Below are 128,162 nucleotides of genomic sequence, written 5' to 3' on the forward strand. Positions count from 1 at the left end.
AAAACTATTCCTACAGATATATTTAACACTATACGTTGTAGGAAATCTTTTCTCCTTCTCTTTGATGCTCTTCTAAACATGCAGACTTTCTATCCTTTGCTTCCTCTCTATACATCCAACAGTAATTAGCATGTTGATTCCCATCTATTGTGGCACTATTTCTCTATTTCCCAGACATCCTGATAAAATCTTTTATCCAACTTTTTATTATAGGCTCCTAACTTTTTAAGAAAACAGTCAATGTGAGAACAAACATAAGAAATGAACTTGTAAACTATCTTGCATCCTTGTGTTTCATAGGCTGACAACATGCATTGTACAATGACTTTGTTCAGAGGACCTCCAAATGCCTGTCCACTATATCCTTAAAAGAATCCCATGCTTCATTTCCTTGTTTGTCTGGATAACCACTTTTGTTGAGTCAGTAAAAATTTCAGTTTCTTTTTCAGCCTTCTTTCAGCTTCTGATAGTTCGGAGAACTTGGAATACACAACATTTCCCATCTTTAGGCACTGATCTAAAAGCTATTTCATAAGGCCTAATTTTACATGAAAAGATAATAAAATTTATCAAGTGGAGCCTAGTTTGTATTTATGACTTTTTTTTTTTTTTTATGGCTTGACGGACTCTCAAGTAAAGGAAGCAAGGATATTTTGAGTAACTTCTATTTTAACTCAACATGGTTAGTATAAAATACCAGAAAAATGTTTAGGGTCTTTCATTAACAGGAAAATCTGAGCTAGATTTATTTTGGCGATGTAATGTGTCTCAATATTCAGAATCCTCCTGGATATAGATATCATCCAAATTTGAAGGTTATTGTGGAATTGGTATTTCTGAAATATAAGACTCTGGAAGAATAGCTGAACAAAGGTTTGGGCAAAATAAGTTCCTTTTATATTTAGCATCTATCGAAAGGCACCTTCTCACATGTATTGAACAGAAATATCAATCAATAGTGCAGCTTTGTAGTTCACGCCACATCATACGAATGTCAAAATGAAATGAGTTTTTTTTGCTGTCCAACCACAAACAAAAATATTCCTCACATTCTTTTATAACTCTTTGTGAGGAGTTGTTTTGATCCTAAAGTTTCAACTTGAAGCAAGGAAAATAAAGTTTCTTCACAAAATCACTTATATTTCTTTATTGAATTTTATCAGTGTATTAACTGAAAATAAAACAAAAGTTGTCTAAAGAAATTAGGCAATCTCTTGAAGACATAATATAAGCTAAAACATGTGTACAGTCACAAATGAATGCAGCCATTCGAAATTATACTTTCACCTTTGCACATTTTGCCATTCAGCAGATGTGTGAAATGTAGAATAAGCATGGGTCTATGTATAACTGTTTTTGATTGTTCCTCAAATTCCTTGCCTCTTCTATTTGTATTTCTTTTGACTGTCACTCTTAGAAATATGAAATTAATATATGAAATCATTATTGCTTATGGTTATTTGAACTCAAAAATAGGATACCAGACTTCAGGTTAAAAGGAGAAATTGGATGCTTAAATAAAGTAAAAACATGAATTTTACATATAAACCTGCCATGGTGGAATTTTAAAAAATATTTTTTCTATTTCCAATAAGTAAAAAATTATTTAAAAAAAAACAGTAAATAATTTTATTGCCTTTTTTTGGTTGCAAATTTGCATAATAAACTAGGTTAGAAAGAGGAAAATATGAATAAATGTTGAATTTTACAGGATAAATTTCATATAAAATTATTTAAGACATTTTCTCAAAGGAATCAAAGGAGCATTAAGAGGATGAAAAAAGCATCATTACAAGTTTACTCAAATTAAAACAGAATCAACAAGCTAGCAGATTTAGGGTCAAATTTATAAAGAAGAATGAGCTTAGCCATAGTCTGGATAGTTAAAATTTTTAATGGCAATTAATTTAATATTTTAATGAATATTTACACTTTATCTATAGTGTTATTGGTAAATTCTAACTTTTAAATCGCTGACTTTGGATTTCTGTTAATTGTACAATATAGTTTAAATTTCCTTTTTAAAGTATCTTTTACATTTAGAGCTCAAATATTGAAAATTCTATTTCTGATCAAAAACTTAGGTATAAATTCATGCTGAATAATTCAATAAAAACATTGTCATCAGAAAATTAAATCAAATTTATGGAAAACCAAAGTTTAAAATCAAATAAAAGAATCCAAAAACATTGTATGCTTTCATTGATTTATTAGAAAATTATGCAGACATTAATTTCATAATCTCAATTACAAGAAGAACTGTTCCACAGAAAAAGAAAAAGAAAAAAAAGAAAAAAAGTTTTAAGAGCAGGCAAAGTGAAAGAGATAACATAAATGACATTCTGTATCTAAAGATAACATTTTATCTTTAAATGTAGTGCATTCAAGTAATAATTATCATAAACTATTTATAATTATACAGTAGAAAGTTAATGAATAATTTACTCAGTACTGTTATGAAATGAACACTCCAATTAAAATAGTGTTCCTTTGCTCAGTTAATCATTTTTCACTGACTAAATCCTCCAAAACATAGTTTTTCAACTATCAGTGCTTCAGATGTATCTAATATCTTTTCCAAATATTTATTAATAAAGAAAAAGTGACATACTATAGGATTACTTTTATTTGAAGGATTTTTGACAAAATAATATGGTATTGAAATTATAAAATATTATATTAGAAGCAACGTCATAATGTTCTTACCAATATGGATTTAAAATTGAAGCATAAAATGAGAATTATTAAAAAATTTATATTTATAATACATGCATTTATACATAATATAATAATAAATAAAATGAGGTATTCTGAACACTGCATAATACTACATTTACTTAATCATAATAAATGTTTAAACGAGTTCTTTGCGCATCATTAATTTTAAGCTTCACAGCAGTCAAACTTTTTAAACTGCTGATGTAAATGCAAATAGATAATTAAATTACAGTTTTAGAACATTAAAAAGATATTTAAAAAAGCCAAAAGTATTAAATATTCTAAATTGAGTATTTTTTTTTAATTTGATGATTATGAGTTGGAATTCTAAAGAGTAAATTTCAGCATACAGCTTTAACAATTACGTCAAAAATTTTAATCCTATTTTGCCTTATTTGGAATAATAGTCATTCATTATTAATTCCTTTAATAATAATCATTCTTCATTATTCAAGAGTCGATTAAGCTTTGCTAGCGATCCTTATGTTAGATTAGCTACTTGTTACTGTGACCATTTATTGGATGAACTAGAAAAAAGTGAGACTAATATAAAGAAGAAAATCAACTTTGTAGAAACCATGTTTTTAACTCCTGTTATGTTCCTATACATATAATGGCTTTTATCCATCAAGTATTTATTCTTAGAAAAAAAAACTAACAATATGTTTAGAAATGTATACACTTGTTTACTTTCAAAATAAAACAGTTATTTATATTAAAATCACATCAATACTGGAGGTAAGTTTTCAGATGGGAAAATTAGCTGAGGGAGAACCACAGACAGGCCAATAAAAAAAATAGTACCTTAACTGCTTTTAAAAAATCTTTTTAATTAAAAAAAAATATTAGAACTATGAAGTTTTTTACATTTAATTATTAAAATCTTTATTAAATAAATTAAAGTATAATTACTTATAACACATTGGAACATTAATTTTTCCTGTTATGTTGTATTTCACTTGATAAATTTTGTAAAATAATAATTTTTTAAATATTATTTTGACTTGAAGTTTATTATTTCTTTACAAATAATAAGAATAATTAAATACTTTTAACTGCGAGGAAGAAAATAATTAATTAAGAATTATGGTTAATTATTTAAAAATATTACTGATTTTCAATTTTTCCATCATTTAAAAAATAAAGCATAAATATAATTTAAACTCAAATAAATCATTAATATACAGTAAGTATCATTAATATTATGCTAAAAGTATGCTAATATGTAAAATTGATTTAAAAAGTTGTTACAAAAAGGGCCTCCTAAAGTTCACTGCCTATGGTTGAGTTGACTACATTTCAGTTAAATCAAATAAATGTCATGATGCATAGCAAAAAAGTTTGGCAAATTTTTACTTATTCTCCAGGAAAAAAAAAATTACAGTGTATGAGGTTCATAATTCATTTATCATTGAATACCATGTGCTACTTTAGATAAAATGTATTAATGTTGGCTGAATTTAGAGAAATGCATACATAGAGAGAGTTAATTGAACAGAAGCATCTTTTTATAGTAAGTTCAAGCAGGTATTGCCCTACAGTTCTCAACAAAAGATTATTAAAAAATTGAAAATTTAAAGATATTCATTTCTACGTCATGTTCTTTTTTTTTTTTTTTTTTTTTGTCAATTTTAATCTTTTAAAAAACTATTTCTTACCTTGATATATAATTTATGTATAATATCTTGCGTGAAACAACATTGCTTAAAAAAGAAACATACGACTGACAGCAAAAATTATTGCTTTCCAATACAATTTAAGCTCCCATTTTTATTTATTTTTAAATGCATAAAAAAGTTTGAGAACTTTTATTTATCGTTAAAGACACATGCTTAATTTGTTACTCATCTAATTAGACACATGAAAACGGGTTCGTTTACAACAACGAAGTAAAAACTGGAATACCATTAATAGTAAATGCTTTTATTCAATATGACCCAAAGATCTATATAATTTCAAATTCTCTTTCCACCTTTATTTCACGCAATATAATTCAAATTAAGACACCAGTTAAACGGGTTTCCCTCCATTTTTAAATTGGTATCAATGAAAAACTTATGTTGCGCAAGCGCACCGTTCCAATTTTTTCTTCGTATTTCTAAATTCTCCTTTACAACTAACAATTCTTTCAGTTCAGTTTCTATAGTTTGAGATTCAGATATAGCTTTGAAACTTCTGCTTTCAATAATTATTCGTTTTTTGTTTTTTTTCCCCTCGGCTTCAAACCAAACACTACACACATTTCTCAGAAATTTAGACACATTTCTTATAGGAAAAGTTTATGATTAAAATTTCCGTTTTTTACTCAAATTGTCTTGGAGTTTTGATTTAGGAATAAATCATTCTAAATAAAAAAAATTTGAAAGACACCTGTGCTGCATTTTTTTTTTTTCTGTTCCCGTACACAAAATATAGAGAAAATATTACGATGTGAAAATTTCGTACTCGAGATTTTGACGGATCTAAACATTTCTCACTCCCCTGTTCAAAAAAAGAAAAAAAAAACATGTTATTACCATTATGCCTGTCTGTATTTGAGCACAACAATTCAAAAACTTCTTGAGATATACGGATGAAATTGATACATGATCGTTATATGTTGATTTCAATCAAATTTTAAACAAAATTAATACAGAAGTCTGTCTGTCAGATTATTCGAATATAAGTTAACACAATAACTACAAAACGAAGACATCAAATTTTATCCTTTTAACCCAAGCTAGAATAAAAAAATTTGGTATGCAAATTAGATACTTATAAATTTGGAGCCAAAACCATGTCAAGGAGTTGACGGTCATCAGTTTTTTCTCAAGCATGTAAACCAGGTAACTGAAAAACGCAATGAAACACATAAAATTTGGTATGTGGTTTTGTGTGATAATTGTGTTCTGTCCTGTGTCAAATTAGGGTTTCGTTCGTAGGTTCGTTCGGCTAGAAAAAACGCACCTAAAATAAAAATTGTCCTATAAACCGCATGCCAGAGATTAATCGCGAAAAAAAAAAAAGCGTCATGGATCACACGATAAATTCTGTTAAAATGCCAAAAAATATTTTTATATTGCTTTTCGTCAATATTAAACAAAACATTCATTGGTCTATTAGCACAAGATATTGTATGATATTACAGCAATGTTATTCAATATTCTGAATGTCAGCCAATGTCAGGAAGATATCGTAACAATGCTATTCAGCATTTTGTGTTTCCAATGTCCGGATTTTATGTTACGGGAAAGGAGTGGCATCTTTATTAAAGAGTATGGGAGAAAGTTTTGGGGCGATAATTTCCACTGGTTCTCTTCTGTATGAGGAAAATTAAACAGAAACTTGTGTATAAATCAAATAATTCCATCTTAAGATTTTTTTTTCACAAGTTGTAAAATTTTAGAATTCCCAGAGTCAGAAAAACGTATTTTTGAAATTATATTGGTCAGTCTGTACACACGACAATAGAACAAGCTGGAAGAAGGAAATTCGGTTAGTAACTTTTACACTAAAATTGAAGATTTCTAACAAATTTTTGATGAAATGTATTGTCTTTAACATGAATTTTGAACATTAAAACAGTCACTGAAATTTGACATATAGTTTTATAACCAAAATTATAAATATGTTTCAAATTCTGGATCATATTTGTCTAGGATTTGATTATCTCTCAGTTCATTTACGTGCAATCAAATCGTTCATTCACTGTGTGCATAACTCAAAACTATGATTCTCACAAAATGGTAGAGAAATGACTTTAATATATCATTTTAACACCAAAATTGCAAATTAAGTAGACTAAATCTCTTGATGGATAAATCGTTTACATACATGCAGATAACAGCAACTAAAAAAGAAGCAATGAACTAGTTAAATAAAATTTTATGAGTGGTTTTAATATTAAAATTGAAGAGTTATATCAAATTCATCTCTAAGAGATTTGACTTAATGAGCGTTTATTAATTCTTATTTTGGGACGAAGTTAAACACAACATGCACCATATCACAAAAGTGTACGGAATAGTAGGAGGGCAAACATAAACATGACTTTCCCCAATTGAAATTATACAAACGAGATTTAGATTTTCAGCATGCAATTTCTCTCATAAGTTGCTCACTTAAGAAAAGTAAGAAAAGGAATTCTCGAATAACCGAAAATGATTAGTTTATGCACTTAGATTACCCGCAGGGGAGCACTTTGAAATGAGGATGCGAAGTTTCCGTCATGTTGGGTTGGTTCTCGCCACCCTGGAGGGTACACGAAAAGGTGGCTTGTCTGGCTTTTCCCACCTATGACGAGACGTTCTTCCTTATGGAAGGGTTGTACTGTGGCCGGTGATGGCCTTTAGGACTCAACCACAGTTCCCGCCACTATTGCTGTTGCGGCAGTCCGGTCATGCAGTAATTTTTATCCATGTGCGCCTTCTGACGGGTCGGAGAGTCAGTGATATGACTTATGCATTTAGATTCAGATAGTATTTAAAAAAATAACAGCATAAATTATCAGATGGCATAAAAAAATGGAGTCTTGATAAGTGTGTAGTGATAATATTATGTATAAATTCATAACAAAATTATTTTACAGAATTAACTTTTTAATAATATATATTCGCAGTATTCATGTTACCTCTAATCTAAATATGATATAAATAATTCCTTTTTTTTAAAAAAAATCCTTTTTTTAAAATTTCGAAACATTTGAAATGTTGTATTTTTACTTTCATATTAATGATAAAAAAAAAAAAATACTATGCTTAAAAATATATATATTATACGAAATAGGAAATAAAAGCATTTCAAAAGTTACTTATTTTTTAAATTTCAGTGCCAAACGCCATTTGAAATAAAAAAATCATTTGGGTAGTAACGAGAGGATAAGTGAAATATAGAAATTCTGACACCTGTTTTTGACATCTCAATGGCGCTTTTACGATATTTTTAAAGAATAGTATGAGAAGAGCAAAAAAGTTACTGATAAAGACTAACTGCGAAAAAAAAAAAAAAATGCTTGCCTCTGACTAAACTTACTTTTTTACACCACTGGAAAAAATTGCGATACTTAGAGAGGTGAACCTTTTAAATATTTTCATTTTATAGTTTCTCAATCAAAAGACTAGGCATATATATACATTAATACAATATATATATATATATATATATATATATATATATATATATATATATATATATATATATATACATTAGTACACTAATAGTAATCAATTTTGTTTTTTCTTTTAAATTATATTATATTCTTTTTTCTTTCTAAAAGACACTGAAAAAAAGAAAACACCTATGTTTACCATAAATTAGAGTTTTTGCGAGTTTCTGTCACTAAGTCTTTTTTCAGTTTCAGTAGTTCCATTAGTATTCAAACACCTTATAGTTATTATTCCCATATCAGTATTTTCCCACAGTCTTTCTTCTATGTAGAAGAAAAGAGGAGTGAGTAGAAAAAGATGAATTTCCAGAGTTTAATAGCGAATGGTGTTTATTTTTGGAGCTATGATTTACAATCGTTTATACTTGCAATTTTTAAAACTATCAACATTTTTCAGATAAAGAAAAAATAAAATTGCTTGCATTTTTTGCAGCTTTATATGATTTTAGAATTTCCTGTATTTTTTCGATTTTGCTGGTGCTACCTTGTTTAAATAATAATTTACTCGACTTCAAGAAATCCAATATTTTACAATTATCAGCTTTTCATATCAAATTGAATTTAAATTTTTCTTTTACACTTGTGAAAGAAACCTTTCATGGCAATTTTATTCTTTTTTTTTAAATTGAATAAAAAATCTACTTGTTAGTGATAAATAGTTATTCGGCAACAAAAAATAATCTTAAAGTATACAGATTATAAACTAAGAAATAGGTATTATTTCAGAAGAAATCAAGTTTCTTTTCAGTTTTAAACATAAATAAACAGCAATACCTTTTAAATATTTTACTGAAAATATTTAATTTATTCATATTAATTATCAGCCTTAGAAAAATATGACAATATAACCAACACTCAATGAAGATTTAATTAAACATGGTAAAACAAGATTTTTTTAAAAAAAGCTTATAAACATTGGCAGGATTGCTGAATTAGCTACATTTTTTGTCTAGTAATCAAATAAAAATATTTTGATGATTTTTTTTTGATATTTCAGCAATTAATAAAATTAACAAACAAACAAGATAGTGAGATTTTGCAACATATTGTTTTCTGCTACAATTTCATGACCACTAAAAATACAAACCCTATTAGAATTTTTGAGTTACCCAAAACAAATAATTTTCAACACCATACTGAAGTATGTTTTAAGATAATTTGAGATAGAAATATTTATGTCAATATTATAACATTTTTTAAATATAATGTATTTAATATTTCATGCTTTATCAAACATTCAATTTTCTCTTTAAAGAGCACCAGCCTTATATTGAGGTTCATTCTGCATTTCAGGTTATACTAATTTAAAAGAAAATAATTTATAATTTATATACTCATTATATCATATTTTTTTAAAAAAAGTGTCTTTCAATGTGAATAAAAAGTCTAAAAGTAGATCAGTGATCAGTATGTTTTCATTCCTCAAAAATAGCATTTTAGAAAAATTAACTATGTTCAACTTTTAGTAGTATATCATCAAATTAGAACAAAGTTATTTGAACTTTACAAAACTTACACTGAAGTACATTTCAATCTTTAAAGCTGCAAACTAGGTCAGGCAAATTTCAAAAAACTATTTTTTAACTATCATACGAAACTACAAATGAGAGTTATTAAATATTCTTTAAGAAATATATAACATCAGATTGTTTTTCAATGCCTTATTTGATCAGCAATTTCAGAATGAAATAATTTCAAGCAAACAACACAAACAATAACTTCTCATTCTTTTCTTAAGGTTCAGAGTTTTAAAAATATATTAAATCTGAAAACTTCAAAACTCCCTTTGTAACATTCCTTTTCTCAAAAATGATAATGCATCAATATCTAATAAATTTCAAATAAAACTATTTTATTGAAATTCACTTTTCTAAATGCACAATCTATAATCTTCAAGAGTAAATATTAGTAACAGCAATCAGCATTGCAAAATTCATATTTTTAATTCCACATTCAGTAAATAGTTTAGGTACTCAGTAGCTCATATAACTAAAATTTTAATGAATAAAAGATAAAACACAAATTAAACAAGTAGAACATCATAAAAATGAAATTTTCTTAATAATCTTTTTACTATTTCTATAGTAAAAATATAAGCACAAAATTAACTAGAAGAAAACAGTATTTTTTTAGCCTTTTGTATGACAAAGAAGAAAGTAATATAAAATTAATCAATCTAAAAAAGCACTTTATTTTTTAAAAAATACAATGTATAATAAATTCCTGTAAACATTGTAGCAATAAATAAAAATAATATAAAATATAAATAAAATGATATCCATGTTAAAAACATAATATAAAATATAAAAGCAGCACCTTATTTTGTAAAATATTTCATATTACACAGGCCTTTTTTTTATTTTTTTGTTCAGTGCCTGGAATTTTCACAAACCCATTTTCAGTACATTTGGTGCACTGGTTTGAAAGATGAAAGCAGTTTTTCTCTATCAGCTCTACTTTTTGAGATTTTGTTTGCCTAAATTATGAAATATTTAAAACTTTAAAGAATACATTGTTTATCAAACAGAAAAGTCACACGGGGAGGGGAGCAAAAAAGAATATTAGCATCAATCATGTAATGAATGAGATAAGATTATGATACTATAAATGTAATAACACAAAAGATTACATTTCACACAGATCAATAGGTAATTTGTATGGATTAAAAGGTATAATTAATTTCTACCATGATCAATTGGGGAGGGGAATAGCATATGAAATATCCTCTCTTTCTAAGTGCCCATGGGAAAACAGCGTTAAGCAATATCATAGATAAAACAGAGTAGTGTCTTGGAAAGATCATAGCTGCACTTAGAAAAGATGCCATTAATGAACTTTGATGCAAAGATTTCTAGTTCACCTTGCATCTACTTAGGATTAAAGAAACTAGTTTATAAAAACTCATCATAGAGATATCACTAATCTTGAACATATAAGAGTAAAAGTATCTAGAATAAAAATGGAAAAAACTGAAATCAGAAAATGCTGATGATATTCAAATCAAATAACTAATAAATAGTCCTTATTTCTTGGATTCCTTGAATGAAATAAAGTGTTTATCCTAGAAAGAAGAACTTCCTGAGCAATCATAGCGATGAAAAATATGTTGCATTAGTTGATAAGAGGTCTAAGAACCACATAGATCTTAGTTGTAATAAGAGCACAAACGTCCATTACTTGCATAGCTATTTAAACTGCATATCTCAAAATTTCCACAATACTAATGGGAAAGAAAAGAAAAAATTAAAGATTTTATCAGAGCTACATAGGACAGAATAGATCCTCAAATGATGGCTTATTGCAATTAGATTGTAAAAAAAAAAAAAAAAAAAAAAAATGGATTGGAAAGAGACTATAAAAAAATCACTCAAAAATATCAAACAAAAAAAGATTGTGCAGTAGAATAAAATAATTTTTATTTGTTTTCTCACTTCCAATAAAACTATTGTAGGTTTATTAGAGTGTGGCTGCATTTTTTTCAAGTAATTAAAATATTTTACAAAATTTATTTAGAAAAGTCTTTTTTTTTTATTGAATGCCCCTTTATTTAACGTCTAGCTTTAATGTATATATAATACTAATACCATATTTAACAACAAGAGCTGATAGGTAAAAAATAACATTACATTTATTTTCAGCACATGAAATTATATATATATATATATATATATATATATATATATATATATAATCAATTTACAAATTCCAGGCACTGAATTATGCTTTGCCTGTGTTATCTTTTGTGCAAATTTAATTAATACAGTAAATAAAAATAAATATAGGAATTAAAATAATATCACAGCTTAAAATACAAGCAAATTCATAAAAACTGAGAGGAGAAAGAAGGGGATTAGTTGGAAAGAATAGCAACACAATTACATGTGCATAGAATTTATTAATTCTTCAAAAATAAATTATCTCCAGACATGCATCTGATTAAAATATTTTCATTTAAAGAAAATTTCAACAGATCTTGGGAAATATTATCTTTTATTACCTCTGAATAAATAAATATTCATGGATATAATAAGAAAAATGGAAAAACAATTTTTTAAATTTATATTACAATAACAGAGTACACCAAGAGTAGGTAATTTCTTACACTCAATGAAATAAGAAGCAGATATTAGCAGACGATTCTGAAAATAAAAATATATCTTTGGTTTGTGTTTTCTATTTATATAATTTGTGCTCATAATTGCTCAACAATATCTTTTTTTTTTTTTTAATTCTTATCTAAATAAAATCTAGCCAGTACATTTCAAAAACTTTTATTTATTTATAAGAAAGTAATGATCAAGTTAAAGATGATATAAATTAAGAAAAAACCGAGTTTATTTGAATGGAATTTTTCGTACTTTTAGATTTTAATGCATTCTTCTAATACAATTATTATTTTTTTAATTAATGCAAGCTTTAAAAGAACATAGTAATAAAAAAAACTGGATCATAAGTTTTTAATAGCTTTAAAAAATAGTAAACAAAAAAAAAGCTTATATTATTTAGATTATAATAACTGGATATTACAACCCTTTAAATATATTACAGGACTGGTAAGTGAAAACAGCAAAGGTCAACAGAACAGTAAAAAGATTTAAAACAGATAGATGTTTAAAAAATTTTTTAAGACAAACATTAATAATAACTACAACACACACTAACAAACAGGATAAAATCTGTGAAATTCTTCTAGAGAAAACATTAAGAAAATACATTCTAGAATAGATATAACTTTTATCTCAAGTATAATACTTTATTATCATAGGAGATTAAAAATTTGTTCAATCAAACGGAAGCTACACATCAATCAAGATTCAAATAAGTAGTCTGAATTTAACATAAAATGATGAAAGTGCAACTTCACTAACATACAAATAAATTATATTTATTTCATATATGTACTGAGAGTTAGCTATATAATGAATACATCAAAACAAACAAATATATGATAAATATCATTTATGAAAATATGACTAATTTAAGCTGATGATAAAGATGAGAAATTCATTTGAAGAAATAATTTCTAGCTCCATCATCTATGAATAAATAACAAAGTTAAACATATAGGACTCGCATTACTTTTTAAGTACATACACCGAAAAAGAAAATCTATCAATACATTCAGTATATAACTAGAATTCTGTATCATTTACATATATATATAAATATGTATGCTCCTGTGAATATAAGTATAGCAAATCTTCATATAGAAAACAATTTCTAATGTCTAAAGTAGCATAAAAATGCTGTTGTCGTAAAAAGAAATTTTGAGTAATACAACAGAAATGTGACTCTTTTAGGACAAAATTAGTTGCGACGTAAAGAAAAAAATTATTAAATGTTAACTTTGGGTTTTAATATATCTGCGAATTCCCAATATTTTAAATTACTGATATATATATATATATATATATATATATATATATATATATATATATATATATATATATATATATATATATATATATATATATATATATATATATATATATGGATAATTTAAACATATAACTATAAAAAAACTTTAAGACATATCTGTTTTCAGAAATCTGGTTGATTCACTGGCAACTAAAAACCTTCAGAACTATCATTAAAAAAATAGTCACATTATAAATTAATAAATTCTTAAACATAACCCTAATCAATAAATTCCAGAAAATTGTTAATTTTTTTTTCTAAATTTCATTTGCTTGAATAATAACATTATAACATTCATAAGAGTTTTTATCTTTGCTATACAGTTCTGAATTAAAGACTATGATTAAACTTTCATTTTCTATACATTTTTTATTATTAAAATAAAAATAATTAATGCATTGAATTTCTTAATTGATAAACTCTCAAAATATTGAATTTGGATCTAAAAACAAGCCAAATAGCGTCAACCAATGTGACAAAGAGTCATATTAGTGTTAGTAAAGAGTCAGAAAACAAGCCAAATAGCTTCAACTAATGTGACAAAGAGTCACATTAGTGTTAGTAAGGAGTCAGATATGTTAGTAGCTGAAAGCAGCTTTAATTTAAAATACATAACAGCCAGATCTATATTAATACTAGTATATGAAGATTCTCTTTGACATTAGCTCATTAGTTATGAAAGACACTGTAAATTTAAATAGAAAGAAACTACCTTGGATGCTTTGGTATTTTTCTGCAAACACTACACACATCTAACAATGTTTTATAAATATCTATGAAAAATGTAACAAAAATCTATCACAGATGTTTTAAAGAAATATGTCATGTGCCTTAGTCAAAAATTCTTCATCTTGTTGTTCCTGACGCCCTTCCTCAATCGAGTCAAAATTAGGAAGTCCCAAAGGCAAATGCAATAAATGCTCTTCAAACTGTAAAATGTTTTCAGCTTCACCTGTTGGGAAAGAGTGCAAATAACAGAAATTTGTAATGTTTTATACTTTATAACAACCAATAAAAAAGAGCAAGGGTGGATTTTACATTTGAAGAAGAGCAAAGTTTATAGAATAAAAAAGTAAAATAAATATGAATTTGATTAACAATAATAATAATATTAAGCATAATAATAATATATATCAGGGAAAAGGAAGGGAAGTGCACTTATTTCTGTTGTGTATATCATCTATTAACTGGGAAAAATAAAATATTGAAATAAATAATTTTAAATATATATAATTAAAATCTGAAGATTAAATGAGAATATAAAAATTAAAAATTAGAAAATATATAAAGATGAAAAAAAAAAGAAATCAAAGCAAAATAAATTGAAATTAAACTAAAACAATATAAATGTTCCATTGTTCTAAAAATATAAATAGGATTATTATTCAGAAATTATAAGACAATTTAAAAAGTAAATTAGGCATACAAAAAAAAGGTCATTTTTACAACAGAACATGCAATTACATTAGGTGACTTAGAACTTGTGAATTCAGTAACAAAAAAAGAAGAAGGAGGGGGGAGCATGGAGGAGGCATTAAATGCCAAAGATTAAAAGAATTAAAGTCAAAAGATTTTTTTTTATGTCTCCAAAATGAAAAAAACATGACAAATAATAATTTTAGTTATAAATTTACTCAAAAAAATTTCAATACAAAATCATTTTTGTGATACGATTTATCTTTGCTTTTTTGCATTTTTACATTCATTAAAGAATAAAATTAAGTAAATCTGAATCATTTTTTTCACTATCACATGGAGATTATATGAAAAAATATTACACTTTATATTCAAATTAAATTTTAGATTACAGTGCATTTTTCTCACTTTTTAAAAGCACACCTACACTTTTCAAAGTCATTATATATGAAATCTTGTCAATTATTGAAACTGATCAAAATGTTTCTCATTATTGAACAAGCATGGCTGATAATACCAACTAATAAAATTATAATTATTGTTAAGCATAACAACTAGGGGTTCAACCAGTTAAAACTTTTTTTTTAGTTCACACTCTTTAAATGCTATTCTCAATTTAAACATGGTACATGGTACTAAATTCTAAAATATTTTATTTCAAATGCCTCCACAAAAAAAGAATTCTTTTGAATAAAACATCCTCACATAAAAATAAGCAGAATAGTGGATTGGATCATAGCTGTTATTTAAACAAACTCCATTAAAGAAAGCAACACAAAGTGTGGAGAAAACTAAAGAATAATAATAAATAAATAAGTTTTTTTAGAAGATCTAAAATTCTACTATGACAGAAAACTTTCCTGCTATCTAGTTTAAGATATTAAAACATTTCAAGAGTTATTTTCATTTAAACAAGAGCTCATCACTTGCTAGTTTGTTTTATGTTGTAACAAACTATATAAAACTATGATATCATATAAATATCAAAAATTAAATTACAAGATAATTTTCTTCATTGTCAGAAAAAAAATCTATAAATTCATAAGTTAGTTATTATGTATATGTTACAGGTAAAATCATAGGCAAAAGCAGAATGAACATTTTTTTAAAGAGCAAAAATACCAAACGCTTGCTGTAGTTATCAGCATTGAGATAATTTTGCATTACTGCTTTTGTTAAAAATTAAAATTTTAACATTACTTTAAATTTATTAATGAATTTTATTTCATTTTCACTTGCTGAATAAAAATACCCCCCATCCAAATGAATTCAGGATTAATTGCTCTATTTTGTTGCTTACCTAAAACAGCAACATGATCGATAATGATTAATACAAAAATTAATTCACAATAATGAAAAATAATACTTACTGTTAATTCTTTGTAATTTATTTCCATATGCAAGATCTCCTTGATAGAGAAAGATGAATGTTAAAGGCAACAATGCAGTCAATACTGCAGGTTTTTTGGTTCGTTGATACCTACAGATTTTTATCAAGGTAAATATAAATATGAAAATAAATATTGATGATCATTTTGAATAATGCAAAAGCTAATACTGAGCAACATAATATAACAGTTTAAAATAATTCATTTAAATACAACCATGGAAACAGAAAAATCATGCAAAACTCAGGTAAATAACATAAAGCACAGATTTCAGTCTATCTAAAACTGGTCACTAAATTTGCTTTTCTGATAAGAGAAGAAAGAAGGGTGGAAATCCAATATTCGATTTTTTTTTTGTGATAAAAAAGTTATTTATCTCTGAAGGAAAATAAATTTTTAAAAATGTAGATATTAAGAATACCCATAAAATATTATGACTTAACTGAATCGGGAATAAATTTTAAAATAGAGCTAATTTAAGAAAATATTTTTCATTTTTTAAAAAATGTGAGCAAACTTTCCTAAATTACAATTAAGTACATGATAAATAGAAAGGAATGGCAGGAGGAAAAAAATTCAAATCAATATCTGCATTAGTTTTTTAAATGCTGATAATGATGGGGAAAAAAAATCAGGTTAGCAAAAAAAAAAAAAAAAAAAAAAAAACCCGCTTTAAGATTTTTTTTATTAGTTAAAATTGGAGGACTGAAAATATCATATTCTAAAGATATTGTTTCATGATTTCAAATGATATCATAATAGTCATTTATTAAACTTGAATTCCTTTTTTGAAGTTTGTTAAGCTCACAAATCCTATTTTTTTTTTTTTTTTTTTTTTTTTTTTTTTAAATATTGTTCAAGAATTAATCACCACAAAATAAGATTTATTTATCTGTCAAGCTTAGTATTAACCACTTTTTTTTTTTGAAGAAAATCCACCATTATGATACATTAAATTATAAAGCAACATCTTTAGAGTGGGATATTTTTTAGTCCTTAAGTTCATTTTCATATTTTTCATTTTTTTAAAAAGTTGAGTAAATTTTTCTGAATTATAATTAAGAAAGACTTAAAAGCATCTTTCAATGGCCATGCTTTTTTCTTGATAAAATCAATTAAAAAATAAATAATGCAGATATTTATCTGAAATTTTCATAAGTTATTTTCTTCTATATATCATGTTTTTAAGTGGAATTTCAGAAATTTTGCTCAAATTAAAAAAAATAAAGAATATATTTCCAAATTTGTACTTTTTAAAAATTTACTTTTGATTGAATTAAGCTGTCATTTTTTTAATTCTCATTGAATAGGTATTTTTAATACCACAAATATGTATTTTTTATCCTCTGAAATTAACAGTTTATTTTATTTTAATATGGAAAATGGGTTCTAAAACATTCCCCATTACAGCAATTTAATAAAATTGCTGTAATGTATTTTCTCCAAGAAAAAGTGAATGGACTACTAGGAGTTTGGGCATATATATTATTTTCTAGGACAAAGCAGAAATGAAATAAAATGTTTTTGGTTTAGCTATAGAAGTGAAATGCAACGGTCTGATGAACAGGATGTTTGGCATTAAAGATTAATGCCCCATTTTAATGTAACATGAAGTATATTTCATGCCAACAATTATGAATAATGTTCAGATAACGAGAAACACATTTTAACTAGCATCTCATTTTGACGATTTCCATGTTTTGTGAGCAGGAAAATGTTAATCTAACCATCTACCTCAGGTTTAACCCTTGTTGGATGCTAGATTATTATATATGATATAACTGAGAAAACATGGTTATCACATGACAGGTGATTTATGACTATTAAAGGTTAATGTACACATGTGTACATAGTTTATCTTTTTTTCGTTGAATTTCAAATCTAAAGTTCTTCTGTCTTGAAAGCATGAACTTACATGCAACCTAATGTAGCCTTACTTAAAATCAGTATATACAAGTAAATAGTCTTTAATAATTTTATGAAAGATTATGATTATGTACATTAAAATGTATCGACATTCTTTAGCTATATAATAAAAATAGTATCACCATTAAAATGCTTATTAAAAAAAACTGAATACACAATATATGAAAGAATAAATTCTATATATATTTGAAGAAAGTAATAATATTTTTTACAGTATGTTTGCTCTTAAATTAGAAACACAAGACAAATTATGAAGCATATTAATAGTTTTAACTCAATATCAATTTCATAAAACATACGCAAATATTGTGGAGCCAGTAGCAAGTACATAGAATGTTCCAACCCAATAGAAAAATTCTCTGTATTTAGCAATCTTCAAAGCCAGTTTTCTTTCCCTGATTTGATTTCTCATATGAATCTGTCTTTCCAGCTACATTAAAATATCATTCACTCAATTTAATACTTATTTTTTAAAAAAACATATATTTGAATCACAAAATTTATATAAATTAAATATTAATATAAAAAATAATTGTAATTTTCATATTAAATACTTACATTAATTACAACAACAAACTAAGAAATTATAAATGTGAAAGTTGATCAAATGAATAAGTAAGTGTACTTTTACATAGATTTTCTCATATACATATATAATCTTTTAGATTCTCCTTATAAAAATCTGTACACCTCCAAACATATCATGATGAATAGAGAAGGCAGCAAAACTTAAAAAGTGGGTGCAAAATCCAGATGTGTGAATTAATTTCCCTACTGCCATCAACTTTAATATACATTACAGAAATATGACATATTTTATACTTTATAACATACAAAGATCTCTCTATTTTGAGTAGTGTTTCATAATATTATGTAGAGATGAGGCATTTAGGGCATCTTATTTTCACTCCATTGAAATCAACATTTAATGCAAGATGCTAATTTTGGTTATAATATCATCTACCAAATTTCATTTATCTAAGTCATGATATTTTAGAGTTACAGTGTTCACACACAACCAAATAGATGGACTGAATAATAATCAAGCAGTTAATCATAATTCCGTTGATAATCAAACTTATAACTACAATGGAAAAAAAAAATTGAAATTGTATCAGGTTTTATAGTTATTTGTGCTCAGATGGTCAAATAGACTCACATATACTGTTTTTTAAACCATAAAACAAATTTCATTGTATTACAGATAGGCAGACATAATTTTAAAATTACATTTTGCCAAATCAAAATATTAAAATGTGAAGATTCATCGAAATTTCATGTTCAAATTTTTTTAATGATTACAACATTTTATTTTATTTAATATATGAGAACGTAGAAAGGATTAAACTGACAGAGATAAGCAATATACTAAGGCCATACTTAAATAAATAAAATATTTTTCATTAATCTAAGCACTGATAAGGAAGAATTTAGTTTCGGAGCTCATCAAACTATTGTCTTTCCAAAAAGATAAATGATTCATTATCTAAACTAAGAAATACTTTGCTGAAAATATAATCAGTAAAGAATAAATGATGTCAAATGGAATAATTGCCTTGCCTCTCTTACCAGCATACTGGGCGAAATACCAAGGAATTACCTATTAAATAATCGAATATTCCAAAGATATTTCGATTGCAGGATTGATATATTTACAACTCAAAAAGTTCACTATCTTTTAAATCACATAAAAGAAATAAAAAGTATTAAGTTTTTTTCTGGAACACTTTGGCTATAATTTAAAACAAATTTGTGCGTTAAAGTTCAGACAAGAATAAGTATAGAATAATTAACTAACTTGTAACCTCTGTAACTGCATTATAAATTCTTGATTTCTTTTAAAATTTTCATCGACAGGTTTTCCAAAATAGGAACCCATCTGTAAAAAATTTGAAACCATTAATAAACTAAATATTGCAAACAATAATACAAATTAAGGGAATATTACGATAAAGGAATTATCTATTTTTCAATATCATTTAAGTAAAATACAATTACAAAAGGCTAAAAAAGAACTTCCTACGATTGCGCACAAAGAGGGTCAATAGTATCTTTCAGTAGCAAAATTTGTGATAAGTAAATTCTTCAGACTTTAGATGAAAGTTTCGACATGAAATTACAATATTTACTTGAACAAAAATTAGATTTACAAGAAATCAAACAAATAACAAAATAATGGTTGCCATATCTGATTTGGAAAATACTAATTATTTATTTACAGTGCTTTCTTATGTCAATTAATCATTAATCTGAGATTATAAGTAAAAGACATTAGAAATTTCAAAATAAGATTATAAATATAAATGTTCTTGATTTTTTTTTTTTTTTGCTTTAATCTCACTAATGTGAACAAACTGTAGTAAAGAATTTAATTTGCACTTTGAATATTTTAAAAGTCAACTGTAGTTTCAACTGTAACCGGTAAGATTCCGGAACTATTAGCTACATGAGAGTAGACAACATTCTGCTCCAAAGGTTAAAGTCTTGAAAACAATTTCTGCTGATGTTTCTATTTATGTGATACGGGATGAATACACTATAAGTGAATGACTCAACTCTTTTTTAGTATAAAAAGAAACTGAACGTTCTTACTTATTTGCTTAAAAGATAGACTTCTCATGTATGACTGGTAGAAAAAAAGTGTCATTACTGTTTATGTACGTGTGTGTATTCTGAAAGATAATTTTATCTCTAAACTCTAGTTAAAATCTGATAATTTATTATTTTATACATGCGGAATGACGCGACTTTATAAGATTTTGCTCATATCATTTATCATCCCTTCGTAAAATAATGAATATATTTCTTAGCCGTTATTTTATTTATTTTTTGTTTTTGTTTACTGATGGCAGAAAAATTAATTCAGTGCTTTCAATCTCCTTGCAGAATATTTAAAGAATTTTATTTATTAATGCCAGGTATTCTCTTTTATGAGCATTATTATGAGATTTGTAGTATTTGATTCATGTATGTTATGCAAAATGTTTAAATGCAATAATAAAATTTTTATCAAGAAAATTGTGATACTTTAAACTGTGGGAAAAAGAATTGTAGTTTTATTGCAATTTTTCAAATTCTTATAGATTAAATTCCAGAAGTTATTATGGCATGGTTCTTTTCTATTTATGTTTTACTTGATATTCATAAAATGTCATTAAAATTATTTTCAAAATAATTATCAAATCTCAGAAAATTACTTAAGCATTGTATCATAAAAAACAAATTTATTCATTGTTATGTGTTATACTCAAAATTATTTTATTTTATAGGTTATTGTTTGGACCAAATTCATGGAGTGCCAAATATGTAATATTTGAGTGTATAAAAAGAAATAGTGTTCCTTTAAATCCACTTATTATGCTTTTAATGACACTGCTGAAGAAAAGCATTCTTAAGCAAGGTTGTTAAATGGCCAGAAAAAAAGAACAAACTGAGAGTCATAGACAATGTTTTAGATCACGATCAATGGAGGAAGATGATAAAGAAAATTTGTGTGCAGATGGAGCAATGCGTTTTACAATTGCCTCATATCCAAAGGAGGCATTTGAAGTCATGTCCCTCATGAGACAGCATCAGAAACTTTGTGATGTTGAGATTAGAGTATCCAATGAGATTTTTCATGCTCATAAGATTGTTCTTGCATCAGCTAGTCCTTATTTTAAAGTAAGATATGATTATACCTTTTGCATCTATTTTTTTAATCATTTGAATTTAAAGTGAATGTGATTTATTTTAAGTATTTAACATGTTTTAAAATGAATTTTTATGTTTTAAAAGGTGAAAAATGTGTAAAGTGCATTTTTGAAGGAAAATTTTTTTTAAATATATTTCATTAATTGGATACTTGTAAATAATCAAAGGAAAATTTAAAGATTTCCTGCTTAACAGGATTTTGTAACTATTTTGAGTACTTTTCTATTATAATCATGCTTTGACAGTAAGCTTGCTAGTGCATAGAAAGTTAGCTTTGTATATACAATTCTAATTCAGGCAAAAGATATGAAGAAAGAAATAAGCAAAAATGCACCAGTTTATTCAGGAAAGGACTTAGTAAGGTTTTAAGAGTATTCAAGTATATTGCTGAAGAGTCATTACAATTATTTTTAATGGTATGCATATATATATAGAGAGAGAGAAAATATATATAGTCATTACAAATATTTTAATATATATAGAAAATCCCTAATATGTAAGATGATTTTTTTTTATCTGATGAAGAAACTGATATTTCATTTGTTATATTTAATATTCACCATTTCGAACATTTTATTTCATGATAGAATTGTTTTTAGGTTATGTTACTTCTAAATTTGATATTTATTTGTAACCCATACTATACTATACTATCAATCCAACATTCTATAAATGTGTTGACATTCAGAGGGAAATAAAATTGGAGTTCTTGTATGAATTTTACCCATTTCATTTGGGAAAATGAAAAATTACAAATATCAAATTTAAATAACAAACATCCTCAATTTGCAAGAACATGAGGAATTCATTTAACTTTAACATACACACTCAAAAATTAAAAAAAAAAAAAAAAAAAAAAAAAAAAAAACTTTGCTGGTTTGAAGTTGGAGGGAAGCCTGCTTTTAACCTTATAATTGCTATAAGAAAAATCAGGTGAACGATATATTTAAATGAATGCTACATATTTAACCAGAGGCAATTTTGTAATAAGCAAACAATTAACAATAATTTAGTAATAAAATTAACAATTAATAGCAAAATAACTAAATAAAAACAATATATTATAATTTTCTACTTGAATAGCTCATTTTTTAATCTTTTTTGTTTTAAATGCCAAGTTAGAAAATGTGGATGAGCACATACTATAGAAAATTAAGTAGCAAACTAAAATATTATGCAAACACAAGATTCTCGCTTCATTTGTTCTTGTTATTGATTTTGAAATTCTGAGATTATTAAAAATCATATTATTATTAGTTAAACATTTTAACCAATTCTATAAAAAAATTATTTGAAGACTTGTGTAAATGAAAGTGTCTGATATAAATATAATCATTAATATTGTTACAAAATTTTTCTATACAGCAAAATACCGTCGATCAATCGTAATGACACAGCGCATTTAATCTCTAATATTTCAGCAGCTTGCTGTCTAATCCTCTCACACGCAACTTCTTCCCAGCTTCAGAGTGCTCATCTTTTATAGTTCCGGGAGGCGGGGCTAGAATCTTCAGACCAGTCAGGGCGTACCTAGGTGTATCTTAGTTCCTTCTGGATGGATCATGAAACTTCCCGAACTTTCCAGTATGATCCATTTAGTCGCCAAGCTCTCAGGTCATTGATGCACAGGACAGATCTTGTAAAGGTTTTAACGGTTTTATCTAGGATGAAACTATTCATACCGCGTAGCAAAATGACATATTTGTAACAATATAATAAGCAGCATTCCTAGTTTTTCTGTAAATTTAAAAAAAAAAATTAAGTTCAAATATGTCAAAAATTAAAAGAAATTTATCCATATTTTATTTTTACTTTTTTATTTGATAGAAAGTGTTTAATAAATGGAAGGATATGTCATAAATTGGAAGTAATTAAAGTATGAAAAGTAATAAATGCAACTAAGAAATATAATCCTTTACTTTAATCCATAACACAGAAAAATTTATAAAACATAACGGGGGGAATAACCCACAGAGAAGCTACCCATTTTCTTTTAATCTTGTCATAGTTATATATATATATACATTTATTTTTATCAGACTTCAGATTTTAAGTTCTGAAAATAAACAATAATGCTTGTATAATTTATTCATCTGCTTCAAACTTTTTATGAATGCAATTGATATTTTAAATACATTATATTTAAAATATTATTTTGTTTCCCAAAGAATTATTGGTATTCACAATTGTTTATTTGTTATTGTTATTTTATTTTAAATATGTACATCTGAAAATTACATCCTTGTATATCTTCCTTAGGCCATGTTTACTAGTGGCTTGAAAGAATCAGAAATGTCTGTTATCAACATTCAAGGTGTGTGTCCATTGAGTATGGCAATCATTATCCATTTTGCTTATACTGGACAAGTCAAAATTGAAGAAAACAATGTTTGTAATCTTCTTCCTGCAGCAACAATGTTTCAAGTAAGCTACTGTATCTTTTTATTGTCTTTTGCATTTATTTTATTAATTATTATAATGCAAAAAAAAAAAAAACCCTTGGTTTTTTTGCTTTATTGCCAACATATTTGATTTCCTAAAAAAATAAAAATTTTAAGAATATTATTCCATATACCTTATGAGTATTCTTAGTTATTGAAAATAACTTTACTATTACTAAATATGAATATTATGTAATCTTGTTGAATTTGAGATTTTCATCAAATATTTACATTATAAAATTCTTTTTTATTAATTTTGCTATTCTGATTGCATTTGCTATGTAATCAGAAAATGACATTCTTTGGTCTGTACAAACCAAGTATTAAATATTAAATGCAGGAACTCGTACATTATATTTAAATCAAAAAAATAATTCTTTTAACAGAATAAACGCGACATATTTAAAAAGTAATATAATGAATATATAGAAAATGCATCTGGCATGTCAATTGTAAATAAACAAAAGTTGGCAAATTATTTTATTCTTTACCAATCATAATAAATTATATTTGTTTTCAGTCTATATGGTATTTACTGATGTCCAGAAAATAAATGCATTGTAAGCAAAACTATTATAAATATAACCATATGCGGGCAATTTATTTTCTTTTTACTAATGTATGCATTCAAAAGTTGTTCAAGGGTATTCTCAATCCCTTTACTGACATTATAATACCATTTCCTGCTTTTTGGATTTATCATGGTGCATTATGCTCACAATGACATTCTTGTTCTTTGTAAGAATGTAATTCATAGTGGGTATATTGTTTTCAATGTAAAAACATGAGCTATATATTTGTTTATTTGCCATTTGATCTGGGATTTTTTTTTCTTCTTTTTTGTAATACCAAGCATATTTATTTTGTTTTAGAAGAGGTTGAACTACTGAATAGTCCTAAAGAATTTTTTTAATGGGATGTTGAAATATCATTTGTAACATTCTGTCTTTTAAATTAAAATATTGTTCACTTACAATTTTCATGCTTTTTGATATTTTGCTGATTTTTGATTTATATTTTTTTTTCCAATATGAATTTATGGCTCCAGAACAGATAAAGTTTTACTATTATAATAAATATTTTAATTCCATATTTAGAAAATTAACTTTGTATTTACTTCTTGAAAGAACATTCATTGACCATGAAAAAAATTAATCATTTGTTTAATTGTTCATCTAACATTTTCATATGGATGAAAAAAATTTTTGTTTTTGAATTTCTAATAATTTTTCCTGATTTATGAGAGAAACAAATTTATACATATATTTTTCTAACATGAGTTGCTTTATTATCAAAACAAATTCTTTTCATGGATTTATTTTTCCCTTTTTTATACTTTTAGTAGCATATCATGAAATTTTTTAAATATAATTACAAGAATACAGTGCTTGATCATATTGGTCTAAACAATATATCAATGCAAATTGTAAAAATTTATAAGAAATTTAAAATTTAAAAAAATTATACAAATGTTTTTCAATTATTTTTTTTATTTATTTATTTAGATTTTTAATAATAAATCCACAAAATGTCTGTCGAATATTTTGATACTCCATTTATTTTAAACATTGGTTTGACCTAAATATAAAAATAAAATTAATCTTATGTTGAATAACTCAAGTTTTTACTATATTAATGCAATCAAACAATATTAAAATTCATTAGAAGCTTTTCTTTTGATCTTTTTTGTACTATTAGAAATTTATTCACTGATTATATTATATCTAATCTTATATGTTTGTAATTTTATATATATTTAGATTGCTTATTTAAATCATAATAGCCGACGTCCTGGCATAGGGGTAGTGCGTCTTCCCTGTGATCTGGGCATCCCGGGTTCGAATCCTGGTTCGGTCATGGTTGCTCTTCTGTTTTCTATCTTTGATTTGTGTGAATGCACCTCCCCCCCCCCTTTAAAAAGGGGTTATACAAGCGAATGAAATGCATGAAGTAGCTAAATCATGCTCTTGGCACTACTGAAAAAAATAAGAGACTCTCACTTGGCTTAAATCACTGACAGCTCTGTCAGCAGGCTTGTTAAGTACCATAAATAACAACAACAACAAATCAAAATTATTGTAAATCAATAATTTATGCTAATATAAATAAAGTATATGGTTCACATTACTCTATATTTTAATAATTTATATGTATTTTATCTTAGGTGCCTCACATTATTGATGCGTGCTGCTCTTTTCTAGAAAATCAACTTGATCCAAGTAATTGCATTGGTATTGCTGATTTTGCTTTGCAACATAGTTGTAACAACTTATATGCAGTAGCAAATCAGTTTATTGACCAACATTTTTCACAGGTAGCAATTATTAAGTATTTCATTTTTAAATTTGGTGCTTTACTTTCTTGTTTCTGCATTTTTTGTTTGCTTATTTAATATCAAATACCTCAGTGAATTATACTAATAGTAGAACTTCAAAAATTCAAAATAATTGAATTTTGCTATAATGAGGAACAAGGCTTTTTTTTTTCAATATATATATTTTTTAATGTTAATAGACTGAGTGTATTAGTTATACTCAAAAGAAAAATATTTAGATTTATAAATAATTGGCTGCTTATTAACAGCTATTTAACACTGTTTCCACACTAAAGCTTTTTTCTGTGAGAGTTGTAATCATTAAATGAAAGATTTTTAGGGGGGATGATAAGGATTGTTTTGTGATATTTACTAGATATAGCTTTTAATATTTTTATACTGATAACAATTTATAAATATCTCCAAAATCTAATAGATATCATAATACTTCATTTTTTTAATGAAGAATATGCATAAAAGAAGATGTAACTTTACTGATATGACACATTTTTAGTGGATTACTGCTTTTAAAAACATTTCATTAAACCAAGTGCATTAGAAGCTAAATAAATGTAAATTAATTTATTGCTTAATGTCTTCTCACCAGAAACACATGCATTAACTTAAAATGCATATGCTATGAATTAAACAGTAGCATAAAGATACATTAGAAACTAAGTAAGTGCACCTATAATTCAATATTTTCTCATCATTAACATGTATATTATTTTATTATAATGGTGTTTTGGTATTCTTGATGTTGCTGGGGATTAAAATCCTTCAATATGTAATATTTTTGATGTAAAAACTAAATTGCACAGAAATATAAAAGGTAAAATTTTTGCACATCCTCAATAAAAGGAAATTAACTTTAAAATGCTGTAAATTTTTAAAAAATGAATTTCTGTCAAAGCTTCTCTAGAAAAGAGACAAAGTATTAATTAATTTCTTATAGCTTGAAATCACTGCTGTTATCTGCTTCTATTCATCTATTTTACTTTTTTGCACAGGCTTTATTTTTCTTGTCTCTGTTTGAGCAATTGTCTTACACTTGCTTTCAGGCATTGTTAATCTGACTTTGAAACAAATGAAAATCTGGTAAAAATATTTTAAAGCAAGCAAAAAATAATAAATAGGGATGAAGTAATGTTCACATTAATTTCAGTATATTGAAATTTTTAAAAAAATAATAACAATTGAAAAGACTATTATGCAGAAATAATGGGAAAAAATGAGAGAAAAAACATGTAAAATTAGATGAAAATTCCTGCAATAATAATTTTAGAAGTTATTGCAGGAAAATGCGAAGGTCTCGCTTTATTTTAACTAAATAAAATTTTATTTAAGATTTTAAAATGCCACTCCAACATATTTATTCCTTTCCTCTAAAATATATACAACAATTTCGATAACTCTATGTCAAATAATTTGTAATGAAGATCACACTTTAATTCATATTCTTTATAATAGCAAAGATATTTGTTTGTTTTATTGGAGAAACCACATTTTTTTAAATTTTTTTTAGGGGGGGGGTACATATATAATTTACTACTTTCCTGATAGTTTGTAAAATTTTTGGTTCCACACTTCCCCAAATAGCCAGGCAATGGCTTAAATCTTTGCTATTATTCCAAGTATTAGAATCTTACATTGCTAATATGACAATTGTTTTATGGTGCATGTAGTAAGGTTTGGTAGTGTGGCTGTATTTATGAATTCAGCTCATATTTTAACTGTTATCAAGTTCTTAAAAAAGTTATTGTAATTTTATTCTGTTACTTGATAAGAGAATATGACATTTATCAGTTCATAAAATGGGTTCTTTATTTTTGGGGAATTTATAGTTGGTATGCTGTCAGTATACTACTGCATACCTTAATAAGTCGATAATTTTTTTAATTATTGTTGCTGAATGCTCTGTTTATTTTAGGAAAGTTTTTTCGAAGTCAGTAACACATTAATGCCCTACATTATATTTACAGAACAGATTTCATTTCTATGGCTAAACTGAATCTATTCCTTTTTCTTTTTTTTTCTTTCTCCCTTTGTCTAACAAGTGAGTATATATTCTAAAATCTTAAATAATTTTCAACTAGCTTATACTGTTGATTTAACAGATTTTGAAGATAAAAGCTCATTTTGTATATATTACCTGTTTTTTTTTTTTTTTTTTTTTTTTTTTAGATAATATATAAAATTTGGAATTAATATTTATTTATATTTTACATTTTGCTATATTTTAATCTCTTTTAAAGGTATATGTTATGTGATAGCCTAACAATTTTTGAATTTTAATTCTTTACTTCCCAATTATTTTAATCTTTTACATGATTTTAAAAAATGTGCTAAAATCTATTTTTTAAATTAAGTTTGATATTATTAAGCACATCAACTGATTAGAAAAAGGTTTATATCATGCGTGTCTGTAAGTGACTCTGAAAATATCAAATAATTCTTATGAATAATATTCTAAAATCCAGATGATTGTTTTTGTATTAAAAGTTGATTATTTCATGTCTTGAAATGACTTTAAAAAATATAACCATGTGATTCACGCATTATATTATATTATTTGAGTCATAATTAAAGAGTTAAGAAAGTTTGAATTAAACAAGTTTTAGAAAGTATCAGGAAGGGGAAAAAACTATGCTGATTACTTTAATTAACTATTTTGTTTCTTTTTACATCATCTCTTTAAAATGTAATTAGTGAAGCTGTTTGTGGTATTTATAATCTTTAGATGATTTCCAAACATTTATTTCATGGACTGTTTTCATGTTGCTATTATTATGATAAGCTGTAAATTTAAAAGATTCTTTTATTTTATTACATTTTCTATTAAATAAGAATGATCACATACCTGCCTTATATCTTCTATGTTATAAGTTGTCAACAGATATTATCTGACAAGAAATCCATGTGAGGTTAACATATATGAATAGAACAGTTTGCATTTACAATAGTATGTCATTTTACTAGGGAAAAAATATTTCTAAAGGGTTAAAGAAAATTTTGCATAGTCATAAAAAGGAGACTAGAAAGTCTCAAAGAATTATGGAAGGTAGCATCTAGAAAGTTAAGCACAGTGTCACTGTAAAGCTAGATAAAATTCTACCAATTGAGTAATTTTTTATAGGTTCTGTAAACTTTTATTATATGGTGTCATTTTCAATTCAATTGAACAGTCAATATCATAATCAGTTTAGTTAATCAGTTATCACAGTGATCTTTTAAATATTACTTTATTAAAAAGCATAGATTTATGTTTTCCATTCTTTGACAAACTTTCTTTGCAAATAGAATCAAAGGTCATCACAATTATCTTTTATTTTCCCATATATATATATATATATATATTTACAGTTCTAATATGATTATTTCAATTAAAATTTTCTTCTTTAGGTGTCTCAAGGTGAGGAATTTCTAGCATTATCAGCTCTTCAGATGATTAAACTGATCAAACGTGATGAACTGAATGTGAGGAGTGAAATGGAAGTTTTCAATGCTGTTCTGCGATGGGTGAAGCATGATAAACCCAGACGTTGTCCTAGATTGTCCGATATTTTGAATGCTGTGCGCTGTCACTTTTTGACACCACGGTTTCTGAAAGAACAAATGCAAAAATGTGAAGTGCTTAAAAATGAACCTCAGTGCTGTGATTACTTGAGTCGTATTATTCAGGTATGTATTGAGAAATTTTTATATTTATTGATACATTATAGACACTGAATAAAATCTGTACTTATCCATTATTCTTATATATAGTAATATTACCGGTTTGTTTAAAAATGAATTTTTAGAGATATTTATTATATATTTTAAATTTATAACATTGTATATTAATGAAATGTTCATTTATTATTAATGTAGGCATAAGGAGTCATCTCTTCCCAACAATCTAATTAACTGTCACTTTTTAGATGTTGGATTCTATAACTTCACTGTCTCATAAATTTATGTTTTAAAATTCAATACCATTTTGTAATTTTTTGCAATGTCACATTAAAATTGGATAAATACTGAAATGAATTTTCCCAAATACAGATATATGTTGAATTTAAAACAAGCTTTAGGATATATAGAATGTCCTTAAAAACTGTTTTATCTGTCTTATTCTTGCATCAGGAAGGATAAAAAATGATGTATGAATAATCTTCTTATGAATTACATAGATTTATTTCACTGAGTATATAAATAATAATCGAGATAATCGTTGCTCAATTTCTAGAATTTTAACTTCTGTCAGATGAGATAGTATGAAGGGTTTTTTTTTAAATCTTTTGTTCAATGACATTTAATTTACAAAACTGTGGACTTTAAAAAATTTTCATTCTTTCTCATGAACAAGCATCTGTTGAAAGAGGATTCTGTGCTGATAAAAGTTCATTTGGAAATTTGACTGATTCACAGTATATAGTCTATGACCATGTAAAGTAATCTAGCGTGATACATACTCGAACCATTACTAAAAAAGATGAAAATATCATCAACATCAGCCCATTCAAAATAGACTTATTTTTGGAAGAATATATAGCTAAAGAAATAGCTGCCAATGACGTGAAGAAAGTTAGAATCTGATTCCTTGATATCTTTACAAGAAATGAAATTCCTTTCCGAAATTGCCGAAGTAGATAATAAAGCTAAAGCACTTGTTCAACAAATCAAAGACTTCTTATTACAAACAAAATTTGATAGTTGGGAAAAGCTATAATGAGAAAATTGAATGAAATGAAAAAGTTCGAAAAAATTCCTTAAAGGGAACATTTTTTTTTTTCCATCTATAGTTAATAAAGCACACTTTTTATATCTAAGATTTGTTTCCTTACGGAAAGAAAACCTTCTATGTAAAGGAATGCATCAATGGAAAATGTAATAGCTGTCAGCTGCCACAAGTAATTTTCCCCTCTTTCAAGCACCCATCTTCAATGAAGTCCAGATTTTCTTTGGACCCCTTAAGTGTATTTTTCTGTTTTTAAGTGAAAACATTTTATTCCAGAATACCCAAGTTTTTATTATAAAATTAAATACCACTGAAGATGCATTCTTCTTTAGTACCAAACTGTTTATTATTAAATAAAGCAATATTGTATGCTCTCTCAATTAGAATCTTTGATGTTTAGTGTAGGCTTTGCTTTAAATATTAGTTGAATACAAATAGAAAAATCCAATACTTTGTTTGGAACTCTGTATTAGCATTTCATTGATTTTGTTGTATATATTTTTAATAATGGTGACATTAATTGTAATACATTTTCTAATGATGTAATAAATTTCATTCAATAAATTTTCTGAAAAAAAAATTGAGATTCAAACTAAAGAATTTTTTTTAGGATTTAACATCAAGGCGCAAGTATAGTTGCAACCAACGTACTCCAAAAGTTCCATATGTTATATATACGACTGGAGGTTATTTACAGCATTCTTTAAGCAACATGGAGTGTTACAATGCTCAAGAGAAACAGTGGTTTTCTTTAGCGGATCTTCCAACTCCCCGCAGTGGCTTAGGAGGTGCCTTCATCGATGGCAAATTCTATGCTGTAGGGGGACGAAATAATTGCCTAGATGGCAATCAGGACTCTGATGGTGTGGACTGTTATGATCCAATTACCAACAAATGGAAATCTTGCTGCAAAATGACAATTGCAAGGAACAGAGTTGGTGTTGGAGTTTTAGATGGACTTCTGTATGCTGTTGGAGGATCAAAAGCAACAACACATCATAATACTGTTGAAAGGTATGTTTGTGAAAGCTGTAATCAGTGACATCTGAAGTGGGTAGTTCATAAAAAATTTGTAAATAGTCAGATCATTATATGATCTGACTATTTACAAATTAGATCCTTATATGATTTGACTATTTACAAATCAGATCATTATATGATCTGACTAATAAAATGAATGATAAATGATGCTATTTGTGTTTTTACACATCTTAGAGTTATAAAAATAGCTGCAAAGTTGTGGTACAATAAAAGTGAGCAACATTTGTTTCAAACACAGAATATTGACTATTGATGCTTAAATTAAAATTTTCTAAACATGTCAAATAAGGGAAGATGGCTACAGCTGGACATTTTTCAATGTGTAGTAATATAGAAGCAATGCATTTTTGCCAAGATAAAGCTGTCACTGTTTAAGGAGTCAAATTTTATCAATATTGAGATAAATTAATTTTCTTTAATATAATAATTCTCCAATATATTTACTGCCTCTAGCACTTTTTGCATAAATTTATTCATTTTATTTCTCAGCTAATTATGCTTATACTAGGCACTATTCATTATTTTATGAAGTTCAGCTTTTTTTTATTCCAAGCCTGTGTCCGATCAATTAATAGAAATTATTGTACTGACCCAATTTTCTGACCAACCTAAATTTGGCAATTCTTCCCTTTATTTAAATATTTAGATTATAATCATATTTGGGACTATTTAACTGGACTGATTACAGCTTGTAGCTTTTTTGATGCTATCAGTTTAAATTATTGTGGAGTACTAGAATAAAATATATCTATTAATGAGAAGGGTTTGGCAAAAGTTTTTTTAAGTATAAAGTGCTTATTCAAGTAAAAGTCCAAAATTTTTATAATTAAAATTTGCCAATTCAGAAGGCTTTAGAGGGCTTCCAACAAAAAAATATAATTCCATGAGCATGCGATGCAAATAATGCATTCTTTAAAATACTGAAGAAAAATTGTTACATTTTTCATCAACAGTTTGCAACTTATAGAGGCAGTAATATCACATCTTCAAAGCTTAAAATAAAGCTTCATATCGATTTGTCTGTGTTCAACCTCCGTAGTCTACATTATATGTTTTGTAAATAAGGTCAGATATTGCAATATGTTTTCTAGTTTGTTTGTTTTTCCGTTCCAGAGATGCAACAGCGAGGTCATCTTTGAAGTACCATTTTTATTCTAGATAGTTTATCACTTCAGCTACTTACTCAGTTCAACTTTCTTAAAATGTTATTTTGCGCACTAGATCATGTAATAAGTCATTATTTTCAAACAGTATGGTCATCATTATTGCTTGATCTCGCACTATGCGATTCTTAGCTGTTGGGTTTTTTGAAAGATGATATCTAAAGACAGATGTCAGATAACACCTGATCTGAAGGATAGTATTACATTTCACATCTGTCCAATCACATAAGATGCTTTACATTTTGTTGTAAAAGATGCAATTTTCAGAAAGGGGTACATGATTGAAAATAATGGAAAGTTCATTGCACATGTATAATGTTGTTTGTCTTTATTTTTTATTGCAAAATGGCTTATTTATATTTTTGTTTGTTCACACTAATTGTACACAAAATTTCCCTTTCTTTTTCTTTTCCCCCCTTTTCTTCCTATTTTGTTTATATCTATAGATTCATATCTAAAAATTTTTAAACCAGCAAATTTTAATTTAAAAAAATACTGAAACATTTTTGCTGTTTCATTTTGCAAAAGATTTAGATCATTTGCTTTGGATATTGATACAGTGCTAGCTATTAATAGAAATTTTAACTAACTTTTGATTTTGATTTTCTCTGAGTACGTTGCTAATTTGCATTACATGCTAATGAAATTATATTTCATTGGAAGTCATAAAGCCAGCTTAGAAATTTCAGAGTTTTTCAACTGTAATCATAACAACCCTGTATATAAGTATTATAAAATGTGTTAACTTTTATGCAATGAATCATTTTGTTTGTCATAAATTTACACATATCACATTTCTAATTAGAATATTTTGTTATTTAAAAAATCTATTAATGACTATAATGAATGACCTTTTGAATATTTGTTATAAACATAATGTCTAAAAATATATGCACATACTTTTAGTAGATGGTTTTTAAACAATTTATAACATAAAGCAGGATTTCATGAATCAAATTAACTTATACAAGTGTAGAATTTTATCTATTTTAAAAAGTGATTGAATTATTGACCATTATTGTTGAAATGTAATGCTAATCAAATGGCTTATATAATTGCAAAGACTGTTAAACATAACAGTTAGTATTGGATATGTTATCCTTCCATAAATACTCTAATCTCATTAACTAACTACTTTATTGTAACACTTGAACTATATGGATTTTTTTTCATGTATTCTCAAAAAGAAATCTATCATAAAAGATTTGACCAATGTGAGAGGAGTTCTCTGCTACTTTTTCATTCTATTTATCTTTTCATAAGAATGTTATTACGATAGTCCTTTGCATCGTCCTAACAATATTGAGGTTTCCCAATAAGTATCCTTATTCATTCTCAAACATTTCTTAATGTGTGACATAATACATGTCTATTATGGAATTCTCATCAAGGAAACATTCAGAGATTCTACTTGCACCTTCATGTTTAACATCTCATAACTGCATAGTATCCATTATTGAACAGATTTTATCTATTACTGTGTGAAGATGATGATTGATCTGATATTTTTTTAAGATACATTATTAAAAAATCTTTCAGAGAACCAGTGTATAAAATAAGCTTCAAATTATTTTAATTATTAATAAATATTCTTATTATGAATATTATTTGTGATATTTATGATAAAAATTATTACTTTTCTGAAATTGTCCAGTTTTTAAGAATTCTATTCTTTTTATATATGAATTAGATATGATCCAGCAGAGGATAAATGGTCTAGAGTGCAAAACATGCTCACAAGTAGGATAGGTGTCGGTGTTGCTGTTGTAAAACGTCTTTTATATGCTGTGGGTGGTTATGATGGAAACAGCAGGCTCAATACTGTAGAGTGCTATCATCCAGAAAAAGATTCCTGGACACAGGTTGCAAGCATGAATACTAATAGAAGTGGTGCAGGTAATGCATCAAATTGAACATTATGTGTATATATATTTTTTAAATCTGCTAATATTATGTGACACGTTGATGATATCCGTATTGATGCCAACTGTAAATATTTTTCTGTTTTTGTGATATGCTTAGACATTAACTTACAATAAGTAAAATTTGCCGTTAATAATTAAGGTGATTTAAATGTACTCGAGTATCAATTAACAATTTGGACAAAATAATGAGATATGAATACATTGTTAAAGTACAAGAATACAAATTCTTGGAGTTAATAGGTACTAATTGATATATCTGGCTTTACTCAGGATTAAGCCCTTTCATATATATTTTAATCTAAAAATTCTTGTATATGATATACAAAATCCTTTTTTGTTTATTGTAATTTTTTTTACAATTAGAATATCAGTTGAGTTAAATGATTTATAAAAACTACTAATATCTGATTTTCTTTATAAGAAAGGTATTAAAGAAAATTTTGAGACAAGTAAATGTTTACTTTTAGAGTTCTAGTGATGTGCTCTTGAAGCAGTATGCGATGTGCGAAATAGAACCTGAGACCTTGTGGTTAGCAGTCCATTTACTAAACCTTTTTACCAAAATGATCGTCCGGGTAGAAGAGTTGTTAACTGGCTTATATGCTATTCACCACAGTACTCTCCCTCCAGTGAGTCGGAGATGAGACGAGCGATATAGCTGTTGAGTGGTGATGTATTGATTAGCTGTTGTCTAAATGGGCCTGTACCCAGTTTGAATAGTGCCAAGCGTTATGGCTAGCATGTGTGGGTGCTGATGTGCCAAGTGTGTCTAACGGCTTTTGGGTTGCTGCGTCACATGAGTCTGACTACTTTTGGTTGCGGGTAGATGGCACCACAACAGCTGTGCAGAGGTTGAAGGTTCATCATCCGAGGTCACCAATGAAGCGGTATGCGATGTGCGAAGGATAGAACCTGGGACCTTGTGGTTAGCAGTCCAGTAACTAAACCATTTTACCAAAACGATCGCCCGGGTAGAAGAGTCGATAACTGGCTTATATGCTATTCATCACACTCTCATAAAGCTGTTCTAATGTATTCTTGTTCTTCAGCAGTAAATATTCTTTTGCTCTTGAAAATTTTGGTTTCCAAACCTTCACTTGAATTTAAGCAGCAGGCTCGTGATTTTGAGGCATTGTAAAATCACAACTTAAAAACCAATAAAAATATTGTATAAAAAAATTGCCTTAATCAAAATAACAGAAAATATCAGATAAAAAAAAAGCAGAAAAAGTTCCAGGGGCAGATGAGAATCCAATAAACGCTAAGCAACTTTGCAAATTAAATTGTTGCAATAGAAAAAAAAAATTAATGGATGACTGAAAAATCTGCAGAAGTTGTAGAAACTTCTGCTCAGCTGTATAAATTATCAAAAAAAAAGTACAGCTTGTTTAAACTTGCATTTAATGTAATCATTAAATGATTTGTATCATATCAGGAATGTTATTTTCTGTTTTATTTAACCCAAATCCTTAATTTTATGTGACTTTAAATTAGAGAGCATGAAGAAAGTAATCAACATCTTTTTTTCTCTAACATGTGAATTTGTCTTCCAAGATTCTAGGCAATAATAAAGAAATTTGTTTTCTATATGTAAATAAAAATGTTAATATACTACTATTTTAGGTAATATTAAATTTTTCTTTAATTCTCCTTATTTTTTCATTGATAAAAACTAGGAAGGTATTGTTATTCTGTATAGCATATGAATGCTATTTGCACGCCTCCTCTTTTATTGTGTACTTGTGCAGGGAAAACACAGGGACTTTTTTTCCAGGTTTGCATGGCAACTCTGAAGGAAAATATTTATCTTTTATCAAAAAGATTTTTGTTAGAAAATATCTTTAAAAGTTTGAAAATTTATGCCATCTTCCTTAAAATTTAAACTCCCATTGATTTAATAGCTCTTTTTTCATTGGAATATTAAAAAATGATTAATTTTACAACATTTGTCTCATTAAATTAAACTGTATTACTTTAAAGGTGTTGTTGCTTTGGAGCATTATATTTATGCTGTTGGAGGTTATGATGGAGCTTTACAATTGAAGTCAGTTGAAAGGTATGACACAGAAACGGATGAATGGGTTTATGTATCTGAGATGTCATCCCCTCGTAGTGCTCTCAGTGTTGCAGTGTTAGATGGAAAAATTTATGCACTAGGTATTATTTCTATCATGTTTAACTTTTTTCCCTTTTATGTCATTTTATCAAAATCAACCTTGTAACCAAATGTAAATTTTATGTAAATTCGAATAACCCAATGTCATGTAAAGCTTTTTCCAGGATCCTTTACCTTCCCAAACCATATTTTTTATTGACTTTATTTTAATGTCTATATAAGCAATCTTTTGAAGTAACAAATAATATGGTTAAATTGAAATAACAAAGCATTTTATTATTTGGTTCACTTACAAGAGTTGGTTCATTACACCATACATAGAACATTTTAATTTTAAAAAATTACAAAACTTTTAAAAATATTCAAATATAAAAACACTCAAATATAAAATTTGCCAAAGCTCTTGACTTGTTTGTAAGCAGTTTGTGGGGGGAAAAAAAATCGAACTGCGCTAATCTATTAGTAAATTTGGAAATATGAAAAAAAAAAAAAAAAATCTTTAATGTGAAGTTTTGAAAATTAAGAGATATTTGATTTTACTTTAAATATGTTTAATTACGTGATCATTGAAGATCAGACAAAAACTCAAAATTATATTACTCTTAAAATGTCACAAAAATGTCTCTGAACTCGTAATCAGTAGTCTACATTGCCTGTTTGATAATCCTGTTTTGTATCAACTATATGTATATTTTTTATATGCTAAATAAATATTTGAGTGATTGGAATTGCACACAGCAAATAAAATCAGTGATAAAACTCACAAAGCATTATCAGCTTTGTAAAAAACAAAGGGAACACATGTAATTTTCTTTACCAGTTTCTGGCTGGGCATCTTTATGCCCTCGTGACATGATCTTCAAGGTAAAAAATGAATTTAAATATATTTTTACATGATTGAAGTTCAAAGATAATTCATTTGGTCTACTTGGAGAAATTTAAAAAAATACTTAAATGAGAGGGACCAGATACTTATGATCACATAGTATATATGAAAATTTTTAGCAACCATTAAACTTGATGTATCAATTGGTGCTAAAAATTTTCATTAAATATTTTATGTAACTTGGTTTTAATGGTTTCCTCAGCAATGCAGTTTTAAACTTTAAATACATAAATAATATTATTTTGGAAGCCTAACACCATTCTGTACATTGTACTCTATATCGTCACTTTTTTATTGCCTTGCTTATATATGACTGACTTATGTATAAATGTCGTATATGCACTTGTTCTTCATTATTATTAGCAGACTGAAAATGCATCAATACATTTTTTTTCCTGATTGCAAAAATAAGTTTAAAAGGTTTTTCTTCTGATTTGATCACTTATAGCAATATGCTGGTGATATAAGAAAAGTGTTTGCATACTTTTTTCCAAATTACTATTTTATTAGTCCTTACCTCTAATAATGAACTTTATTTTTGTATGGGAAGTCAAACCCCAACACACAGAAATCTGTCTTGCAACCTTTTATTAGTCTTATCTATCAGACTTCAGTGTGTTGCATTTTTTTAAAAATTCTTTATTTGCTAATTATTAAAAATATTTATAGGTTTTATTGAGAACTCTTGCTTCTACATGATTTTTTTATTAATTTTTCTGAAAATATATCATTTTTTCAGGAGGTTATGATGGTACAAATTTCTTGAATACTGTTGAAGTATATGATCCTGAGAAAGATGCGTGGGAAGCAGCTCCAAATATGACCTGTGGACGTAGTGGTCAAGCATCAGCAGTTTGGAGGGCCCCATGTTTAGCACATGGAATTTCTTAAAAAGCTTGATGTCTATAATTATTGTTATAATTTTTTATTGCATTAAATACCCAAATAAAACTCTGGGTATTTTTTTATCAGGTGACAGAGCTGATTTGCCTAAAATTATTAGGTTAAAAGTGTAAATGAATGTTATTTGTTATTATTAAGTTTATGGATCCTTGCCAAATCAATTCCAAATTTGCATTTAATGTTTTCATGTTATTATTTTAGTCATTTTTTTAAATCTTTTGTCTTGCTTTCTACTTATTTATTGTTGTAGATTATATGTGACATTGTAAACAAAACGTGTGCGCAAAGATTCACTGAGTATCAGGTTGATCATATTTTGAGTGTAAATGATGTAATTTTAGTGCAAACATTTGGAATTCGTAATTTGGTTAATTACTTTCACTTTAAATGAAGTGTATTAAGTTTCTAATCTTTAATTAGTTAGTTTTATATTTTTTTATCGATAAATGCTCTTTTAAAAAGTACTTCAACCGGTGATAGCTTTTGTACATGGGACATTTTTGTTTTATTTATAGCAGAATTTTATTTCATTATTTGATAACTATACAAAATGTTTAATAATCAAATTTCCATTTTTATAGTTTTAAAATTATGATTTGAATAGATTATTTCATTTATTTTTGTTATGATTGACTACTTAAGTTTTGAAATATGTTTTTAAAAGTAAATATTTTAATCTCTTTATCCCTGGATGTATCGTATGTACTTTTTTTTATGGATGATAAAAAAAAAGTAATAAAATACATCCAGGTAAATAATCTTTAATGAAATATTAAATGCTATTAAATTAAAAATGGTTATATTAATTATTCTTTTCTTATTAAAGATTATTGTTATAGACTTTGCATGATTTTTTATCATTGTTGTTTTTATGTAAATTGCATGTTTAATAATAGGCAGCTGTTGTCAAAGATTGATTTGGATTTACCTTCTGAAAATTACTAAAAATCATTCAAGGAAGGCATCAAAGTTATTTGGGAGATTATTAATTTATATAAAATACTGGATTAGCAGAATCATTAGGAATTAGCAAAATTATATTTTAAAAGTTATCTTAACTGTTTCTTAGAATTTAAGATAGATATCATAATTACAGATTCATGAATAATTAGTAAAAAAGTATATTGAAATTTACTAAGGAACTTAATTATGAATTTCATATAATTTATTTTCTATTCTAGTTTAAATTTTCTTTTAAAAATTATTGTGATGATTATAAATTAATATTGAAAAAGATATCCATTTTTGTAACTTTTAGTTCTGAATCAATTTTGTATAAAACTTAAAAATTATAGTTTTATTTTATTTTATGAACTTAATTTATGTTAAAAATTGCTTTATTTATTGGATTGAACTAATAATTGGGAAATTATACATAAAATAGTTCGTATATTTTAGGAAATACTTTTTATTGTTCTTGTTGAATGTTGATCGTAAAATAATTTTGTATCTAAAGATTACTAAATGTAGTATAACTGAACAAATTAAGTTCTTAAAGGATTCTTCAGGATTTTTTCCCCCTATATATTTAATACTTGTAAAATTACTTGCGAAAATATTGTAAAATGTGGAGTTACTTGTAAAAGTATTTTAAAATTATTTCTTTTTGAAAAGAAAAACATTAGTTAAAAAATAAACATAAGGTAATTTTTTTAAAGCATATTGTAAATTTAATGCCAAACTACAGATTATATTTGAAGGTGTGTTTGACATTAAACTAACAAATTAAGAATTAGGGGAAAGATTTTATTATACATTTTGTGATTGTATCATAAAATGTTATTAAAATATTTCACTTCTGCTTACTTTTTTCCAATTAAAAATGAAATCTTTTATATCTTTTTTAAAGTACATTTTTTTATTTGATCTTTTTTCCTTATTCCAAAATTTATTACTAGGTCATCATGAAATGTGTTATTAATTGTTGTTTTCTGTGTTTATAAATTTTTTTTGGACCACTTATGTTACCAATTTTTTCCTTCGTACTTTATTTCTTGTAAAAAAAAACATTGCTTTAAGGGAATAAATAATAAAGTATGGGAAATATTTTAATTTTTGAAGGGTAGCTATTACTTTAAGATTATTATTATTATTATTATTTTGAAATTGTAAATAAATGTCTTTCATATATTATTCTTTTATTTAACTTGCTTTATTAAAATGTTAATACTCACTTCTCTTGGTGATTTTTTTTTGTTATCAATTTAAATTTTATTCGTTATTATATAAAGGTAAATCAATTATATATTTATAAATTGTTTATTATTTATACAAGCCTGCTGCTTTTGTTCCTTCTGTTCATGTTTACCAACATTCCTAGTTTGACTAATTTATATATCGATTTAGTTTGCTTTGAGATACATATAAGAATGAATTATTCTTTAATTGCTCATTGTATATAAACTATATCACTAATTTTTGCCTTTTTGAAGGCAGTTCTTATATCTTATTTAATTACTGCCAATTAGTTTTTAATTAAAAATTTTGTTTACTCTTCTTCAGAAAAGTAAACTAAATTTTAAAATAAAAAAGATATCATAGCCCTAGATGTTGTGTCTGTATTTCTTGTTTTGTCACATCTGCAATGCTCATTAAATTTTCATCATGGGAACATATGTATATTTGATTTTGGTTTGAGTTGTTCAGTTTGTTGATCTTCATGTAAGCATTTTGTATTTTTATACATGCCAGTATATGCAATTTTTCTTCATTGTGAATTTCTTCATTTCCTAATGATTTGACATTAATATGAATTCTGTTCCTTTTATCGATTCAGTATTGTGATTATACAACCCAAAGTTATTTATAATCTATCTTATTAAACATTGTTCACATTGATTCTTATCAGTTATGCTTGTTGCTATTTCATAAAAGGTCTTGAACTATTGCTAGTGAAGGACATTCCATGAAACTATATGTGTGCATATAGTCAATGAATTTACTGCCTAAGTATCATACTGGGGTTGTTATATTTCAAGTTTTTGAATTCAGAACTATTTTTGGCAATAAGAAATTTGCCAAGCTAAGAGCACAGATAGGTTGGGGATAAAAGGATATAGGTTTGGTTATAAAAGGATATAACCAAAAATATCCTTTTTATTTCATAGCATATTTGTTTCGTGATTATAAATGATCTTGTAAAACTTTGATATAAATAATATCAGATCACAAATGAAACCAACATAAAATTATTTATAAAGCAAATTAGAAGAAAGTTCTAAAATGAATAACAAATATAGTTCAATGTAAAGAAATAAAAAGAATATCCCTACTCACATCAAAATAAAAAAGTAAAAAAAAAAACTTTTTATTGTCTTAATATGTCATTTGTACAAAAAAATAACAGCACTTTTTTTTTTTTTTTTTTTTTTCTTTTCATCTGTAACATAACTTTGTTAGAAACTCATTGGTGATGAATTAATGCATATATATTTATTTTTTATTGGTAAAAAAAAATTTAATTTAAAATAAATATCTTTTTATTAAGTATTTATTTCATTATAAACTTATTATTTTCCCTAAAATAAATTGAATATTTTAACAAAAATGCCCAATTCCAATTGCAATCTATTCTACTGGCATGATTTGGAAAATTAAAGAATTGAAGGGAGCTCATGTTTCATTTTTGTCAATATTACCCCATTTATGTATGTTCCAAAATGTCCCTTGTTATGTATGTCCCTTGTGATGTTTGAAAACATGCTTTGGTGCTACTAAATTAAACTGGTTACAGATTTAAATTTAACATCTTTTATGTTCAATTCTATTTAAGAAGTACATTTCAATGAAAAGTAATCTGGATCATATTCTTGATTCTGTTTTCGATTTTTATTGATGTTGGGGGTATTTAAAGCTGGTAATACTTGGTTATTGTATGCTGTAATGCACTGTTAAATAGCTTTGTTTATGACGGCAATGTTTTTAAAAAGGTATATTTGAACATAATTTAATTTTAATATTGAGGAACAATATTATGTGTTATACTCTCTTTATTTTAAAATTGAGGAAATCCAAGAGGCTGTCTTGGTTTTTCTATCTCCTGTGTGCAGTTCAAAAATAGATTATTAAGATTCCCCCCCCCCCTTTGAAATGCAGCTGTTAAGCTATTCTTAAGATTTCAAAAATGTGATTGAATACAAAAAAAATACCAGCTTATTTATTTCAATAGCTGATTTTTCAAACCTTAAAGTTCTTAGATCTAAATACTTTGGCACTTGAAAATATAATTTAATACTTCTATTCCTATCTGAATATATTAATTTGACTTATTGTTAGTTATAATGATATCTTGAATAAAATGTAAAATAAATTAATATCTTATTTGCTATTCTTGATTGTACAGATTTCATTTTTTTTAATATCTTTTGAAAGTTTAATTTCCTTCATTTTAATTTCACCATAAAAATTTAAAAATTAATATAATTCATATCTAACTTAAATGGCAACAGTATTCTGTTTTCAAATAAGTGATGTTTTAAAGTGGACATATTTTTCATGCAATCTTTATATTTCAAAAACAGAACATTTATATTTCTCATGTGTCAATTTATATACTAGGTAAAGGATCTTACATATATTGATAAAGTATTATTTTATGAATTGTGTGTGAATATGATGCCACTAAGTGCTGAATGTATCTTATATGTAAAGTGATTTAAAATGTGATACTTGCTGTAAATAGGTGAGTGCAAATTGTGCCAAATTAGATGCCCTAAAAATAAGGATGGTTATGTATATGTGGGTGTTGTACTGTGAATATCCTTAATATAGGGCTTCTTAAATCATGGAATTGTGTATCCCAACCTTAATTTAGGTTGCATAGAAAGATATTTGTATTGTGGAAAAACTGGATCATCATTTTTTTATATTTATTTGTATACAAAGGTCAATTGAAAATGATTTTACCTTTAACGATTTCTTAAATAATTATTTTTAATTGACTTTTCTTTCAATTTTCATTATTTAATGTTCAATTGCTTAGATATTTTCCACCTTAAATCGCTTCATTGTTGTTGTTTTTTATAATGGAAGTGGAAATATAATAGTTTTTACTCCTACCTGAAAAGGGGCCTGAATTAAAATTTAAAAGAAATCTTACTCTATTTTAATAAATAAAAATGTATTTTTAGTGTTTGAATTTAAATCTCTGTTTCTTGAAATTTTGTTCTTATGAAAATCTATTATCTATTAATTTTTTTTTGTGCTTTTCCATGTTTTTTTTTCTTTTTTTTTCTTCTTCTTTTATTTAACTAAAATTCCTTAAAACTAGCTTTCTGGGATTTTTTTAATATTTATACATTATATAATACATTTTATTGGCATGTCATAAAAATTTATTTCTTTTTTCAAAATGAAGTTGGAAACTTCTAATTAGACAATGTGAAGCAAATATTTTTAATTCTGTGTATTAATTTTTAATCAAAATACTGGTAAAAAATATTGAAAGTTATGGAAAAAATCATTTTTTTAACAGTGAAATGAACATTAATCTTTTTTTGTTTTGTTTTGTTTTGGTCTATAGCTGAAAGCAAATATTTTTTAATAAATACTTCACTTTAAGAATCTGTATTAAAGTACTTTAGTATTAAAAATATTTAAAAAGTTTAACAATCAAAAAAACATTTTTTAATGCAGCATAATTTTGTCAAATCTGATTTATATGCATTTTAACTTCAGTTAGTTTTCATAATATGAATTTGAAGAGAAAATTGATGTTTAATATGAAAATCTTGTAACTTACGCTTGTAAAAACCCTTGTAATTTTGCCTTAAAAATAAATTATTATTTTCATATTCACATATTTAAAAATTTCTTGATTGTTATGCTGATAATTAGTTTTTTCATATTTTAAATGGACGATAAATGAGTAAATTTGTGATTTTTTTTTTTTTTTTTTTTGCTTTTGTTATTGTAAAAAAGGATTTATTGCTTAAAATGGACTACAGAATTTTTGAAATTCAAGCTGTGGACCATTTTATTATTGTTCATTTTTTGCTTTATTCACTATATCAAAAGTAGCAGATAGTATTTTAAAATTGCATTTGGCATTGAAATGTTAAAATTGCTTAGAAATAAAATTTAGGTACTTCTGATCTGTAGATACGTTATTTTCTATCAAATAAGTTTATTTGAATATTAAAATTCAATTAAAATAAACAGATTCTTTTCATTTTCTTTTTTTTAATGTATATTTTTTTGCAAATGGGATTTCTTAAAGAAAAAACTGCTATACAGATCAATATAAATTGTTGATACTTATTTCATGTATATTTCAAGCCCTAAAAACAAATTTGAATGAATTTTTGCCCAACAACTTTTGTCTGAAAATATAACAGTAGTTCTATTTATATTAACCCATTAAATTAGTTTTCTCATGGTACAGACTTTTAATTAAATAACATTTTCCTGAATAAGTTTTGTAAAGTATTTTAAAAGAAAAAAACATTGCAATACTGTAGTAAAGATACAATAATTTAATTAGAAAAAACAAAAATCAAATAAAAATAAAAAATTTATTTTACTTCATTCCACAAATTTCTTTTATTTCATATTCTGGAGTGAACTTTGTTTACATGTTTTTTGCATGCTCTAATACTAAATTTGCATCCTATCTCATCTGCTATGATATCATATCTCTTATATTGATCCTCTATTCTCTTTAAATTCTTGTGAAATCTATTCTTCTATTCTGTTGCCAAAATTTCCAGGGAACAATTTAAATAATTGTACCAGAGATGGATCCTTATGCTCATGTTGCAACTTAAGCTTCTGAAATTGTTAAGTATCTGTTATCTGAATCTACACATGATTTTCAGCATTGGGGATTGATTGGAAAGCTGCTTCTTGGCAGCAAAAACAAATGAGATCATAGCTTTTGCTTTCTCTCATTCAAAGATTCCACAAAAGGATGATCATCAAAGATTAATGTAAAGTTAATGTTTTTTTTTCTTTTTTTAACGCATTTAAAGCAAGGAATATCTGATGAAATGTTTTCAAGGACATCTTCGTTACTCCTAGCTTTATATTATTCTGTGAAGGCAAAAATATTCTGTATTATCAAATAAAGGGTTCATAGATAGAATTGTTTGACTTTGCTAACCAAAGAATTTTATCTCTCCACACAAATTACTCATTCACCTTTATCAAAATAACAGTATCTGATGCTTGTATTTATCATGTGACCTTCTATACAAGAATAAATGTTATAAAAACAAATTTTTCTTTTCATTAGTTGAAAGAATGGGGATCTTTAAAATTTTAAATATTTTATAATTACATTGGGTCTCAAAAAGTAGAACTGATGGAGAGAAACTATTTCCATATTTGAAATAAGCATAACCAAATGTAATCAAGATATGTTTTAAAAATTCTAGACACAAAACAAAATTTTTTGTTGGTATTGGCCTGTGAAACTGTGTAGAATATATATATTTTTGATATCTTAAAATAAATCAATTTCTTATTTTAAAAGCTTTTTCAGTGGAATTATAGTGTTTACTGGAAAATTGATATTTTCTATGTAATGTAAAATGGAGTAATATTCAGTTGTATATTTACCTCTTATGTAAAAATTGTAATTATTTCTTTTATTTGCTTGCACTCATGTAAAACTTGCTACTGAGCTTTATTTATATATATTAAATTTTTACAGGTTTAGTTCATGTTATTGTATCAATATTCATTATGAATTTGTTGTCATTTTATCTTGTGGAATTATTTACATTCAGAAATGGCAGCATTAAAAAAATTGAAATGAGACAAAATCTTTAAAAAAATTGTTGAGACATTTTGACATGTATTTTTGAATGTAAATATGAAGAATATATCATACTTCTGCTATAATCTCCCTTTTAAATTATATTTGTTAATTTTAAATATTTTTGCTTGCTATTAAATATAATGTTCTCAAAATATTGTTGTTTTAATTTCCAGTGCTTTTTTTTTCCTGCAAAAATGGCAGCTACGTCAGGGTTTTTATAAATTAGAATCAGCGGCAACTTCAAGATAGGAAATACATACTCGTTAGATTTATGAAAAAGAATTCATATTAATCAAATGAAAAACAATAATAATGAATAACATATTTAATTATAATATATCATTCTTTTTAATTTATATTATAATTAAATGTGGGGAATCTCTCAAGAATGACTTATTTATATGTGAATTTCAAATTATTGCAGCGAAAGAAAAATTTGCTTTTTTCAAATACTTGAAAAATTTAAGAAATATTTTGGTAGAAATGTGAATTAAAAAATATATGTATATTTAATGTATACTTATTGCTCAAAATATACAAAACTATGCTAATAATTAAAGTTTTTATGATAAGTATTACAAAATATGGGAAACAATTTATTGCTTACCTCATCCCAATGCCTCTTAAATCGGCATGCCGATCCACCCCCACCCCCCAATACTTTCTTTCTTTCTTCTGAAAACATTGAACTGTTTGGAGAAACCGAATTACATTGAGAAATATGGCGGTTTGGGCTTTGTTTCTACATAAGAGAATCAAGTATGCATTTAGGACTTTCGTTTATTTTCCAAAATTAGATTTCCAGTTTTGTTTTTCTGACGACATATCAATTTTGTCAAGGCAGACTTCTCTTTTTGAGTTATTGGATTCACTAAGACAAAAAATAAATAAATAAACAGACACACAGAAATGAGTTGAGCGGAGTAGGTCTAACCATTTTATGAACATATACATTTCTTGTGATAAAACTATAGGCCAAATTTCATCCATCCAGCTTGTTCATTTTTGAGTTATTGGTTTCAAATGCTGAGGAATGGGTAGGTGAATTAACTATCTTTAGAGAATTTTATACGTAATTCTATGGTTTCATTCGTTTAGTTTAGGTTATTGTTTTCACAGTCCGATGGGTATGGGTCCGAAAAATGTTTTTAGGACTTATGAGGATTTTAAAAACAAATATTCGTCAGTAGTTCGAAGTTGAATTTTTTGAAATTTAATGACCCACTCTTTGGGCACTTTTGTGATTTAAGTCATTTTTGCCTCATCCCAGCGATTTCAATTTTATCAGTACCACTTAGTACTCAAAATGCTATATTTATATAAAAAAAAAAGGTTATATTTATGCAAGAAAACTGTTTATTAAATGTTTAGTGTTGTTAAACGCTCGCTAAACTTTCCATGAGAATTTCCGAATTGGAAAAAAAAAATGGTAGGTTTTTTTTTTTTTTCCTGTATACATTGTCTTTTATGATTCTGTCATTTAATTTTTATGAAATATACATTTTTAAAATTTGCTTTAGCTTGTACATTTACTTTGATTCTTAATAAATTACTTAAAGATATAAAAGATTTCATTTTTAATTGGAAAAAAGTAAGCAGAAAATCATTGCTGCTGTTATCTTGGAATTTGACTAGCATATTTTTGTCTACCATCTGGGGAAGGGGCTATTCCATCTACTGTATACACCGATTTCTTCCAATTTATCTATCCATAAGTCCTTCCCTTAAGTGATTCTAAACATCCTTCCCTTTTATTTACATATTTAATTAGCTGCCTTACCAAGTTCACAGTCTTTTGAAATTATATATTTATTCCTGACTTCTTTATTTCCATTTATTCTGTTTCAGTTTATGATAACTTGAAAGTTTTCTTTATGATAATTTTATTCCTAACATTTCGAATCCGATTGTCTATATTGACAATAAAAATAAATTAATAATAATTTTTAAGAATAATTATTAAAATCCTTTTTCTTGAAGGTGCCGCTAATTATTGTTTCTTTGCTTGCTGTATAGTTACTTGGATGTCTCTTTTATGATTTGATGGTTGAGTTTTTTGGGACCAAAGCTTATATGTTTGTTATTTATTTATTCCAATGTATTTACTGCCATAAATTTTGTTAGTATTATTTCTCACATTGAGAACTATGGTACCAGTTTTTGCAATATGTTCACACGTCTAATGATTGTGAAGTAGAGTTGTTTGTTACTGATTTTCTGTTTAATGGATATTTATAGGTAAAATTCCCCATACATGTGCATCCTGTCGAAATGTGGTACACTGAAGTACTTGTGATTCTGTAAAATGAAAACATAACCTGTAATAGATTGTGAATGATGATTTTTGAACGAAATATTTGTGAGAAATTAAAAAGGTATTTATACAAACATTTGTTGTCATTTATTCTTTTATTTTTTACTTATTCTTATTAAAATAGAATGTTTGGATCTATGAGAAAACTCTAACTCCAAGTAATGACACATATATGAGCTAGTGTCTTATAAATCTTATAGAATTCTGTGTTAAAAGAGTATGTATTCATTCATAATAAAGTTCTCCAGCTGAATTATGATAGGGGCCGTGGTGGCTTGGTGGTAAGGTCTCGGCTTCGGAACCAGAGGATTTCAGGTTCAAGACCCGATTCCACCGAGGAACTGCCGTGTAAGTGGATCTGGTGCACGTTAAATCCGTCGGGGCCAAACGTTCTCCTACTGGTGTGGAAGTTTGGAGAGAGGGGTGTCATCTCAGGTGTTGCCATCATCATCTGACCACAGTTCGAAATTGCGAGGTCCGTCCCAAAATAGCCCTAATGTTGCTTTAAAGCGGGACGTTAATATAAGTAAACTAAACTTGAATTACGAAATAAGCACAAATAAAAAATACCAATCACCGATTTACTGTTCTTTACCGCATTACCGATAATACTAGCCTTTTAAGTTAAATAATTGTATTTTTAGAAACCAGAGCTCGAATAGCTACGATTTTTTTTTTTTTTTTTTTTTTTTTTCCGCCGTGAAAAAAATTTGATACTTGTCTTCGTCCGTGACACACATTTGAAACTTCTTTTCCAACTGTTATAATGAGCGTTTTGAAACTCGAGGAGCTCTAATTTGCTCTTGATGGCGGTAGGTCTAACAAATGCATGAATATCGCCTTTCTCATTATTACCGCAATCGTATTTTTCTCGTTTAGTTTTTAGATGCAGAAAGAATGCTGATTTCCGGATTCTCTATGTGCATCACTCAATTATTTTCGTCTGTTTGTTTAGAAATGACGAAATAGTTGCATTAATCGTTTGAAAAATCGATAAAAATAAAAACGAAGATTATATTATTGCTTTGAAATTTGCTGCGTTTGCTTAAATTAAATTTCGTAAAACTTTTTCTGTATTAGTTTCGAATCCTTTTAATTTGTTCTTTTCTTCTGGAGCAACAGACGATCTACTTTTTGTCATATTTGATTCAAAATTTTATAAGTATCTACACTTTTGATGCTACATCTGCATGATAAATTTTATTCACACGAGTCGTGTTTTTGTGTGATCATGTTTAAATGCTTTATAAAATACAGACCAACAGACGGACAACTTCATCACAGATTTAGTTCAAAATTTAATACATATCTTCTTTCTAGATGCTAAATCTGTACATCAAATTTTATTCATCTAGCTAGTTAAGTTTTGTAGTTATCAAGTTCATTTACTTTCGGATAGTCAAATAGATAAATTTCCTGTGAATGGATTTCGCTCAAAATTTGATAGAAATCCATTAATTTAATATAGTATATAACAAATCTCATTCATCTAGATCTAAATGTTTTTGAGATTTCATGTTTATCGACAGACAGATATGATTCCAAAAATGTATTTTTGGGGGAGGTCTGAAACTTGGAGATTCATTGAAATCTCGGGTTCGAATATTTTAATGATTATAATATATTTTTATTTTGCATATAGTACATACTAAGAAAAGCCCATAAAAAGTTATTTTCATTTAGAAATCTTAAAATTTTTGAAAGATTATGTGCGCATTAGATAATATATTTTTGAAAAAAAAAAAAAAATACCATGAATGCATTCCAGTATTTTTTATTTTTTCCTTTTACACACCTTTTTCACGCCGGCGTCCTGGCCTAAGGGTAGCGCATCTTCCCCGTGATCCTGGCTTCCCGGTTCAGGTATGGTTGTTCTTCCCCCTGTGTTGTATCTGTGATGATGATGTCGTGTCCGCGTTACCATGGAAAAGGGGTGCAGTAGCTTCTGAGGGTAAAGACCCCTGAGCACCCGAGGCAGAAATCGAATTTCTAGCTCATATGAAGATGACACACACACATTCGCTTGCACAAATCCTTTTTACAGGGGGGCACATTCACACACCTCACAGATAGAACACAGATATGAAGAACAACCATGCCCGAACCTGGGACATCCAGATCACGGGGAAGATGCGGTACCCCTATGCCAGGACGCCGGCGTATTTTATCTGTGAGGTGTGTGAAAGAGCTCCTCTGTAAAAAGGGTTGTGCAGGCGAGTGTGTGAGCGTCATCTTCATATGAGCTAGAAGTTAGATTTCTACCTTCAGGCGCTCAGGGTCCTTTAGCCTTATAAGCTACAGCACAAACTCGGCTTAAATCGCTGACTTCATCAGTGGGCTTGTCTATGGCAAGTGCCATAAGTAACAACAACCACAATCTTTTTCACTATCTCATAAAGATCGGAAAATTAGTTACCAAATGACTTTTGAGAGTAAAAACTATGAATTATTCATGAAATCTGTTCCAATAACGTGAAGGTTATTTTTTTTCCACGTCCTTCTGAATTTGTTCGGGTGAGAGGAGGCCTATTTGTGGGGCAAGGCGTGGGACCAGAAGCCTCTTTCATTCATGGGCTCTGTGGGCGAATTGTTTACGATAGAGTTTGGTTCAAACGAGGGTTCACGATCTTTCGGCGGGTGGATCCTATTATTATAAATCAGGAAATGCTCGATTAATGGCTTTATTTTTGCGATCTGCTTATGGGAGTTGTACGTCATATGTCCCACGTGTTAAAACCTCGGTACAATCAATAATTTTCTTTATCAAATTTGACAAATACATACAAGTCAGAAAAGAATTGTTTGCACTTGCAGTGTTTCTATTTTTATAATTTCTATCATGAATTTATAGAAGTGTTTTTTACTATCATTTCATATTTCAATAATAATAGTTAAACCCAATAAGTATTTTATTGTATTAGGCAGTACATTATGAGGCTTCTCTTTTAATAGGATGATCAATTTAGAATCATATTTCGACATATTTTAACATGGTAATGATTTGTTTTGGGTTTATTTTTTTAACTTATTATTTTGTCTATATGTATATGTTTCTATTTATCTATCATAACTCCAGATTTCCAGTATTCCTATTTGTGTGTAATATTATTGTAGCAGTTTATAAATAGTCTAATAACTTAGTGATTTTAAGAAAAACATATAAGCATGTGACCAATTATACTTGATAAACTGTAACTGTTAATATAGTCGCAATATTTTATTAATCTTAGCATCTATATCTTTTTACTTATTTATTAATTTCGCCGCTAGAAAAATAAAGTTTTTGCTAATCGACCTGCTTGCGGTTCTCTCTCAGCCTAGCAGATCTAGGCAACTGCCTAGTTAGACTGGTTTTATCATCGATGTATTTCAACAGTAAAAAATACTTTCTATTTAGCACCGTTATATAGTGAGTACAATTCAATATGTATTTTTGAATTGTATGTAAATTTAATTTATCCAGGTACCTCTAAATTTAGTACTTGGTAAATTACCCTTTAAGTCTACAATTAAAATTATCAACACCACAAACCAAACTTCACTCTTATTCTGTTTCTCAGTTATCATATTTCTGTGTACGGAGTGGACAGACAGATATAAATTTGCTTAAAACATATCTTACAAATCTACAGTTCTGTAAGATATTGATTCTTTCAATGATCCAATTCGTAGCGATTCTGAATCATCGGGTCCACAAAGAGATGATCTTTCAGTACACAAATTTTACCAAAAAAAAATCTATTATGTTTACAATTTTGGTGTTAAGACAATAATGCCAAATTAATTTGGTCTCACTCTTTTTGATTTTGATTTCATAAACATATATTGTATCCAAAAATAGTACTTTCGTATTCAAGAAAGCTTAGAACCCGAAGATTCATCAATGTTTTGATTACAGTGGTTTCTCTTTCCATTAAGTTGAATACTGACTTCAGTTGAGCATCGTTATTCCGGCATGATTTGGATGAAAATTAAGTTAAATTACGAAATTAATGTTAAAAAAACTAGCTCTCCATTAAAATAAAATTATATAATATTACCGTAATAGCACCACTATGATTATTAACATGTTTATTTATATGTTATCTATTTTTAGAGAGAGAGTGTGCGAAAGCCAGAGAGATTAGAATTATTTATTATAATCGCTTATTAAAAGTGCAGTTTTTATGTTTTAATTTTTTTGTTGAAATCTACTGTAATTTATCTAATTTATAATGCATTTAATTTTATTTAATGGAAACACTCCCAGAAGAAAATAACATGCTCAATCGTCTGTACTTTTCACAGGAACTAAAACAGTTCAATATATCTCCTCACTGATTTATACAGTTTTTTTTTTTTTTTTTTTTTAATAATATAATATCATACTTTCCAAACTTCAATTTTAGATGCTTCTAATGAGTTTCCTTATTGATCTTTATTCATTATCCTATGTTAAAACCAGCAGCAGTTATCTCCCTAAAGCTTTCTCGCCTGCATTCCAATAAATATCTTATCCTTCATAAAATTTTGGACTTTGGATAAGACGCCGAATATCTTGCATGGTATTGGTGAATGATAATTATGAATTATAGATCTTTGGCACGAATCTAGCATTTTTATTGTATCTATCGCACAAATATGTATTTTGAACTTCTTTTGACACTAAACTACAGTTTTAGTCATGAGAAAATATACCGAATTTCATTGATTTAAATCACTGTGTTTATAAGTTATTATGTTTAAATGCATGTGAAAGTACAAACCGACAGACGATCAATCGTTTGACGGTTTCGCTTCAAAATTTGATAAGTATCTATATTTTAGATATCAAATCTCGGAACCAAATTGCATTTATCTAGTTCTTTCAATTTTGAAGTTATCGAGTTCACCTGTACTTGAACAGTCAGACAGGCAGACTTCCCGTGAATTGGTTTCGTTCAAAATTCGATAGAAATCTACAAATTTGATCGTAATTTCATATACTAAATTTCTGTCGTCTAGGCAAAGCGTTTTTGAATTATTGATTTCACAGACATACAAAGGGATGAGGGGGAGGGGCATAATATCAAAAAATTTGTTTTTCGGACTCAGAAGGATCTGGAAAATGTAGATTCGTCAAAATCTAAAGTATGAATTTTTAGCCTGTTACAGTTATTTCTCTATATTTCTTAACGTTAAAATAAAAACGGAAGTATTAAAACTCCGAGAATATATGTGAAGTGTTAAATTAGAATGTATCTCACAACATTGCCGGCGTCCTTGCATAGGGGTAGCGCATCTTCCCCGTGATGTGGGCGTCCCGGGTTCGAATCCCGGTTTGGGCATGGTTGTTCTTCACCTGTGTTCTATCTGTTAGGTGTGTGAATGTGCCCCCTGTAAAAAGGGGTTGGGCAAGCGAACATGTGAGTTTCATGAGCTAGAAGTCAAACTTCTGCCCTCGGGTGCTCAGGGGTTCTTACCCTCAGAAGCTACTGCACCCCCTTTCCGTGGTAACGCGGACACGACATCATCATCTCACAACATTGCTTGCCTCTTATGTCGGTACCAGAGACGTCATTTGTTACTTTCTGTAAAAGAGGTAACTTAACCTGCACGAGTGGTTAAATGATCTCTTTTACTACTTCTCTGGCATGACAAGATTATACTCTCTAATAAATATGTTATGCCAGCGAATGCCTTACATGGCAGTGGTGTACCATAGTTAAGAAATATTAACTTTTGGCATGAATTTAGCGTTTTCACTGAATTTGTCAATTAATCCCCGGCATGTGTTAATAGTATCCAAAAACCGAAACTGTGTTTTAGACATACTTCTTTCAACCGATTGAAACCAACATTTGACACAAAACTGTGCTTCTAGTCACAAAACACCATACCAAATTTGATATATTTAAGTCTTTAAGTTTTTTTTTTTTTTTTAATTATTGCATTTACATGTTTTTGAAAGTAAAGACCGTCAGACAGTCAATACGTTGTTGGTTTTGGCTCAAAATTTGACAGATATCTACATCATAGATATTAATTCTGTGTACCGAATTTTATCTATCTAGCTTTCTTCGTTTTGTAATTACAGCGTTAAAACTTCTTTAATTTCGTGATTTTATTCGAACAACTGGACAGGCAGATTTATTCTGAATAAATTTGATAGAAATCTGCATATTTGGTGTAAATACCGTATACCAAATTTCAATCATTTAACTCAAAGCGTTTTTGAGTATCTTTCACACAGATAGACAGACAAACAGAAGGACATTTTCTAAAAATGTTTTTCGAACAAAGGAAGGTCTAAACTGATAGCCACAAAATTTGATAGGTGTCTATGATATTAAATCTGTGTGCCGAATTTTATCTATCTAGCTCTCTTTGTTTTGTGATTATCGTGTTAACTTATACTAGGACAGACGGACTTTCCCTGAATCGATTTTACTCAAAATTTGATAGAAATCTAAGAGTTTTGTATATGATCGTATACCGAAAACCAAAGCGTTTCTGAATTATCTTTGTCACAAACAGATGCTTTCCAAAAATATGTTTTTTTTTTTTAACTCAGGGAGATCTAAAATGTGGACCCTCGTCAAAATCTGAGTTCGAATTTCTTGACGATTACTACATTTTTTCTATACTATATATATATATGAAAAAATAAATCAACATTTTCCACCACAAAGATGTAAAACTGACCATCTTCAAAACCTGGTTCATTGCACGGCGATCAAAATGAGTCAGCACTGTCCATTTCGAATGGCCAACGATTTCCTAATAGGCCTAACGAAAGCATCCTCTGTCTTCCGCCTTCACAAGGTTGGCGAAGCCTCGACCCGCAGTGGGCTGCCCGGGCCCAACCGGTATGACCGGAGCGGCGAGTGGCCAACGCAGAGAAGGTGAACGTGCCAGCCTCTGTGGCAAGCTTTAATCATAATCAGCTCGAATCTGGCAACACCCTGAACTCTCTCTCTCTCTCTCTCTCTCAAAAATTTGTTTCTTTCCGGCACAAATAAGGCTCCACCCTTTGCTCTTGAGATGTCAGGTTTCTTTTGTTCTATCGCTTGTAAGAGTATCAGAAATTGAGCAAAAGAACTGTTGCAGTCCACGTGCTTGTTCTGGCGAGGAACTGGAATGACTTCATGCAATTTTTTTTTCTCACACTGAGTATTTTGTAATGTTTTTATGAATTAATCTACTGAATTAGCATGACCGTTGGTCAGTTCGGATTAAGATAGCGGGTGGGGATCTTGGGAGATTTGGAACGCAAAGGGATGTTGAAAGTAAATAGATAAAAATATCTGAATAACAGACGAAAATTCAACCACCAGAAAACGTATATTGTTTATTTTAATTCTAGAAGGTGGAGAGATGCATACATTCCTTTATTGATGCTGTTTATCCAAGTATTTTTCCTCTTAAAATTGAATAAATAATTTATTATTAAAATATTACATGCATATTTATGCATTAAAAAATTAAAATTGTATTGGCCGTGTTTTTAAAATATTAATGTTTATACATGATAAAGCACATTTCATATTAAAAGATAATTAAGCGCGTGTGAATACTTGTAATGGCAAGATCTAGAACTAACCATACGTAGCTTAATGATTCGTATTTGCATTACTATCATTTTTACTATTTTTCAATTAATTCTGAATAATTTAGTAATTGATTAATAAAAGCATCGGGGTGGTCACCCTGAAACTTTCTCACTCTTTATCTAATTTTTAAAAAAATACTGTTCTCCCATATGTATTTCCTAACTCAGGAAGGCCGCGGTGGCCTGGTGGTAAGGTCTCAGCTTCGGACGGTTTCAGGTTCGAGACCCGATTCCACCGAAGAACCGTCATGTAAGTGGGTCTGGTGCACGTTAAACGTCCTGGTCAAACGTCCTCCCGCTGGTGTGGAGAGGGGGGGGGGCAGCTCAGGTGTCGTCCTCGTCATCTGACCGCGGTTCAAAATTACGAGGTCCGTCCCAAAATAGACCTAGTGTTGCTTTAAAACGGGACGTTAATGTAACTTAACTAAACAGAACTCAGAAAGGTCTAAAACGTGGAGATACATCAAAATCTCGAATTCGAATTAAGTGGAGTTGAATTAAGGCCGTGCATGCCACAAGTACGTTCAGACTTTTATTTTCACGTATGAGAGTTGCTTCGTTTAATACTAAAATAAACTAGTTCTTGTACATTAATTGCATACCTTTGGCGAACGACAGATCAATATTTGGCGACTTTTTTTTTTGATTAATTTTTGATATGCAGTTAATACACAAATACCAGAAAATATATTTGTATTTTACGTTCCTTTTTTTCCCGACTGATTGAAATCAAAATTTGACTTAAAACTACATCTGTAATCACAAGATCACATAGCAAATTACAAGTTCTTTAAGTCACTGCGTTTTAGAATTATCGCGTTTGCATGCAAGAGAAAATACAGACAGTCAGACGATCAACAGATTTGGTTCGAAATTCGACAAGAATCTACTTTAAATACGGTGATTTTTTTTTTTCGCCTAAGTAGCTATGCTATTGAATAATCACATTTACATGTAATACAAAAATATAAACAGAAGGCGGTGATCCGTTGATGAATTTGGTTCCAAATTTGATGTAGATCTTCATTATAGATGGTAAACTTTATCAAATTTTATCTGTCTAGCCGTATATACTTTGTAATTATCGTGTTCACTTGTACTCCGATAACAGGACAGACAGGCTTCCTCCGAATGGATTTCGTTCAAAATTTGATAGACCAAATTTCATCTGTTTAGCTCAAAATGTTTTTCAAGTATTATATTCGCAGAAGACAGATTGAGGTAAAGATAAAAAAGTTTTTCGGTTTCAGTGAGGTTTGAAGCGTGGAAATTCTTCATATTCTGACATTTAAATTTTTCACGATTTCAATGCTTTCTCTTGTAATGAATGCTTCGTATACGAGAAAGTAATTGTTTATTTACTGTATTTTTTTTAGTCCAAAAAAGGAAAAAAAAATTTGTAAAGCAGTTTTTATTTAATAGAATTATTTTCATTTTAATTAATTTTAACAAATTAAATAAAAACATTAATTTATAATTGATTTTTTTTCTTTTATTTTTCACACTACTTTATTCAGAAGATCATTTCACTTTACAGCAAAATAGCGTTCGAAGATATTCCAAATTTCAACACCTATTCATAAAAGTAAACGAATGTTGTAATGTATATTTTTGTATTCAAATATAAGGATGACTATTTTAGGAGCTGGTTTGGTTCGTTCCATTCCATTTTGAAATTATACGAGGGATATTCTGGGACTGACACTGTGACACTTAAACCTGGAACAAATAACGATGAAAATAACCAAGTCACACTCTTCCCTTTCCGAAATTTCTCACTACAGCTTGAGGAGAATTTTGGATAATGAAGGAATTAACAAGTATCATGTATGCTTAAGAGAAATATTATTTCTCAAAATTCCATAACTTTTTTTTGAATATTTCCAAAATTTAAATGAATTATTTGTAGCGCAAGCGAGCAGCTGCTGATTAAAATCTACAAAAACTTTCCTGAGATAATAAGAATCAATACCAAGTCTAGAACGAGCAGCATCTTTCCCCTATGCATTAGTAAGAGCAGCTTCAATTTGAGATACCAAAACTCAAACCAAATTTCAAATCAGGTGTCGAATTCTTACCAAAATACTGCATTCTAATATTTCCCCAACAAGCTGATCTTCAGATATAGCCCAAGATATCAATTTTTTTGAATAAAGAGTTTATTTATGAGGCAACGTTTTTGCAGAAGTTCTTAGTAGTCCGAGAATAAAACTTGTAAATAGTATTTATAACTTTATATAAACGATAGCAAAAGTGTATAATGGTACAGAAGCTTTCCTTCAAAGGAAACATAAAATAACTAGGCTTTGTCCATAGTCATCATTCTGTAATAAATTGAATTTTAGAACTTTTTAAACTCAACAGTACGTAAAAATACGATGAATTTAATACACGATTGGGAACTTGCATTATTTCATTGAATATAATAGATATTCCTTACAGAACTAATAGAGCCTTAATATTTTTTCATTTTAATAATGCAGGAATTATTATTTAAGGTTATAATGACTACATAAGAAACCACTTACAAGCCTTTATCTCTATAATATCGCATTTATCTCTATTTAGGTCGCTTGTTAGCTCAAAATTAAATTAATATTTAACTTAAAAATTATGATATGCGAGTCTAAACATAAATTTAAATAATACATCTATTCTCGTTTGCTAGTAAGCTGTGGAATAATTAAAAATATCTTAGCAATGTGCAGCTTTTATTAAAAACAAATAGATTTTTATTGTTTCATTTGACGTTTTGAATGAAAATGTGATAAGCCATTACAAACAAACAACAAATAATTTTTAATTACATCATGATCATAACAACACGTGAGAAAAAGTAGTCCTAAATTTTATATTTCATTTATGTACATTGTGAAGTCTAATATTTAAATAAAAATTAATGTTTTCATTCATCTTTACTTAGTGAACAAAGACAAAATCAATTCTCTTTTTAGATCTACTAAAGAAGAGAAAGAAGTAATCTTACTCAGAATGGGAAGGGCTGTTTCAGCCCTGACCTGAAACCGCCCCAATTTCTTCTCACAGTGCTTGATTAAAAACAATTGTCTATTTTCATATTAATTGTTAATATTTTATTTTGTGCTGAGAAAGGTTTGGCATCGATGTTTTTACATTCTCTTTTTGTATTGTGCTAGCATTTACTTTAAGCCATTCTAGTTTTCAATGCATGGATTAAAATATTTCCCGCGCAAAATTTTAGTTTTCGATACTTTGAAACTCATTAACTAATAAAAAAATACTAAATAGATCTTAAGATTAAAACAATGCAATTTTAAGCATTTTAAATAATTAGTAAAATTTTAAGCTTTCATAAAATGCTAAATAAATATTCTTATAAAAAATGTTCTTTTTAATTTTCTCCTTAACTCTAGCTTATCTTATTTATAAAATTTACTATTTCGTTCAATGAGTTGCTAAGATCTATTCTTACCTCTAAAAATTTGTTTATTTTCAAAGAATTAAAAAAAATACACTACTTCATTTGTTGCATATTATTTTCGAAAATATTTATTTCACTTCAATGAAATAAATACTTTGCTGATTTCATCTTCCTGGCTTCAATTGATGACTTCCTAGTTTTGTATAGATATTAATAAAATAAAAAATAAAAACACTTTACAAAATGATTGCAACAATCTTATTCACATTATAAAATATGTATAATATATAGAACAAAAAATATCGTATACAATTTAAGTAAAAAAAAATGCATTTCTTTTAATTTTCCTGCTTTCAGATTTAAATTATAATGTTAAATTGAAGCATCCAAAATTCAATGATATTTTAGGAAAAAACGTTCCTGAAAACGTTTTCAGTTCATTTCAATTAAATAGGAAATCATCATTATTACTTTTTTGTTTTATATCTTGTTCCATAGAATGATTTATTGTTAAAGAATATATTTTTGCTTCCAAAAGTTCTTTGCTTTTTTGTTTCAAACAACACAAGAAAAAAAATTATTTTTTCATGATTTTGTAAAAGCCAAATGCAAAAAATTGGTCTTAATTGTTTTTGAATTAAATAAATTTTCATATCATTTAATATTTGTGTTTTTGCTAAAGTTTATGAATTATGCAATTTTAATTTTCATTTATTTATTAAAGTAAATTATAATTGTATTTTATTCTTAGAATAGTTAATTGATTATTTATAATAAAAATTGCGAAAATCTAACGATATTATTTTTCTAGAATTCCGTAAAGCAAAAAAATTAAAAGTATGATTTTTTTTTTGTCGTCAAGCTGATTTCTGAATGATAAAGTGGGAAATTATCCTTTTTTATCTATACATAAGTCAGACTTACATTTATATAATAATAATATTTTCCATATGCAATGAAAAAGGCAATGATATATGAAGAAATTATTTTTTACAACTGTTGCTTAAAAATTTTTTTATTTCTCTACACACAACAAAATATCTCCTAAAAATTTCATGTCTAAAATATGTTGGAAATGAATCTCATATATAGAAAACATAAACCAGATTAATTAGCACAAAATATCATCAATATAAAATCTATTCAAACTGCTAATATTCCTTCACATTATTTTTTTTTCTATCATCTTTCCTTAAACATTAGCAAAAACGTATAATAAATTATTAATTTTACCTTGATTAGCAATAACCACAAACCATTCGAAAAGATTATCACAGATAATAAAAGTTCAGGGCGAAATTCTAGTACGATATCAGATTTTCGTAAAATATCGTCAGCAAAGAAAAAAATATTGGCCACACTGTTCACCGCCGTAAATGAAGTTGCCAGTTGCCTAACTTCTGTTTGAAAAATATTTTTTTTCTCTTTTATTTGTTAAATAATTTTCAACATACTATCTTCTCAATAAAGATAGTATTTTAAAAATTTATCGTGATAGTTCATTCTCTTTTAAATTTAACTGTGTACTAGATATTTCAACCAAGTTTAGTAACTCTGTTTAAGCACTGCTATATGCAATTCTGCAGCACATCATATATGACGAAAAGATGGCAACGAAAATTTATCGTTTGCTTCTGTTCTTAACAGAGAACATTTTCCAGAATGAAAATTTCCCGTCGTCCTTGTAATTCGATTCTGCTTTATTTCTATTCTCATGCACAGCTTTACTATTATTCTTGTCAGACTTTACAACGTGGCGTTCTCTTATTTGTTCTTGATGGGAATCATCATCGGAACTGTTCGGATTATCAGCACTGCAATGACCAGAATCTGGTTCATTGTCTTTTAGAAGATCCAAAACATTCTGTTCCGATTTCGATACTTTTGCTCTGGTTAATGTAAACGTGCGATCCGAAGAAACTTTGTTGCTGCTCTTAGTCGTAGGATTAGTAGTATCCGTCAAAACCAATTCAGGATCATCCACAAAGGCTTGCGTCAAATTCCGACTTATCTGCTTGCGAATCGTCTTTTTCATCGATAAATGGCGTTCCAGGTGTCGAATGTCTCTTTCTGTCAGAGTCCGATTTGCGTAGTAGGCGGCATCTTTGTTATTTTTGGAACTGGAACTCTTTTGATTCTCATCCGATTTCTTACTCGCCCGAACTGGTTCTAGAAAATCGTCTGCGCGATGACGGCTGCTCTTTTTAGTGTTGTTAGTGGCCATATTTGATCTGTTCTCAGAATTTTGAAGATTATTATGGGGTGTGATGCGGCTGTCATAGCTGTCCATGGCTTCATGCCGACGACGGCTCCGAGGTGAATAGTCATATGACCTCAGTTCTTGTTTATCACTGCCACTACAGCCGAATATATCTCTGACATCTCGAATATTACGTTCCATCCTACAATGCAGTTCCTGAAAGAAATCGAGCATTTATTAGCAATATGACAATCATACATAAAAAATTATTAACGATCTTCATTATAAGTAATTTTCCTGAAGAATCATTCAATTTATTATAACATATTTTTTTAATAAATGTAAACCATTTTAATTGAAAAAATTAATAATGAAAGTTATTTCAAGAATAATAATTAATAAAAAAAATTATAATAAAAAATCTATCAAATAATATCGAAAACTTCAATAAAGGTTCAATTAAATTTAGTCGTTATTTAATATAATAATTTATAAATTACGTACTAAATTAGATTTTTAAAAATGTGTCAGAAATCAGAGAAAATACTTCCCCCTCTCTTCCAAGTAACATTAAATGGCAGTGGACATGATAGTTTTGCTAGATTTTTTTTTTTATAACTTATCAATTTTCTTTTAAACTAATAAAGCTATGTCATAATAAGCAAGAAACGAAACTGATATTACGATGTCTGTACTATTCACTAAGGAAAAATGTTAATATTGTTTATAATTTTAAAGTGCAATAAAATTTTCAAATTCCAATAATATTGCACTTTAATTGGATAAATTTTCAAAGAAATGAAATCAAACTCCTAATTATAAAATTAATCGATTGTAAAACAATTTACTTTTATTTATTTACTAGATAAATAAAAGTAAATTGTTTTAGATTCGATCTTGTCTTTAATACAAATTGAGAATCTTATCTTTTTGTGTATGAAAAGTGAGCATATATTTGTTATATTTTGAAGTGTCTAATTTCAAAGTATGACAAATTTAAAAAAAATAACTAACTTCAAAATAAATAACTTTTTAAAGGCTGTTGCGCACGATAGTTTTAAACAATATGTTCTTAAAAAATTACACAGAAATTGAATTGCATTAGCTCATTAATTTAATAAAAGTAAATTCAAAACTAATGACTGAACTAGCAATGAGTTCACATACAAAATAGCAGTGTAAAAAGAAATGAAATCAAATGACCGGTTGAATAAAATAACATAAACTTCCAAAAAATCTTTCAAAATTTCCAAATATTTAATCTTAAATTATTACATGTCGTAAAAAGATATCTGATTCATATGTAGATCAGTTATACAAATTAAACAAAAACTGGAATTAAAAGAACACTTTTTTTTATACAAATTATTGCTGCAATTTAGTAAAATTCTTTTTTTAAAAAAAAGGACAAAAATTAAATGCCTTTACAGAATTTATAAAATTTAATCAGAAAAAGTAGGCATGGAAAATTAGACAAAAATATTGCTTTTGAAATACAATCTACGAAAACGGATATCGTTTGCTACTAACATTAAAACTTTTTTTAAAGAACATTCTTTCTTTTCTTTTCTTTTTTTTTTTTTCTTCCTCTTTTTTCATCACCCAAATCCTAAAAGCATTTTTTTTTCTTACCGATATATATTTTTTAAATAATGTATTGAATTTTATATATATATTTTTTATCTCACAGTAGCAGCAAGTAAGTCTGCACACTTCGCTGAAGAACTCACCACTTTAAGAATTGTATTCAAAGCGTGTTTCTGCGTGACCAGAGCAGCGTTAATCAAGGAAGTGAACACTCCGTTATAAGACGATTCTAAAAAATTTACCGGTTACGGTTCGAGTCACAGATATAATACTCGCCAAACGATTATCCGGATGATAACGGCACCCTCGTGAGCTCTCCCTCGCAAGGCGGAAAAACAAAATTTCCCCCTTTTGTTCTCGAGTGATCACTGAACTGACCATCTTTTTTTCCTTTGGAGGGTTAGAATCCTTGCCCCAAAAGAGCGGTTGATCATCCGACGAATTTCTAACAAACCTAAGCACGTGATGTTCAGAACAGAACATCAGCTCCGAACGCATAGGCGAAGCAACCACAATCAAATTATTAGAACACAATGCAGAACACGATCGTGTCTGCAGCAGGCTATAATCATTTCGAACTTCATAGTTGCTGTCTCTTTGTTTCTATTTTTTAAACAACGCAAGTGATAAATGATATCTAGTTTCTTAGTGTGATAGCAACAGTTAATGTAATTATAGATGCAAAGAAATAAAAATACTTCTTTGCATTTACAAATAAGTTGAATTGCATATAATAGGTCTAATAATAGAAAGGTCTAAGTCTGTTTCGTTGCCAGCACTTCGTAGGTCAAGATCAATAAAAGAGTTTTTTTAGTTGTTGTACAATTACTTCTGTTGTACAATTTATTTTTCATGTTACGAATATCGGATTTACATTACTGAATTATATTATTTTAAACAACTGATCAATCAAATCATTTAAATTAAAAAATAGTTGTAAAGAACAAATATATACTTGCACTAAAAAAACTGAACTCAGATTTAAATAACAAACTACGTAACATTTTTTTCGAGTTTGGAATTCTAATTTTCTTACTAAATTTGAGTCTTTAAAAATTATTATTTAAAAAAAAATGTACAATACTAAGAAACCAAATTATCACAGCATATTCTAAAAGAATAAATTATATCTCAGTTAAAATTAGATATAACTAGAATGTATTTTACCAAAACTACTAGATTTTCAAACTACAATCAGAAATCTAAAGCTGCGCTATAAAAGTTTGTTCTTTTTTTCCTTTGTAATAAATGCAAAATTAAATTGGAAAGTAGTATTTGATATGAATGTTATGTAAGAATACTGTCACTATAAGAACTTCCAACGAAAATCTATTTTTTTCATCAATTAACCCATCTTAGGAGGGATATTTGGCCATATCCCAATAAAAATCAATAAAGTATTTTTTTATTTGCCAATAAAAGATGTCAATAGATAAGTTGGCAAAACCATACTCTTCTCCACAAAATATGAAGCCTTTTGAAAAACTCAGATTAAACAAATATTTTTTTCTCGTAATTTAATATTTACTTCAGTGGAAATATTCCATCATTCAAAGAATCGGAATAGCCAGAGTAGGTTAAATTCTTTCACCAATTTCTTATATAATTCAAAATAACTGTAATTTAATATTTGCTTCAGTAGGTAAATTCGATTATCAGGAGAATTCGGATAATCTAAAACAGAATTTCCAATATGTTCTTGGTGTAATTCAAATAGTTATAATTTAATATTTCTTCATTATAATCCAAACATTTGGATAAATTCGATTATCCAGTTAAGATTATTACATCTGCAAAAATTATGAAATAAAATGTGATGTATTTGGATTTTTCAAATTTTTTTTTAGTAATGTAACTTTAAAATCACGTGCGTTTCAGAATTTCTGCTATCTACTATTTTAAGAAGAGAATGAAATAAAAATTATTTTTTTAGTTGGCTGAATCTATTGCTAATCTATTGCTGTTGCCAAAAATTGGTTTAGAACTTCATTACACTTTGAATGCGCCACACAGAAATTCCAAATACAGGAAATAAAAAGATCTAAGGAAACTGAACAAAATTCACAGTTAACTTTTTGACAACAGACCAATAATTTTAAAAAATATCTTCAATAATTTTAATAAATATCAAGGTAAAAACGTATAACTTCAAAATAAGTAACCTAATGTGTCAAGCCTTCTAATTTTTTTAATGCTTTTAAACCTTCTTACAGATTCTTTATATCATTTATATTTACAAAGTTACAGCCATTTAAAACTGAACATGAATTTTGTGGACCGCCTGATAATTCAACACTGCCAGTCAAAACTTATTTTCGAACAAGGTATCTCACTTTACAGCTTCATTATATTCTTCGAATTCGATGGATTCTTTCTTGAAAATGGAGATAACATCTGACAGGCAGACCTATAATGGCTGCAAGACAACCAAAATTATCCATCACAAGGAACTAACTAGAGAAGAAACCTTTTTTGGAGGAAAATTTACTCAAAGGAAAGAGGCAAGCTATAGAAACAATAGTTTCTGTTCTACAACTGTCACACTACAATGGACTCATGTTTTCGTGAACTTGAGTTAAAGTTCGAAAATTTCAAAGATTATAAATAGCAGCACCAAAAAGTATTTTAAAGATTTCATTTTTACGCTTGAAGATAACTTCACGTACTATTTAGTACACACTTTTTGTAAATGATTCGATTACATTAAAGTTAGGCAGAAAATTGATATCTTGTCACTGTGGGATAGATTTTGAAAGCACATTTCAAAGTCAAATTCTAAAGATTTTTCTTTTAAGTAAGTCAGATAATTTTTTTTATAAAAGATTTTTTTCGTGTAGAATAAATCAACTCTCTCTCTATATATATATATGTGTGTGTGTGTGTGTGTGTAACGACGCTTTATTCTATATAAAAAAACAATTAAAAATGTAGACGAAACGTATAGAAAACAGTATTTACAGGAATCGATAAAAACAAGCAGCGAATTGTTATTAAACAACCGCAACAAAATGAAGCGCTCATTGAGAACTCTTTGGTGATCAAAACTCCAAACACAGACTTCATTCAACTACCCCTTTTCTTGGCTCGATCATTGACTTCTGAACTTTCTCTCGTCTGTATGCCCCCCCCCCACCTTTTCTTTATAATTCATGTGACATGGCATGGAATGCTCCAGCACAAACACCAGAACTTAAATCCTAATGAAGATATCGTCAAGTTTCTTGAATATCCGGGATCCTCATTTTTGTTGCCAAATTCGACGCCAAGTAGTTAAATGATCGTCATGTTTGTTATTAAGGTGGGAATCATTAACCTCGCACTTCTTTAAAGGGCAGTAAAATATCTATAAAATTATCTTCTTTACAATTAAAGTAACTGCGGAGGAGATTAGCATAGTAAGCAGAAACAAGCAAATCTTTCTATTATATATAAAAAAAATTATGTAAACATTACGTTTTATTCGCTTTGTGACTGGTAGAAAGCGAGTCACCTGACACATGATCTTTAAGGTTTGTTTCGCCAGTATTGTTGGAAATATTTATTAAAACTATTATTGCGTGTAGTAAATATTTATATTGCACTTGATGGTGAAATAATGACAAAAAAAAGGAAAGGCAAAGCTTTAATTAAAACCAAATTAATAGCAAATGAGTTTAAAACAAGATTATTTGTTAATTCTACTTTTATACAAGCGACACTAATGAATACTTTGTAGCAACACTAATGTATTGCTTTCCGGTTTGTTTACCTTTTGAAACGGGACAGAACGGAAATTTTTCATGTCTCGGCTATCAATCGTCTAATTGCGTGTTAACATTGTTGTTTTTTTAAATAGTAATGGGGCGTACAAAGACATTAGATGAAAACGAAGAAAGTTCAAACAAGAATCTGTCAATTTAAAAAAAAAAAAAAAAAAAAGGTTGATTGTAAAGCTGCTATATGGGGGCAAAACGTGAAAAAATGAATCAAAATTTAAGTATTGGAAATATGGTCAAAGAAATGTTCTTATTGTGTGGCTTTGAGTTCGGCCGATCGGCAAATGAATTATTGTCATCCTGGAAAGATGAAGCTTCCAATGTTGAACTAATAACCAGAGCAGTTAAAAACTTGCTAACTGAAACTGACAAACATCGGGATTGGCGAGCAAACGCGAGCAAGGGGTGAAGCCCCCTAGATAATTTTAAAAATGTTATTAGCCTATTAACCAAATAAATAAATTTGTTAAAAATAGAATTTTTATGAATTTTTAAATATATATTGGAGTGATATTAACACTTTTTTTAAGTATAATTGATCAGTTTCTATCCGTGCTTTTCTGTAAATTTAGTTATTACAACATTTATACCAGGCAGTTATCTATACTTATAATAAAGCTCAATGTGTGTGTGTGTGTGTGTGTGTTGGCGCTCTACAGGCCAGACCGTTTGACCTACAGATACCAAATTTGGTACATGTATACCTTGGAGGTTGGGAATGTGCACCTGGGGTTCCTTTTTTCGAATTTTTAATTAGAATTTTAATTATTAATTAAAAACTAACTTTCCCGCCAAAAAAATATTCCATTTTCCCCACCGCCAACTCTTCCGCCAAAAAAATCTTCCATTTCCCCCACCACCAAATGAGAAAGGCTTCAAATTTTTTTCTCCCAACAGTAATGAGGCTAGGGTTAAAATTTTTCGGCGGATTATTTCAATCGATTCTGTTTATTTTCTTAATGTTTGATCCATTTAAAATTAAACATTGTTAATGAATCGATCTTTCAGATTCATTCTGAAGTACTTTTGAATTAAAATAAAACAGAATAAAGGAAATTAAAAATTTCTAATCCGCATAGCGTTACCCCAACTGGCGTAGAAAAAAATCACGTATTTGCGTTACGTAACTGGGGAAGAAAATTCACGCATGCGCATTCTGTTCTGATTGTTGCCATGACAACCGTTATCAATGGACGATTTAAATTATTTTTGAATTAGTCGCATGCTTTTGTAAGTAAATTGTATTTATGTTAGTTATATATTTTTTGTATATGCTTATAGCTTTAAGTACATCGTTTTTTAAGTAGTTTTTTTAAAACCTGTTTTCAACCATTTATTTTAAACGATTCGTTTTATTTTCTTAGTATTTGATGCATTTAAATTTAAACATTGTTAATGAATCGATCTGCTCATAATGAATCTAAGAAAATTTTGTTGACAAACTATTGAGATATTACATAAATTAAAAAAGATATTCTTTAGTGCCCATAAAGTTTAAACGCTGAGTGACTCTATTTTCAGTAATCAGATTATAAAAAAAATGCTTTGTTTCAGTAAAAAATATTATTATATTAATTGAAGATTAATTCTTTCCACTTTAATTTAAAGCATAAATTCTACGGGTGCTAACAGAAAATGAGAAATACATATTACGTTATGACTGAAGGCCTTTATAATATTATGAATGAATTATATGACAATCAAAATTTGAAGTTTTAAAATATTTTGATGAAGAAGCTATTAAAGTTGGAATTGCATAAAATATTTAATTATTAAAATTTTAACGAACATTAAGATTGGCGAACTGGCTGGTCGCCAAAGGCGGCTAGTAATAAATAAATAAAAATGTACATATTTTCATAAAGTTACTAATACATATTTTCATAAAGTTACTAATACATATTTTCATAAAGTTACTAATACATATTTTCATAAATTTACTAAAATAAATAAAGTTACTAAAATAAATGAAAGTTACTTTCATAAAGTTACTAAAATAATCAACATGCTAATTACAACAAATAATTAGCATGTTGATTAAATTAAAAATATATTGAAATTTGAAATTACACAGATTACATTACTACACGAGAGGCATAAAATGCACTACTTAAAATCGCAAAACGCCTAAATTCGCACACTATCTTATTTTTTTAAAAATTTTAAATTCTCGAGAAATCGATAAAATCCAAAGGAATTCTAAAAAACGAAATTTTAATGTTGAATAGTGAATTGCTACTAAACATCCTGGGTTACGGTTTAAGACATCCATACTTTTCGAAGAAAATTTCTCAAAACGATGAGGTACACATTTTTTTTTAATTAGAAGGATTGATATGAAGTTTATGATGGAAATACAATCTGATATAGTAGATATGATATTTAAAAGTGTATTATGGATAAAGGGATCTCATTTTATTAAAAGAAAAATGGAAAGAAAGTTATCGCTGCTTCCCCATGTTTGCCATGATACTCATCACGGAAGTTGGTGCATACCAGGTTAAATATAGTTCGAAATGGACATGGTGTATGAAAATTGATTAAAGATATTGATGTTGAACGGTGAAGTTTTATTATTTTTCAAACAAACGGAAAGGAATAGAAATCTATCAGTGAATCTATTAAGATTGATCTTAAAAACAGATATGGTCTTCGAATTTGATAAGGCTTAGCGATAAAACGCAAGAGTTTTTAAAGACCGAAGAAAAAACTAGAGGAAACGTTTTTCTTTGGACTCTCTATTATTCAATACTGTTTAATAGTGAACGAAAATATATTACTTATTTTAGTCATCTTTTCTTAAGCCTAATCGAACCAAAATATGCAAATCTACAAATTTGGTGATAAAAGGCATATCAAATTTCATTATCTGTATCCTTATGTTATTGTGTTTTCACATGCTTACGAAAAGACAGATCAACGTATAGCCAATTTAATAAAACTCTAAAAATAAACGTCTTAATCTGCAATATTAGGCATGAAACTATATGAAATATTTCATTTATCTAACTTTTTATCTTTTTATCTTTTTATTTTGGGTTATCTCAATATGGAACATGAACAAGGACAGACAGAACGACTTCTGAATTACGACGTTTTTACATGCATACAAATTCACAGACCTATATAGGCCAAATTTTAATAAACATCTAAATCTAAAAGAATAGGGATGAAATCTTATCCTTTATTTCATTCATTTAACATTTTATGTTTCTTTTTAATCGTGTTCACATGCAATAAACAGACAGACAGACTTAAATTTGCTAAAAATGCATAAATTTGGCAAAAAATTTGCTAAAAATGCATAAATTTGGCAAAAAATTTGCTAAAAATGCATAAATTTGGCGTTAGGAAGTCCACATGTTTCGCATTATTGAAATATTACAAACTTGCACAGAAACAGACATATTTTTTGACATTTAATTCAAAAATTGATAGAAATCTACAATTTTGGTAAGAAGATGACATACCACATTTTATTTCTAGAGCTTCTGTCGTTTTTTTTTTCAATTATCTTGTTTCAATAGATTAATTTTAAATCGCCTTTTTTGGGGTGGGGGAGGACGATCATTAAATTTACAACATGGAATTTTGATTTTTAATAAATTTTTGATACTGAATAATATTAAAAGGAACATATATTACCATTCAAGTAAAAATGACATTAATGTGATCACATCTTTAAATCTGACAATAACACTAATTGAAAATTTTGTTATCGCTGATGTTTTAACAGCAGTAAATTGAAAGCAATATTCAACCATTTTGATCAGTCCTTGAGATTTAGTTACCAGTGTTATCTATCCTCTTCACACATAATGGTTGTAATTAACTTTTGCTTTATGACTAGGCTTCCATCAGAGAGCATAAATCACAAAATAAGGGAAATTCTGATCAAAACTTGACATTTGATTCGACTTGTTTAGTAAGCTTTTCTCTTTACAAAATACAACAGTACTAGTCACATTTTTTTTAAAGAAATCATTCGAATAATATTGATTTCACTCTCGTTAAAGAAATTAAATTAAAATTCTTAGTATGAGAAATTGAATATAAGAAATTTCAAATTGGTTAAAGAAATTTATAGCTCAAAATTACTTTATTATAACTCAAAGATTTATTCAAGAATTCAAACAACTTTAGATTTAAAGAATTATTTAATGAAAAATTAATACAAATATTTTAAATAGTATAGAATAATTGAATTCAAGAAATTTTTTATCTGAGGGCTTTTTAATTCATTGCAATCTAAGGCGGTTATAATGTTCTTTTATGTTATTTCCTGAATTTCCTTTCTAAATTTAAAACATTATCGACAATTATAAAGAAAGAGACAAGGAAGGGAAAAATGCTGAAAATAATTTTAAAAAAAATGCCTGAAAGATAAATGAACAATACAAAGTCAAAAATAATTTTGGTAATCAAAAATGTTTTCTTGATGCTTGTAGTGTATTTATATTAGTTTAGCTCTCATATAATGAAGAAAATCCAACAATCGGTTTCTATAAAGTATTTCTTACCGTAGAAAATTGATGTTCATAACTTTGATAAATATCTACAATTTTGATGGAAGCATAATATACTGAACTTGCTTCATTTTTTTAGTTATCTTGTTCCCGCAGATAGTTTTCTACGAATGAATATAACGGTTATTGACTCATACTACCCACCTAGATACACAAGATATTATTCAATTACAAGATACGTATTGCACAAGATATTACTCAAAAAATGCATTTTTCAGATTCAAGAACGTTTTTAATGCTGTTACAAAAATCATCCGATGGGCGTAAAGTGTATAAAGTCTGTGACACGCTGAATAATAGAAAACAATACTTTATTCCACAAGAAAATTCGAAGAACGAAAATATGAAGTACGAAGTGTATATAAAGAACAGTAGAAATTAAGAGAACACATATAGATAAAAATTTACTAATTAAGAAAAAGCAACAACACAATAGCGCTCGCTTCAATAGCGAATTCATTATGCGATCAATACTTCAAAGACAGAATTATTTCTCGTATGGGCACCTTGATTTTTATAATCTCCCAACAAGGTATAGAATGTTATAGAAAAATCTCCAGATTCCCACTTCTAATGGAAATAGCTACATAATTTTCGCATTTTCTAAAACCTTCATTCTTGCAAATTTATCGCCAAGTAGGAGACAAAATAGAAAATCATTGATCTGGCATCATTAAAAATAATCTATAAATTTCTTTTTTCAGCGATGAGACTAAGGAAAATAATACTACAGATTCATTAATATTTCGGAGCCAATTTTTGAATATACGTATGGAAAAATTTAAAATAAAATTAACAGCAACGAATTAAAATTGTAATTTTGGAGAATACGCAAGTGTCAGGAAATAATAAATGATGAAATGGTATTAAAATCATTTTCCAGTTGCCATTTTTTAAATAAGTTTAATTTTAAGAATAATTAAAAAATGGCCAGAGGTACCTAAATGGATCAGATTAATAAAGTGAGATTAATGCTGTACTTTGAATAAATAAAAGAATTACTTGGAGATAAAATTAGTCGTTTTGAATACATAATGATAGGGACGATATCTTAACCAGTACCCTTTTTCCCAAAATTTTGCACCGCACTAACAAGAGGACGTTTGACACTAGACGTCAGATTAAGCATACACAACGAATCTTTAGTAAAATAGGTGAATTTATTTAACAGAATAATGATTATTTATTTCTAAACATAAATTCTTTTAAAATATATTAGTTAGTTTAGGATCACATTCAGGCAAATTTATTATGAGAAATGACATATTGAATAATTTTCATCGTTCTAGAAGTATTGCTAACTTTACTTCCTTTTTATCCAACAGATGTTCTCCTTTCTTTTTTAGAATAGGAAAAAGACGTTAGCAGTTATTTATCGGCTTTAAATTTAGACAGTTTTTCACAAAAAAAGCCTACTCAATGACCAAATTAGATAACTTTTTTCCCTATCTGAAATGCTTAGTATTTATAAATAAAAAGTTATGTATCTGATGTATCCTTTAAACGTGACATCAGGTGCACGCCATTTATAAAAGCACGCAAGTGAAAGTGTCCAAATGCTAAGGAATACCAAAATGATGTATTTCCGGGTTTAATTTTTTTTTAATTGCAGAAAATAAAACGAGGAACTTATAAATGTATGACATGAACTATTTTAATATTTCAGACATATTTCATGACATAAATAGGGACATTTTAATATTCAAAATCAGGCGCATGCCGATTTATTCAAAATAAAATTCTGACTTAAATCCGATCTTATCAAATGGCAAAAAACAATGCGTGTTGTTCTCTTCTCCGAGAGAAAGGGAAATTTAATTTCAGAAAGTAGAAACCAGCCGAAAGATTGTTTTTTAAACAATAAAACAGGTTGACCCCAATTCTTTCAACGAATCACGTTTTCACGTAATCCCAGAATGTATGCTGCTCTATGAATAGTCGATCGCCATCTTGAATGAATGTTCTAGTGCAAAAGAATTTTTAAACGACAAAAATCGTTTTCACAGAATAAAATGAGAACAAATTCGTCTAGTGTTCTTTTGACACACTTCCAAGTTCTTTAGTCAGTTTGAAATCAGAATTGAGTTCATGTTCAGATAGTGATTTTATTTTGCATATTTTTTGATCGTGTTTTGCAGACAACAAACACTTACCTACAATGGTGAGACTTTGGGTGTGGAATTAATTTAAAATTCAAAATCTTCACATTTCAAACTGGTTTCAAGGCCTTCAAACTTTGAAAATGGAAACAAAGGAAAACTAGTTTTCAAAAATTTTTGAACTTAAATCTTTACCTAAAATAAATCAGTCAAAATACATTTAAACGGTTAATTAGTTCAAATTCGGTTGTTAAAAATCCTTTTTTACTTTAAGTCAAATATAAAATAAGTATAGCACTTTATTTCTTAATATTGAACAATTCAGAATTAATTTTAAAGAGGCAATATATATATATATGATGCAAAAATGAATCGCTGCCAATTGTAGAATTAAATATTTTTGATTCTTTGATTCGTGGTGAAAACTATAATTTAATCAGAATCATTTAAACTTAATATTTCAGGAAAACAATTTCTTTCGTACAAATAAAATATATTTAACACTTAATGATTCTTCTAATTTTATTACTAATTCGGTGAGTTTATCATAAGCGCAGAATTTTTTTGTATTTTCATATCATGACAAGAATAAGTCTTTGAAACACTGAACATGGACATTCAGTAACAGAATATAATTTTTCCCATACTGAGCGAATTCCCAACAACGGCTGTAATTCAGTCACTTTAAGCTCAACTTACATAATTAATCTTGTGAAGAAAATAGAAATAACATACAATATTTAATTGTAAAATCGATTAATTTCGGGGAGACGGGAGGAAACACCGCACAGTGGGCAATTCGTTAGTTAGAAGTGCATTTTTTTTTTATGGATAGATTATGTTTATGAAATAAAAGCAACTATTTTTTTACCTGCTATTTTTGTTGATTTATTAAAATCAGTTCTAGAATTGGCTACGTTTAGCAAAGTTGAACATCCACTTTCAAATCTCAAATGGGCTGATTCCGTAAAATAGCTTGGTTAGTTTTAGAGTTTTTGGTCTTGGGAAAAAACTGGACTAACAGATTTTCAAGTGAATTTCCAAAAGATGAGATTGTCTCATAAGAGGATTGAAATTTGTCTCGTTTGAGGTAGGTTCAAAAATTTTTAAAAAATCCCTCTACTTCCCCGGTTTTTTTCTGGTTTTGTAAAACCATTTCAATGGCTGCTTCAAGTTGAAGCAAGTTCTAATACCCCATATTAATAATCGCAAATAATTTCGAAGCGTGAGTAAAGTTAACAAAATAGTCATCAAGTGAAGCATTTTTCATACAGTTAATGCCACACACCAGTTGCCATGATGAGGGGAATTGCCCCTCGCAGAATTTATTCATTATGTTTCATTTCATTTAAAAGTAAATAAATGGATTTAAAAAAATAATATATTCTTATGAAAAAGAGAGCTTTAACAATATTTGCCTATGGAAATTTTTGTTATTTCTATTTCGGACCGATGAATTTAATCATGTTGCTGCTTTTAACAAAGAGAAAGTCAAATATTACTTTAAAAATTTCCAAGCAATTTCTGAAAGTTATAAATTTATGGGGAAAAAGAATCTCTAATATTGTTGGAATAGAAATAATAAGTGTACAAAAACTTGAGGAAGTATTGAATCTAAGAGACGAAACAGGTATAAAAAGAAAAAACAACACAATGGCTTGTACTTTGAATGTTACAAAATCTGGTTTAAGTTCATTAGTTTAATAATTTATTTTAATAAAGTTTGAGAATTTTAGATCAAATTTTACATTTTTTTTTTTTTTTTTTTTTTTGCAGAGGCAATAATATTTTTATTTCAAAATTTCAATCCAAAAGCCACATGCGAGGGATTTTACTACTAAGTGGGCGAAATTACTCACCATAGGGGGCAGTAACTTTTTAGGAAATTGTTTGTTTTTAAGAAAGTAAATTGGTTGAGCAAAAAACAGAACGACTCTCAGTGCAACTATAACTTCATTCTTAATGGGTGCACCTAATTAATATTAAAGGTTGGTCCGGAAAAATCATTTTTATACTATTAAGCACTAGTTCAAAACTTTCTTAACTATATCGAATTCCTCCATTCTCTCTCATATGAATAAATATATACCATTAAGAAATTGAATATAAAATGATATGATTTTCAGTATTTGTCACTTGTAACGGCGACTAAAAAGCACCAAGAAAAAATGTCGATAATTTGGCGATTTCAATCGTCAAACTATATAGCATGTGGTTCGCAAGTTCTAAATTTTTCATTATAAATAAATATATTTTTATAATTTGGCGAAATTTTTCTTGGCGCTTTTTAATCGCCGTTGGAACCGAATTATACCCATATATATATATATATATATATATATATATATATATATATATATATATATATATATATATTTTAGAAGTACTTTTAATCTCCAGTAGATAAACATTAATTCGAAATTTTTACAATGTCAGCTTGAATATTTGATTCTATAATACTGTAGAATTGGTTATTTTCAATGTTTTTAGAAAAAAAGAAGAAAATATAGTCTTTAATGTAGTATCAATTCTCATTTTTACCATACAACATCATCATGTTTTTACCATACATCTGACTTGAAGGAACGCAGAAAAATGATATTAAGTTAAATCTTTTTTTAAAATCATTAAAACATAGAATATTAAATTATATTAAAGACTTTGTGAATCAGTCTTAAGAGAAATCGTAGTTTATTTTTCTTTAAGTCTAAAATCTATAAGTAACTTGATTAAATCATCATATGGCACGAATCCAATTAGTTGAAAAGAATTGTGTCATTTCATTTGCAGTTTCTATTTTAGATGTGACGGAAGTGTATATTTTAGTTGTGACGGAAGTGTAGAACTAATGAGTCCACTTATTCCAAAAGTACTCAAGTAAACATAATTGGACAGCATTAAGCATGATGAAATATAAAAACTTTCAGTTTTATTTCAATGAGCAGACGTTAAATTATTGTTGCTCACTTCCAAACTAATATTATAATGCTTAAAATAAAAGGCTTAGAATGTATATAATGTCATTAATCTTATACTATGTTGTCAAAAAAAGCTTGTTTTAGATGTCTGCATGTATTATATAAAACACATAGTTTTATCCAATTGTGCTGTGCTTAAATTTTCGTCACTTTCTAGCCAAATTATTGCATAATGGTGCTTAAAATACATTTAACATAACTAATTCTATAATATCTTACTAAAAAATTACTGAAAGAATACCAACACATGTCCTATAAAACACAAACACTTCCAATTCATTTAAGATCTTCCTCAAACATTTGAAAAATTTATAAATGTATCAGAATAAAATCTTCACAAAAAAGAAATATTAATTACTAATCACTTTTTGGCGACTACCTGGTTCGCAGAAGGTATTAGATATACTTAATTTTATTTAAATCGCTTAGATATAACTTCAAGTCCATAATTTCATCAAATCGTCAAGCAATTAAAGATGTGTTATTTTAATTGTCTAACAAATGTTCTGTTTTTTTGTATACACGGAAATGTTTAATGAAGATCACTCTCATGAACATTACACCGCTGTTAAAAACGTTGAAGCCTGATTCGTCTATCTTTTAAATTTCTCAGTACTGTGACTTCAACCTTTTTATTTTTCATCCTCTTGTAAACTATAAAAAACATTTTTAAACCTGCGAAAGTGATCTTCCAAAACTTTCTCACATATTCTCGAACAAATTTCTAATTGAAAGCGTTTTAGAGTTATCTTTATCACAGACAGACAGACAAACAGACGCATGAACGGATGGATAGACATTTTCCAAAAATATGTTGTTTGAATTCAAAGAGGTTTAAAATGTCATTCGTCAAAATCTCCTGTTCGATTTGACGATTATAATACTTTCTACATACTTCGTATGCGAGAAACTAAAAACTGCTCAAATTCTGAAAAAACCTCAGACTTAAATTGATGTTATTAATATATATATTACATTTTAAGATGACACAAATATTATTTTTGTGCTCTAGTATTTTCGGAAATTATCAAGGGAAAACGCTAAATTAGTTTAATTTTCAATTGGCTCAAATTCTAATATAATTTTTTAAAAAATCGCTATGAGGTGCATATTCCCACCCACCAAGGTGTATATGTGCCGAATTTGGTAGCTGAAAGTAGAGATTAGTAGAAATAGAAATGAAGATGCTAATTTTTTTAATTGTTATAAGATGATATTTTTTAGGAAAGTTGTGGAAATGACAAGGAACTTTGATTGCAAGAATATAAAAATTTAGAAACCTAATATTGACAATAGAACTGTAAAAACGATATAACCATTAATTAATTGCAAAATCTGAGAAGGAAAGATGTTTGTTTGCATATGCTTAGTTATTTTTTAAACTTTTCCAAAACAAATTTTTCTTTATTTTAAACAAAATTCTTCTAAACAATACTTTAAAATTTGAAAATGTTATTTTACACAAAATAACCTAAATTGAATGCTAAGCATTTTACCAAAATAATTTATTTTTTAATTTAGATTTTTTTTATGTAAATATAAATAGATATGAATATGAAAAATAATGATATGAAATGCAAAATATATGCAGAATATAAAAGTTATGCTATTATTTCATATTATAACTTTCATAAACAAAAAAAGAGAGATTCAGTTATTAACCATTTAGATATTTTATTAGAAACTCGAAGATATTGCCAAACGTTAGAAAAAATACAAATTATAAACAAGTCAATTACAGGTTTTGCTTAAATGAATTTCGTTTTGCCCTGCTGCTTATAAGAACATGCCAACGATGTGCTTCGTGCACGGTGTTGGGGTGGAGTGCCGTAACTAATGCTTATAAGAACATCGAAGAACAATTTTCTCCTTTAAGAACATTTTATCTTGCAGAACAAATAAACAAGTAAAGATAGAATGAACAAATAAACGACTATATTTTATAATCTCGAAATGAATGAAATTTCGTTTTCTTTCAGTGTTCTTATTGTTCTGATAATATTACGCGACAGTTCCCCATATAAGCATATCTCACAGTACACCCTCCTACACATTTTCCCTTCCCACATTGCCATCTTTTTTCTTTCTTTTTTTTTTTTTTTTTTTTTTTTTTTTGCATTCTATTTGCCACATCTGGATGGCATTTGGACATTCACACTAATCCATTACGTTTTTCATGCTTCCTGCAAACGATAATTTTTTGAGCAAGAAAGCTAGATAAAAAAAAAAGAATATTCTTTTTTTAAAATATTGTATCAAAACATCCTGGCAATGAAGATTTTTTTTTCACTTGAGCTTGTAGTATCATCTTTCCCTTTCCATTTATTTGTTTCTTCTTTTTAGCTTTCGTGTTTCCAGTTTCAGAACTCTCCAACCAATCCTTGCTCACGGATTGTCACGCTGTGTTGCTTTCGGCCATCTTAGGACTGTCATTATGCTTTAAGTCTTTTGCAAACGATAAACAGTTTCGTTTTCGAAATCTGTTTCGTTCCCCACCGATGGTTCGAATGATAGTTTTCTGCATATGTATTTTACAACATTTATAACGGGATTTATCCCCTGAAATTGCCTTTAGTGCCAGTATCGTGACACATTAGTTGTCATTTCTTCCTCAACTATTAGTTTCTGATAGATACACGCAAAGATAAAGAAGTGCGATATCAATCATCAACTTTTAACAGCTTCTAATGGTTCATCAATAGGCGTCAAGTGGTTCCGTTACAGAAGCGGAAGTAGAAGTGATTTGCATCAGAAAAAATGCATTCCGAAAGAACAAAATATAGGAAAATTTTCAGTAACAAATTTCCTTGTATTATACGTGAATTTTACTTTTTCAAAAGAATAAATAATTAAAATAAAATATTCTATATTGATGTGATTTTAGAACTATTTAATTCAACAAAATGATATGCCATTAGCCTTCTTTGAACAGTTAATTTGAGTTTTTTTTTTTATTATGATGTTACATGCTTTGTCTATTATAGAAATCCATCGCTTTAAAATTAAATAGAAGACAAAAATTAATATTCTCAAGTCATTTTTACTTTCTCATGTACGAAGAATACAGAAATTATATTAATAGTCAAAACATTCGAACTCGTGATTTTGACGAATCTCCACGCTTCAGATCTCCCTCGAAGTTCGAAAAACACATTCTGGGAAAATGTCCGTCAGTCTGTGACAACGATAATTCAAAAACGTTTTGAGCTAGATGTGTGAAATTTGGTATACAAGTTTAAAAGCCTATATGTAGATTTCTATCACATTTTGAGCAAAATCCGTTTAGAGGTAGTCTGTCTGTATGCCTGTTCGAATATAAGTTAGCACGATAACTACAAATTCGGTACATAGAAGTAACATCTTTAGTATAGACGTCTACGAAATTTTGAGCGAAATTCAAGAGGTTGACCGTCTGTCGTTCAGTACTTTCAGAAACATGGCTACGCGATAAGTCAGAAATGTAATGACTTAAATAGATATGAAATTCGGTACGGGACTTTGTGACTTTAAATGAAGTTTTATGAGAATTTTTGTTCCAATTGGTTGGGGAAAAAATGTCTAAAATTCAAATTCGATTTTTGGCTGCTTTTGACCGCATGCCAGGGATTAATCACCAAAGCATTCGCCAAGCATTGCACTATATATTCAGTAAAAATGCTAAATTCACTCCAAAGGTTAATATCGTAAGTTTTGTGCGCCAGTAAAGCATTCTCTGGGATAACAACTTTATTAAAGAGTATGCGAGAAAATTTTAGGGCGACTACACTCGGTGGTTTAATAAAATTATCTTCAATCAAATGTTTAAAGAAACAAAATGATTCACAAATGAAATCGACGATATGAAATGTTGATGCAAGCAAACATTTGTGACTTTTTTCGAATTTAATTTTAAAAAATACGGTGGAAACGAGTATAATCCTGAATATTTTCGAAATTCAAAGAACAGCGTGCAGCGTATAATAATAAGGTGATATATAATTTGATTTATATTAATGTTTTCAAGGTCATATGCAGCAATTGTTTCAAAACTCAAGTAGAGCGCAGATAAAAAAAAAATTGAACATGTTGCCTAAAGGATGAAAAAAGAGGATTATTACAACAATCAAGAAATTATTTACGATTGTTTAGATAAGAACTGAAACGAAAATCGTCTGAATCAAAGAAAGGTGAAAGTTCCTCTTTCTGTTTTCGCTCCAATAAACTTTCGAAGATTTCGTGAGATAAAAAAAAAAAAAGATTTTTGATACATGAAAGTATCAAAAACATGCTTCGATAGTTATTTGGACTCATATTCAAATGAATATGAAATCCTTAGATAATAAATAACACAGAAACTTTACTTTCGAACAGTGCTTGTAAAAGATAATTACATCTGTAAGTAATTCTAAATGGACATTTCTCGGGATAATGATGATGCATCAACTTTAGTAAAAATAAATAGGAGAAAAATCAGGTTTCCCCAAACTTTCGTGCTTATTCTCTAATAAAAGTGATGTTGTCACCCTCCCCTCGTATAAAATTGTGGACTTCGGATCATGTAACAAATATCTTAATTTGCATTGGTGAACAATGGTTATAAATTTATGTCTTTGGCGTGAAGCTAGCATTTTTACTGAATCTATCGTGTGATTTGGCGATTAATCCTGGAATGCGGTTAATATACAAATAACAAAAGATCGAATATGTATTTTGTAACCCTTTTTTCAGGCCTAATAAAACAAAATTTGATATAGAACTACAGCTGTAATCTCAGACCTCGTTACATTTATTTAAGTCCTTGCGTTTTTGAGTTATTTAATTTACATGCATGAAAAAGTACAGACTGACAGACAGACAAATCTTTGGTACAAAATTTTATACGAAATCTACATTTTAAATGCTTAATCTGTACACTAAATTTATCCATCTAACTCTTTATGTTTTATAGTTCCCTTCTGCTCGAACAGTCAAAGTTTAGTTATATTAACGTCTCGTTTGAAGCAACACTTGGGCTATTTTGGGACGGACCTCGTAATTTTGAACCGCGGTCAGATGACGAAGACGACACCTGAGCTGGCACCCCCCTCTCCACACCAGCGGGAGGACGTTTGACCAGGACGTTTAACGTGCACCAGACCCACTTACATGACGGTTCTTCGGTGGAATCGGGTCTCGAACCTGAAGCCCTCCGGTTCCGAAGCCGAGACCTTACCACCAGGCCACCGGGGCCCTCGAACAGTCAAAAAGACAAATTTCTTTGAATGGATTGCTCACAAAATCTAACTGAAATCTGTAAATTTAATATTAAGCTCATATACCAAATTTGATCTGTCTAGCTAAAAGTGTTTTTGAGTTATCGTGTTCACAGGCAGACAGACATAATTTAAGAAAACATAAAATTAGGAAAAAAAGAAAAAAAAACATTTAAACCAGTAGGAATGTTTTTTCCGAAACTTTCTAGTATACTCACTAATAAAAGTTCTTGTGTTAATAAACCGCATGCCATTGGCGAGCTATAATTATGAAAGACCCTATTAATGAACGATCTGTGTCGACTTTTTGGCAAATAATCGCTGGGATGGTGTTAATATACAAACACCAATACACCAAATGTATATTTTGAACGCCTATTACCAGACTGATTGAAAACATTTAACACAGAACTATAATGGTAGCCACAAAATCATATGCCAAATTTCATCCTTTAACATATTATGTTTACGGTCTTATGAAAATATAGATCAAAAGTCAACTCCTTGACGAATTTTGTTGCAAATTTGATAGTTATCGATACTTTAGATTTTAAATCTGTGCCAAATTTCATTCATTTAGATTTCTTCTTTTTGTAGTTACCATCTTCATTTGTATTCGGGCAGCCGAACATACAGACTCCCTCAGAATGGATTTCATTCAAAATTTGATAAAAATTTACAAACTTGGTGCAGAAAACCATGTATCAAATTTAATCCGTTTAATTCACAGAATTTTTGAGAAATCACTTTCATAGACAAATAGACATAATCCCAACAAAATTTCTTTCTTTCATGGAAGTCTAAAACGTGGAAATTCATTAAAATCTCGAATTCAAATTTTTTGACGATTATAATACTTTGCTCCTTGTATATTTCGTATATTAGAAAGTAAAAACATGGAGCATTTAAAGAATTTTAAATTCTTACAAAATGTATTTAGTTTAAGATTTTTTTAAACGCATTTAATTTAATTGTATTCTAAAGCATATGTATATACTCCTAGTGAAAGATTTACAAAAATGCTCAATAGAATTCATCAACTCTTCGAGAAAATGTTTGAAGAAAATAGTTGTAAAATTCAATTCTATTGTATGTGTGTGTACACGTGAAGTGTATTCGCTTGACATTTACTTTCGTTATACACATACAACCTTAAAAATGTAGGATTTTCACCCATTTAAGAAATTTGTTTTTGATTCGAATCTGAATTTATTAATTCCAAAATTAAATTAAAGCGGAGCATTGGACGTACATGACATCAACATGAACTGATATCATTCTAACAATTAATTACAAAATATTTGAAATAATTATTCAAACAAAAATTTAACAGTAGAATCGTAAAAAAAATATGATCTATTATCCTATCTCAGCTAACTAACCAGAAATATATTATTTATGATTTCAACTAATAAAACAATAAAAACAAATATCAAATTTAATTTTTAAATTTAGAGAACTTACAAGCTCCTTCAGTTAAGAATTAAATAACCCTTAATTATAATCCTATTAACTTTAAAAATCAACCAATATACTTGAATAGAATTTTGTTTTAAACATTAAGAGCAAGTGCACTGTCAGAAAAACTCAATGTATTAAAAATTCGTTCATTTCATCGATTTTTTTTCGATAGTCTATAGACACATATATGTATTACATTAATTACTTGTAACCCAATCACATGTATAGTCAATTTGAGCCTCCAGTAACAGCAATTTAATTTTGTAAACATACTATATTGTCAAAATGAAAGGACTAGAAATGCTTTTTTAATTAATAACTCCTCACATACAAAAATATATAAATTCCTCAAACTGAAGAATGATGTCAATTAATAATATTGAAAATAAATAACTAAAAATAAAAAAGAAGTTTAGAACAATAAATAGCAAAAAGAATTTAAACACACATAAGACAAAGACGGGAAAGCTTTTTCCAAAATTTTAAAAGGAAAAAGAATAAAACTCTAAAGGAAGAGCGTCCATGTTGGAAGATCTGTTAAAGCTTCGAGGAAGACTATTTGCATTTCAAGAACAATGGAAGATGCTCCCACCCTTTCTCATAAAGAAACGTTCGAGCACTTCCTGATCAAAATATGCAATCGTTCGGAGAAAGAGACCAATCCTTCTATTTTTTTCATGCTTTAGAAAAGTTCGCATAGGTCAAATCAGCGCGATAATCGAAGGTTTGTCCATTTCATATGTTGCCAGCCTAACCCAGATGTAAAGAAAATGGGACACTTTGGACAATAGCAGAAGATGAAGTGTTTACTCTCAGTATAAAATTAATTTGGCATTTAAGAAAAAATGTTAGGCGTTGATTTAAACGGCACAGATTTCAAAAATAAATCATTTGTCAACAGAATCTTTGATTTCTAAAAGAGAGAACGAATAAAAATTACATCCAAATTTTAATAAGCACTACAATTTTTTAAAACTAAGAAAATAAGAATTTTACAGGAGATATCAGGAGTGATCTAAGCAAAAGTGCTGCTTTTAAAACATTTGAAGTAATACGTGTCTTAAAATGCAATAATAACTTGTTTCCTGTAATTACGTGTGTAATACTTTAAGAATTTTTACGAAAATGAATTATGAAATTAAGTCGTTTAATTTGTAGAAAGTAAATTGTGAGAGAGCAACGAATTTAATGAAACTAATGTTAGTTTTTATTCACTTTCATTTATCAAAAATGTATTTAATCTTCTTTCTACAGTTCATTAGGAAAAAAAAAGGAGAAAGAAATAGACGATTTCTATAATCGTCTATTTATTTTTTATTTTGAAAAAATGTATGAAATGCATATTTAGATATACTAGGCACTAATATTGCAATCTCCGAGGAATTAAGAAAATGTTTTAATTTATTACGTTTAATCGACAGAAATAACGAACAGTGAAGAAAAGAATCATAGTAGCCCATCCAAATTCACCCTCGCTTCGTTACAGTAATCACTTAAGAGAAATATTAAAAAGAACGCGAGGAATATTTTAGTATTTTCAATAAATGGACAAGATACACGGATTCATTGCTTTTCTAAGTAAATGATAATCGGGCATCTGAAGTTTTGACTTCTTATATTACTTTCACGTATACGTAGTATAGATAAAGTATAGTTACCATAAAAAACTCGAGATTTTGAGGCCTCTCATCGTTTTAGACCTCCCATAGTTCGAAAAACAAATTTTAAAAAAATATCCGTTTGTCAGTTTGTGATAGATATAACTCAAAAACGATATGAGTTAGACAGATAAAATTTGGCAATAAATAGATAAATCCTATTTATTTACAGATTTCTTCAGACACATTTTTGTAAAATGTCCGTTTGTCTGTCTGTGACAATGATAACTCAAAATCGCTTTGAGCTAGACAGACAAAATTTGGTATACGGTCTTTGCATCAAATTTGCAGATTTCTAACAGATTTTGAGCAAACGCCGTTCAGAAAAATCTGTCTGTCCGGCTGTCCTAATATAAGTTAACACGATAGTTACTAAACGAAGAGAGCTATTTAAATGAAACTCGGTTTACAGATTTGACATCTATAGTATAGACACCTGTCAAATTTTGAGCCAACAGACAGTCAAATTACGGGTTGACTGTCTGTTCGGTATGTAGTTTTCGAAATAAGTAAAGGCGATGATTCAAAAACGAATTGACTCAAACATATTAAATTGGGTATGGGATTTTATGACTACAAATACAGTTTTGTGTCACATTTTTGTTTCAATCGTTAGGGAAAAACTCGTCTTAAACAAAAATTCATTTTTTGGATTCTATTTACCGTATGCCAGGGAGTAATCGCCAAAATATTTGCCAAGGAACACACTATAGATGCAGTTAAAATGCTAAATTCACGTCAAAAGTTAGTATTTCAGCCAATGCCATGTAAGGCGTTCTTTTTGACATGACATATTTATTAGAGAGTATGCAAGAAAGTTTGGGAAAAACCACTCCCGTTGGCTTTATTTATTTATTGTTCTTTTTTGTATATTTGAAAGAAATCTATAAAGAGATTATTACAAATACTTATAATGCATAAGACCCATAGCGTTGTTTTAATGGAAAGTCGTGATTATGTGTTTATAACTGATGCCAGAAAATGAATATAAATTTTTAAAAATTGGACCTAAAATATATTTCTTTCATTAAAATGGGTTTTGGGTTTTGAATAAAGGCACTACAATGAAATATGCAGCAATTCAATTATTTATGTTACAATAATCTTAACTATAAATACAAAATATAATTTTTAAAGAAAGAAAGCTGATTTCAAAAATTCATACAAAACAAATTATTATTTTTCCTTCCTCAAACAATATTTTGAGATTCCAAATATATTATAATCTATTTCATTTGTAACAATAGTAATATTAGAATATATATCTCATAAAAAATACTAAAATATTTGCTTATAATTTCTGATTAAATTCTATTTTCGGATTTTATCGAGAAAGTTTCTCAAAATTGGAAGATATAATGTCATTTTCGTTCTCAAACAATTAGGCAAATTCATACCTTCCAGTTTGATTTTTAATAGAATTTTCTTACCGTCTTTTTAAATAAATGCTATTTTACAAAAAATAATGATCCGAAAATCAAAATAAACTTCAAAAGCACAGGTTTTTGTGTGCATAAATAAGAAATGTAAACAATTTGTATGAAATAAGGTTATTAAAGATTAGTATTAAGTTTAGTTTTAAAATTGTTATTATTAGTATTAAATTTAACTAAATTTTAAAAATCATTTTGTAAATATTATTTTAAATTAACATTAACTTACTTTTTTATTTCTACTTACTTCCTTATGAGTTAATTTTCATAAGTACATATTGTGTTCTAATTAGCTATATTACATATGAGTACAAAAAAATTAAGAAATAAAACTTATTTTTGATATAATTAATAACATTTTGAAATATTTATATTTTAGAGAAAAATTGATTGGTAAACAATAAAAGTACCATGCTTTTTTTAAATAATTTTTTGTCTTTATTAAGATTTTGTTAATTTCGTTCGTTCGTTCATCAACTGACGACAGCTTTATATTCCAACGAACTAATTAATAGAATTATTCTTTACTTTAACTTATGCGTTTCATTAAATTAAAACAAATCCAAAATATTGCTTAAAACAGTTCTGCTTTTTGTATTTTAATAAATAATGAAAAGAAAAAGGTATGAGAACAATGTTATGCTGAAAATATATTTTAGGGCCAATATTTAAAATTAATTTTCAATTTCGAATATATATATGTATATATTTTCTTAAATCTGAAAAATTAAGAGTAGCTTCACTAACGAATCGATCAAATTTGTTCGTGATTATAGAATAATTGATATATACTAACTGTTGATAATACTTGAATCGTCATTTTCATTAAAAAACTTTTTTGACAATTTAAGTAATAATGAGAAAATTTTATATTATGTATTACAAAAAATTATTATAACATTTAATAATACTAATAAAAACTTTTTGATTTACAATACTGGAACAAATGTTTCAATACGAATGACAATTACGCCGAAAAAGTAATAAATTGGCAATACTTTAATTTCATTCTCTTGAATTATTCAATATTATTCATAAAATTTTTATCATTGTTTTCACAGATATGTACGTTTCTTATTGATAATATATTGTACAAGTCTTTTTGTTGTCTTAAATTGATAAAATCTTCCGAGAATTTTCAAGCGAATCCAATCTGCTAAAAGAAAAAGAGAGAAAGAGAAAACCATACATTACTGAATAAAGTAAAAAAAATATCCATGCATTTTATTTCGATGTTTAATCAAATTATATCGCATACAGAAATCTTCGACAATTGTTCATATTAATTGTGACATACTATTCTAAATTTTTCTAATTTTTTAAACTACCGTTTACTAAAGCTCACTCAGTTATCTTGTTCAAAGAGCAACGTAATTCGAAAGCTTATCAAAATCCTGAAATCGGTTTTTTTTTTATAGATTCCATCTGTTTCTCTTTGAACAACAACAAAAAAAAAAAAAAAAAAACCAAGATTAGTTTTTAAAATAATTCTCAAAATTACAGATTAAATTGAAATTGAAAGGTAGAAAATAAAAGTTGATTTTATAATTAAAAAAAAAAGATGCTAGCTTAGAATCTTGTATGACGAATAAAGCAATATCTTTAGAGCTTCCGAATAGCATGAATTTTATTTAATTTGTTGGCATCATTTCGTGACACTCGACTAATCATCTATCGATGTCCAGATTTGCCAGAGGGAAAATATTAAGTAGTTGATCGCGTGCTAATGAAATCGCAAGACTGTTTAACATATGATTTGTTTCTTTGCCGATTATCATTCGGTAATAAAACAAATCATACGTTAACCTTCATTTATTGAATCTAGTGTCAGAGCGAAGATTCCTGCATGTTGTTTGTGATTATATTTTCATTATTTTAAATTTTTATCTTTACAAATATTCTTATCTTTATGCAAAAAATGTATTTACAAATATTCAAATTCAATATATTTTCAGTTTTTGCATGTATTTTTATTTTCTCGTATACTTAGTACAAAAAAAAGTAATATAAATCGTCAAAAAATTCGAACTCGAGATTTCGACGAATCTCTACGTTTTAGATCACCCCGAGTTAAAAAAACACATTTTTGGAAAATGTCCGCTTATCTATCTGTGACACAGATAACTAAAAATGGCCTTGCGCTAGAGGGATGAAATATGGTATAGAGTCTTTAAGTCATATCACTGACTCTCCGACCTGCCCTAAGGCACACGGAAAAAGAAAACTGAATGACCGGAACGCAGCAACAGCAACACTGCGGGAACTGTGGTTGAGTCCTAAGAGCCATCACCGACCACGGTACAACCCTTCCCGAAGGAAGTACGTCCCGTCATCGACGGGAGGAGGGTATGGGTCTTTAAATCAAATTTGTAGATTTCTATTAAATTTTGTGCAAAATCCGCTCAGAGTCTGTCTGTCTGTACGGAGTTCGATTATAATTTAGCACAATAAGTACAAAACGAAAAGAGTTAGACGGATATAATTCAGTACTATTTGTGGTGACGCTTTATAAGCCAGATAACAGCTACGAGACATGAGAAATTTCTTTAGTCTAGTGGTCTTGTTACTCGGCTACGAAACCCAAAGGTTGCGAGTTCGATCCTCGCTTATCGCCAATAGCAATATATTCTATAATAGTATAACGTTGTATATATAATAATAAACAGTCATATATAAAATTTGGGACCTCGCTGTAGATTTAGCATCTATAGCGTAGACAAAAAACAAAGTTTGAGCCGAATTCGCCAAGGGGTTGACAGTCTATCGTTCTCTATTTTTAGAAAGGCGTAAACGCCATATCTCAAAGACGGAATGACTTAAATATATCGAATATGTTATGGATAGTTTTGCGTCAAATTTTTTTTTCAATCGATTGAGAAAAATTTGTCTAAAACAAGAATTCAATTTTCGGATACCTTTAACCACATGCCAAGAATTAATGGCCAAAAAAACTCTCCAAGGATGAAAAGATAAATTTAGTAAAAATACTAAAGTCATGTCAAAAAATATTTCATAGCTATTGTACGCTACTTCCATGGGAGGCGTTTTCTGAGATAACATCTTAGAGAATAAGAAAGTTTTAGGGAAACCACCCCCACTAATTTAAATTTATTTGTATAATTACTTATTACGGAGTCAATAAAATGAAAGTATTAGAATTCTACCTCGAGAGTTATTGAGTCTGTGTTGAGTTGTTTTTATCTTTCTGTGAACATGATAAATAAATAAAACAGTTAGCTAGAAATTAAAGTTTGGTACCTGGTCTTTTACCTAAAATTGTAGTTTTTTCCGTCACATTTCGGCAGAAAGAAGTCAATATATTATATCACAAATTCACTAACCATTTTATTTATAAGTCTCCGAAGCATCAAGAGTAAATTCCTTGAACAAAATCTACACAATTGAAAATTCTGGATTTTGCTTGGGAACCTACATTCGTTCAAAATCAAGATAATAATAGTCCCCGTTTCACTATTTGAACCAGCAAAAGTGTTCGCCTCTCAACTTTTTTATTTACTAACACAATATAGCGCGTTGTGTGCGTCATAGTATAACGAAGAAAGAGCGTCTCAATTTCCGCCGAATAGATCCAAAATTCAAGAGAGATCTGCGGTGGCGGATTTCCTGCTAGGCAGCTGTTCGGGCCCTTAGTCTGAGGGAGAGTTCCAAGTAAGTTGATTTAAAATCTTTATTTTCTTAATTTTCAAATAAATAAGTTTCTTAAAATATATATTCTATGAATTATAAAATATTAAGATAATATTAACCCTTTATCAAATATAATTGGTCAAGTTCCTATTATTACAATACCTATAAATACAGAGCCGCTGCTTCAATAATATTTTGTAAAAACACAGATATCGGGCAGTCTGGAGCCGTAATAGATAAATTTAAAAAAAACCCATACTCACAAAGTTCATAAAATTTTGAAAAAATTAATCTAAAATAAATCATTAAAATGTTAAAAATGTGCTGAAATTTGTAACTAAATTAACTATCTTATCAAAAGAGGGGCCTCGTAAAGTAGCATAGTCTAGGGTTACAAAATGCCTTTGCAGATCTACAGTATTGATGCCAAGAGAATTTCATTTTTACCTGATCGTATACGTAGTTTAGAGAACGAATAATAATTGTCAAAAAATTCGAACTCTAGATTTTGACGAATCTGTACATTTTAGATTTCACTGAGTTCGAAAAATACATTTTTGGAAAATATCTGTCTATCTGTCAGTGTGTCTGGGACAAAGATAATTCGAAAGCGCTTTGAGCTAGACGGTTGATATTTGGTATACGGTCTTCAGACCAAATTTATAGATTTCTATCAAATTTTAATTAAAATCTGTTAAAAAGAAGTCCATCAGTCCGGCTGTTCAAATATAAGTTAATACGATGACTACAAAGGGGATTCGGGATTCGAATATAAGTTAACGCGAAGGGAGATAGATAGATAAGATGCGGAACACTGATTTAACATCTAGAGTGTAGACAACTTTTAAATTTAAACCAACTAGAGGTTGATTGTTTGTCGGTTTGTACTTTCAAACACATGCAAACGCAAGAATTCAAAAACGCAATAACCTAAATATATCAAATTTCAAATGGGATTTTGTGAGAAGTGAATTTTGTGTCAGTTCTTTTTTACTATCTATTGAGAAAACTGCACCTAAAACACAGATTGATCTTCAGATAATATTATCAGTATGCTATGGATTAATCGTCAAAAAAATCACAAAGGATCATTCGATAAATTCAGTAAAAATGCCAAATTCACGCCAAAAAATATTTCGGAATTATTGTATGCTAATGTCATGCAAGGCGTTCTTTGGCATTATTGAGAATATGCGAGAATGTTCTCGGGAGACCACTCACAATGGTTATGAGTCGTTTCGTATCTGAGGTCTAGTATTCACATATTCGTAAATACGCAAACTGACAGATCATCAACGTTCTAAATAATTAGGTACAAAATTTGATACAAAACTAATAATTCTAAAGGTACATTCACTTAATTTCACTGTCTTAATTAACTCCAAATTAATTTCACTCCAAATTTACAGATTTCTATCAAATTTTAAGTAAAATTTCAAAGGAAGTCCGTCAATCATCAGTCAGAAGAAGTCAGTCAGAAGTCATAGACCTATTAGTATTTTTCAGTCATTATACGTGCATGGACATGGACTGAAGAATAGACAAGACATCTGATAGATAGATACAATCCAAAACCAGAAAGAAATCTGCAAATTTTGCGTAAAGATTACATATCAGATTTCATAGAATCCTGTCGCATGTCTAATAATTCATGACGTTTATGAGTTATGATATTCACAGACAGATAGACAAAATTCCAAAAAAAATGTGCTTTGCGCACTCGTGGAAGTCTGAAACGTGAGAATTCTTCAAAATCACCATGACAAATTTTTTAATGATTGCAATAATTTATCTTTGTACACTTCATCAACGAGAAAATAAAAATTTGAAGTACAGAAAGACCATCTATTCAGAATAAATTCTATATTTCATTCTCAATATTTTATTACGGCAGAGTCAATTTTCATCAAGTCACATTGCAATCGTTACTGCAATAGTCAACCAACTTTGCTCAACTAATATCGCACCCTTTTTTCATCCTTGAAGATAGGGATTGAATCGGCACATTTGATTTGTATCATGTGACCAACAATTGATTCCATTAAAATACCATTACTTAAAACAAATAGGCTTAAGTCAATAATTTCTCTAAGTAGAATATGAAATGTAAAAATTTGCGAATTTCTATTTAGGGATTTTATCAATTAATTGGATTTCGTCATTCATTTATTTTCAATTTATTTTATATAATGAAATAAACTTCTCTTTTCATTTTCACACATGCAGAGTTTATAAAGACAACACATTGAACAGGTGGGAAAAATCCATCATTAAATTTTAATGATTTGTCTTACTGTAAAATTTCCCCTTAGTTTGAAAAAAGAATATTTTTTTTAATTATGCCTGTTCGTTTGTATGTGAACACAATAATTCAGAAACGAAGCAAGCCAAATAGATGAAATTAGGCATTATAATTTTCTCTCCAACAAAAACTGCAAATCTGTATCAAAATTTGGGAAGATTGGATTGGATTTGTAGGTTTTAATGGCACAAGACCCAGCTCTGACTATAATGCGCCAGTCAAAATTTGAGAGATCCGACGAAAGTTTTGCAGCGGATCTGTCTAAATTTATAAGAAACATGATAACTCCAAAACTAAAATAAAATTTGGTGTATGGGTTTTACACCAAAACTTCTGGCTTGTATCAGATTTGAGAAAAATTTCGCTAGAAGAAGAATAACATTTCCTCAAGACGCATATTTGATTCCTTTCAAAAGAAGGCAAGAATTAATCAGAAATCTATAATGGAAAAAAAAAAGTGATGGAGTGAAAATTCCTCCTAGCTTTGACTATTATGAGAAATAATACAAAATTATGATCTAAAGAATTTATCATAATATAATGATAAAAAAATTTTATTTTAAAACGAACTGACAAAGTGATTTCATCAAGAAAGGTGAATTATCAATTGCAGTCGCCTCATGCTGTAAACAAATGATTAATAACTATGCACTTTAATTTTCATTTTATTAAATAATTCTTTTTTAAAAAAAATGTTTTAAAGATTACAATGGGAAGTCTGAAAAAATTTACTTTTCTTATAAATCTTTTTTTTCATGTTCAAAAATTCAAAATTCTTCAAAAAATATTTATTTGTTCTAAAATAGCAAGAAAAATTTTCTGTTGAAAATTTTAATTTTATAACTGTTCAAAAAAGATAATAAAAAAATATTAGATTACTTTTTAATATTTAATTAATAAAATTAGCTAAGAATATCTTTTTCCATAAATAGTTCTTTCCAGTAGGTTCTGATCCATTAGTTATAATTCATTAGACCTTGGAAGCTATTTTTAGAATCTTTCACTCAAGATTTAGAAAGAAAATTGAAAAAAAAAAAAAAAAAAAAAAATTGCAATCACTTACTTTACTAGATCTGGAAAAGAAAACTCTTCGGTTCCGATTTCTAGATTTGCATTTCAGGAAAATTCCGATTAGCGAACAAAACTTCTGGTCATAACATTTTCTTTTCCTCAACGGGTCCTTGACCGCTCACAAAGAAAATTCTTTAAAGTTAAATTTTAAGAATTCTATTAATTGGATATAAACGAATTAATGATTCCAAATATTCTTCACTCTGATGTTAAGGCGGAGATCGCACTTCAAAAGGGACATTTCATTCTAACGGCCGACAATCGGACGAAACGAAACCGTGAGGTGGACTGTCCACTTCGCTGGTGGGCCGGATCAATCGGCTCATCAGAATACGTGTCCGTCAACAAGTGTAAGTTTTTCGTGGGAAGAAAAGATTCGCGAAGTTCCTTGCATTGTCCAGGGTTACTAGAATCCATTTTCGATTCTTCCGTCGCCAAATATCGCCAATGTTTGTAAAAAATTCTTGTTTATTTTTTCATCGGCGTTTGTTTTGAAAGTTTACGTCATGTTTTTTTGTAGAACGGCAGGATTCGGAGTGGTGTTTTGCGTTTTTGTTCCTCGCTCTAACTGATTAAATTAGCATTTGAAACAATTGATGAGCAGAAGAATACAGTATAAAGAAAAGGCAGATATAATTGAATACAATGAATTTGTTCTTTTATTTATGTTAATAAAGATAGAGTGAACTATCATAATATAAAAATTGATCTTAATTGTTTAAACTAGATTTCATAAAACTGAATAATGGAGAGATGCAGGTTTGAGCAATAATTTAATTTATCGTCTGCTCTTTCAATAAGATTCCGACTGAAAAAAAAATGTGCATATTTATTAAAAATCATTTTGATATGATTGTTACGATCATACCAGGCATTTATTTGTATACCAGCCGCTTTTGGTGAACAGATAGTTCGCTAGAAATATTGTTTGTGTCTCATCTCAATTAATTTTTATCTCATCTCACTCATCTTTATTAATAACAATTAATTATTTCCATAAAGCATTTTTTTAAATGTAACAGACATTAACGCCATTTTATTTTTAAAATCTTAAATGTGGTTTTTTCATTGTATATATGTTGTTGTTGTTTCTTACGGCACTTGCCATGGACAAGCCCGCTGTTACGAAGACAGCGGTTTAAGCCGGCGGGGGAACGTCTCTTGTTTTTATAGTAGCGCCAACTAGGGCCAAGAGTACGACTTTGCTACTCTCGTATCACTCATTTTCTTGCACAACCCCTTTTTACAGGAGGGCACATTCACACATCTCACAGATAGAACAACGGAAGAACAACCATGCCCAAACCGGGACTCGAACCCAGCACGCTCAGATCACGGGGAAGACGCGCTACCCCTATGCCATGACGCCGGCATTGTATATATAAACAATCCTAATGAAGTCATATTCCGTGACATTATAGGACCATTAGATGTGAAACATAATTGCTCCATTCATCTGTCTTCAAACTTTCCTAGCACTGTTACTTCCACTTTTTGTATATCCTGTACACTCCGCAGATAATAAATAGAGTACTTCCTTTTTGAACTTTCAAGATGAAATAAAATCACACAATGAAATATTTAGCAAAAAGATGATCGATGCCTTTGGTATCTACCTCTAGCCCCATAATAAAAGTACAATCGGACTTTCTAAAAAAAAGGGATATATTTTTTATTTGATTGTCTTTCCTATTTTGACGTACATTTGGGTATCTAGCAATGGACGTTGCAAATTTTAACCGCAGTCATCATGCCATTTGAAATTTCACAATATTTCTGCACTTTAAAAGAAGATTTCTGAGATAATCAGATTGATGTAAAATATTCATTGTTTTATTTTCTTCTATGAGCCGTTTATTTTGAAAGTGGGGTAAGTCCATTTTTGAAAAAAAAATGGAGATACTGGTAGTATATATAAAAATTACTCTGATCTTTTTTTTTTTTTTTTCGTAAACAATTTAAAGTAAAAAAAAAAATCAGATTCTAGTATTTTGGAGATGGCAGTTTTAGCTCTTAACAGTATTGAAAATCTGTTTATTTTGACAATGGCGCAAGTCCATCTTAGATTGAAATTATTTTTGACAGAACATATAGCGGCAAAATTTAGCTCCGGTTGCTGTATGGTGAAGCAAATGTGGCCGTTTGATATCACGTCTGAAATCTTGCACCATATCTAGGGTGTTTCTATCTATCTATCTATCTTTGATAATGAAAATTGGTGGTTGTATAGTGTTTCATAAAAAAATAAAAAGTCTATCTTAATTTTGTATTTCAATAATAATACAGCATCATGTGTGAATCTCTGATCAAATCTGCATCTAATTAGGCCCGCTTCAGATATGCATCAAAATACAACTGCATCCAGTTAGGCCCGCATCTAAATAAATCGGCATCTAATTACATCTGCATCTATTTAGACCCGCAAATATAAACTAGATATATTTTAATCTGAATCTAATAATGCCCACATCAGATCTGCATCTAATTAGATCAGCGTCTAAATAGAACAGCATCTAATTAGGCCTGCATCAAGTCTGCATCTAATTAGGCCTGCTTCAGATCTGCATTTGATTAGATCCATATCTAAATAGATTTGCATCAGGTCTATAAGGCGAGTCTCTAAATACATCTGTATCTAATTAGACCCGCATCTGTCCTGCATCTAATTAGGTCCGAACCTAATCAGATCTAATTCAGATCTGTATCTGATTAGGCCCGAAACAGACCTGCATCTTATTAGATCTGCTTCTAATTAGAACTGCATGTAACTAGATCTATTTAGATCTTCATAATCCATACCTAAATCTGCATCAGTTTTGCATCTAATTAGATCGGAATCAGGTCTGCATCTAATCAGGCCAGCATCAGCGCGCATGAAATCTGCATCTAAACAGAACTGCATCTAATTAGCCCAACATCTAAATAGATCTGCATCTAATTATATCTGAATCAGATCTGCACCTTTTTAGGCCCACATCAGAACTGCATCTAATTACATCTGTATGTATTTAGAGCAGTAAATAACATCAAGTCTGCATCTAATTAGGCCTCCATCAGATCTACATCTAATTAGATCCATATCTAAATCTGCATCAGGTTTACATCTAATTAGAACAGAATCAGGTCTGCATCTAATTAGGACAGCATCAGTTCTGCATCTAATTAAGCTCGCATGAGATCTGCATCTAATTAGCCCCGCATCTAAATAGATCTGCATCTAATTATATCTGAGTCAGATCCGCATCTTATTAGGCCCACATCAGAACTGCATCTAATTACATTTGTATCTATTTAGAGCTGTAAATAACTAGATACATTCAAATCTACATCTAATTAGATCCACATCTAAATAGAACTGCATCTAATTAGGCCTACATCAAGTCTGCATCTAATTAGGCCCCCATCAGATCTACATCTAATTAGATCCATATCTAAATCTGCATCAGGTTTGCATCTAATTAGATCGGAATCAAGTCTGCATCTAATTAGGCCTGCATCAGGCCTGCATCAGTCCTGCATCTGAGTGCGCATGAGATCTGCATCTAATTATATCTGAATCAGGTCTGCATCTTATTAGGCCTGCATCAGAACTGCATCTTATTAGGCCTGCATCAGAACTGCATCTAATTACATCTGTATCTATTTAGAACTGTAAATAAATATATTCAAATCTGCATCTAATGAGGCCCACATCAGATCTGCATCTAATTAGATCCGCATCTAAATAGAACAGCATCTAATTAGGCCTGCCTCTAGTATGCATCATATCTGCATCTCATTAGGCCTGTATCAGATCTGCATCTAATTAGATCCATATGTAGGTATTCAAACATTGTACAACCAGCGATTTTCGCTATCAAAGATAGATAGATAGATAGAAACACCCTAGATTTCAGACATGATATCAAATGGCCACATTTGCTTCACCATACAGCAACCGGAGATAAATTTTGCCGTAATAAAAATAATTTCAATCTAAAATGCATTTGCATCACTTTTAAAATAAACATATTTTCAATACTGTTAAGATCTAAAACTGCCATCTCCAAAATACTAGAATCTGATTTTTTTTTTTTTACTTTAAATTGTTTACGTATAAAAAAGATCAGAGCAAGCTTTATTTGTACTACCATTATCTCCATTTTTTTTAAAAATGGACTTACACCACTTTTAAAATAAACGGCTCATATGACATTTTTACTATTCATAAACTGCAAAAATTATGAAACTGATTTCAGAAGTTTTATCGCCCCTAACGGTTTTTTTCACTGCAATAGAAAAATGCTTGTTAGAAAGCAACTTTTACAGAATTACTTAGCTTTCTAGAGTTTCAACCATTAGAAGGTGGCGAAATCAGATTTCTTGCAATTTCTCGCCATCGGGAAGTTGCAAAATTTCTTTTAAAACTTGTAAAAATAGTTGGTGGTATTTATTACTGCAAAACAGAGGTTCTCAGCAATCTTATCAGTAGCTGAAACAACTAATTAACTTTTCAAAAATTCTTCATCTACTTTTTTAATATTTTCTTCCTCTTCTTCATTTGCATTACTTGCTTTGTAATTAATTTGTATTCTTAAATCTTCAAAAATTCGATCATCTTCAAAAACTAGTCCATAATGCTTTTAAAAAATTGCCATGGAAGAGAGTAAAAATATTCTGAACCGTTGAAAAAAATAATCGTTTCTTAAGAAGAAATGAACAAACATCTAGAATCTGAAGCACTGCCCTTTCTGTTGATGGTTCAGATTTAACGGTCTATCCCTTTATAAATATCTGGAGCAGTTTGGCATCAACCGTAACTGACTTGGGTGTTTGAGGTGGCTGGAAATATTCTTCTGATTTAAGCCCTTGTGTTGCCGTCTCACATCGCTGGAAAAAAATTCTACATAATGAGGGCAACTTCATTGAATGACTAATACCAATATTGTATTAATGGTAATTGAATTGTTGTCTTTAGTAAATTTCCATCTTTTGTAATTATTTGAAATTACAAAGGAATTTCTTGGCGACTAGTTGGTGCATCGACAATAATAATTGCAAAAAATTTCAATTGAAAATTTTGAATTACTAGTTTTTAATGGCTTACTCAGAAATTATATATTTTTTTCGAATTTTGATAGTTATATACTAATTCATATTACTTTAAAAGCTTTACACTGTTTTGCGCATAGTGCTAGGTAGCTTCCAAATTTTCGTTTATATCTTTATGTATCCAGTTATATCACAGAAAAAAAAAACAGCAATACTTGAAAAGGACACCCTTTAAAAAGTTATCATCATTGCTTAATTCCAAAATCTTATTTCAATAGTAAAAACAGCAAAATGTAAAAAATTTTATTGAAAGCATGCCTTTTACTGAAATTTACCCAACATGGAAAAAAATATGGCGAATCTTTATATCTTTATTATGAACAAGGGGAGAAAGTAAGAATGAAATATTAATACCAACAATAAGAACATTTTGATTGATTTTTTTGGGGGGGAGGAGTGACGCAAGAGCCATAATTGGTTATACTGGACCATGCGAACGTTTTGAGCTTCACATTAATGAAATATAGTGGCTTCCAAAAGTGTTTATAAATTTTTAAAATGTGGAAAAAACTCTCTACAACTTGGAATTGATTTCGAAGATGAAGTCTAGTTTTTTTTTTTTTTTTCATATCACCTACCCATGTTTTATATCCGTACATCAGGAAAAAATTATTTGATTTTTTTAATAAAAATGAAAATGCAAGAATGCAGAAATAAAGCTAGTCATAAACGTGTTCATATTTCGAAAAAATTTCGCATAAACACATAACTAAAAATATCGTTTGGTATATGTATTTTTTTAATTTTTGCATTTTGATGCCAATTTAAAAATTGTTTGGCTTTAGTTTCTGTTTGCTTACTACCATAGACTCTATTTATTATTTAAAAATAACTCATAATATTAAGGAAACAACAAACGGCATCAAGTAGTAAATTAAGCTGGCATATCAGTAAAGTAATAAATTTATATCATTCTATTGTACAGTAGGTGATAACATACCTTAAAGAAAAAAAAACGAATTGAAAATTAGGTAGTAAATTATCATCCAGTAAAGTTAATTTAACGGAATATAGGATTTATAATTAAAAAATTCGTTAAAGATTCACCGTTGAGTGCTGAGAAGATTTTTACGAATGTTTTGTTTTTTAATTTCATCTGAAACTGTTCGACGAAAGTTGAGATCAGCTGGATTATATACACGTTCAGTCCGGAAAAAACTTTTTGTTTGTGAAAAAAATAGAAAAATGATAAATAATTCCTAAATGTATTGGAATCATGCAGTTGGTGAAAGTGATCTTGTGTGGGAATGCATGACAGCAAAAAAAAAAAAGTAATTTATTATTTATTGATGGAATAATGAATTTAAATATCATTCTTCATTTAAATATTTTTAAAAATAATTTAAAATTATCAGCCCAAAATTTGGGAACTGGAAACAAATTTTTTATCAGGATAACTATATTAAACACACTACTCTCAACGTTCGCCTTTAGTGTTAATTAATTAACTGGTTTAGTCCCTTAATAGTTCACAAAATATAAAAACATCGCCTCGGTCGCCAGATTTAAATCTAATGAAGTATGTTTGGGAAAAATTGTAAGTTGGAGCACAAAGATATAACATTAATACGAAAATCGAATTAAAAACAGTAACGATAGAAGTATGGAAAAAAACTGAAGCAAAAATTTAAAAAATAAAATAAAATAAAGTGTGTGCGCTTTATAACCAGACATTTAAAAGTTGTCCTTCTAAGTGCTAATTCACAATATTTATTGAAAAGTATACGTTTCTTTAAAATGAACGAAAACTTATGTGAGATAATTTTTTTGCTTCTTTTCAATTACTGATTTTTCACAAATAAAAATCTTTTCATATTCTTTAAATATTTTATTAAATTTAGTTAGGAACAGTTGTAAATTCTTACTCTAAAATATTTATTAAAATTCACAAATTTACAAACATTTTGGGAGCCACTGTATATTGCTATATAAAAATATTTTTAAATTGGAAAAAAAAATGATAAGGCAAAAAAATTATATCAATGGAAAGATAATCCTTTAAATTTTAATACGATGTCAAAATTATTTTGCGTTGTAATATTTTCTGACGTCACTGCGGAAAACAACAACGTTTCGCTTCATTTTTAACTAATCAAAATTTTAATTAAATATTTATTTAATACTCCGAAGTACACATTCCCTTCCTCCAAAGAATATATGTTTTAGTTTAAGTAGCAACAGATCAAATACTCTACCATGTAGAATACCAACACACAAACACATATTCATCTTTATTTCTAGTAGAGATGAGATAAACATTTCACTGTTTAACGAATGATTTTTTTTTCATAACAATGATTCTAAACTTATAAAATACTGATTTTTATTTATTTATTTATTTTTTGCTAAACCAAAATTTTGGATTTGTTTTTAAAAAACAAGAATCCATTGTTCTCCAAAGTTCATGATTTAAAAAGAATGTCATGAGGGAAAAAAATTAATCTTTCAGCCAGGAATATTTTTCTCAAACTAAAACATAACTTTAATTGTTTTATAAAGCATCCTAGGTGAAAACAATACCAATTCCCAATAAGTCATTGTTCGTTCAATTCACATATTTCGTACTGTACCAGAACTGCATCTAAACCAAAATTATTTGATTTTTTTTTAAAGAAAAGAAAAATAATTATCGCGAATCAAAACGAATCATTTTAAACCAAACGGAGCAAGACAAACGATTCTGGGAAGATAACAAGAAAAAAAAAAAAAAAAAAAAACTGAAAATTGAGAAACGGCGAGATAATAAAAATCCCGCTATGAACCAAACGAATGCGAATGTGGAGAAAGCAGCCGATTTTTCATTTCTTCCCCCCGAGTTGGCCTCGGTGAAAAGAAAGAGGTGGTTACCCGCTCAACCGGATCAACCGCCTCTCTTGTGATTTTGGTTTTGTTTTTGGATCGTCGTATCACTCGTGTTTTGAAGACAAACCAATTTGGCGAATTATCGCCAAAAAGAGTGATTTTTTTTTGTTTAACTTTGATTTATTGCAAATTTTCATAATAATGTGTTTCTCTTATTTGTCTGATTGACTAATAGTCAGAGAAATGAAGACATGCAAAGCTTTTAGACATTGCTAGGTTTGGAGTACTTCTTTCAAACCTCCAACTTCCAACACTAGACATTTTTACTTTTTCGTGTATGAAGTATAGAGAAGCATTCTAATTGTCAAAAATTCGAACTCGAGATTTTGAAAAATTTCCGTGTTTCAAATCTCCTTGAATCCAAGAAACATTTTTGGCATTATAACTGTCTATCTTTATAACTTAATACCTCAAAAATGTTTGAGTACCCGTAATAAATTTTAAACTCTTTAAATGAACAGTCAGATGATATGATAACTTTTAAAAAAACACAACTTGCTTATTCTTTAAAAAAAAAAAAAACTATGTTGCCATCTTATAAAAATTAAACCCTACAGAAATTAAAAATAAAATGAAGAGGGAACATAGAGGGCATTACAGAATTACGACAGATTCTTACAGACAGATTGTAGATTCTATTAAATTTTGAACGAAATCCGTACGCAGGAAGTCTGTCTGTCTGGTTGTTCAAGTAGAAGTAAACTAGTTAACTACAAAACACAAAAAGCTAGGTAAACAAAATTAGATACGCAGATTGAATATCTAAATTATAGATATTTATCACATTTTGAACCGAATTCGTCAAACGGTTGATTGTCTGTCGATTTGCTCTTTAACATGCACTGAAACGCACTGACTTAAATCAATGAAATTAGGTATGTGATCGTGTGACTGTAACTGTAATTCCGTGTCAAATTTGACTTAATTTTTCATATTGTCATCAGAAAAGCTTTCAAAATATATGTTCGCATGATACATTCAATAAAAATATTAAATTTACACCAAATATTTATGTTTATTTGCTATCTTTTGCCAATGCTATGCAAGTATTTCGCTGCCTTACCAAGGGTCCATAATTTTATGCAGCGGAAGGGGGATTCGACCTCTATTAGCGAGTATGCTAGAAAGTTTCGAGGACACCATTTCCACTGGTTTTATAAATATTAATCGATATCCATATAAGCAAACTTTTAGTAACGCATTGATTGATATAAAGACAACCAAAAGATTCCTTTGCAGGATATCGTAAAAAAAAAAAAAAAAAAAAAAAAAAAAACTAATGTCATTATCTCAAGCATGAAAAATTAAGTCAAATTTTAAAATTATTCTAAGTAATAAAATAAATGGCAAACACAGTCTAAATATCCTAATATAAAATTCGCCAGAGCAATCATCCAACTACGAAATTATTTGGACTACACACATCTGAAATCGAATATAAAAAATTGAAAAATAACGTTTTGAAGTTTAAATGATACTTTATATTAATTGGAATAAATTCGAATGTATTGTTTTTGTAAAACAAAAGAAATAAATAGTTGATATTTTCAAGGCAAAATAAAATTGCCTTGAAAATATCAATTACTTACTAAGAAAGTATTGTCTACCTAGAGGCCACGAAGCCTTCAGATAATTGATACTTCATCTATTTGATAATCATCTATTAAAGCCCTGTGAACAGATGCTTTAAATAAAAGATCTTTTTTCGATAAATAATTAATGCACTAATTGTTATTAATGTAAAAACAGAAAAGTCAATATCCTTGTATTAGAAGATATAAACAGGACATATTACAGTGAATTTCGCATTAACATTAGTCATATTTGGTTTATGCCCTGTAACCAAATGCATAACAGTCTTAGGATGCAAGATTTGACATAAATTGCAATATATTTTGCGACGTAGTTTTAATATATGGGGAAAAGTTTTAGTTGGAAAAATCTTTACAGAACATATTTAAATAAGTAAACTAGAAAAAAAAACTATGTTCAAAAGATCCATCAAACAATTATAAAAATCTAACATCGAGAAAACATAAAAGAAATATAAATAGCATAAACCTAATTAATATTATTTATTTTCATTTTTAGTTTCATTTTGAACTTTTATAAATTTTCTTAACATTCTTGTTGAGTAGCTGTCAATAATTTTATGTACAATTTCAAGCGAGTTTTCAATTATTGTGTTGTATCTATAAAATATTCATTCTCACCATCACAATTGTGGGTGTAATTCAATTAGAGAAAAACCGTTGACTTCGAAATTCTGAGATGATAAGAAATAAAATGCTGGAGAAAAATTATGTTATAAGAAAGATTAGCAAAGAATAAATTCTTCCGTTATATTATCAACTAAACTTCTTTGGTAACCAGTTACTTCGCCGGGATTAATGGCTGCTAAAAATTTCAACTAAATATTTTATATAGATCTCAATAGTTTCATCAGCAAAATATTTATAAAAGCAAAATTTTGATATACATAATAGTTGTATTGTTATGGAAGCCTTATATCGTTCTGTTCATTTCTCTTATTTTCTGCCCACAACTTTACACATCCAATTATATCAGAGGATAAAGCAGCAATGTTTAAAATGTTCTCACTTTAAAAAATTTACTCCGTAGTTTTATTCTGAAATAAAACTATAATTTTAAGTGTTACGGAATTTCAAAAAAAAATTTGTTATTATTATTATCCTGAAATCTGTTCAAAATAAACCGAATTTTCTTATCTCAATCATCAATAATTAAAAAAAAAAACTTGCATAAGATATTAGTAGCAACAATGTAAGCAATTTGAGTTTCATTATAACAATGAAATATATTGTGGTAAAACATGCTTAATAATTTTTTTTAAAAAAAAATCAATTAAAATAGTAAAAAATTGATATAATTGGAAGGAGTTTTCTTTTAATTTTAAGATAACGTAAAAATGATTTGTGCTCAAAAAGGTTCGCAAGTTATTGTGGAAAAACGCTAAGATTTCGCTTACTTCTTAATTAATTAAAATTCTGATTAAAATTTTAAAAAAGAGAAAAAATATCTTTTTCAAGCATAACATTGTTACCTTCTAAAACATATATGCGTCATATTAGTATATATGTACCATTTTTTTTTTATATATAAAATGGTCTATTCTGTAAAACACTGCATCAATGCAAAGACATTAACTTGTTCATTTTTATCAGTAGTAGAGATAAAGTTTTAAAGACTACATTGTCGTTATTATTCGTATCAGAAAATCAAACTTTTATATATTAATCATTTCATTTTCAGAAGCGTAAATTCTTTGCCCTTTTATGGATACATCTGGTGAATAATATTTAAAAATATTTTATTTTCATTTATTGATTTGTTGTAAGTTTTAACAGTATAAAAATATTACGATCTTTTTTTATGTGATTTAACATTTAAGATTAAATATTTAAGAAGCAGACATCCCGATCATGCGCATCACCACTTTTGAAGAGTAAAATTTTCTTAAAGTAATAAGCGTCTCCTAAAACGAACAGTAATTTCATTTGCAATAATTGTATTACTGTCTATATAGTTGTTATTAAGCAGAAAAATATAGAAAAGTGGCTTTTTACAATTATTATATTATTATCTATTATATATAATTATATCATATATATTATATAATATATAATTATATATATTATATAATTATTATATTTTTATGATTATATTATTATTATTATTATTATCTTACTTTGTACATGAAGCATGCAAAGAGAAAGCACAGTAATTGTCAAAATTCAAGCTTTGACGATCCGAAAAAACACATTTTTGGAATTATGTCTGCTTATCTGTAAAAAATTAAAACTCAAAACCGCTTTGATTGACTGCTAAAATTTGGAATATAGTTTTTACAGCAAATTTATAGATTTCTGACAAATTTTGGAGAAGCACATTCACAAAAAGTCTGTCTGTCTGTCTGACAAGGAAACGCGATAACTACAAAACGTAAAAGTTAGTTAACTTGATAGATATCTAACATCTAGAGAATAGATCTATTTCAAATTTTGAAACAAATCCGTCAAGATATCCAATAGTCTGTATTTTTGCATGCATGTAAACGTCGTAACTCAAAAATGCATCAATTCAAATAAATGAAATTTATCATACAGTTTTAGCATTTAAAGTGTATATTTTTATTAAATTTTGACCAACATTTGTCGAAAGGTTTGCAGTCTGTCAGTCTGTACTTTCGTATACATCTTAACGGGATAACTGAAAAATGCAATGACTTAAATAAATGAAATTTGGTATTTGATTTTGTTACTAAAACTGTAATTTAATGTCAACGTTAGGTTTCAATCGATCGATATAAAAAACCCTCCAAAAAGAATCTTCTGCATTCCTAACGTTGTACAAAGTGCTCATGTCGGGAGACTGAAAATAAAAATCTGAGCACTCCTGTAGTTTATAACCTTGTACAAGTCCACAATTTTATACGGGTGGTAAAAATCAGGGCCTGACCAGTTGCCCTGGGCCCCCACATCAAAGGGGACCCTAAATCGAATTGAAAGTTTATTTTAAGTTATTTATTAACGATATTTCGTCTAGCCCTTGAAGGGGTGGGGGGCACTTTATAGTTATTTTAGGTTCTAGTCAATTTTCTTTTTATATATCTATAGTGAGGTGAAAATTTTAAATACTTCCATAAAGTTCGGTTCTTCATTGCTGAAGTAGTGAAGCAGAGGGGTCCTCCAAAGAAGTTTTTGTCCAGGGCCCCAATCAAGCTAAGTCGGGCTTTGATAAGAATGACATCTTTATTAAGTAGCATGTGAGAAGGTTTCGTGAGACTACTTTGAATTGCTGTGTACTCTTACAGTTAAAATGAATATAGATCAAGATATGTCTAAAAGAGAAATGCGTAAAATCCTCAAATGAATGTGAAGTTCTATACTTACTTCGATTTTAATAAAATCGTCCTTGAATCTTTACCACAAAACTCTTCAATGACCGTAATCATTGTCGGATTTAGATATTTTGTGGCCTTAGATAGAGGACACAATGAGGACTCTTTTAATAAATCGATCAATTTAGTTTCAGATTTTCACACATTTTTAAGACGTTAATGATTTATTTTGGGTTAATCTTTTTATTTTTACTTTTTTTAATTTTGCAGTAAGTATTTGTTTTTATTTATCTACCATGATCCCAGACTGCCCGGAATTCAAATTTGCACAAAATATTTTAAATCAGGCTCACAATTCTATTAATATTTTAATAACAAATAAAACGTAATGAAATAAATAGGATCCAGACCAATTATGTTTGATAAATTGTAAATATTATCCTAATATTTTATCATTTTCAGAATTTGTATTTTTTTACAAACTTATTTATTTGGTAATTTGGAAAAAAAAAGTTCAATAATCCACAGGTTTGTGACCCCCTACTCAGTCAAGAGGCTCTACATAGGTGCTAGCTTAATTCATCGTCGACATGGTTATCATGGTGGAACATGGTCATCGTGATCATGGTTAGATCGTTTGTTCTCTACCTATAAAACATATTCTTCATTAAAAGTCATTAAAAAGTAGGTATATTACCTTTTTTCAAAGTATTTTAACATTGGTGACTGAGTTTAAATTGCTGCAATTCTGGCTATATTTATTACAAAATTTAACAAGAAACCAGGAAATATTTTTTTAGAAAATCTGTGTTTTTTTTTGTTTTTTTTTAATGTTTTAATAAATAAAACTTCATCTTCTTTTGAATTTATTTTTATTTATTTATTTTACTGCTGAACTCAAAATGCTTTTTCTTCTTTTATTCCCCCCCCCCTCTAAACAATAGTAGAAAAAAGAAAATGTTCGTTTCATTCCAGGAAATTTATTATTATTATATTTTGTATAAGACTTTTTTTTTAAGGCATTAAAATATTAAGTTGGAATTTTTGAAAAATTCACACAGAATACAGATTGAATAATCTAAGAATATTTTTGCTTATGATCAAATTATTAAATACCTTATTCACGTACTTAACTTTGTTTTAATGCATTACTTTTTTTTAATAACAGGGAAACTCCTATTTAAAATATTCGTCTTTTACTTCTATAAAAGGCTGAATAAGCCTGATAGGTCCTTTAGACACTTACATTTTTGTCCTTTTTTACCCTTTCCTAGTTCTTAGTCCGAAACTTTTATTTTATTATATTTATTTTTGCAAATTTGCAATTTATCTTCATTTTTATAAAAATGGTCGTTTTTTAAGTAATGCATCTTATGGTTCGCTGGTTGTTTGTGTTTTACTGCTGTAAGAACGAAACAAATTCTATGACACAGTGTAATAATAATTTAATTTTTTTATTTTTATTTTTTATTTACTGGTCTTTTTTAAGAAAGTAGGTTTCTTGTATATCTTGAGAGTAAAAGAATTTAAAAAATTAAAAAAAAAGTGATAAAAAGAAATTGCAAAAATGTTTTAATACAATGTGAATACTCTAATTCAGAATTTACTAGAGCTCTTGATTTGTAAATTAGTCAGAAAAACTACAACAAAAAATGGAAAACACATTGACTTTAATTTGAACGCATAGAAAAAGATCCAAACAAAATGATGTTTTCTGAATTTCAAACGATATTTAATTTGAATTTGAATAAATTCGAGCTCATGGTCCTTGTAAATCAAATGAAAGCGTACTGTCAAATCACCCTGAAAATAACGCAGAAAAATTGTTTTTGAATACTTGATACTTGGTTCTGTTACAATCCTGTTAATTAATAACACTAGTGATGTCATTATCAGCCGTCGATTAAAAAATTCAGTGCAAATTCAGAAAAACTCAGTAACATGAAACTAGTAAAAAAAAAAAAAAATCTTAAGCTTACTTACTATTTATGATGGTTTTATAGCAAAAACCATGTTTGCTTTAAAAAAAAAAAAAAATATTTTTTTTTTTTTTTTTTTCTGTTTAAAAAAACATGGCATGTCTTATGTCTTCAATTTTATGGTTACGTTGTCCACAGTGATTACTTCCATAACTAATCCAGGATGAATGTCAGTAAGCACGTATCTGAGAGGAGATTTTTTTTTATTTTCTTAACTGAAAACAATGGGTCACTCTCTAAATATTTCGAAAAATAGAAATAATTTCATAAGCGAATTTCTGAACGTTTCAAAACTTGTAAATATCTTTAAAATTCAAATATATCATCTTCACTGAAATTTTCCTTTCAATTATAAATAGTATTAGCCAACATTTGCTCTGAATTGGTAAACATTCTATATCTATAGAGAATAATCGAAAAAAAAAAAAAAAGAAAAGGAAGAAAGAAAAGCTTTTTTCAGATTATTTAAAATTTTCAAACCTTATTCAATTTCATTTCAGAGTCTTAAGAGATTTCCCTATATTTTTGATGTATTTTCCATGTACTAAACTTGATTGATTTACGTGGTATGTACGAAAATACTTTAAATCGGTGTTTTTAAAACTGTTTTTCCAAATTTCCCAAAATTTTTCATAAAAAAAAATGTTATATGATTTTATAATAGTTGAACTGAAAAAATATTCAGTGTGAGCATCATATGACTTCCGTTCAATAATCGACGAATTTAAACAATATGAGAATCTATTTCATAATTAAAGTACATATTCCCCAAAATTTATACTGTAATATGATAACCTGAAAATTTGTCTTACCAATCTGGATTTTTAACATCTTAATACATAGCAGAACCCAAGGCAAGAAAGCAAAACTATAAAATGTAAAATATGTTTCCGCCCAGGATCGAACCGGGGACCTTGCAAGTGTGAGCATGTGATAACCACTAGGCAAACACAGAAAACTCTCACCAAAGTAAAATCAAATGTAAATACAATTCTGGAAATATAAATGTGAACTTTCTTTTTTCTTCTTAAGAACTGCATTTTATTTTCAAACTTCATTTAGCTTTACATGGAAGAAGGTTGAGAAACATTGGCAAAAATTGTCCCATGCACATTATAAATTTCAAATGCCTTTTTTCTTTTAAAATCGAAACTGTTTTGTAGAGTATGCATATAAAATTTAGTTGTAATGCAGCCAATAGTTTTTTTGCATATTATTTGGATAGACATATAGATAATGAAGAGCAAACTTCTTCAAAACTTAATTTTGACTTTTATAATTAGATTAGACATTTTATTTACATGAAAGATCAAGAAGAAGCTAAACATCTACACTATCTCATTTTTAAGATTATTAACATGCTTTTTATAAACTATTTAACAAATTTTCATGGTAACTAAACAAGTAAATAAGAATAAAATGCTTAACTATCACAACTCTTATTACTAATTAATCATGAGCTATTTTCACAAATAATAAAAGTGAATGTGTATATGCTGTACAAGCAGATCTATGGCCCTAGAATTGCTATATGATACATACATACTTTGAAGGATAAAATATACACCATATTACATTAGCACCACCATTTAATTTTAACTAATATTTTAGTTAATTAAAAATTAAACAAAACGGCATTTATTTCACATTATCTGTAGAAAATATCCCATAAAAATTAACCTCATCATCTCAAAATTTAAAATATATATAATTTTCCATAAAATTAAAAAAAAAAGAATTTTAATGATTTGCAAGAATATATTCTATTATTTTAATAAAATTCCAATTTTTTCATTATTTCCACACATTTTTTCACTATTATTAAAACTATGGTTAACAAAGTTTTTATTTTCCTCATTTTCGATATGTAATTTGGTTATGCATAGACATTTCATTAAAAGAATATTAAAGTATTTTATCTTGAAAGCATGTTTAAAAATAGGTAATCGCATATAGATCTTGACATTGTCTTAGTGTACAGAACAGTCTGAATGGCAGATAAATTTAAATGAGCTGTAAGGAAAATATATTTAAAACCCCAATAGGTCAAACATAATTAAAATCCATCATCAAAATGAAAATAAATCAACCCCACACTAATACAAAACTTACAAGGAAAACGAAAACCACCCATCATATCAGAAGTTTGTCATTTTCATATTTGACCAGAAATTAGTAAATCATCTCTGCCTTTAATGTAATTTTCAATAAATTTATATATTGTATAAAATCATTGGAGGATAAAGAGAGAAAAACAGCAACATTTAGTTCAATTGAAACTGTCAGAACCACATTAAAATTTCAAAATAAAAAAAGCTTGGTATACAAGCAAGTGAATCGGCATAATTTTTCCATTAAATATAGCACTAAAGATTAATATTTAATAATTTTAAGAAATAAACAACAGTAATTTTAAAAAAATAGATTACAATCAAAACAAATCCAATAATTTTAAAAAATTAATTTTGAAACGAAGCAATTTTGCACAGAGAATTTTGTATGCAATATCAGTGTAATACACAAGTTACATCTAATGTGTTCATTTCTTTTTGGAAAAAAAAAAAAAAAAAAATTTAGATAATTGTCTATACATTTTGAAATATTTTAAATTGGTTTTATAAGATATTTATATTTTAGATAAGTTTTGTACACCTTTATCAGATTATCATTTAAAAAATATTTCTAGAAAAGAACTTTCTTATAATAAATAAATCTAACAATATCTCTACATATGAAATTCCCCTAAGCAATAAAAGAACAAAAAACAGAAAATCCAAAACATTACAAAAAAAATCTAACAGAAATCATTTTAATAACCCAGAAATGTGCAATGAATGTCAAAAGAATCCGACTATTAATGAAGTAAAAAAATCACAAAATAGCGACTTATTTAAGCAGGAGATATCAATACAACTATACTTATTAAAACATTATTATTATTTCTCTAAGATTTACTTTCAATTTCATACATTTCTCCCACTTTAGCTAATTTAATTGTCTGCAAGAGGTTAGACACTTTATATTTAAGTACATATAAAGTTACAATATTAAAATCTTAATATTATAGACAAATAAAATTCCTTAAAAATAAAAACAGAAAACACTTCGAAAGGAAAAAATGTTTATTGACTTAGAGAAATACACATTATAAATATATATTAAATCTTAACAAAAGTTAGCACACAAAAGCCAAATAGTATTAAAATGTAAAAAGAGTTACTAAATATTTATAAAAATAATCAAAATATTTATTAATAAATTTAAAATATTTTATTTATTACTACTATCCAGTACTTTGTACTGAATGAGAACTTAGAAAAGCATCTTAATTCATTTATACACATGCAAATAAATAATAAAAAAAAACACCAATACTGTAATTCCAATGTAAAGAAATCCGAAATATATTATAACAAAACGAAGCAAATATAATAAGATGCCAAACACACAATAAAATCAAATTAAAAAAAGTCAAACTAGATAACTGAACAAAACAGCAAGCAAATTATATTTTTTTTAGTCTTAAATGAAAGTAAAGAGAAAGAAATAGAGATTCATCCAGAATGGTCTTCATCAGTAAATATTATTTTCTTCAGAACAATACACAACTACATTTTTAGAAATCAGAATTTCATAAATAATATGTTATTTCATCATGAGATACATAGCAATTAATTCACCAGTCATATTTAAGCTTTTTTAAATACTTCTAAATATCCAAGAACATGATTCAAATATATTGAATGCAATTTTATCAAAATTTTGATTAAGTTTGTCATAAAAAGATTACAGTAATTATTTTCAAAATTTAGTTTATGAAAATATGATACATTAAATAAAAATATATAGCTCACAAAAAAAAAATCACAACTACATCAATAAGGCCTTTTTTTTTTTTTTACCCTTCTTACAAAGCACCAAATGCCAAAGCTGTAAAGTTCACGTTTTCAGGATCTCGGGCCATATAATCCTTGCAGACTTTAGCAGCATCTTTGAGAAAAGTCTCAGGTGATGTTGTTCCATGGAGAACTGGATTTGCCTTTCGGCCGTCTAATTCATATAACTTTGAATTGACTTGAACTAAAGCTATGAAATGAAGATTGCATTTATCATCCAGATTAGGCGTTTCCGTTTGCCCTTGTTCAGCACTAGATTCATGTGCTGTGCTGATTTGTTCACTATTTTCTAAGACTTCAGCTTTCTCTTTGGGTGATAAAGATTTAGTCTCATCAATAAACTTCTTTATAACAGAATCGGGCTTCAAATCTAATTTGTCAGCGCAGTTAGCAACAGCATGGATCAAAGCCACTGTTCCACATGCATTCTTAATGGTCTGATACATGAAATATAAATCTGAATCATATTTCTGGTCTCCAGATTTGGCAATTTCTTCCTGCTTTTTACAATACTCTTCATATTTTTCGGAAACAGGGAATAACAGCAACACAGCAAGAACAGGGCTTGGAACCATTTGCAACATTTCATCATCCAGCGAGAAGATATCCGATATCCCATAAGAAGGTGGGACTCCTAAATTTTCCAAGAAATTGTTCATTACTTCTGGATTAGATTCCAGAGGTAACCACTTAATGGAAGACATCGTGCAAATGAAGACAACCAAAAAACGTAATAATTTGTCTAAATGAAAAAAACTAAAGATAATGCAAATTCACTCTAAAGCAGTTGTAAACAGAGGAATTGAATTAGCAAACTTTAAAACTTACGATTAATTTAGTAATAAAAATAACTGACAGGCACGCTTTAATAAAGTGCAGTGTAAAAGAAAAATTGAGATTGCAAAGGCAGTTTAAATGACAATTTTTTTTTTTTTCTCTTTTCAATCACTCGTCGTAGAATACTGATACGACGATTTAAATGATGACAGAGCCGGTTAACTGTGTGAGTTTTTGTTTTGTCTTCTTATTCAAATTGTTTACAAGCGAAACTTTTTTTAACTATGTAATAATTAGCACATCTTGATCAAGATAATTCTTTTTTGCAACTTTTTAAATTTATTTTAGGTAGTTAAAATTTTATTCTTTAACTATCTAGTTTTCTATAATGAAGACCGGAGGAAAGACTAAAAGACACTCCGTCATGAGGGTTGAGATGAGATACCAACTCTTGAAAGTAAAACTGATTTATTTGTTATTTCATTTATCCAGACGCATTTTAAACGAGGGAAACGATCTCCTCAAAATTTTCTTCCATACTCTGTAATAAAAGTGCTATCTCAGAGAAAGCCTTGCATGTCATTTACGTATATTAACATTTAGAACAATAGCATGAACATTAATTATTAACATTAGAGTGAATTTAAAATTTTTACTGAATCTATCCTTTGATCCTTGGCGAGATTTTTCGTGATTAATAACTGGAATGCTGTTAAAAGTATCTGAAAACCGAAATTTGAGTTTTAGAGGCATTTTCTTTTTTTCAAATCGACTGAAACAAAAATTTGACACAGATCTAAATTTGTAGTCGCAAAATCCCATACCATATCTAATATATTTAAAACACTAAAGTTCTGAGTCATCACATTCACATGTTTTTGAAAATACAGACTGATAGATAGTCAACATCTGAATGAATTTCGTACAAAATTTGATAGGCGTCTACATTATAGATGTTAAATCTGTGCACCAAGTTTTATCCATCTAGCTTTCTTTGTTTCATTCCTATTGTGTTTACTTATATTGGAACAATCGGACAGTCTTCCTCTGAATGAATTTTGCGCACAAAAGTTGATAGAAATCTACAAATTTGGTGTAAAAGCTAGATATAAAATTTCATCCTTCTAGTCCAAAGCGTTTTTAAATTAACCTTATCACAGACAAACACCGATTTTCCAGGGGGGGGATGCATTTTTCGTACTCGGAAAGATCTAAAAAGTGGAAATTCGTCAAAATTTAAGTTTATGATGTCAATTTTTTTTTTTTTTTTTTTTTTTTTAAGATTACAATACTCTCACTTTACTTCGTATACGAGAAAGTAAAAAAGTAAACCAAGTTGTTCTTATGTTTCTTCTGCGAAGAGAAAATTTATGGTTTTGTTCTTAGAGATGTTAAAATACTATTTTAGAATCGTTTTGTGCAAAGCAGTTCTGAACAAGTGTTATCAGTAAAAGTTCAAGCTTATAAATTTTAGGATTCAAACATGAATATTTCACTTATTCAAATTTTTCCAGCGAAGTCCACACTGAAATACCGAAGTAACTATCATCTGCTGAAATGTTTTCCGATTCATATATTGTAAGTCTCCCGTTCAAGATAACAGTCGAAAATTCTGTCGAAATTTATTATTTGTTAAATGTCGCAGAAACATCAGCATAAGCTTATGTCATTCTAATAAATATGATCGCATTCATCAAAAGCGAGTTTTTTTGTGCTACAGGTTTTTGAACAAGCTAGTTTAGCCACATCAACATTATGGATTTTGATTGATCCTTAGTTTATGTTTAATCTATTGTTCCAATGCTGACAGTACTCACATTTTATTCATAATATTTATTTATTATTGGATTTCAAGTATACGAAATTCAGTTTAAATGAAAATGAATATTCAGCTTTTCTGAACTATATTTTTCTTCACATGTAGATTAATTTCAATTTTCAAATGTTTCTGCTAAATTTTCAATGTACAATAATTACCTCAATGTACTGTACCTATAGTAATATTGAAATTTGTAATATGTAGATGTTAATGTTCTAATTTATACGTTACGAACAGAGAGAAAGTATACCCGTGACGTAGGGATGAAGATAACGTGGAACGTAATTGGTACAAAACATTAGTGCGCTTACATCATTTTTTAAAATGAAATATCTGAAGATGCGAAAATATACCATCCTCTGCACAAAATTTGCATTTACTAAAATACTAATAAGGATTGGAAGCGAAAAAATCATATGTCTCAGATGCTTGTTACTTCAAAGAAGAACAAAAATTATCAAAAAATTCGAATTCAAGATTTTGATCTCATTCTAAACCTCCAAGAGACCAAAAAACAAACTTTCGGAATTACGCGTGTCTCTGAGAGAGAGCTTAGAACTTAAAACACTTAGAGATAGCTAATAAAATTTGGTAATTGGTTTTTAAATCAAATTTGTGGATATCTGTCAAGTTTTGAACGAAATATATTCAGAGGAAATCAAAATGACTTATTATCCACATACAAAAGAACACAATAGCTGCAAAAGTGTAGACAAATATATTTTTATACACAGGCTTAGCATCTGAAATATTGATACGCTTTAAATTTCGAACCAAATTCGTCAAGTGGTTGACTGTCTGTCGGGCTAAGCATGAATGCAATATTTCAAAAACATACTAATAGAGGCACAATATTAGCATCTAAAGTGCATATCCTTATTAAATTTTGAATGCATCAAAGTATTGAGACTTTGTTAGCGTGTACATTCTCATGCATGTAGATGCAATAATTCAACACACAACTATATAAATGAAATTTGATGTTATCTTGTTACTAAAACTGAATCTGTGCGTTAAATTTTGGTGTCATTTGAGGGGGAAAAAAATTTGTACAAAATGCTTATGTGTGGAATTTTGCATATAAAAATACTTGAACTCGAAGCATTTAATTTTTTTTTTAAATTCATGGACTAATGAAAAGGAATGCTTTTCTTCAAAAAGAACATACGAGAAAGTTTCGAGGAAATCATTCTTGCTAGTAGCAGACTTTTTAATCATTCATCCCTGATTAAATTGAATTCATTGAAACCAAAATGTCTCTTTACATTTACAAAAAGAAAAAAAATTCTACATTCTACTGTATTCAAACAATAAATCGTTGTATATTCCAAAATGAGTGAATAAATTCTATTATTGTAGATAAATAAATTCAGCTCATAATTCTGAATATGATCTTTAATCATAAATTGTAAACAAAATCATTCCTTACTTTGCTACACAAATGTATTATTGACACCTGTACTTTTGGAATAGACTTGTTTTTTTCTTTCTTTCTTTTCAATTTTGTTTGAGGTGTGTGCATAAAATTTAAGATGCATGCATTAAGTTTAGACTATATATATATAAAATATTGCAAACATTTTGATCATAATAATCCTTTGAAAAAATATGAAAGAAAGAAAACTCATTTCAGTGCATTAAATTCTACATAATAATGAGTAAAATTTACAATAAATAATGAATAAAATTATAAATATTAAATCTGATATTCTATTTTGATAAATTTTAGAAATATCTTAAGAGACCAGATTGGTCCAAATAACAATTTTTATTAAATTGAGCTAAATAGACGTCATATTGAAGTAGAATACATGTTTTCTTTCCAAATAGTAGGAGAAAAAAAATAAAATAAAAAAAATTAAGAAAAGAAGTCTTACTTGAAAGCAGCACATGGCAAATGGTTTATTTACAATGTTCATAAAATATAATGCATAATGTTATTTAATAAAATTTGAAGGCTAGTGCATGATGTTTCTCATTCATTAGTTTACATATCATTTTCTCTAAGTCAGTTTATTGGAAAAAAAATCTAGAATTTTTCAGAACAAATCAATAGTTTTATTTTATGAAGTTACTTTTACAATAATCTTGCTCGATATTTATAAAAAGAAAAATTACATTTTCGAAATATCCCTAAGTATTAAAATATTATATATACTTATTATTTCTGTTTTAATTAAAATTTCTATAGTTATAAAAGGTAAGAATAATAAAGACATATTACAATTTGTTCAAAACAGTTTTATTAATAGCATACCATTTACAAATCAATATTTCACACATTTATATTCTAAATATCAGTTACTGTAAAACATTTTTTATAATTGAAAAAAATATTTGTTAAATAAAATTTGAATTTTTATCTGAAAATAAAAGAATAATTAATTCTCAAGAAATAATGAGTAACTAGAAATAATTTATTTATCATACAATAAAATATATATCTATGGAAATCAATTATGTTTCTATAAAAATCAATAATTATAATTTTTAATATACAATAATTGAATTTTCAAAAATTCAGGTAACTACTTGAAGGCATCTACTACACCATACTACTACTTGACACCACAGAAAATTCTCAGTAATATGATACTACACTAATTTTGATAATCTGATTTTTCAAACATTCAGATAACTACTTAAGGTATCTACTACACCACACTACTACTTGACACCACAGAAAATTCTCAGTAATATGATACTACACTAATACAGCCCCTCTTACAGTCTGATTTGAATATATGAATGCAGTGAAAAATTTGAAAAGAAAATTATTATGTGCAGATGCCTGTGAACTTGATGCAATACAAAGAATACACTATTGCTCAAGTTTTGAATTTTATTCTGCAACATTTACTACATATAGGATAATTTTTTTCTTTCTAATTTTATTTGAGGTATGTGCATAAAATTTAAGATGCATGCATTAAGTTTAGACTATATATAAAATATAGCAAATGTTTTGATCATAATAATCCTTTGAAAAAAGATGAAAGAAATAAAATTCATTTCAGTATATTAAATTCTACATAATAATGAGCAAAATTTACAATAAAAAAAACAAATAAAATTATAAATATTAAATCTGATATTCTATTTTGATAAATTTTAGAAATATCTTAAGAGATCAGATTGGTCCAAACAACAATTTTTATTAAACTGAGCTAAATAGACATCATATTGAAGTAGAAAACATACTTTCTTTCAAAATAGTGGGAGATAAAAATATAAAAAAATTAAGAAAAGAAGTCTTACTCAATAGCAACACATGACAAATGGTTTATTTACAATGTTCATAAATGATTTACAATGTTTATTTACAATGCTAATGCCTAATTCAATTTAATACAATTTGAAGGCGTTGTGCATGATGTTTCTCATTCATTAGTTTACATATCATTTTCTCAGTAATACGGCACTACACTAATACAGCCCCTCTTACAGTCTGATTTAAATATATGAATGCAGTGAAAAATTTGAAAAGAAAATTATTATGTGCAGATGCCTGCGAACTTGATGCAATGCAAACAATAAACTATTGCTCAAGTTTTGAATTTTATTCTGTAGCATTTACAACATATAGGAAGTATGCAGGAATTTATTACTAAGACAAACTGTGTGGCAATCTTATCATCATTAGTAGAAAATCAGAATGGGTTTGAATCATGACAGAGATACATAATTAGCATGATATATACAAAATATTGATCATCACATGTCAAATCATCTAAAATTGTTTCAATACAGAAACTTATTACATCTTAGCTAATAAATTATTATCAGAATCTAAAGTTTGAGATTATTAAACTACAAAACAAGGTATTAATCTAAATTAACCAATCTACAAATAAAATCTACCAATGTAGAAAATATTATAATCATTAATTATAGTGGATTTATTGACTTATTTATTAAGCAGTGTTTCAAGAAAAATTACTGAATTTATAAGCATTATTATCATTCATTTAAAAAAAATTCAGATTTAATTTTAGTTTAGTCAGAATAACAGCCTATTTCAAGACTATATAAAGTTATTTTGAGATGGACTTTGTAATTTTTAATAATGTTAAAATGACAATAATTGATCCAATATTCCAAGAATTCTATACACAACAACAACAAAAAATGTCATTTGAGTCATCATGTTACAGCTAATGTACATCAGACCCACATAAATGTAAGAAATAAGTTGCATAAATGCAACTGAATAATTCTTCATTTTACAATCCAGAAATTATAAAATCTTCAAAATTAAAGATATGAAATATTTAACATATTTGCCTTGTTACGAGTATAAAACTACCTGAATTACATAGAAACTGCACCAAATGCTAAAGCAGTAAAACGAATATTTCTAGGTTCAAACGTTCGAGACCTTCTATTCGTCCTGCTGATCACCATCGGACCTCTCTCCATATATTCCTTACAGACACGTGCAGCATCTTTCAAAAATGTTTCATTTGAAGTAGGGCCATGAACTACAGGTGCTAGCTTTCTACCATCTAATTCATAAAGCTTTGAATTGAAATGAATCAAAGTTATATAATGGTATTCACATTTGGTACCAAAGCTTTCCCCATCTTCATAACTTCCTTTCAAGGCCAAACAAATATCCCTTTTTGTTTTCAAAACTTCAGCTTTGTATTGTGGAGATATTCTCCTCGTCTCATCTATAAATCTTTTAATTATTGAATCAGAAGGTAAATCTAAATGTTCGATGTTGTTAGCTATAGCATGAATCAAAGCTACAACACCACATCCATTAGTAATGGTTTGATGCATGAAATATATATCTCTATCCAATTCCGGATGTCCATATCTTGCTATTTGTTCTTGCTCCATACAATATTCATAATCATCTTCAGATATAGGAAAAAGAAGTAGTACAGCATATACAGGCTTTGGTACCGAGTTCAGCAATTCTTCATCTAATGATACGATGTCCGATATTCCCCACTGTTTTGGAACACCTACTTTTTCTAAAAATCTGTTCATAACATCAGGATCGGATACTACAGGTAGCCACTCCAGTGAAGACATTTTGATAATAAATATTCAAGAATAGAAGAAGAAACAAGAACTAATTAAGAAGTAATATTTTACTAAATGACGTAACTCACTTCATCAAATGAAACATCAATAAATTCAACCTAAAGTACAACCCTCCAAAATCACTACAGTTTAAATGGATGTCTTATATAACAATTTGTGAAACTTGTATTTTTTTTATCTTCTAGTTAAAAGTATAAATAAAAACTCCTTTCAAACTACAAGATGGCAGTTTCATGAAAGAGAAAAATACGTATAGCCAATTATCAACTGATTGATTGTTTGAATCGAATATTATGTGCAATAAAAATTAAAGCTATAGCATGACAGAAATGATAATATAAAAGAACATTTCAGAAATAATCTTTTTGTAACTATAAGTTTTAGATGATTTTTGAATGCTTTTTAAAATGAACACTTTTCTGTATTTCAAATGCAACTCTGTATTATTTGTAATTTGACATTATGAAATATTTGTATTGGCAACAATTTCTGAGGCAACTGAAGTTTTTCTGGACTTCGTGTTGACATTCGAGGGGCGGTTCTGAAATTACTAGTAAGAGTAAACGAACATATTTTTACTTTCATATACCTAAATATGATTCGTTTCATTCTCATTCAAAACAGAGCTGGTAAAACTCGCCTTGCAAAATGGTATATGAATTTCGATGATGATGAAAAGCAGAAGCTAATTGAAGAGGTCCATGCAGTAGTTACTGTCAGAGATGCAAAGCATACTAATTTTGTTGAATTCCGTAACTTCAAAATAGTTTACAGAAGGTACGCCGGTTTATATTTCTGCATCTGTGTGGATGTTGGAGACAATAATTTGGCATATTTAGAAGCGATACACAATTTTGTAGAAGTACTAAACGAGTATTTCCATAATGTCTGTGAATTGGATTTAGTGTTCAACTTCTACAAAGTGTACAGTGTCGTGGATGAAATGTTCCTTGCCGGTGAGATACGCGAAACCAGCCAAACTAAAGTACTGAAGCAACTGTTAGTATATAATTCATTAGAATGAACATAATTCCCTGTGTTTATTTATTCATGCATTGATAGATCTTCTGTTAAGATGCATTTCTCTTCAGAGATTAATTCGAGTTAAAAATTAAGAATTTCTGTTGTTTTTAAACATTCTTGTAGAATATAAAAGACTCTGTTCATATTCCTGCATCTGATAAAATTCTATTATGAAAGATAAAAATGTACCCAACTCTTTTGTATGAAATTTCTGTTTATTTATATGTATTTAGATTTTTTAATAGCATGCTTAAATTATGAATTCCTTTTATTTAGCAAAGGTAAAAGAAATGATATAATTGATGAATTTGACAATAATAAATGCCTGTAATGGCAACAGTATTCTTACTAAATTGTTTCTGCACTTAGTGTTGATATTTAAGGAACAGTTCTGAAATTATTAATTTGTGTAATCACACATTTTCAGTTTGACTGTCAAAAATAATTTTTAAAAATTTACATTCCAATTTTACTTTTGTTATTAAAGTGTGTGTACTAATACCTGTGTTCATATGTAAAATATTTGTTTTTAAACTGCAAAAGATAATATATAATACACATATTATTCATATAACTGTGCAGATGTATTTTTGTTTTCACCAACTGTTAATTTTTTGTAGAGGTGAATAGCAAGATTATGTATAAATGTTTATTAAAAGAAGTTTAACTGTCAACTCTTGGTTTTCGTTTTGTATGACCCTTGTTCACTCTATTTTGATTACAGTGAAATTTCCTAGTTGAGTTTTTAATAGTTTGATATGTAAAGCTAATGATGCCCATAAAGCATTTTTGCATTAAAAATTATTATTCATTCAAACTATGTTTAAAACTATTATGCTACAAAAAAAGGCAAAAGTGAAAGTCAAAACTTCCTTAACCTTATTTGGTTCGGGTTATAAAATTATTTGAAATATAAAGAAAATAATGAATATGATTAGTTGGAAGTTTCAACATAGATTTACTGTAAAAAATTTAAGTATCCTTCAGTGATGGATGGTGTCTTCAATCTTAATTGAAGACACCATTTTTGAAAAAAGACCAGATTGATTTTGTAAGAATTGTAATCTGTAGGAATATGTAAATCTTCAATAATAATAATTAGTTCTTATGATAGTAGTAATAATTAAGGATGCTTAGGATATAAATAAAAATACTTATGAACTTAAGCAATTTAAATATTAAAAATATACAATTTTATGTATATTCTACTCTTCTCATGGGCAGAAAAGCAAGATATTACTAATTAGTCATTCAAAAGTGTCCTCCAAATGAGGACACTTTTGAATGTCTATTTCTATACATTAAAAAATGAAGTTAAATTTCATATAAATTAATACCTCAAGAATATTGAATGATTGATTTTGTAAGAATTGTAATCTGTAGGAATATGAATGATTGATTTTGTAGGAATATGTAAAAATTCCCATATTAAAGTTTTAAAAAATTGTGCCTTTAAAATATAAAATTAATGTATGAAGGGAGCCATATTCAATTATTCTGTCACCTATAGTTAAAAAAAAAGAAATGAGATGTTATTTTTCCTGGAAAAATAACATCTTTATTAGGAAAAATTTACTTATTTTTAAATTTCAATTAATCACATGATTAGAAAAGTATAGAAAGTTTGTGTGATGATATAGATGCTTATTAGAGAAAAATGGCAATCCTGAGTTAGTAAGATTTATTGCAGCTTATTAGCTGAATTCTATTTAGTAGTGGCGGAAAAAATTATTAATTTAAATATGCACGTTATAATCTTTACTAATATTAATTATTATTATCAATAAAAAAATTGAATTTTCTATAGGAAGAGTCAAAAATGTCCTTGTAGGGAATAAAATGAAAATTGTAGCAATTAAAGCAGCAAATTGACAATTTTTATTGTCAACTGAAAGAAATATTTTAAATTTATTGTAATAAAAACTTTCCTTTATCTTTTAAGCAGTTTTTCTCCAAATATCTTAAGTTTCATTCAGTGGCAGCATGATATAGCGGCTCCTGATCTTATTTTTAAAGGTTAAATTCTTTATAAATTTTTTTTCTTTTACTTTGATTATTACCCTAAAAATGCAATGATTAACAAAAATTGAAAAAATAAGATTGGAAATAAACAAAGAAGTAAGAGAAATGTAAATTCGGGATTTGTCATGAAAACCCACTGTGACAAAATTTATTGGTTTATTTGAAGAAGTATTTTTCTACCTTTGAATTTAAAGGTACTGGAACTGCCATCAGCGTAGATCTGGTTTGGTGTGCTAGTCACTTTTTCTTTCCAGGTTTGCCTTCATTTTTTTTTTTCCAGTCTTTTTCATTGGATGTTTATGTGTCTTGATTGTTATTATCTTGACAGAAACACACATGCCTTATTGAATATTATTTCATTTATTAGAAGTTTTTCTAGGTAAAAAAGGTTCATATATAATTTTATAAAATGTTATTCAGATGGAGATCATTATAATTATTACTTGTAAAAACAATGATCATTATAGATAATGTATTATACAGTTTATTTGATACTCACTTTTGGATGAGAATAATTGAGATGACTGACAGAAGATGAAAGTGTATGTGGTGAAAGAGATTTCGATTCATCACTGTTGTTGAACCATCACAGGAATTTATATTGTACAAAATAACATGGAATAAAAAGACCATAAAATTGGCTATTTTCACATTTGGTGTGCTGCACTCTTTACATGATGCTGAATATTTACACTTTTTTGAAAGACAGTTTACATTCCACTCTTTGAGAGTTACAATTTTTTTTATTTGCTTCTATTTTTAAGCAATAAAATTGAGCAATCATTACTTTTTTTAAGGCCTATTACAATGGTTATTTTACCTCATGGTATAGGATAGAACGAACATAGATGGAAAAAGGAAATGATATATAAACATCCTATTATCAATAAGATAAATTGAAAAATGGACAAAACAGTTTTTGTTTAATTCATTTACATAGAAATTTTAACATTTAAATTTGAATATCAAAAATTAGAGGCATAATGTCCTATAGTGTTGTAAAGCAAAGCAAAGTGTAACCGCCGCCAGGCGGAGATGTTGCAACGTCACCCTGCAAGCTGCATGATATATTTATTCAGTACAGATTGTGATCTCGGCGTAGCTGTGTGATTATTATAAGTGTATCTGTGTTTGTGTCATCCATTTGTCAATAAACGTTATGTGTCTGAAAAACCTTTGAACTTATTTGACTTAAGTACCCAGCATCTGGTAGATGCAGAAGTATTTGACTTCTGAAAGATTCTATGTTTAGTTTTGGTTTTCGAACATACAGTATTAAACATTGGTACATGTAGTATTTGAATGATCTGTTCACTTTCATTTTCTTAAAAACTATATTTCTCTTCAAGAGGACGGTTGACAAGATATTTCAGTATAAACAAGCCATTTTCTATTTACAAGATTTGAGCAACAATAGTTTTCATTAACTTTTTACCATGCTACTTTATCAGGGATAAGTAGTAGATGGTTTGTCTGATGGAAGGTGTTGCATTGCTAAGTTTCTTTATTACCATAGCTTTTGGAGAATAATATGCCTTCTTTATTTTAAATTGTAAATGTTCTTCATGATGGTAATATTAAAACATATTTTTCCCCTTCAGCTGGTAAGTTATCTTAGTGTGAAGCACTGAAAAAATAATTTAATAAATGCTATTTTACAACTAGAAAAATACAATTCAGTTCTCATTTTTTTTTTTTTTTATTGTGATTAAGTTTAGAAAATGTTTAAAGAAATATCCTTTTAACAATCATGGAGAATGTGATCCAAGAATCCTGTAATATTAAACAATGATGCAATAAATTAAAAAATTATTTCATGTACTAGATTCAAAATGTGAAATGAGCATATGATACAAAATAGAAATTATGGATGTTGCTTCATTTTATAGTTAAATTTTTCCTCGGGAGTTGATATAGAATAGTTATTAACAGACTTAATAGAACCATAATAAACTATTGAGAAATATTATAAAAAAATTAAAACTGGATTAATGCACACTAAATTAATTAAAAAATTATATGCAAATAAATTCACTTTCCTTCAAACAAATATAAATATTTAGCTTACTATTTGCTTTAAAAAAGCAACAATAAACATGGTGTCATATTTTAAAATATATAAATCATAATGTTGTTACTGTCTGTTGTTGCTGAAATATATTTTCACTTAGAAAAACAGATAAATTATAAATCCCAAAATTGTGGAAACTGCAATAGTGTGTCAAATTAATTTTATTATTATAAATATGTGAAGAAAAGGTATTTGTTTTTTCTTAATTTTATTTTAATAAATTTGAATAATGAGCACTGGATTTCATTATCAAATTCTACCAAAATCTGTATTACACTTTTTCCAGTATGTAGATCAGGTTAAGAAAATAAAGATTATATAAACAATGCAGATTACTGATAGCAATATTTACCAAGAAAATCAATTTTTTAATGTATTATAATAACTGAAATTTTAAATGCATACATAGTTTAATAAAATTTCTTAAATATTTCTTAATAAAAATAATATTATAAAAACAATTAGGCAAAACAGTTTAACATTATTGTTAATAGCAAATTAAAGATCTATAAAAGTATCTCACTTATATCTAATTCAAAAGAAGCTTCAAAGAATTTGTAATAATTATAGATGATTATTATTTTTTTCCTGATTTAGAAACTGAAACACAATAAATTCATTATATTAATTGCATCACCTTGATTTTGTTCTGGAACAATTTATTCTTTAATGTTTCATTATTTGCTTTCAGTGCTTAAAGGATATATGAAATAAAGACAGAACATCCAAATAACAGTTGTGTTTTAATGAATACTTGAGCGTAGTGGTTTCTTACACACAGTAAAACAAAATACAGTGTCAACAAAATATAAAAACGAAGACACAGGGTAAAACAAGAATTTGAAAAAAAAAAAAAAAAAAATGAATAGTTTTAAAAACCACAGCTCAAAATATTATGGACGCTTAGTACAATATCAGACAAAAAGAAACAATTCACAAATTGGCATTTTTTTCTGTTTTTTCTTTCATTTTTACAAAATGTGCAATGTAAACAAGCAATATAATACTACCAACAATTCATTTATAAACACAATGCATTTCTGTATTTTACAGTCAGTTTAAGAATAGACAGATGAAAAAAGTAATTTTAGTATTCTATGATGAGGAACAACTTATTTTTTTTTTCATTCCATTTGATAACAGAAATGAGCATTTCAAGATGAAAGACACAAACATTAACTATCCAGTGATTTGCATGAACTACAATCTCAAATCACATTTGATGCAGCAATATAAAATCTTATATTTATATGTATGATTCTGATTAAAAATTTTTATTGATTAAAAATTAATATTAAACTCACATTTAGAAGATAAAATCTCACACATACTTTTTCCAAGTTCAATACTATCTAGTAGAAATATCTTTAAAAGTATTTAAAGCATTTACAACACTGAATTCGCAAAATGAATTTTTAGGTCAAATTCTTCATTAAACAACAAATAAAATATGCTTTGATGCATAACATAGTTAATCAAGTAGATTTGCAAATCATGCAAATCACTGTTTGAAAAAAATCATAAAATACAAAAGTTGGTGAGCAAAAATATTCATATCATGAAAGAAAAATTTAAATCACAACCTTTAAAACATAAAAAATACTCCTTTTTACAGTCATTTCCTTAAAAACCGACAAACAACCAAAACCTAAATTTGAGCAGGTCATCTGTATAGATCCACCATAAACCTTATTCAAACCACATGTAATAAATAATGTATTCAACAAGAGCGTCACATGCACCAGCATTTGAATTTGTGCGATAATGCTTTGAAAGAACAGCCAAGTTAAAAATAGAAAAATGCAAATTGTGATCATTTAACTATTTTGTTTTTCAGAACACTGTGATTGCAATGCATTTTTTGGTAACAAAATATAACTTTACAGGCTGCATTTCAAGCATTAATATAAATTAAAAATGCATCTCAGCAAACTCTTTTGTATTAGTAAAATATCACTAAATACAGAGTTCGCTAATCTGTACATTCTATACACATGAGTGAATACTAAGAATATATACTTAAAATATGAAGAACCAATATAAAATAGGAATTAAATAGATCTGAATATTCTTCTGTGTTTTTGTGGCATTTTACAATAGGACAATAAATAAGAAGAATTCACAGTCATAAGTCAAAAATTAAACTAATTTTTAAAAAATAATTTTGACACAATTTATAGAAAATCATTCGATATTTACAAAAACAGAGTAGATAAGAATCAAAATTTTCAGCTGCCAAGAGCTCCAACTTATATTTTTAAAAATATCACACAATAAATCATATAAATATCTAAAAACTCAGATTAAATTCAATTATAGAAAATATTACGATTATTAGAATGTGTCTGAATAGAATCTTGTAAAAATAAGATAATTAATAAAGTTTCATGTGTTAAGTAGATATGGCATGAATCATATTTTTCAAGACAGCAGAATGCAGGGTGACTATTCAAAATTATTAAACATCAATAAGAATAATAAGATATTAATACATATCCATGAA

The 128,162-nt window shown here is 27.9% G+C and overlaps 6 protein-coding genes across 10 annotated transcripts; 2 read left to right on the plus strand and 4 right to left on the minus strand.

Moving 5' to 3' along the window:
* Positions 1-13,407: 13,407 nt before the first annotated feature.
* On the minus strand, positions 13,408-20,177 carry LOC129984368 (plasminogen receptor (KT)-like). 3 transcript variants are annotated; one of them, XM_056094240.1, is made up of 5 exons: positions 20,043-20,172; positions 19,808-19,888; positions 18,309-18,439; positions 16,066-16,175; positions 13,408-14,231 (listed from the first exon to the last, which is right to left on the minus strand). In XM_056094240.1, the coding sequence occupies exons 2-5, from the start codon at positions 19,886-19,888 to the stop codon at positions 14,089-14,091; spliced, it is 465 nt and encodes a 154-aa protein (XP_055950215.1). In that variant the 5' UTR covers positions 20,043-20,172; the 3' UTR covers positions 13,408-14,088. The 3 variants fall into 3 exon arrangements, with proteins under 3 accessions (XP_055950215.1, XP_055950214.1, XP_055950213.1); XM_056094239.1 differs by having other exon boundaries at positions 20,008-20,172; XM_056094238.1 differs by having other exon boundaries at positions 13,409-14,231; positions 20,033-20,177.
* A 271-nt stretch (positions 20,178-20,448) lies between these two features.
* LOC129984078 (kelch-like ECH-associated protein 1) lies at positions 20,449-40,318 on the plus strand. 3 transcript variants are annotated; one of them, XM_056093854.1, is made up of 9 exons: positions 20,449-20,484; positions 21,279-21,672; positions 23,962-24,126; positions 26,308-26,457; positions 29,860-30,138; positions 31,788-32,191; positions 35,072-35,277; positions 37,287-37,463; positions 39,048-40,318. In XM_056093854.1, the coding sequence occupies exons 2-9, from the start codon at positions 21,418-21,420 to the stop codon at positions 39,197-39,199; spliced, it is 1,788 nt and encodes a 595-aa protein (XP_055949829.1). In that variant the 5' UTR covers positions 20,449-20,484; positions 21,279-21,417; the 3' UTR covers positions 39,200-40,318. The 3 variants fall into 3 exon arrangements, with proteins under 3 accessions (XP_055949829.1, XP_055949827.1, XP_055949828.1); XM_056093852.1 differs by having other exon boundaries at positions 20,470-20,666; XM_056093853.1 differs by lacking the exon at positions 20,449-20,484 and adding an exon at positions 20,792-20,927.
* A 20,946-nt stretch (positions 40,319-61,264) lies between these two features.
* LOC129984209 (uncharacterized) lies at positions 61,265-94,552 on the minus strand. Its single transcript, XM_056094034.1, has 2 exons — positions 94,196-94,552; positions 61,265-62,670 (listed from the first exon to the last, which is right to left on the minus strand). Exon 2 carries the CDS (start codon positions 62,653-62,655, stop codon positions 61,876-61,878), a length of 780 nt encoding a protein of 259 aa, XP_055950009.1. The 5' UTR covers positions 62,656-62,670; positions 94,196-94,552; the 3' UTR covers positions 61,265-61,875.
* A 17,640-nt stretch (positions 94,553-112,192) lies between these two features.
* On the minus strand, positions 112,193-113,877 carry LOC129984123 (ubiquitin carboxyl-terminal hydrolase isozyme L3-like). Its single transcript, XM_056093910.1, has one exon. It carries the CDS (start codon positions 113,594-113,596, stop codon positions 112,904-112,906), a length of 693 nt encoding a protein of 230 aa, XP_055949885.1. The 5' UTR covers positions 113,597-113,877; the 3' UTR covers positions 112,193-112,903.
* Positions 113,878-117,770: 3,893 nt separating this feature from the next.
* Positions 117,771-120,798, minus strand: LOC129985245 (ubiquitin carboxyl-terminal hydrolase isozyme L3-like). The gene has a single exon (XM_056095204.1). The coding sequence runs from the start codon at positions 120,529-120,531 to the stop codon at positions 119,800-119,802; it is 732 nt and encodes a 243-aa protein (XP_055951179.1). The 5' UTR covers positions 120,532-120,798; the 3' UTR covers positions 117,771-119,799.
* Positions 120,799-121,038: 240 nt separating this feature from the next.
* Positions 121,039-122,240, plus strand: LOC129984846 (AP-2 complex subunit sigma). Its single transcript, XM_056094811.1, has one exon. The coding sequence runs from the start codon at positions 121,139-121,141 to the stop codon at positions 121,565-121,567; it is 429 nt and encodes a 142-aa protein (XP_055950786.1). The 5' UTR covers positions 121,039-121,138; the 3' UTR covers positions 121,568-122,240.
* The last annotated feature ends 5,922 nt before the right edge of the window (positions 122,241-128,162 follow it).

Source organism: Argiope bruennichi, chromosome 9 (genome assembly GCF_947563725.1).
Source record: "Argiope bruennichi chromosome 9, qqArgBrue1.1, whole genome shotgun sequence".
In the NCBI taxonomy this organism is placed as follows: Eukaryota; Metazoa; Arthropoda; class Arachnida; order Araneae; family Araneidae; genus Argiope; species Argiope bruennichi.

Bases quoted from the DNA above. Each gene is read 5' to 3' on its own strand.
- LOC129984368 (XM_056094240.1), bottom strand. From the start codon at position 19,888: ATGGGTTCCTATTTTGGAAAACCTGTCGATGAAAATTTTAAAAGAAAT. The intron at 18,440-19,807 runs GTTAGTTAATTA...ATTTTAATGTAG, and splicing joins TGCAGTTACAGAGGTTACAA to CTGGAAAGACAGATTCATAT. The intron at 14,232-16,065 runs GTAAGTATTATT...CTTTCCCAACAG, and splicing joins TAAATTACAAAGAATTAACA to GTGAAGCTGAAAACATTTTA.
- LOC129984078 (XM_056093854.1), top strand. From the start codon at position 21,418: ATGGCCAGAAAAAAAGAACAAACTGAGAGTCATAGACAATGTTTTAGA. The intron at 26,458-29,859 runs GTAGCAATTATT...TTTCTTCTTTAG, and splicing joins TTGACCAACATTTTTCACAG to GTGTCTCAAGGTGAGGAATT. The intron at 30,139-31,787 runs GTATGTATTGAG...AATTTTTTTTAG, and splicing joins ACTTGAGTCGTATTATTCAG to GATTTAACATCAAGGCGCAA.
- LOC129984209 (XM_056094034.1), bottom strand. From the start codon at position 62,655: ATGGAACGTAATATTCGAGATGTCAGAGATATATTCGGCTGTAGTGGC.
- LOC129984123 (XM_056093910.1), bottom strand. From the start codon at position 113,596: ATGTCTTCCATTAAGTGGTTACCTCTGGAATCTAATCCAGAAGTAATG.
- LOC129985245 (XM_056095204.1), bottom strand. From the start codon at position 120,531: ATGTCTTCACTGGAGTGGCTACCTGTAGTATCCGATCCTGATGTTATG.
- LOC129984846 (XM_056094811.1), top strand. From the start codon at position 121,139: ATGATTCGTTTCATTCTCATTCAAAACAGAGCTGGTAAAACTCGCCTT.